The 129,022-nt window shown below is 34.0% G+C and overlaps 13 protein-coding genes and 1 pseudogene across 13 annotated transcripts; 6 read left to right on the forward strand and 8 right to left on the reverse strand.

The window, feature by feature from the left end:
- Nucleotides 1-5,163: 5,163 nt before the first annotated feature.
- On the forward strand, nt 5,164-10,579 carry LOC138326210 (uncharacterized). The gene is made up of 6 exons (XM_069272337.1): nt 5,164-5,216; nt 5,613-6,370; nt 6,809-6,994; nt 8,141-8,338; nt 9,042-9,073; nt 9,381-10,579. Exons 1-6 carry the CDS (start codon nt 5,165-5,167, stop codon nt 10,075-10,077), a joined length of 1,923 nt encoding a protein of 640 aa, XP_069128438.1. The 5' UTR covers nt 5,164; the 3' UTR covers nt 10,078-10,579.
- Nucleotides 10,580-12,469: 1,890 nt separating this feature from the next.
- LOC138324975 (uncharacterized) lies at nt 12,470-13,856 on the reverse strand (annotated as a pseudogene).
- Nucleotides 13,857-23,198: 9,342 nt separating this feature from the next.
- Nucleotides 23,199-25,132, reverse strand: LOC138326211 (uncharacterized). Its single transcript, XM_069272338.1, has 2 exons — nt 24,999-25,132; nt 23,199-24,551 (listed from the first exon to the last, which is right to left on the reverse strand). Exons 1-2 carry the CDS (start codon nt 25,083-25,085, stop codon nt 23,199-23,201), a joined length of 1,440 nt encoding a protein of 479 aa, XP_069128439.1. The 5' UTR covers nt 25,086-25,132.
- A 5,436-nt stretch (nt 25,133-30,568) lies between these two features.
- Nucleotides 30,569-35,425, forward strand: LOC138326212 (uncharacterized). Its single transcript, XM_069272339.1, has 6 exons — nt 30,569-30,670; nt 31,077-31,834; nt 32,248-32,433; nt 33,565-33,769; nt 34,407-34,427; nt 34,692-35,425. Exons 1-6 carry the CDS (start codon nt 30,619-30,621, stop codon nt 35,423-35,425), a joined length of 1,956 nt encoding a protein of 651 aa, XP_069128440.1. The 5' UTR covers nt 30,569-30,618.
- A 2,345-nt stretch (nt 35,426-37,770) lies between these two features.
- LOC138326272 (uncharacterized) lies at nt 37,771-39,136 on the reverse strand. The gene is made up of 2 exons (XM_069272394.1): nt 38,918-39,136; nt 37,771-38,706 (listed from the first exon to the last, which is right to left on the reverse strand). Exons 1-2 carry the CDS (start codon nt 39,113-39,115, stop codon nt 38,251-38,253), a joined length of 654 nt encoding a protein of 217 aa, XP_069128495.1. The 5' UTR covers nt 39,116-39,136; the 3' UTR covers nt 37,771-38,250.
- A 5,603-nt stretch (nt 39,137-44,739) lies between these two features.
- LOC138326274 (uncharacterized) lies at nt 44,740-46,697 on the reverse strand. Its single transcript, XM_069272395.1, has 3 exons — nt 46,250-46,697; nt 45,518-46,124; nt 44,740-45,280 (listed from the first exon to the last, which is right to left on the reverse strand). Exons 1-2 carry the CDS (start codon nt 46,460-46,462, stop codon nt 45,657-45,659), a joined length of 681 nt encoding a protein of 226 aa, XP_069128496.1. The 5' UTR covers nt 46,463-46,697; the 3' UTR covers nt 44,740-45,280; nt 45,518-45,656.
- A 2,522-nt stretch (nt 46,698-49,219) lies between these two features.
- LOC138324976 (uro-adherence factor A-like) lies at nt 49,220-51,021 on the reverse strand. Its single transcript, XM_069270283.1, has 3 exons — nt 50,767-51,021; nt 50,035-50,641; nt 49,220-49,799 (listed from the first exon to the last, which is right to left on the reverse strand). The coding sequence occupies exons 1-2, from the start codon at nt 50,977-50,979 to the stop codon at nt 50,174-50,176; spliced, it is 681 nt and encodes a 226-aa protein (XP_069126384.1). The 5' UTR covers nt 50,980-51,021; the 3' UTR covers nt 49,220-49,799; nt 50,035-50,173.
- Nucleotides 51,022-60,740: 9,719 nt separating this feature from the next.
- LOC138326275 (uncharacterized) lies at nt 60,741-62,534 on the forward strand. Its single transcript, XM_069272396.1, has 3 exons — nt 60,741-61,018; nt 61,253-61,776; nt 62,023-62,534. The coding sequence occupies exons 1-2, from the start codon at nt 60,812-60,814 to the stop codon at nt 61,613-61,615; spliced, it is 570 nt and encodes a 189-aa protein (XP_069128497.1). The 5' UTR covers nt 60,741-60,811; the 3' UTR covers nt 61,616-61,776; nt 62,023-62,534.
- Nucleotides 62,535-65,666: 3,132 nt separating this feature from the next.
- On the forward strand, nt 65,667-67,381 carry LOC138326276 (uncharacterized). Its single transcript, XM_069272397.1, has 3 exons — nt 65,667-65,922; nt 66,091-66,623; nt 66,861-67,381. The coding sequence occupies exons 1-2, from the start codon at nt 65,722-65,724 to the stop codon at nt 66,466-66,468; spliced, it is 579 nt and encodes a 192-aa protein (XP_069128498.1). The 5' UTR covers nt 65,667-65,721; the 3' UTR covers nt 66,469-66,623; nt 66,861-67,381.
- Nucleotides 67,382-69,012: 1,631 nt separating this feature from the next.
- On the reverse strand, nt 69,013-70,809 carry LOC138326277 (uncharacterized). Its single transcript, XM_069272398.1, has 3 exons — nt 70,554-70,809; nt 69,839-70,346; nt 69,013-69,564 (listed from the first exon to the last, which is right to left on the reverse strand). Exons 1-2 carry the CDS (start codon nt 70,752-70,754, stop codon nt 69,993-69,995), a joined length of 555 nt encoding a protein of 184 aa, XP_069128499.1. The 5' UTR covers nt 70,755-70,809; the 3' UTR covers nt 69,013-69,564; nt 69,839-69,992.
- Nucleotides 70,810-73,365: 2,556 nt separating this feature from the next.
- On the reverse strand, nt 73,366-74,893 carry LOC138326278 (uncharacterized). Its single transcript, XM_069272399.1, has 3 exons — nt 74,671-74,893; nt 73,945-74,473; nt 73,366-73,644 (listed from the first exon to the last, which is right to left on the reverse strand). Exons 1-2 carry the CDS (start codon nt 74,854-74,856, stop codon nt 74,120-74,122), a joined length of 540 nt encoding a protein of 179 aa, XP_069128500.1. The 5' UTR covers nt 74,857-74,893; the 3' UTR covers nt 73,366-73,644; nt 73,945-74,119.
- Nucleotides 74,894-78,472: 3,579 nt separating this feature from the next.
- On the forward strand, nt 78,473-80,585 carry LOC138324977 (uncharacterized). Its single transcript, XM_069270284.1, has 2 exons — nt 78,473-78,743; nt 80,081-80,585. The coding sequence occupies exons 1-2, from the start codon at nt 78,531-78,533 to the stop codon at nt 80,429-80,431; spliced, it is 564 nt and encodes a 187-aa protein (XP_069126385.1). The 5' UTR covers nt 78,473-78,530; the 3' UTR covers nt 80,432-80,585.
- A 2,576-nt stretch (nt 80,586-83,161) lies between these two features.
- LOC138324978 (multiple epidermal growth factor-like domains protein 10) lies at nt 83,162-94,033 on the reverse strand. The gene is made up of 15 exons (XM_069270285.1): nt 93,816-94,033; nt 92,394-92,594; nt 91,476-91,682; nt 90,591-90,722; nt 90,025-90,159; nt 89,423-89,557; nt 88,774-88,917; nt 88,109-88,252; nt 87,435-87,578; nt 87,153-87,299; nt 86,686-86,829; nt 86,417-86,563; nt 85,787-86,009; nt 85,061-85,116; nt 83,162-84,635 (listed from the first exon to the last, which is right to left on the reverse strand). The coding sequence occupies exons 1-15, from the start codon at nt 93,880-93,882 to the stop codon at nt 84,562-84,564; spliced, it is 2,100 nt and encodes a 699-aa protein (XP_069126386.1). The 5' UTR covers nt 93,883-94,033; the 3' UTR covers nt 83,162-84,561.
- A 13,389-nt stretch (nt 94,034-107,422) lies between these two features.
- On the forward strand, nt 107,423-111,821 carry LOC138324980 (bone morphogenetic protein 2-like). The gene is made up of 3 exons (XM_069270286.1): nt 107,423-107,740; nt 110,303-110,440; nt 110,954-111,821. The coding sequence occupies exons 1-3, from the start codon at nt 107,491-107,493 to the stop codon at nt 111,526-111,528; spliced, it is 963 nt and encodes a 320-aa protein (XP_069126387.1). The 5' UTR covers nt 107,423-107,490; the 3' UTR covers nt 111,529-111,821.
- Nucleotides 111,822-129,022: the final 17,201 nt, after the last annotated feature.

Genomic DNA, 129,022 nt, shown 5'->3' on the forward strand with positions numbered 1-129,022 from the left:
CCGTTGGTTACATAAAATTTACACGGGCTCCAATTATCATTATTACGCTCATAACCTCAACAAAATAAAAATATATTACTTATGTTTACAGTTTTTCATATTATTCTCGCGACAGTTGCATATTTTTTATTAATTTATCCATATTTTTTTCTTCCGTCATCGTCAACGAATTCAATTGAACAGCTGATTGCAATCGAGTCATTCATACGTTCCCACCAAAAGTGGGGTCATGACCCTATTTTGTTATACGCCCGCGACTATTCCCGTTACCATAGAATCGCCGCATGTATTGTACTATCATTATAAAGTGATAATGATAATACTAGAAAGCATGTTTATTGAGTCCATGTCAGTGCAAACTGTAACTATTTAGATATGTAATACATACGACTTAAAATAGACAAGTAACATATTTGCATATTTGTACCTATAGCTGCTCTGTACTCCGGAATGTGTTGCTCATGCGCAGAGTAAATCATGTTTATAATGAATGGAAACCCATCAAACGAAACACATATATACTGTATTCAAATTCGTTGACAAATAGTTTGCAATTTTCTATCAGGGACATATTCGATGCGGTTGAATAGTAAGTTCACCAATTCTTATAATTCGTGAACATGGACGTAGAGTACGTCAATATATTTCTAAATATTTCGATGATTCGCTGATTTCACATCCTCGATACTCCAGGAGTAACAATTATATCCGCCCCTGGACGATCGCATTGCACAACTGAAAGCAGCAGAAAAGGCAATTTAGCTATTTTATGTACAAAAAAAGAGCCGTATCACGGTACTCTGTGGTTATCTGTTGTGGCTTTGAATTTGGGCGTCGCTCTCCCTATAGACTTCAAAGTCAGTCTCTGCAGCCCTGTGATTGGTCCGTGTTGCTATGACACAATATAGGATGGATACCCATGGAAAATCGATGATACGGATTTGGATTTCAGAGAAAACGTTGATCGGGCAAATATAAAGAAGACAAGAAAATTCACCGCTGTATCGTATAAGAGAATCTCATTGATATAATGGCGACATGTTACGCCTAGCCCGTGTTAACATGTTGGCGACTTCTCGACTTGGCGTACTTTCAAATCGCCACAACTCGATGATTTATTAAAGGTTAAGTGACCTTATACAAAATAAATGAGCAGGGTAGGGCAAAATCTGAAGACGTCGATTAACTTAAAGATACTCCACCGCTGAAAAAAGGTATTTTTTCGCTATCAAAAACAGGATAGACAATTTGGTATTTTTTCTTCAGTTACAAAAGTTACTTTCTTTACACAATTACCACCTTTGAAAAGTTTGAGTTTCTAATTTTACTTCAAGATAGAAATATTAAAAATAATTAATTGAATTCCGAAAAACTTCGCAAACGTCGCACGATGTCTTATATGAAATTAAGTACTGAATATGCATGCACCAAAAGTAAAACGATTGATTTCGTATGGATATTTGTGTTAATAAGACACATATTATCACGATTATACATCATGTTATTGTTCAAATGATGGGCATCACTTATGCTCTGTCGGCGGTGGAGCATCTTTGAAGATGTGATTCAACTTATGATAAAATAGTAGGCTTAATTGGTGCCGGACAAATGTCCTATTCCAATTCAAATTCTCTCTAACATTAGCAGCTATATTAGCCATAGTTCATTAATAATAATAATAATGTATACTTTAATTTGAACATATTTCATTTCCGTATATACAAATGGTTTTACACACTAGATGTATAAGTACCGAAAAGTACAGGGTGCGATTGTAGGTATTTTTATTAATGGTTTGCCTATCCCTTAGCGATTATAAGATTATGTACCAAAAAGATTACTTAGAATTAAATCTGCAGGGAATTTCCAAAAACCTCCCCTAGCGGTATATCCGTCAGTGTTGTTCAGTTAAGAAAAGTGACCAATGGTAACAAAACGCTTTATAATATAAAAAATATACAAAATACTTACAAATGGTTTGGGCGTGGTGTATGTCAGGTATAGAGTGCATTAACTAAATTAGTACACCTCAATAAATTAAAGAATAACATCATCTTACATGGATCTGTCAAGTAGACAGAATATCTCAAACCGAGTGAAAGATTTTGTCAAGTCAGCTGGAGGCTTGCCGAGGATTAATTGTCAAAATCTTTCACTTGGGTTGAGATATCCCTGTTCACATGATAGTTTTTTTCTCTCTCAAAGATGCAAATGCAACCGTTTAAAAAAACCTCTAAGCGCTGTCATCACATGAACATAGCAATGCGTTAAAATTAATGACGTCGTCGCCTATGTCGACTATGATTGTCGCATGTATTGAGACCTATGGGCTTTGCCGAGTGTTTGCCATATTAAGAATGTTATCCCGTGGGTTAAGATTTCCTGTCTCACCCTAAAGGGGTGATTTGTTTTTCTCTTACCTTATACCAGCATGTACAAATATCTCGTGTAGCTTGTCATTACCGTAGGGTGAGATAGAAAATCTCACACTGGTAAAGGTGTGGATATCCATGTCCGAGATAAGAGAAAGAATTGTTTTTCCCTAGTAATAACGGGATAACCCTTTCAAGTATGGGAGAACATGATAGGTAATCATTTTTTTTTGTTAACGGAAACAAAATTCACGACAATTTTTACGCATTAACATGGCATTATTTCAAAACAATCATAATAGTTTTGTTTTTGTATGTACATACTGTAAGATATATGGAAAAAGTCAGCTAACAAAATTCAATTTCAGCTTATGAAATAGAGTATCTCCGTGCGATTGTACATACCACCAGGCATGCCAAATGCTTTCTACGGACGAGAACTTTCTTGGGTCTACAAGCAGGGTAGAGTTGGACAGTTATTCTGAATAACGAATAACTGTCTAACGTCACCATGCTGTGCCTATATACCTCTCACTGTACGAAATCGATACGGATGATACCAGTTAAAATCTTATCACCGTATTTCTGTCATAGTGGAGAACAGGTGCCATTACTAGTTCTATAAATTATTGATGGGGTAAGCTCTATGTACACAAAGTCATATTGTGTCTTCCGCTCACAGTTATACTTGTACAAGGTAACGAATGAATTCATGTCTATCACATAAGTAGGTCACAATGCTTATATATGCTTATCAAACAACGACAAATTTTATATTGCATACAAGGCTAATATTTGTATTTTTTGAAAACAAAAACAAAAATGTTGTAAAAGTACCTAATAGCAATATTATCATTCGCTGCTCCTGTGTATCGTCGATTCCAAAATAAACATCTCTCTTCAATCATATACTGATATGTAGTACTAATAAATTACAGTAGATTTTACTCTGGCTTGGGGAAAACCTACACACATATCAGTGGAGTGCAAACAGTGCCCAGGATCGCAAAACAGTAGTCGCGGTAAGTGAAATCTGGCAATATTAATTCATTGAAAGTACTATACAAATTTGTTGTTTTTATCCAGCTGCATCAAATGATATGCTTGTTTAACCATAAGTTTTAAAGTGGTCACCATACAAAAATTAATGCCAAGACAGGTCATTTCGCAACCAGAATTTTTCCAGTCTGAAGTACAAGAAAATAATTTTACATGTATCAAATATTTCCTTTTCCCCTTTTTCAAGAGCAACATATTTTTGAACATTTTAAAGACCTTTTATTGTATTATTCAAAGAATTTTAATGTATTGAATTATGAAAACTCAACCTATATACATATTACTCAATACTAATAATTATTTCATTTTCAACCCTATTTACAAGTGGATGAATATCAGAGATCAACCTAAATAGAAATGAATTTTTGTTTACAGCAAAAGGAGTTAATGAAGCCTGTAAGTATGTTTCAAAACTTTGTAGTAATGACTGTACCTCGAAACATTCCCATAAAACATGTGAAATAGTTCTCTTTTAGAATTGAACACTATACAAAGAGAGGTTTTGTTATAATTTAATAATTGCATTGTATATTCATACTTATAGAGAAATAAATGTATGTTTGAAACTAACAAAATATTTTTATTATTACATTCTAATCCATCCTGTACATCATGGAATTTTGCAAGGAAAAAGTAATGATGCCCCTTCTTCTTTCCATGTCGATTATGATAAATTCAGCCTCAACATGACATTCTGTACACGTATATTATAACACGACATGCATTAATTAACAAGTCCACAAAACTAAAACTAGCTTATTAATACTGATCAAACCAACGTCTTCATTGTCTCTTGTAAAAGTTATATGGGTCGTTATTTTATACTTTTATAATCGCGAATTAAGAAGAGCTTTTAATATTTCATTCACCACCAAACTAAACAAAACTATTACTTAAAATGATTTTAGTATATATCTATTTAAAATTATCAAATTATAATCTAAATATGTCCATATATATATATTAAAGCATTAATTTATCATAGAGTTACAAATTTATTCTAAACCCCTATATTCTCGAAAAAGCAAGATATGTTTTCATGTAACAGGAAGCAATTTGACTTTGTCTGATGTCAGTACATAGTGAGGGTTTAAAATGACACTTTTGTTCCTATTCAATCATCTTTTTTTTAATTTACTATGTCAACAAATTTCCGATAGGTAAATCGAACATAAATCAATACATATTAATAAAATGTTAGTATCTTGACAACGAATGTCTTCTGACTGGGAGGGAGAGTTATGTGTATATCCATGTTATTTCGGAAATCAATAATTATATGGTTGTTATCATGCTATAGAAAAAAGTTATTTTCATAAATCATTGAATTTTGAATTTTAGGAATACATACTATACAGTTGTTAAATTTATCGGAGAGCAAATTTCGCGCTAGCGTCTTGATACTAATTCTTAAGAGTAATAAATCATACATGTTATCTTACTTGTAATTTTTTCCAATTTATTCCCGGATATATTCGTTCGCGGAAATCTCCGTATTTCAGTGGAAGTAATATGCAACCCCTCTCGTTTGGGAATTTGTCTATTAATGAAATTGTACTGTGTGTAGCGCAAGTCTTTAAGAAAATCGTTCATAAAGCGATGGTAAATACACGATTTCATTATTTCGTAATTTTTTTCAAAGTTAATTATGCATTAAAAACTTTAATTGTATTAAAATAGAGATATTCACGGTATATTGTTTTCTTCTAGTTTTAAATAAGTATTGAATCAAGATGACAAGTACTTCAACTACAGAACAACTGCCCTACTCTGCTGACCACTCAGGTAAGCCTCTAAGTATCAAAAACACTGCTGAAGGGGGAGACCTATAATAAAACTTTATCATTTTTTTATATGCTAATTTTTCTCTCCGTATTGCATTATGTGATATAGATTCATTTGTTTGCATTTTATCGACAAATGATCGGTCTTTTTATATATTATTAGATATTAAAGGACTATGTATGGTTTGGGCCTTTTTGGCCCCTAAATCTATAAAAAATTTTAAACTGTTATTTGGTTTAATTTGTTTTATTTTAAATATTAGGACTACCCTAATTAAATTATAATAACAGTTTTCTAATATTGCAGCTTCAGTTGCTATCGTAACTCGAAATATGCGTAAACTATGATAAGATTGTGTTTTAGAACGAATTTATTTGCGTTCTTTTATAATTTCAGATGAGGTGTTTTACGGAATTCTGATTGTGGGAGTTGTAATATTTTCTGCGGCTGGTTCGATATTGACAATTTTATATCTATTTCAACGAAGGAACAATTCGGTATCTCACCGCTGTAGTGAATGTATAGAATGCATAAAAGAAAATACTACGGAAGATATATTTGATAAGTCATGGGATTTCAAAACGCCAATATCGTTAAAGGATGAAATCATAGATATAAATGATACTGGCGTGCGGTTGAATTTTAAAAACTACTCAAACAATCCAGAAGAGGAAGGGCAACAATACGTATTCTGTAGTGTCCATGACAATTTTACACTGCTTGCGCCAAAGATCAAGGTGAAGAAAGATCAGATGTTGGTGTCACCGGGTGTGGAAGTGACTTTATCATCAAAAAAGAAGTTCACAGGTTACGTGACGATAGAGATACCAATGTGCAAGATGGAAACGGTGGAATCTATTCGTGTTCACTGGGTTGCCACGCCGCTCACTTCCACACCAACGACAAGGGACATTCCATTTGAGAAGGACCCTTCTTCGTCACGTTTAGACTGTTTTTATACGTGGTCAGATAATGACAATGTCTTGGTCTATACCAAACACTTTTCTCTGTTCTACTGCTGGTGTTTCAAATCTGCGGTACGGTTCGAACTCTCCGCACAGATATGTGCTCGTGTTGGACAAATTAATGGGTTTCCTACCTTACAAATAAAATTCAAAATACTTGGGATGCAAAACAAGCTGAAGAAACGACAGGTAACTACAATACCAAGTTTTGATATAAAGAGAGATCTACAATCAGTCGTTATACGAATATTATATAACGTATGGTATAGTATAAACCACTTGTTGGAATGCGATAAAAAAATCGTTTATTTTAATGGAGAGAAAAAAGGTGGTACAAAAGTCACAATAGTGTGAAATTATTTCACTGCAATAGAAATTCGTATACATAAGTTTGATTCCCATACAACATGAAAATGTTTGCTACATACATAGAGTTTGTTTTATTTTGGAAGTTTAATGCAAGGTTTGGCTGTCAACCATAAAAACACCTTTGATCGTTTTATAAGAAAAACTTAAAACTGAAAGATAACAGGAGTTGAATTAGTTTTTTTCAGAAAAAAATTGTAGATTAATTCAGAATCATAATGCAATATTTAAAAATATAAAATGAATTCAACTTCATTGAAGAAAAATGAGCACAATGGTTTCCATGTGGTTGAGAGTGGAGAAATAAAATTGCTTGAAAACCAGAATTCAAAGAAGAAGAGAGGATTTCTGAAATGCAGAATCGAGACCCTGTTAAGGGACAATTGTCCAGGATGGCAGCATGTGACACGGGAAGGTAATCAAGAACAAGTCTACCCAACCGAGCAGGTGATTAAATTAGTTATGCGTTAATTATACCCCGTTTAACGACCCACAAATAATAAAAAATAATAATAAAAAACCTTGCCGTAGATTATACTACAAACGTGTATATTTTCGCTAATCTTTCTTTTCGCGTGTCGATTTTTTCCGTCTGAATATTTTCGCGTATGGAATTTATCGCTTATTAAGCATTCAAGTCGTCGGCGATGTGCCATTGGGATTAATTCACGTACCACGTGATACGCGATAACGTTTGTGCGGGACTATTGTTTCTATTGGTGATCTATTTACGTCATAAAATGACAGCACCTTCTAACGTCATTTCAGCTGGAAGATTACAAAGAGTTACGTGTTACAACTGGAGATACTAGTCCCGCACAAACGTTATCGAGTATCATATCGTGGTAGGTGAATAAGTGCCATTTTGCGCTGTGAATATATAAAAGAATGTAAAATCTACTTTTTGCAATAAAAATAATCCCTTCACCTTTGATGTGGATAGCGATTAAAGAAATATTTGATTTGAAAGAAATCCTCATTTTATCATAAAAATATTTCATAATATCTTTAAGACTCATAAATCAGTTCTAGGGATTAAAGGCTAAATAATTTATATCATCTAGGATCTATGTATGCATACAGCAATTATCATTACTCCAGTTTCCTAGAGAATATGATAACTCTTCAATCTTAATACAATTTTTATTTTCTTATTTTACTGAAATGAAGTAGAAGTTGTCTCCCTTTAGTAACATACCATAACATCAATGTATTTGTATATGTGGTATTGACTGAACTCTATGTAGAATGAATATGGTAATGAATAATTAGGAAATGACTAAATAGGCGTAGCCTTATGCATAATCTAAACATTTCCTTCGAGTTGGAAAGTATGATTTATGTGAAACTATTGTTACACAATCAGTGAGAAGTTGGTATGTGACGTTTCGATGTTAAGCACGATGCACATACTATAGCAACTTAATCAGACCAACGGTATAATAAAGAAAGTAAAACGAACAGTATGATAAAGATGGTGACAGTGTACACATCGTACTAGTCAGTAAAATGTCATACATCAATGTTTTAACCGATTTGGTAACAATAACATTATATAAATTTGTCTAAATAGTACAACTGTTGTTCTTCTAGGATGTGGATATTGCAGAACTCATCAAAAGTTGGCAGAGACATCACGAGTTGTGTTACTGTATATCGTGGTACATGCGATGTGAAATGAGGTCTTGTCACAGACTACCGATCGTGGTTGACGTCAATAACTCAAGTCGTGATGGTAAAAGTCACCAGAAAACTACCTTTACTACAGAGGTTGATGTCAGCACGGCACCAGTGAGTCGTTATTTCAATTAATTATATACATAATCCTCCAAATCTGATTGCAATACGCCACACTACATTTATTTTTTAATCTTAGTTTAGTACAACCAATCGTGAATTTCCGACGATGCTCTCCTAGCGAAGTTTTCAAAATGATAATATTTTCATTTTTTTTCTAAAGTTTAGAAATAACATAGATACATCAAATAAAAACAAACAAAATCCTCATTTGAATGGTAATTGAAAAGAAAAGAAAAAACACCAAGGAACAAGCAAACAAAAGATATTTAAAAGATTTTTATTCAAAATTGCAATTATGATTATTTCCCTTCTACCATAAGTATATTGACAGCTGAGAAACATGGGTTGTTGAATATTTGTTAGTGTCAAGATTATCTCCCTTTGTCCGGTTGAGTAGGAATAAGTGGTTATTGCATTTTGAATCCTAATTTTCGAGTACCAGCAAATTTCGCATATTTTGCAGGTGATTAAAAGTCGCGAAAATATATCACGTTAAAATGTTTCATTCTATGATAGAGTAATCCACAAAAATAAGGCGCCGCGAAATAATTGGTTCATGATTTGTTTAACTCAGATACAATCATGCATATACTAATTTGCTTTCAAAAACATGCACATGTTAATTTGCTTTCATCAAATCATGAATATGCTAATTTACTTTCATCAAATCATGCATATGCTAATTTACTTTCAGGTTCAGGACAAATCTGATGTGTCGTCAGAGAGGTAAATCAAAATAGATATATGATAAAAATTTACATTATTTAATATTATGAAATCATGTTATCGATTTTTATATTACTAACGATTTTATTGATAATAATGAAATATATGAAGAAAAAGTTACTGATTTGTAACAGTAACGAGACGCCATTTTGTTTGCTACCTTGTAGATATTATTATTATGTTTATGAAATAAATCATTAAGAAATGTGAAATTAAAAAAAAAATAACGCTTTTTAGAATTATAATGATTTCGCAATAATCCAGGATCATCTACCATGTATGTGTATTTCCATGTACTTCTATACAGGGAAAGTGAGGAAGCTGAAGTGACTAGCCATACGTATGATAAAATATCCCTTCTCTCAAGAGAGACTGCATTATCACAGAAACTACGATTGACAAGGCTGAATAGAGGTCGTGGCAAGAGAGAAGGTCATGAAAATGGTGGTTTTTCATACATTTCACCGAACCATGAAAATCAAAGACAGATACCTGAAATGATGTATGATAGCCCGGAGTATAGGTCCAGCGGAAGCAGTTATGCATCAATGAAAGGACATGTCAACGGGCTTAACAGAAAAGCGGAGCAAGCACGGACATCTCCCTATGAAATGAGGACAAGGAAACAAAACCTACCAGCAGGACATATTAATATTCTACCTATTAACAGCTCATCAAGCAACACTCCAAATTGCGAAACAAGCGATGATAGTGTAACATGTAGCACATCAAGTCCACCCACCAGTTACTCCGAATCGACCTCTTACCATGAACCAGTCAGTTCCCATGAACCAGTCAGTTATCCTGACCCAATGATTTACTCTGAAGAAACAGAATATCAACAACGCCAGGAACCCTTGAGGCGGCCACGTACAATTGGCGCGTCAATGGACCAAGAGGAAACAAATATAAAGGAACGTGTTGATTTTGAGCAGACGTTAGCGAAATCTCCTGTCAGCGATAGTATCTCAAATAGCGACCATGACGTGGTAGCTTTTGTTTGATCAATAGATTCTGAATTCCAATTATCATTACGTCTTAATTAGAGGAAGGTAATTTACATTTTAGTTACATTTTTATTTCTACTGTATAGTGACCCCTGCTTGACCTTAAGACGACCCAGCATCAATGTCCCTGTCTCAACCTTTCAGAACCATAAGACCCACATATGAAGCCGTCCTGTCGGTTAGGTTGATACGTAGTGATCATGATTTGACTCCAATATCTAATTGATACTGTTGAACATTCTGTTCATACAGTATAATAACAGTATTAAAAAAATTAGGAACACTTAAGGTTTTATTGTCGCTATATGATAAAAGACGTAATAGATATAAAAGTTGGCAATGATAATCCAGGTAGCGGAAATATCAATAATTGTTTAAAATTTCTTAGAAAAAAAATAAAACAAAATTTCTTAATCGAATCACCTTTTGAGAAGTTATAAATACATGATAGTGCTAATATTTTTTATGATTCATGTATTGTTTTAGTAAAAGAAACAAATGTCTTGAATTAAGCCTTTCAGTTGTCAAAACAAAATTATTTTATCATAGTGTAATATTTTCAGTTATGTTTCATGCATAATGTACATAAAGTTGGGTATAAATGTGTGTTTATGTATGATGGTATACTTAGTCATGTTAATGTACGTTGAAAGATGCCAGGATGTTATGAAATGATGATGTTCACAAAGATGAAAATAAAATCATAATTAATTATATCAAACCATGAAAAAAATGAAAAGCAAAAACTCGGCAATAATCTCACCTTATGATTTATGCAGTCGGTTAGACTGACTGTACGCTAAGCAATGGTCTAACGACATAGTTGTATAAAAGTTTGATTGTATGTGGTGTGTATTAGTATTGTAATATTACAACGAAGAATTCTTCATCTATATCATTTAAAGATATATTACTTCTGAATCACGCTAAATTCAATACAAATGCATCTATGTTCTATTAAATAATGTATACATATGTTCAAAGATACATGCGCTCGTCAGCATTTATGGATATTTGAAAGATTGTAACAAGTGTTCTAATACCTAACAGTAATTAAATAATTAATGAATGATGAAGAAATGGTTCTCACATTAAAAATAATTTTATTGTTGTTTATCAATTTATTTGTTGTTTTATTTTATCTATTTTTGGCGATATTGATACTTCCGGCGAATACATGATATTTAGGGGAACCAAATAATGTTAAAATCTTTCAAGGTATAAATGAAAATTTGCATAAAGATAAAGTAATATTACATACAGTTTTCTTTGAACACCAGATACAATTTAAAAGATGAAATATATTTTATATGTAGTGATATTGTTCAACGCCAAAAAAAAAATTAACGAAGAATTGCAATTATTATTTTTTTCTTGTGATGTTTCGTTTACGATTATTTTTTCCCTCCCTAAATACTAAACTGTGTATCTAGATAACACCAAATCTTTAGTTTTAATTCCGAAACTTTTTTTCCTAATATTAAAAATCCGTTAAATACCAAAATCTATTCTAAATATAGATTTGCTTATCGTGCTATCTTATCATATCCGAAGTGACATCTATATCGAGGTCTAAGTTCGGCGTTGAGTGAATCCTTCCGCGACGCTTTAGATATGATCGCTAAGAACGAGTGCCAACTTGTGAGTAGTAGGCCCAGGCAGTCAGGCCTTTGTCCAACATTGTATGGGATGGACATGTGTATTATCTGCATTGTATTGTTTGATTTATACCTGATATGTTAGTCATATATAACGTTTTTATCAGGTGTCTATCAATCACTTAAAATCCATTCAAAAACCCTACATAAATGATGTGGATCCTCATTAAAATGAAAGTTACTAAACTTCCAATTTATTTTTTTGCAAGAAACACCCCGATATTCCAATAACGTATTAATGGGAATATTGTGGATAGAATTGCAATATTATTTCTTGGTTAATTATATCCGAACTCTCGTTTCAGATGATACCTTCATTTCACATTTCATCAATGTAATCTTTTTGTAATTATGACGGTTTTCATCGCATTGGGAAAAATGTATCTTTCCCGTTTCGGCACCCAAAAACCATTTCAAACGAAGGAATATCACTTTAAATTATAATTAAAATGTAGAATACTTGATTCTGTTGATATTATAATTAATAAAAGCACCATTTGCTTTTAAATATTATCGACCTTGCATGAAGCTAAAACAATTCCTTTTGTATTTATTCATTGTATTTCATTTTAGAAATTATTTTGTATTTTTAGTTTGTATCTAAATTACTTGATTCATTGTTATATAATTTCATTTGAGGAATTGTTTTTTTAGCTTCGTGAAAAGTGCTCTGTATTTGATAAAATTAAAGGGTGGTTGCACAAACTCAAAATATAAAACAAGTATAAACATATAGTGTACTGGCCTTTTTATTATGCCTTTGTATGAGAAATACATGTAATTGATTGGCAGTTTGTTACACGAAATGTCGACACATATAAGAATAAATGAACGAATAGCAATGACCGGTCACGTATATAATTGAACATCTGAGGTAGCTATCGATAAAGTTAAATACACTACATCAAAACCATTTCACACTTGAGTCCAGCTGAAGGGTGTCGGGTTATGTAAACGTTTGAATTATACCGCAATAAACAAAGACAATGTAGTTTTACTACGAAACATTATCACGAGCAACAACATGCATCACAATCAGTAATGAACTACATTTAGATCCATAGATATAACATAGTTCGATAGTAAGAGTCATGAAGATCCATGTCCATAGCAGACCTGAAAGGTCGTAGTTAAAAGTTTGCAGAAAACGAATAAAGTTCTCCTTGTTAAGCAACGTACAAATATGTACTGAGTCGAAAGTTTGCACAATTCTAGCACTCAGAGTCACTGTCCGAACTATCGTCTGAACTCTGGGAATCTCCGAACCCAGAGTCAATAGATCCATGTGTATCTCTCCGTGAGTTGAAGGATTTCCAGCCACCGGATACAATGTTCGTTGTATCAACAGATTCTTCAATAAGTTCTCAGAGTACATGCAGTCATCGTCAATCTCTTCATCATCAACGCACTGGTAGTCATCTTCATCGAATACAGAAGGTAGCGATGACATTGATACGAGTGAAGACATTGATGGAATGGAAGCCATTGATGGTAGAGAAGACACGGATGGAATCGACCGGAGGTCGTAGTCAGAGTCAGTGACGTCACAAGAACTTGTGGACAGGTTTTTGCTGCCACCATGGAAACGCTGGAATTTGATTTCTTCAATCGTGTCGTTCATGGTCAGCAGTTGTTTCATCAGACCGAGATCTTGGTCCATGAGGTTGGCCTGTAACAATAAGGTAAGCAATAGTAAGTAAATTTCGTCTTCAATCATTGCAAAATTAATATAATATTTTAACAGCTTTACACTTTAAATGTTTGCAATCTTTGCAGAAGATCTTTGTTGAAATTATGTTTAGTGATTTATATTCTCTCAACCGTTTTGCAGAAAATTGAATGATAATTTGCTTTAGATGTAGAATATGATATAATCTTACCATTTCTTTCCGTAAAGTAGCCATAGCTTCATCCATGAATGATTTAGGCTTTTTCGAGTCGTCAAGTGAGACTGATTCTTTTAATTCCTCAGTTGACTTTTGTCTACTGAAGTAAAACTCTCTACAGGAGTTGGACAACTCAATGGAAGCCGTATAGTCATCAGTGATATCCACGCTCTGTCGTGTCGTCAGCGCCATTTCGTATGGTTTGTTAGTTAGTTCCCGAGACAGGAAAGTCGTTATGGCGGTTGACGTCTCGTTTTGGCCTTTTATACCAGCGGATCAGGACAAGCCCTTTGATTGGTCAAAATTGTATGTATGCCTAAAATCCGGCCGATGGGTTGCCAGATATGCGATGACGTACATTTTACCACCTCGAACTGGGAGTAGCGCGGTCTTTAAATTTAATTAATCTGATAACATCTAATTCTGCTATGTGTTGTCTACGAGGGCGCATCCTGGGGGAATATTGCAGAGATAAATGAACCATAAGGTCGCACTTAAAACAATAGAAAAATCTGCATTGGTACACTTGTAATACAAAGTGATAACTCGCGATAACTGCTGTCTTTCATAAGAAAGAATCTACCATTATATTTTAGGTTATTTTTATACATTTGTTTGGAGACAAATTGCAGTAAACAATTACCTTACCCATAAGGTTGAACCAAATTTTAAATGCATTTCTCTGTAAAAAAGATAACAATTCCAAGGTTTTTACGAGCAATCATATATCATTACAACCACCCAGAATGGCGTGAAGTAAACATGCAATGATGTGCTCTTGGGAAATTATTAGTAACATGAAAATTATGCATTATAATGTCTTTAAGCTAAAATATTAAGAACTGTTTAAATATTTCTGACAATACGTACATGGTAAGTTGTAACCACATGTACGAAATCAACTTGATCATTGTAAGAGGCATGACCCCCCCCCCTCCCCCACCTTTGTCGCCGCTGGTGTCAAATTATTATGCTATCTTCAGATGGTAGAACGGTCCCTCGGGAGCACATACTCGTCCCCCTGCACCAAGATGTTCATACCTTGCATATTTACCCCACGTGGTTAGTCTGAAATACTCGCCAACTCAATGACAATATTTGAATACTAAACTTGACACAAATAAATCAATTAAATAGGTCTACCATATCAATAACAAACATATATATCACTTATCTATCGACACCCTGACAGACACTAACAATACAATCCAGCTGCGTATCAGTTTGGTCAACTGATGTACCGGAACACTTCGACGTAAAAGCCAGAAGATCTAAGGAGTAGTCGGTGTTTGTCAAGGCCGAAGCCATTTCGTTTTATTTCGTGTGATTAACACATTTGCTCTTTACCATCTTATCCGTAGCACTATCACATCACCATCTAAACGAATCGTCAACAGATCGAAATACAACATTAGAAAGTACCTAATAATCATGAAATTGACCTTCTGATTTTAAATGTCAGTTTGTCGATATTCATTGCAGTTTTGGCGTATTGTCATGGCTTACTGTAAACGCAAAGATGATTTCCGACATCTGTAATAATTACTACAATAACATACAAAAATGCAATAAGTGCGATCATATTTTAGAGCAAACGTTCTGATGCGAAAAGTGCTAAAATAATCTGGAGAATTATCGTTGTTTTGTTTTGGATAGAAACATGATTAAAAGTTTTCTAAAGAGAATTGAATTATGATTCCAAAAGCTGTTTTGATAACATTATTATTACATTATTTATCTGGATTCAGCTTGGGAAGTTGATTTACGGCAAGTTTAATTCAGACGACTGAAAATTTTAACACTTCAGTTGGCAAAATGGAAGCTGTTTGGTATTTAATTGCACTGCAACTAAATTGCAGTTATTATTATCCTGAAATATGTACGGATCATAACTGGTTGTAAATCATTCAGTATTTTTTTTTTCAATTTTCCTCTATTGGACCCAACAAGTTATGATGAAGAATGATGTAAAAACCATTACACCACAGACAATCGATATGTGGCGCTTTATAAAGAATAATAACACAATAAGTGAGTTAATTTGGCAGCCACGAAATTACGGCACAAATAACTTTAAGGTAAAGGTCATTGTTTTGAAGATACATGAAGGACTCGGTCAGTAGACCACGTTGGCCATCTAGATATAAATATATTGAACACCGTGTGTCTTCATGTGTCAGTACGTCAAACAATCCAGGGATAATTACGAGACAATCACTTGTCACTTGGTCCGTTCGATATGATCAGGTTGATGGAATCTAAAATCGGTATGATCCCCCGGGTGTGAATAAACCTTAGAGGTGAAGGACGTTCACAGCGAGTAATACAGCGAATAACACTTGCAGTCTGGTCGCGTGGTGCTGTAATGTAATCAGATTTTTTTTTGGTTTCTGGATATAAACATAAAAAAATAGTAATGAATAGTCCATAATAAGATCTCCGTATCAATAACGCAAATTTCAATACGCAGACATATTGGATCAATTTCATAGATGCGTCGTAGTCAGCCTAACGCCTACTGCCAAATCCAACCTGCTAAAGATAGAGCCAATGTTACTATTACATAACAGTAAAGTGATTTATCCATATCTTGATATATCCATGTGTACTACATGTGTTTTCTACATCTTTGTGTAAATCGCAATCATATTACACACCCGCTGAATACACATATCAATGATACTTAACAACATTTTAAACATGTAGAAACTTTTACAGACATGGAACTTTTATATTTATACATGTTTACTGGTGGGGAAATGCTTGTCTTGGTTTTGTGTTTTGAAGATTGTAGTGTGGACCTATCTAGTTGTTCAAATTTTATTGTTTGTACAGACGAATTACAATTGCCGTACAGACGGAAATTTAATATTCATCATTTATAATATATCATTTGTTTGATTACATATTGATTACCGTATACAACCTTGATTTTAGGCTGTGCTGACATTCGTTTTAATTCGACTTATTACATTTTTTGAAATGAATTATAAGGTTGATTTGGTGAACACAAAAACGATATACTTCACGTCAATGTTTATGATATTTTCACTCGCTTTTGACTTATCGGATATGCAGCATTAAACAGTGGATTAAAATCATTTTGATTGCTACCCTCATTAGTTTGTGTGCAAAAATGACATCATATTATTATTTTGACAATATGATCACACAAAAACGACGTATAATCATTAGAAATGAAAAAGTACAATGGCGGAATAACCTTTGGCGGAACTAGTAGTGATGGTCTTCTGTTAATGGAAGCTAGGAGTAAACCATGTAAATAATACATAATATACCAATTATTTCGTGAATAAAGTATCTATAAATGTGTACATCTAATGAGATGAGGGAGGCTTTGGGATTTTATTATCACTGGCGTGTTTCGCACGGGGGCTCTTGGAAAAAAATTTCATGGTTTAAATGGTTTATAGATGAGCTAGTTTCTAAAATAGGCTGACAGGATCTCGTTTTAAAATTCGATATTATATAATATGTTATAATTCAATTCGATTTTAGCCAGTGACTGAAAGGCTTGTGGGGCCGCAGAAAGCTGTGGATTGTTTAAATACCAATATATTTATCTAACTGAATCGTAATTATGATTCGCTATGTCCTTGTCTATATACGTATTGTATTTAACCACACATGGTTTTACATGGGGTGTTCCATTACGTATTTGAACAGATATAATGTCGATAGCCTAGTATATCAAACATTTATCTTAATATCTGTCCGCTCTACACCATTGGATTCTTTATTATTAATCAGGTAGAAGATTGACAGCTCCTATCATCTACTATATCGTATGGTAAACACCTCCTCAAAACAATAGAAACATTTGTTCAGCTACTGAAGTGTGAAAAGGTTCGTTATGAAAGCTGTATATCTGTATACGTAGGTCTACAATCATTGACTTAACGTAAAATACATAATTTAGGATAAGAAAAACATTGTAAAATTATTATCGGTCTATTTTGATCACACAAATATCCCGACCTGATAGCATGTTTATTGAAACACACATGTAATAAATCCAATACCATAATACCAGAAGTATACGGATTTACATCCCAATCAGCTGTTGAGTCTCACTCATATTGCCATTTACTTCTGCAGTGTTTATCTTAAAAACAAAAGATTTGCCCAGCTTTGCCTATCTAAAAAAGTCTTTATTTTCAGAAACGAAACCAGTAATCTATAAAAAGAAACTCCGCAAAAACACGGCAATAAAATGTGAATTATTTATAACCGAAAATAATTATGATAATCTACGTGTATATGATTAACAATTATCATCACATCATAAGCGATTAACACATGTAATGAAATCATATCTTATTTGTTATAGTTTCATAATGGTCAATGCGTAGTTGATGGAACTTTTACGAATATATCAATGCTACTATATTTTTATTGATTAATGCTATAAAATAATAAAACAGCCTCAGAGCCCGGTGACAAACTTTCACATCGCTTCTACGTCTATAACCAACAAATCACGTTCTATCTGGCTTTTTCGACAACATTCAATTCCACAATGATTGTCACCTACATAGCGTTTATCTTTGTTGACAAATATAAATTCAGAAGTTTAAAACACGTTAATTTCTTGTTTAGACCTGGACTAAAGACAATTTGTGATATTCAAGAGAAAAACGGTCAGAATATTATTGATAAAATGTGCCACAAATGAACATTTACACCAAATTTATCAATTAAGTCGTTGTACAATTTTGGTAGAATGGAAATCTCATAACTATACAACCCTGGAAAAGATGAAAAGACGACTCATTGAGAAGACCGAAAGTTGTGCTCAAATATTTGCGAAGACCCAACTCAAATATAAGCACAAAAACATAATGGATTTCTGCTTCATCTTACTACTGTATGGACTTTAATATCCAAGGCTATATTATGAGCTGAGTAATACGATAAAGCTTTGGATGGGAAACAATTTGGTAGATCAACATTAGACTGTTTAACGTAACAAATGTATATATACTTTTATCGTATGGATGGTCAGTATGTGTGCTAGATTCATCAAGATACTTTTGAGTGCAATGGAATATCTTTTTATAAAAAAATGATACAACTGTAATATACTTGTATTTATCTTTATATTTTCTTCAAATGGATATCGGAACAGTGCGATTGGTTTGTTTATGAATATTTAAATGAACAAAAATTACGTTTTTTTTAAAATGCAACACATTTCCTTTTTTTTCTGAAACAATTTTCATCGATGTTATGATTAAATCAACTTTAAATTCATACGAGGAATTGAATGCACTATATTATCTTAATACCATAAAGACTATACGTATCGAGGACATGACAATTCAATTTATTAATTTAACTAATTATATTGCGGATAGAGAAAAAAAAGCCATTTTTTAACACAAAAGTGATAAAAACGTTAATTTATATGAATTCATTATTCTGACATCAATAAAACGTCGATGTGAAACATAAAAAATGGGCAGTATAATTCAACATCAAAAGACTTAATATACGTATTCGACCCAAAAAAAGCGCCCAGGGGGTATACAAAATAAACGAAAATCAATATAATGAACAGAAAAGGTGCTATTAGAAGAAATTGTATTGCAAATTTATACATTCAAATTATGTTAGTTTTGGTCTTAATTTTCGATGCTGGACAATTGCAATAACGGCTTCAAAAAATTCCCCCAAGTGGGCGTTATAGGGACATGAACCCTTATTAGGTCGAATACACCACACGGTATATAGTGGAATTCATAACTCAAAAAAGCGAGCTGCAGCAACCACATTTGCAATTGTCAGTTTAAAATGTAACCAGGTTTGATTGTTGTCTGGTATTGTCTGTGGCAGCTTGCTTCGGTGAAGATACTCACAACAAAAAGCGAATCTGCTCATACTAATTAAATCAGTTTACCAAGGGACATGAAATCATAGGGAAGACAGGACCTACTTTGATATCACGCGAAAACTTTGATCTTGCCTATTTACTTTATTGCTTGACATGATATTTTTTTTAACATTTTTAACCATGTCGTTGTGTAGTTTTTATGTAGTCTCGACATTCGAATATGATAACTAAAAAGTTTTTGCTGTTTTCGACATCGCATACATGTATGAAGCACTCGCTTATCAAATATTCTAACTGTAATTTGGAAAAGTAAAATATACCTAGAGAGCAACATCTAACTTTCAGTAAATATTTTTTTTTCATGATATATTAGGAGTTTTGAATTTATGTTTACCTCATGTATAACTTGTTAAACACATATATGTCTATTGTTACATGATAATTGTATTGTTTAAAACAAAAAAACAATGATACCTAACTACGTTTTTGGTTGATTTTAAGGTGATACATTTGTACCCCATGAACGGATTTATTATTCAGAATTATAAAACCGAAGGTCGGATAAAAAATCCGCTGTTGGCTTATACATGTATTTCATTATTTTTATCGAGATTAGTTTTTTTTTTATTTTAGCTTTTGATGTCCTGCTTCGTTAATACTTGTAACATATTTTATTCCAGATGTATTGAAAATATATGTATAAATGTTTGCTATTTTGAACAACTGAGCCCTGGAAATCAAAAGTGAAAAAACTAACATGAATCATTTTTAAGAGAAAACAACGATTGATCCTCTTATCACTTGATTTACTTGCGCTTTATTTGGATCACATTTGAACGTTAGATGTGCAACTATTAAATTAAAGCATTTCCATTGCTGCATAATGATAAGGGAAAACTTAAGAGGTTTATTATTTTAACGTACTTTAGCAGTAATGACATTAATCAATGGAACAGATGTCCATCTTAAAAGATATGGAATAAAGTCAGAGTTTTGACCAGGAGAAAAACCATCGAAAGAGGAAGGTCAGTATCTCTTTTGTGTAATAACTGGTACTTCGTTTTTTTTTCCCAAAAAAAAACATGTCATTCAAGGAGTTAATTTATAATACGTGTAAAACACACATTTTAACTACTCGGTCACACTTGTTTATCAACAGTTGGAAATTATAAAAAAGAAGTTAACACTTTTCAAGTATTTTTTTAGACCTGGATAAAGACAATTTATGATTTGAGAAAACATTTTATTATACATAAAATGCAATAACATATTGTCAAATTAAACTTAATCGAAACAACTTTTATATGGAAATCTCAAACAATTCAAACAAACTCGACTAGCCACGATTTTTCAAAGACAGTCATGATTGCAAATTTACTCGATGATCCAACTCAAATATAATAACAAAAAAGCAAATGGGAAAAAAGATTCATCTTACTACTGTATGGAAAAAAAAATCCAAGGCTATTTTTAGAAATACGATAAAGTGCAAAGCAATTTACGAGCAAAAGACTGCTGTAGTAACAAATGTAAATATACGTTTATCAGCTTTGGATTTCTATGTGTTCAATTAATTCAAAGTCAAAAACAATTAGTGCGTAATATCTTTCTTATAAAAATAATACAACTGGAATATATGTTTTAAATCTTATATTTGGATTCATGGATAATACACATAAGTTTATAGGTCATTTCTGTTGAACAAAAAATATTTTTTTTTAAAATCAACACCGACCCATTGTTCATTTCATGTACGATAGATGTTATTCTAAATGGAAAAAATAACGAGGAATTGAATCTTTTATAATACCATAAAGACTATACGTATTGTGGACACTACTGTTTAATTTCACATTATATTGCGGATAGTAAAAAATCCATTTTTGAGTGAAATATGAATTCATTATTCTGACATCAATAAAACGTATATGTGAAACATATGTTTTATCATGAAATTAGATATACCGTGTTCGACCCATATTGGTATCGCCAGGCTGCATACAGTGTTTTTCTCGGGCTATTATAGAAGAAAATTCTGTATTGCAAATTTATACAGTTTTGTGTAGTTTTGGTTTAATTTATGCTGGACAATTGCAATAAAGCTTCACCTGGGCGAAAGGGGCGCTTATAGGGACTTGAACCCTTATTAGGTCGAATACGGTATATAGTGGAATTATAACTCAAGCGAGCTGCAGCAAACACATTTACAATACTTTTAAAACTGTCTTATATGGCTGGTATTGGTTGTCGTAATTCTCAAAAAAAAAAAAAAAAAAAAAGTTGTGTAAAAAAAGTCTTGATCATAGGGGAAGACAGGAATAGTTTGATATCACGGGGCAATCTATGGTCTGTCGTTGTTTCCATGTCCATGACCACAAGCACCAACCATGTCGTTTATTAGTAATATTTGGTGATCTTGACAATATGATAAATAAAGACAAGATGTTTTGTTTTCGACATCGCATTAAAACTAATTAGCACTTTAGTGTTGTAATTATACCCCGCAAACATTGTTTCAGTTGTGTACAATTTTTTAATTGATCTAAAGCTGATTAATCCAGTATAACTTGACCCACTGCTGCTATATGGTAGAGTTTGTTTCTAAAACAAACTTTCATATGATAAATAACTAGATTTACGTTTTTAATAACGAATAGGTGTATATTTACGCCCATGAACGGATTGTTTTATTCAGATTATAGAAACCGAAGGTCGGATAATGTGCGTGATTCTGTTGGTACATGTATTTCATTATTTGGAGTTAGTTTTTTTTATTTTACTTTTGATGTCCTGCTTCGTTAATTGTAACATTTTTATGATAGAATTTATAGTATCCATGTCCATTGACGTGTCAAAATCAAAATGAAATTTTTAATTAACATTCAGTCATTTTTCTCGGGCATTAAGAAGGCTGGTCTTTTCACGTAATTCTGCTTGTTTCATTGTGTATCAATTTTTTACTTGATTAAAGCTGAAAGTTCTGACCATTGCTGCATATATGGTTGGTTTATTTTTAATGTCCTTTAGCAGTCAATGACATTAAAAGGCGTGCAATGTCTGTATGAGGTGGAATAAAGTCAGTAGTGACCAGGAGAAAAACAGTGTTTTTCTCGGTCAGTTCTGAGGGTTTGTGGTAATTACTTTACTTAATTCTGCTTTTTTTTCCCCAAAAATAATTGTCATTCAAGAGTTAATTTATATATACGTGTGAAAACTGACACATTTTAAATTACTCGGTCACACTTGTTTTATCAAAGGGAAATTATAAAAAAAACAACATTTTCAAGTATTTTTTTTTTATAAAAATTTATTTTGAAATTCATTTTTTTACATAAAATGTACAATATTGTTTTAATTAATTTAATAGAAAATTATATGAAAATAAACAAGAAAACAAACTCGACTAGCCAGTTTAATGGCAGTCATGATTGCAAATTTACTCGATGATCCAATGAATATACTGCATAACAAATAAAGCAAATTTTCTCGGGCATTATAGAAGACTGCTGTAGTAAAGTGCGTCGTTCAGCTTTCCATTTCTTGTTCAATTAATATCAAAGTCAAAAACAATTATACGTAATTTCATTATAATATAAAAATATATGATTTTAAATCTTTTATGGATTTAATAACATCTTTATAGGTATTTCTGTTTTGAATGCCATAAACACCGACCCATATTATAGACGATAGGACGTCTATTTGACATCATAATTCTTCTCACTTTACAATTGTGTACAACTGTTTCACTTGATCTAAAGCTGAAAAGTCTGATCTGGGCGATATGGTAAAATATGTTTTCATGTCATTCACGTTCAATTGTTGGTGAGATATTGGTATCTGACTGCATACTACAGTGTTTTTCTCGGGCATTATAGAAGACTGGTCTTTTGTCGTAATTCTGCTTGTTTCAGTTGTGTACAATTGTTTAACTTGATCTGAAGATGAAAGATCTGACCTGGGCGATATGGTAGGATTTGTTCCCATGTCCTTGACGTGTAATTCTTTATGATAAATTGGTATCTGACTGCATACAGTATTTTTCTCGGGCATCATAGAAGACTGGTCTTTTGTCGTAATTCTTCTTGTTTTAGTTGTGTACAATTGTTTTACTTGATCTAAAGCTGAAAGTTCTGACCTAGGCGATATGGTAGAATTTGTTTCCATGTCATTGACGTGCAACTCTTTATGAGATATTGGTATCTGACTGCATACAGTGTTTTTCTCGGGCATTATAGAAGACTGGTCTTTTGTCGTAATTCTGCTTGTTTCAGTTGTGTACAATTGTTTAACTTGATCTGAAGATGAAAGTTCTGACCTAGGCAATATGGTAGAATTTGTTTCCATGTCCTTTACGTGCAACTCTTTATGAAATATTGGTATCTGACTGCATACAGTGTTTTTCTCGGGCATTATAGAATACTGGTCGTTTGTCGTAATTCTGCTTGTTTCAGTTGTGTACATTTGTTTAACTTGATCTAAAGATGAAAGATCTGACCTGGGCGATATGGTAGGATTTGTTTCCATGTCCTTGACGTGCAACTCTTTATGATATATTGGTATCTGACTGCATACAGTGTTTTTCTCGGGCATCATAGAAGACTGGTCTTTTGTCGTAATTCTTCTAGTTTCAGTTGTGTACAATTGTTTTACTTGATCTAAAGCTGAAAGTTCTGACCTAGGCGATATGGTAGAATTTGTTTCCATGTCATTGACGTGCAACTCTTTATGAGATATTGGTATCTGACTGCATACAGTGTTTTTCTCGGGCATTATAGAATACTGGTCGTTTGTCGTAATTCTGCTTGTTTCAGTTGTGTACATTTGTTTAACTTGATCTAAAGCTGACAGTTCTGACTTGAGTGCTATGGTAGACCTTGTTTTCACGTCCTTGGCAAGCAAGTGCTGTTGAGACAATGACATTTGGCTGCAAAGCGTCTTTTTAGAAGAACGATCTTTTTTCGTAATACCACTTGTGTTTGGTTTTTGTCTTTCAAGTTTTATTTCATTGATTGTATTGTAAACATTTTCCAGTTGCAGGAGAAGCCACGCATTTTGATCCCTCATGCCCTCCTGAAAGAAATAAAACGGAAGGGAGTTATAACTAATTTTCTAAAATTATGGAAACTATTGCAGAAAAAAATCGTACTATCAAAACTATATATATTATATTCTAAATAATGATAAAATATGTTTTCCAAAACTAACTCTACTTTAAAAGCCTCAGATTTAGGACAAACACCAACTGATTCGATTTACGTTAAACTACCTTTTGAATGTTAATGGCGCTTAAGTGAAATTACTGCAAATAAATGATCCCCCCTATCAGCAAAATGAATTGTGGAAACATACAACCTGTATTGTATTTGCGAGCCTACCCGCAGGGAAGCTAACTCTGTCATGTGCAAAGACAAAATAATTGTTTTATGTATGTAGTCAACATGGCATAGACAGAGAACTCAATACAACTGTATATACTTATAAGATACAATGAAAATATGTTTAAATAAAAAAACTTACCATATGACCACGTAGAGTGTCCATCGCTTCTTCAATTTTCAGAGAACTCCTCCTCTGTTCGTTACATGTATCTGTTAGTCCTTCCATGCTGTGAATTGCAGATTAAGCACTGATCATGAACAAGTCGATATTTATATAGCATTGCAAGGATTAATTTTCCGACCTCTTTGTTTGTTTTTGAGCGTATTTCATTGTGCTAAATCTTTGAACTGATCCTATTAACCGTCTTCGGCCTTGAACACAACACATAACAGGCTATTGTTAAAACAGTAGGTCATTGAAGCAACCACTTACCGTCATACAAATTATTTGAGTGACATTTATAAGCAAACAAATATCTAGTAAAATAATAATCCTCCTTTAAATAGAAACAGACTTTGCTTCTGGATTAAAATAGTTTTGTATTTAAGTTAACATTTTCTTTACTGCGAACCTAGCCTTGACCATATAATATCAAATAGAAAATCTATAATCGGTTTATGTTCACTCGGTAGGTTACTGGGACAAAGTATGACCCTTACGCTAACCGAAATAGTGGACATTATCAAATAAAAACTCGATATCTTTAAAATTACATTAAAACGCAATTGACTTTACATTGTATTCTATTAAGGAATATAATTTTATTTTGTTGACGTTGTGAGGATATAAAAGATAATACAGTGCGTGTAAATTATGTAAACCTAACGTAGCCGTTGGTTACATAAAATTTACACGGGCTCCAATTATCATTATTACGCTCATAACCTCAACAAAATAAAAATATATTACTTATGTTTACAGTTTTTCATATTATTCTCGCGACAGTTGCATATTTTTTATTAATTTATCCATATTTTTTTTCTTCCGTCATCGTCAACGAATTCAATTGAACAGCTGATTGCAATCAAGTCATTCATACGTTCCCACCAAAAGTGGGGTCATGACCCTATTTTGTTATACGCTCGCGACTATTCCCGTTACCATAGAATCGCCGCATGTATTGTACTATCATTATAAAGTGATAATGATAATACTAGAAAGCATGTTTATTGAGTCCATGTCAGTGCAAACTGTAACTATTTAGATATGTAATACATACGACTTAAAATAGACAAGTAACATATTTGCATATTTGTACCTATAGCTGCTCTGTACCCCGGGATGTGTTGCTCATGCGCAGAGTAAATCATGTTTATAATGAATGGAAACCCATCAAACGAAACACTGAGACACGCATATATACTGTATTCAAATTCGCTGACAAATAGTTTGCAATTTTCTATCAGGAACATATTCGATGCGGTTGAATAGTAAAGTTCACCAATTCTTATAATTCGTGAACATGGACGTAGAGTACGTCAATATATTTCTAAATATTTCGATGATTCGCGGATTTCACATCCTCGATACTCCAGGAGTAACAATTCTTGTCGTTATATCCGCCCCTGGACGATCGCATTGCACAACTGGAAGCAGAAGAAAAGGCAATTTAGCTATTTTATGTACAACAAAGAGCTGTATCACGGTACTCTGTGGTTATCTGTTGTGGCTTTGAATTTGGGCGTCGCTCTCCCGATAGACTTCAAAGTCAGTCTCTGCAGCCCTGTGATTGGTCCGTGTTGCTATGACACAATATAGGATGGATACCCATGGAAAATCGATGATACGGATTTGGATTTCAGAGAAAACGTTGATCGGGCAAAAATAAAGAAGACAAGAAAATTCACCGCTGTATCGTATAAGATATCTCATTGATATAATGGCGACATGTTACGCCTAGCTCGTGTTAACATGTTGGCGACTTCTCGACTTGGCGTACTTTCAAATCGCCACAACTCGATGATTAATTAAAGGTTAAGTGACCTTATACAAAATAAATGATCAGGGTAGGGCAAAATCTGAAGACGTCGATTAACTTAAAGATACTCCACCGCTGAAAAAAGGTATTTTTTTTCGCTATCAAAAACAGGATAGACAATTTGGTATTTTTTCTTCAGTTACAAAAGTTACTTTCTTTACACAATTACCACCTTTGAAAAGTTTGAGTTTCTAATTTTACTTCAAGATAGAAATATTAAAAATAATTCATTGAATTCCGAAAAACTTCGCAAACGTCGCACGATGTCTTATATGAAATTAAGTACTGAATATGCATGCACCAAAAGTAAAACGATTGATTTCGTATGGATATTTGTGTTAATAAGACACATATAATCACGATTATACATCATGTTATTGTTCAAATGATGGGCATCACTTATGCTCTGTCGGCGGTGGAGCATCTTTAAAGATGTGATTCAACTTATGATAAAATAGTAGGCTTAATTGGTGCCGGACAAATGTCCTATTCCAATTCAAATTCTCTCTAACATTAGCAGCTATATTAACCATAGTTCATTAATAATAATAATAATGTATACTTTAATTTTAACATATTTCATTTCCGTATATACAAATGGTTTTACACACCAGATGTATAAGTACCGAAAAGTACAGGGTGCGATTGTAGGTATTTTTTTATTAATGGTTTGCCTATCCCTTAGCGATTATAAGATTATGTACCAAAAAGATTACTTAGAATTAAATCTGCAGGGAATTTCCAAAAACCTCCCCTAGCGGTATATCCGTCAGTGTTGTTCAGTTAAGAAAAGTGACCAATGGTAACAAAACGCTTCACAATACTTACAAATGGTTTGGGCGTGGTGTATGTCAGGTATAGAGTGCATTAACTAAGTTAGTACACCTCAATAAATTAAAGAATAAGATCATCTTACATGGATCTGTCAAGTAGACAGAACATCTCAAACCGAGTGAAAGATTTTGTCAAGTCAGCCTGAGGCTTACCGAGGATTAATTGTCAAAATCTTTCACTTGGGTTGAGATATCCCTGTTCACATGATAGTTTTATTTCCTCTCAAAAGGTGCAAATGCAACCGTTTAAAAAAACCTCTAAGCACTGTCATCACATGAACATAGCAATGCGTTAAAATTAATGACGTCGTCGCCTATGTCGACTATGATTGTCGCAAGTATTAAGACCTATGAGCTTTGTCGAGTGTTTGCCATATTAAGAATATTATCCCGTGGGTTAAGATTTCCTTGGGATAACCCTGTCAAGTATGGGAGAACATGATAGGTTATCATTTTTTTTTGGTTAACGGAAACAAAATTCACGACAATTTTTACGCATTAACATGGCATTATTTCAGGTTATGAAATAGAGTATCTCCGTGCGATTGTACATACCACCAGGCATGCCAAATGCTTTCTACGGACGAGAACTTTCTTGGGTCTACAAGCAGGGTAGAGTTGGACAGTTATTCGTTATTCTGAATAACGAATAACTGTCTAACGTCACCATGCTGTGCCTCCATACCTCTCACTGTACGAAATCGATACGGATGATACCAGTTAAAATCTTATCACCGTATTTCTGTCAAAGTGGAGAACAGGCGTCATTACTAGTTCAATACATTATTGATGGGGTAAGTTCTATGTACACAAAGGTATATTGTGTCTTACGCTTACAGTTATACTTGTACACGGTAACGAATGAATTCATGTCTGTCACATAAGTAGGTCACAATACTTATATATGCTTATCAAACAACGACAAATTTTATATTGCATACAAGGCTAATATTTGTATTTTTTTGAAAACAAAAACAAAAAAAGTTGTAAAAGTACCTAATAACAATATTATCATTCGCTGCTCCTGTGTATCGTCGATTCCAAAATAAACATCTCTCTTCAATCATATACTGATATGTAGTACTAATAAATTACAGTAGATTTAACTCTGGCTTGGGGAAAACCCATACACATATCAGTGGAGTGAGTGCAAACCGTGCCCAGGATCACAAAACAGTAGTCGCGGTAAGTGAAATCTGGCAATATTAATTCATTGAAAGTACTATACAAATTTGTTATTTTTATCCAGCTGTATCAAATGATATGCTTGTTTAACCATAAGTTTTAAAGTGGTCACCATACAAATATTAATGCCAAGACAGGTCATTTCGCAAACAGAGATTTTTCCAGTCTGAAGAACAAGAAAATAATTTCACATGTATCAAATATTTCCTTTTTCAAGAGCAACATATTTTTGAACATTATAATGACCTTTTATTGTATTATTTAAAGAATTTTAATGTATTGAATAATGAAAACTCAACCTATACATATATTACTTAATACTAATAATTATTTCATTTTTATCCCTATTTATAAGTGGATGAATATCAGAGATCAACCTAAATAGAAATGAATTTTTGTTTACAGCAAAAGGAGTTAATAAAGCCTGTAAGTATGTTTCAAAACTTTGTAGTAATGACTGTACCTCGAAAACATTCCCATAAAACTTGTGAAATAGTTCTCTTTTAGAATTGAACACTATACAAAGAGAGGTTTTGTTATAATTTAATAATTGCATTGTATATTCATACTTATAGAGAAATAAATGTATTTTGAAACTAACAAAATATTTATGTTATTACATTATAATCCATCCTGTACATCAGGAATTTTGCAAGGAAAAAGTAATGATGCCCCTTCTTCTTTCCATGTCGATTATGATAAATTCAGCCTCAGCATGACATTCTGTACACGTATATTATAACACGACATGCATTAATTAACAAGTCCACAAAACTAAAACAAGCTTATTAATACTGATTAAACCAACGTCTTCATTGTCTCTTGTAAAAGTTATATGGGTCGTTATTTTATACTTTTATACTCGCGAATTAAGAAGAGCTTTTAATATTTCATTCACCACCAAATAAACAAAACTATTACTTAAAATGATTTTAGTATATATCTATTTAAAATTATCAAATTATAATCTAAATATATCCATATATATATTAAAGCATTAATTTATCATAGAGTTACAAATTTATTCTAAACCCCTATATTCTCGAAAAAGCAAGATATGTTTTCATGTAACAGGAAGCAATTTGACTTTGTCTGATGTCAGTACATAGTGAGGGTTTAAAATGACACTTTTGTTCCTATTCAATCATCTTTTTTTTAATTTACTATATCAACAAATTTCCGATAGGTAAATCGAACATAAATCAATACATATTAATAAAATGCTAGTATCTTGACAACGAATGTCTTCTGACTGGGAGGGATAGTTATGTGTATATCCATGTTATTTCGGAAATCAATAATTATATGGTTGTTATTATGCTATAGAAAAAAAGTTATTTTCATAAATCATTGAATTTAGAATTTTAGGAATACATACTGTACAGTTGTTAAATTTAGCGGAGAGCAAATTTCGCGCTAGAGTTTTGATACTTATTCTTTAGAGTAATAAATCATACATGTTATCTTACTTGTCATTTTTTCCAATTTATTCCCGGATATATTCGTTCGCGGAAATCTCCATATTTCAGTGGAAGTAATATGCAACCCCTCTCGTTTGGGAATTTGTCTATTAATGAAATTGTACTGTGTGTAGCGCAAGTCTTTAAGAAAATCGTTCATAAAGCGATGGTAAATACACGATTTCATTATTTCGTAATTTTTTTTCAAAGTTAATTATGCATTAAAAACTTTAATTGTATTAAAATAGAGATATTCACGGTATATTGTTTTCTTCTAGTTTTAAAATAAGTATTGAATCAAGATGACAAGTACTTCAACTACAGAACAACTGCCCTACTCTACTGACCACTCAGGTAAGCCTCTAAGTATCAAAAACACTGCTGAAGGGGGAGACCTATAATAAAACTTTATCATTTTCTTTTATATGCTAATTTTTCTATCCGTATTGCATTATGTGATATAGATTCGTTTGCTTGCATTTTATCGACAAATGATCGGTCTTTGTATAATTGTATACCGTGTTTTATTACATAATTAGATTTTAAAGGATTATGTATGGTTTGGCCTATTCGGCCCCCAAATCCATCAAATATTCAAAACTGTTATTTGGTTTAATTTGTTGTATTTTAAATATTTAAAATTATTATAACAGTTTTCTAATATTGCAGCTTCAGTTGCTATCGTAACTCGAAATATGCGTAAACTATGATAAGATTGTGTTTAAGAACGAATTTTCTTTGCGTTCTTTTATAATTTAAGATGAGGTGTTTTACGGAATTCTGATTGTGGGAGTTGTAATATTTTCTGCGGCTGGTGCGATATTGACAATTTTATATCTATTTCAACGAAGGAACAATTCGGTATCTCACCGCTGTAGTGAATGTATAGAATGCATAAAAGAAAATACTACGGAAGATATATTTGATAAGTCATGGGATTTCAAAACGCCAATATCGTTAAAGGATGAAATCATAGATATAAATGATACTGGCGTGCGGTTGAATTTTAAAAACTACTCAAACAATCCAGAAGAGGAAGGGCAACAATACGTATTCTGTAGTGTCCATGACAATTTTACACTGCTTGCGCCAAAGATCAAGGTGAAGAAAGATCAGATGTTGGTGTCACCGGGTGTGGAAGTGACTTTATCATCAAAAAAGAAGTTCACAGGTTACGTGACGATAGAGATACCAATGTGCAAGATGGAAACGGTGGAATCTATTCGTGTTCACTGGGTTGCCACGCCGCTCACTTCCACACCAACGACAAGGGACATTCCATTTGAGAAGGACCCTTCTTCGTCACGTTTAGACTGTTTTTATACGTGGTCAGATAATGACAATGTCTTGGTCTATACCAAACACTTTTCTCTGTTCTACTGCTGGTGTTTCAAATCTGCGGTACGGTTCGAACTCTCCGCACAGATATGTGCTCGTGTTGGACAGATTAATGGGTTTCCTACCTTACAAATAAAATTCAAAATGCTTGGGAAGCAAAACAAGCTGAAGAAACGACAGGTAACTACAATACCAAGGTTTGATATAAAGAGAAATTTATAATCAGTCGTTATACGAATATCATATAACGTATGGCTTAGCATAAACCACTTGTTGGAATGCGATAAAAATCGTTATTTTAATGGAGAGAAAAAGGTGGTACAAAAATCACAATAGTGTGAAATTATTATGAAAGTTTGATTCCCAAACAACGAGAAAATGTTTGCTACATACATAGAGTTTGTTATATTTTGGAAGTTTAATGCAAGGTTTGGCTGTCAACCATAAAAACACCTTTGATCATTTTATAAGAAAAACTTAAAACTGAAAGAAAACAGGAGTTGAATTAGTTTTTTCAGAAAAAAAAGTTGTTGATTAATTCAGAATCATAATGCAATCTTTAAAAATATAAAATGAATTCAACTTCATTGAAGGAAAATGAGCAAAATGGTTTCCATGTGGTTGAGAGTGGAGAAATAAAATTGCTTGAAAACCAGAATTCAAAGAAGAAGAGAGGATTTCTGAAATGCAGAATCGAGACCCTATTACGGGACAATTGTCCAAGATGGAAGCATGTGACACGGGAAGGTAATCAAGAACAAGTCTATCCGACCGAACAGGTGATTAAGTTAGTTATGCATTAATTGTACCCCGTTTAACGAACACTACAAATAAAAAAAAAAAAAAACCACCTTGCCGTAGATTAATACTGTAAAAGTAGATATTTCCGTGTGTCTTCTTTTCGCGAGTCGATTTTTTTCCGTCTGAATGTTTTCGCGTATGGAATTTATCGCTTATTAAGCGTTCACGTCGTTTGCGATTTGCCATTGGACCACGTGATACGCGATAACGTTTGTGCTGGACTATTGTTCCTATTGGTGATGGAATGGCGTCATAAGGTGACAGCCCCTTCTAACGTCATTTCAGCTGGACGATTACAAAGAGTTACGTGTCACTACTGGATATACTAGTCCCGCATAAACGTTATCGGGTATATATCATATCGTGGTAGGTAAATTAGTGCCATTTTGCGCTGTGAATATATAAAAGAATGTAAAATTTACTTTTTGCAATAAAAATAATCTCGTCGCCTTTGATGTGGATAGCGATTAAAGAAATATTTGATTTGAAAGAAATCCTCATTTTATCATAAAAATATTTCATAATATAAGGCTTATAAATCAGTTCTAGGGATTAAAGGCTAAATAAATTATATCATCTAGGATCTATGTATGCGTACAGCAATTATCATTATTCCAGTTTCCTAGAGAATATGATAACTCTTCAATCTTAATACAATTTTTATTTTCTTATTTTACTGAAATGAAGTAGAAGTTCTCTCCCTTTAGTAACATACCATAACATCAATGTATTTGTATATGTGGTATTGACTGAACTCTATGTAGAATGTATATGGTAATGAATAATTAGGAAATGACTAAATAGGCGTAGCCTTATGCATAATCTAAACATTTCCTTCAGGTTGGAAAGTATGATTTATGTGAAACTATTGTTACACAATCAGTGAGAAGTTGGTATGTGACGTTTCGATGGTAAGCACGATGCACATACTATAGCAACTTAATCAGACCAACGGTATAATAAAGAAAGTAAAACCAACAGTATGATAAAGATGATGACAGTGTACACATCGTACTAGTCAGTAAAATGTCATACATCAATTTTTCACTGATTTAGTAACAATAGCATTACATAAATTTGTTTAAATAGTATAACTGTTGTTCTTCTAGGATGTGGATATTGCAGAACTCATCAAAAGTTGGCAGAGACATCACGAGTTGTGTTACTGTATATCGTGGTACATGCGATGTGAAATGAGGTCTTGTCACAGACTACCGATCGTGGTTGACGTCAATAACACAAGTCGTGATGGTAAAAGTCACCAGAAAACTACCTTTACTACAGAGGTTGATGTCAGCACGGCACCAGTGAGTCGTTATTTCAATTAATTATATACATAATCCTCCAAATCTGATTGCAATACGCCACACTACATTTATTTTTAAGCTTAGTTTAGTACAACCATTCGTGAATTTCCGACGATGCTCTCCTAGCGAAGTTTTCAAAATGATAATATTTTCATTTTTTTCTAAAGTTTAGAAATAACATAGATACATCAAATAAAAACAAACAAAATCCTCATTTGAATGGTAATTGAAAAGAAAAGAAAAAACACCAAGGAACAAGCAAACAAAAGATATTTAAAAGATTTTTATTCAAAATTGCAATTATGATTATTTCCCTTCTACCATAAGTATATTGACAGCTGAGAAACATGGGTTGTTGAATATTTGTTAGTGTCAAGATTATCTCCCTTTGTCCGGTTGAGTAGGAATAAGTGGTTATTGCATTTTGAATCCTAATTTTCGAGTACCAGCAAATTTCGCATATTTTGCGGGTGATTAAAAGTCGCGAAAATATATCACGTTAAAATGTTTAATTCTGTGATAGAGTAAACCACAAATATAAGGCGCCGCGAAATAGATTGGTTTTCATATACTAATTTGCTTTCAAAAACATGCACATGTTAATTTGCTTTCATCAAATCAAGCATATGCTAATTTACTTTCAGGTTCAGGACAAAATCAGAGAGGTAAATCAAAATAGATGTATGATAAAAACATACATTATTCAATATTATGAAATCATGTTATCGATTTTTATATTACTAACGATTTTATTGATAATAATGAAATATATGAAGAAAAAGTTACTGATTTGTAACAGTAACGAGACGCCATTTTGTTTGCTATCTTGTAGATATTATTATTATGTTTATGAAATAAATCATTAAGAAATGTGAAATTAAAAAAAAAATAACGCTTTTTAGAATTATAATGATTTCGCAATAATCCAGGATCATCTACCATGTATTTCCATGTACTTCTATACAGGGAAAGTGAGGAAGCTGAAGTGACTAGCCATACGTATGATAAAATATCCCTTCTCTCAAGAGAGACTGCATTATCACAGAAACTACGATTGACAAGGCTGAATAGAGGTCGTGGCAAGAGAGAAGGTCATGAAAATGGTGGTTTTTCATACATTTCACCGAACCATGAAAATCAAAGACAGATACCTGAAATGATGTATGATAGCCCGGAGTATAGGTCCAGCGGAAGCAGTTATGCATCAATGAAAGGACATGTCAACGGGCTTAACAGAAAAGCGGAGCAAGCACGGACATCTCCCTATGAAATGAGGACAAGGAAACAAAACCTACCAGCAGGACATATTAATATTCTACCTATTAACAGCTCATCAAGCAACACTCCAAATTGCGAAACAAGCGATGATAGTGTAACATGTAGCACATCTAGTCCACCCACCAGTTACTCCGAATCGACCTCTTACCATGAACCAGTCAGTTCCCATGAACCAGTCAGTTATCCTGACCCAATGATTTACTCTGAAGAAACAGAATATCATCAACGCCAGGAACCCTTGAGGCGGCCACGTACAATTGGCGCGTCAATGGACCAAGAGGAAACAAATATAAAGGAACGTGTTGATTTTGAGCAGACGTTAGCGAAATCTCCTGTCAGCGATAGTATCTCAAATAGCGACCATGACGTGGTAGCTTTTGTTTGATCAATAGATTCTGAATTCCCATTATCATTACGTCTTAATTAGAGGAAGGTAATTTACATTTTAGTTACATTTTTATTTCTACTGTATAGTGACCCCTGCTTGACCTTAAGACGACCCAGCATCAATGTCCCTGTCTCAACCTCCTCAGAACCATAAGACCCACATATGAAGCCGTCCTGTCGGTTAGGTTGATACGTAGTGATCATGATTTGACTCCAATATCTAATTGATACTGTTGAACATTCTGTTCATACAGTTTAGTAACAGTATTAAAACAATTAGGAACACTTAAGGTTTTATTGTCGCTATATGATAAAAGACGTAATAAATATAAAAGTTGGCAATGATAATCCAAGTAGCGGAAATATCAATAATTGTTTAAAATTTCTTAGAAAAAAAAATAAAACAAAATTTCTTAATCGAATCACCTTTTGAGAAGTTATAAATACATGATAGTGCTAATATTTTTTATAATTCATGTATTGTTTTAGTAAAAGAAACAATTGTCCTGAATTAAGCCTTTCAGTTGTCAAAACAAATTTATTTTATCATTGTGTAATAAATTTTGAGTTATGTATGATGGTATACTTAGTCATGTTAATGTACGTTGAAAGATGCCAGGATGTTATGAAATGATGATGTTCACAAATATGAAAATAAAATCATAATTAATTATATTTAACCATGAAAAAAATGAATAGCAAAAACTCGGCAATAATCTCGCCTTATGATTTATGCAGTCGGGTAGACTGACTGTACGCTAAGCAATGGACTAAAGGCATAGTTGTATAAAAGTTTGATTGTATGTGGTGTGTATTAGTATTGTATTATTACATAGAAAAATTCTTCATCTATATCATTTAAAGATATAATACTTCTGAATCACGCTAAATTCAATACAAATGCATCTATGTTCTATTAAATAATCTATAGATATGTTCAAAGATACATGCGCTCGTCAGCATTTATGGATATTTGAAAGATTGTAACAAGTGTTCTAATACCTAACAGTAATTAAATAATTAATGAATGATGAAGAAATGGTTCTCACATTAAAAATAATTTTATTGTTGTTTATCAATTTATTTGTTGTTTTATTTTATCTATTTTTGGCGATATTGATACTTCCGGCGAATACATGATATTTAGGGGAACCAAATAATGTTTAAATCTTTCAAGGTATAAATGAAAATTTGCATAAAGATAAAGTAATATTACATACAGTTTTCTTTGAACACCAGATACAATTTAAAAGATGAAATATATTTTATATGTAGTGATATTGTTCAACGACATAAAAAATTTAAACGAAGAATTGCAATTATTATTTTTTTCTTGTGATGTTTCGTTTACGATTATTTTTTCCCTCCCTAAATACTAAACTGTGTATCTAGATAACACCAAATCTTTAGTTTTAATTCCGAAACTTTTTTTCCTAATACTAAAAATCCGTTGAATACCAAAATCTATTCTAAATATAGATTTGCTTATCGTGCTATCTTATCCGAAGTGACATCTATATCGAGGTCTAAGTTCGGCGTTGAGTGAATCCTTCCGCGACGCTTTAGATATGATCGCTAAGAACGAGTGCCAACTTGTGAGTAGTAGGCCCAGGCAGTCAGGCCTTTGTCCAACATTGTATGGGATGGACATGTGTATTATCTTCATTGTACTGTCTGATTAATACCTGATATCTTAGTCATATATAGCGTTTTACTCATGTGTCTATCAATCACGTAAAATCCATTCGAAAACCCTACATAAATGATGTGAATCCTCATTAAAATGAAAGTTACTAAAACTTCCAATTTATGTTTTTGCAAGAAACACCCCGATATTCCAATAACGTATTAATGGGAATATTGTGGATAGAATTGCAATATTATTTCTTGGTTAATTATATCCGAATTCTCGTTTCAGATAATACCTTCATTTCACATTTCATCAATGTAATCTTTTTGTAATTATGACGGTTTTCATCGCATTGGGAAAAATGTATCTTTCCCGTTTCGGCACCCCAAAACCATTTCAAACGAAGGAATTTCACTTTAAATTATAATTAAAATGTAGAATACTTGATTCTGTTGATATTATAATTAATAAAAGCACCATTTGCTTTTAAATATTATCGACCTTGCATGAAACTAAAACAATTCCTTTTGTATTTATTCATTGTATTTCATTTTAGAAATTATTTTGTATTTTTAGTTTGTATCTAAATTACTTAATTCATTGTTATATAATTTCATTTGAGGAATTGTTTTTTAGCTTCGTGAAAAGTGCTCTGTATTTGATAAAATTAAAGGGTGGTTGCACAAACTCAAAATATAAAACAAGTATAAACATATAGTGTACTGGCCTTTTTATTATGCCTTTGTATGAGAAATACATGTAATTGATTGGCAGTTTGTTACACGAAATGTCGACACATATAAGAATTCATGAACGAATAGCAATGACCGGTCACGTATATAATTGAACATCTGAGGTAGCTATCGATAAAGTTAAATACACTACATCAAAACCATTTCACACTTGAGTCCAGCTGAAGGGTGTCGGGTTATGTAAACGTTTGAATTATACCGCAATAAACAAAGACAATGTAGTTTTACTACGAAACATTATCACGAGCAACAACATGCATCACAATCAGTAATGAACTACATTTAGATCCATAGATATAACATAGTTCGATAGTAAGAGTCATGAAGATCCATGTCCATAGCAGACCTGAAAGGTCGTAGTTAAAAGTTTGCAGAAAACGAATAAAGTTCTCCTTGTTAAGCAACGTACAAATATGTACTGAGTCGAAAGTTTGCACAATTCTAGCACTCAGAGTCACTGTCCGAACTATCGTCTGAACTCTGGGAATCTCCGAACCCAGAGTCGATAGATCCATGTGTATCTCTCCGTGAGCTGAAGGATTTCCAGCCACCGGATACAATGTTCGTTGTATCAACAGATTCTTCAATAAGTTCTGAGTACATGCAGTCATCGTCAACCTCTTCCTCATCAATGCACTGGTAGTCATCTTCATCGAATACAGAAGGTAGCGATGACATTGATACGAGTGAAGCCATTGATTGAATGGAAGCCATTGATGGTATAGAAGACACGGATGGAATCGACCGGAGGTCGTAGTCAGAGTCAGTGACGTCACAAGAACTTGTAGACAAGTTTTTGCTGCCACCATGGAAACGCTGGAATTTGATTTCTTCAATTGTGTCGTTCATGGTCAGCAGTTGTTTCATCAGACCGAGATCTTGGTCCATGAGGTTGGCCTGTAACAATAAGGTAAGCAATAGTAAGTAAATTTCGTCTTCAATCATTGCAAAATTAATATAATATTTTAACAGCTTTACACTTAAAATGTTTGCAATCTTTGCAGAAGATCTTTGTTGAAATTATGTTTAGTGATTTATATTCTCTCAACCGTTTTGCAGAAAATTGAATGATAATTTGCTTTAGATGTAGAATATGATATAATCTTACCATTTCTTTCCGTAAAGTAGCCATAGCTTCATCCATGAATGATTTAGGCTTTTTCGAGTCGTCAAGTGAGACTGATTCTTTTAATTCCTCAGTTGACTTTTGTCTACTGAAGTAAAACTCTCTACAGGAGTTGGACAACTCAATGGAAGCCGTATAGTCATCAGTGATATCCACGCTCTGTCGTGTCGTCAGCGCCATTTCGTATGGTTTGTTAGTTAGTTTCCGAGACAGGAAAGTCGTTATGGCGGTTGACGTCTCGTTTTGGCCTTTTATACCAGCGGATCAGGACAAGCCCTTTGATTGGTCAAAATTGTATGTATGCCTAAAATCCGGCCGATGGGTAGCCAGATATGCGATGACGTACATTTTACCACCTCGAACTGGGAGTAGCGCGGTCTTTAAATTTAATTAATCTGATAACATCTAATTCTGCTATGTGTTGTCTACAAGGGCGCATCCTGGGGGAATATTGCAGAGATAAATGAACCATAAGGTCGCACTTAAAACAATAGAAAAATCTGCATTGGTACACTTGTAATACAAAGTGATAACTCGCGATAACTGCTGTCTTTCATAAGAAAGAATCTACCATTATATTTTAGGTTATTTTTATACATTTGTTTGGAGACAAATTGCAGTAAACAATTACCTTACCCATAAGGTTGAACCAAATTTTAAATGCATTTCTCTGTAAAAAAGATAACAATTCCAAGGTTTTTACGAGCAATCATATATCATTACAACCACCCAGAATGGCGTGAAGTAAACATGCAATGATGTGCTCTTGGGAAATTATTAGTAACATGAAAATTATGCATTATAATGTCTTTAAGCTAAAATATTAAGAACTGTTTAAATATTTCTGACAATACGTACATGGTAAGTTGTAACCACATGTACGAAATCAACTTGATCATTGTAAGAGGAATGACCCCCCCCCCTCCCCCACCTTTGTCGCCGCTGGTGTCAAATTATTATGCTATCTTCAGATGGTAGAACGGTCCCTCGGGAGCACATACTCGTCCCCCTGCACCAAGATGTTCATACCTTGCATATTTACCCCACGTGGTTAGTCTGAAATACTCGCCAACTCAATGACAATATTTGAATACTAAACTTGACACAAATAAATCAATTAAATAGGTCTACCATATCAATAACAAACGTATATATCACTTATCTATCGACACCCTGACAGACACTAACAATACAATCCAGCTGCGTATCAGTTTGGTCAACTGATGTACCGGAACACTTCGACGTAAAAGCCAGAAGATCTAAGGAGTAGTCGGTGTTTGTCAAGGCCGAAGCCATTTCGTTTTATTTCGTGTGATTAACACATTTGCTCTTTACCATCTTATCCGTAGCACTATCACATCACCATCTAAACGAATCGTCAACAGATCGAAATACAACATTAGAAAGTACCTAATAATCATGAAATTGACCTTCTGATTTAAAATGTCGTTTGTCGATATTCATTGCAGTTTTGGCGTATTGTCATGGCTTACTGTAAACGCAAAGATGATTTCCGACATCTGTAATAATTACTACAATAACATACAAAAATGCAATAAGTGCGATCATATTTTAGAGCAAACGTTCTGATGCGAAAAGTGCTAAAATAATCTGGAGAATTATCGTTGTTTTGTTTTGGATAGAAACATGATTAAAAGTTTTCTAAAGAGAATTGAATTATGATTCCAAAAGTTGTTTTGATAACATTATTATTACATTATTTTATCACTGGGATTCAGCTTGGGAAGTTGATTTACGGCAAGTTTAATTCAGACGACTGAAAATTTTAACACTTCAGTTGGCAAAATGGAAGCTGTTTGGTATTTAATTGCACTGCAACTAAATTGCAACTAAATTGCAGTTATTATTATCCTGAAATATGTACGGATCATAACTGGTTGTAAATCATTCATTTTTTTCAATTTTCCTCTATTGGACCCAACAAGTTATGATGAAGAATGATGTAAAAACCATTACACCACAGACAATCGATATGTGGCGCTTTATTAAGAATAATAACACAATAAGTGAGTTAATTTGGCAGCCACGAATATTACGGCACAAATAACTTTAAGGTAAAGGTCATTGTTTTGAAGATACATGAAGGACTCGGTCAGTAGACCACGTTGGCCATCTAGATATAAATATATTGAACACCGTGTGTCTTCATGTGTCAGTACGTCAAAAAATCCAGGGATAATTACGAGACAATCACTTGTCACTTGGTCCGTTCGATATGATCAGGTTTGATGGAATCTAAAATCGGTATGATCCCCCGGGTGTGAATAACCTTAGAGGTGAAGGACGTTCACAGCGAGTAATACAGCGAATAACACTTCCAGTCTGGTCTAAGTGGTGCTGTAATGTAATCAGATTTTTTTTTGGTTTCTGGATATAAACATTAAAATATAATAATGAATAGTCCATAATAAGGTCTCCGTAGTCAATAACCAAAATTGAAATAGACAGATTGGCTCAATTTCATAAGCTGCTCTAGACAGCAAACGTCCTTCTGCCAAAGCCAACGCTAGATGATTGTATTGTTACGATTACATATAATAAAGTGATTTAGCCTTATCTGATGTCCATGTCTTCATGTGTTTCTACATCTTTGTAATTTATGATATTTACACCCGCGAATACACATCAAGATACTTAAAACATTTTAAACATTAAAATTTTAAAATGAACTTTATTTTTACAGTTTTCTGGTGGAAATGCTGTCTTGTTTGCTGATGATATTGTAGGTGGACCTATCTAATTGGCAATTTTATGTTTGTACTGAAATACAATTGCGTAAACGGAAATTTATATTCATCATTAATAATAAATCATTTGTTTTGATTACATTGATTACCGTATCAACTTGATTTTAGGCTGTGCTGACATTCGTTTTTATTCGACTTATTACATTTTTTGAAATGAATTATAAGGTTTTTGGTGAACACAAAAACGATATACTTCACTCAATTTTGATATTTTCACTCGCTTTTGTCTTATCGGAATGCAGCATTAACAGTGGAAATATCATTTTGATTGCTACCTCATTAGTTTGTGTGCAAAAATGACATCATATTTTTTTGACATTATGATCACAAAAACGACGTAATCATTGAAATGAAAAAGTACAATGGCGGAATAACCTTTGGCGGAACTAGTAGTGATGGTCTTCTGTAAATGAAAGCGAGGAAACATGTAATAATCATAATATACCTTATTTCGTGATAAATATCAGTAATGTTTCATCTAATGAGATGGAAGCTTTGATGTTTATCACTCGTGTTTCGCACTCGTGAAAAATATTCATTTTTAATGTTTATAGATGACTTGTGTTCTAAATACTGACTCGTTTTATTCGATATTATATATATATTATTAATCAATTCGATTTTAACCAGTGACTGAAAGGCTTGTAGGCCGCAGAAAGCTGTGGATTGTTTAAATACCAATATATATATCTAACTGAATCGTAATTATGATTCACTATGTCCTTGTCTAAGTACGTATTGTATTTAACCACACATGGTTTTACGTGGGGTGTTCCATTACGTATTTGAACAGATATAATGTCGATAGCCTAGTATATCAAACATTTATCTTAATATCTGTCCGCTCTACACCATTGGATTCTTTATTAATCAGGTAGAAGATTGACAGCTCCTATCATTTACTATATTGTATGGTAAACACCTCAAAACAATAGAAACATTTGTTCAGCTACTGAAGTGTGAAAAGGTTCGTTATACGAAGATCTGTATATCTGTATACGTAGGTCTACAATCATTGACTTAACGTAAAATACATAATTTAGGATAAGAAAAACATTGTAAAATGATAATCAGTCCATTTTTACCGGCCAAATATCCCGTGCAATACATCTAATACCATAATACCAGATGTATATGGATCATCATCTCAGTGGACTGTTGAGTCTCACTTATAATGCCATTTACTTATGCAATGTTTATCTTATTAACACAATATTTTGCCAGATTTGTCTTGCAAGCAAGTTATTATCTCAAATATTTCAATTTTGCCTTAAGCCTCTATTTTCAGAAGCTAATAACTGACCAAAAATAGGTAATGAAATTTGCATTATTTACAACCGAAAAGCATGATGATAATCTAGATGATTTACAACTGTCATCAAATCATAACTGATTAATAATCATCATAAAATTATAACAGATGCGTTATGATTTGATGATGGTCGTTGCGTAGTTGATAAACTTTCAATGAATATATCCATGTTACTATATTTTTTGATAAGTTGCAGTTTTAAAAAACAAATCTAAATCAGAGTTTAGTAAATATTTAACGTCATATACAGTACTATTTGGAATTTTTCTAGACGTTTTTAGACGTAACACATCGCTTCTATGGGCCTTCGGCCAGTCAATCACATTCTAAAAGGCTTCAAAGACAATATAATGATAATTTAATTCCACAATTCGGAAAAGTAAAACAAAGGCACTTCACGTCCAGGTGATGAAAGTAATTATCTTTTGTGTTTTAAAAAACACAGGACTTGAATTAGACCTCCAGCTGTCTTAAACAGTATTTAAAGTCATTATCAAGTTTCAGTGAATGCTAATTAGCGGTAATTAGCCCCACGGAGCTTTGGTAAAAACAGAAATTAAACAACCACGTGGTGTATCTTGACATTCAAACATTTCGTCCGTTGTATCAAGAACCTTTGATATTGCTTTAGATTTATTTGTTTATTATTTAGATTTCGATTTCTTGTAGCAATTGTATAATAAAAATGGTGTTAACATTTATAAGTTTCAAACACTATTTTCATCGTTTTGTCTATTTTGCAGTGATATATCCCTAATACAAAAATGTTTATGTGAGTTGTTTTTCATCCTAACCTTCCCTATATTACTTCAATGATTATCGCAGTAGGGGAACTGTAATTATGTTAAGTATGATATATATTGTCCAAATGAAGTGAAGAGTACATGCGTAAAACATACACAGACAATATCCTTAAAGGCCCCTGGATAAAGAGTACAATGACAGGTTGTGTTTTCAGTAATTTTCATCATATATTGTTATGTTTTTCCATAGTAATGTTTAATATATTTCAACCCTTTAGGTCTAAACATCACTGACGATTACCCATATACAAAACATTATAGTACTGTAGTTCAAAATAGTATAAAACCGGAATGAATAAAGATAAGCTATTTAATCAGTCTTGAAATATTTCAATTAACATTCACATTTCAGAGCTTTATCGTGGACATAATGATTTTTTTTGAAACTATTTTTGACCTACGTTATCTTTCGCCTTGATACGTATGACAGATACATCGGTTAGCTATTTTTTCTGAGAATCCGGTTCAGTTTCATGTCGTACTTTTCCAAGACTTTCCGTGAAAGCCCCGGTGTCATCAATGGAAACTTCGTCTTAAATTCACCTTCTGTAAATACTTTTAGATGAATATTTTTAAGTTAAGGACTTTTGATTAGACGGATCACTAATTTGAATTTTGCTATATTTTGTGAGTTGAGATCAAAATTTTGTTATACTGTAGTTACAAGTTGTATCTAATTTCACGTAGCAGAATAAGTAGACGAAGTTCAAAATGGAAATGCAATATACGTAACCAGGACCTTGTTTCATCAACATTCGTTAATTTAAAATACTCTTTTACCTGAAGGAATTGTTTAAAATTAAGGAATGTTGGTGAAACCGCACTCATATAGGAATAGAATGATGAGAAGAAACAGATATAATCATTTCATGTCATTTATTACATTTTAGCGAAAAGAAAATGTAACAAATTATATGTTGAGACATTTGTTTCAGTCTATAGAAGTTACACCACTACGAAAGATATGTAATGTCCTTTAATCCATCAGTTTGATTAGTTTCAACATGCAGACGATATACAAGTGCAATTGACGTGCGAAAATCCGGAAAACCCGCAATCCAGACGGAAATATAAGGAAATGGATTTGTTTCTTGACCACGTAAAGGAAATCCAGCAGTCCGAACAATTCGGTATCCGGATGGTTTGGGCTAAGGGCAAAAGTGTTCGAATTACCGAAGGTCCGATGTAGCACATTGTACAGAGTCTCCATGTCGATCCAGCAGGTAAGAGTCTTTATCCCATATTTCAAATTACAAACGATTTCAGTCAAAGCCAAAATAAAATCATGTGCTGATATGTGTACATCACTCGTTTGTGTAAAGTTAATCCATGGATGCTATTCTTTCTTTCTTTTGTTTCAAGTCCAAGTACTTGCTCAGCTTCAAAGTTAGGCAATTTTGAGTCCAAACCTCTGGTTTTCAGCGTATCGTTCATGGCAGGGTATTTTTTTTCTCTGCTGGACCTGCAAAATATAAAGATAATTGCTTGCGTTAGTTGAGGTGTTACTAAATTTTGTGCACAGAAAAAATAATAATAAACAACAAAGTAAATAACTTCAAATTTTTGGATGACTTCTTTTGATCATGTTTGTCTAATGAATGTATTCTCTTGTAAGTTTCGTATTTCAATTTTTTTGACAAAAACATTATTAATTGCGACAAATTATTTTAACCTAAATAGCAAGATGTGGAATGCTTACCTGCTTTGAAGTATCATTCACTTCAGATACGTTTGCAGGCTCTGACGTTGCTGTCATTCCATTATCGCAGATATAGGCGATGTCAAAAGACATTCAAGAAGTGTTGGGGTAACTGCTTCATGAATACCGTTCACTGTTCTCAAGCCTTGGTATCAAAGTCAAGTAGTTTTTCAAACATTAAATCATAAGATCCAATGGTATCCACTGTCTTCTTCATACAACTGGTGGATTCATTTGATTCGGTGAGAAATGAATCTGTTGCTGTAGATTTTCCGTTGTCAATGTCTTCATCAGATGAAAAGTCATCACTATTATACAGACTGTCGAAACTGACACTACATCGGACTTCAGATTGCATCTTCATGGAACTGATACTTTCGTTACTGTAAAACAGAGAGTCATCTGATTGGGAGTCCGAGTAATAGACACTGTCCTTACTTTCCAGCATATATTTTTCCGTCTGTTCTTCAATTTCGCATAAACATTCCTGGCTATCCAAGGATTCCTTGCTCATCTGACAGAAGTTGTTGGCCTTCAGCTCCTCTACCTTCTCGTTCAGGATCAGCATCTGTCTCATCAGACCGGCGTCTTGGTCCATCAATCCAATCTTCAAAAACACAAAAAATAATAATTAATATTAATAAAATCATAAACAAGTATATTCATGATTGATATTAATATTCAACTTTGAATCAAATAGCAAAAGCTCATAAACAAACAAACTGTGCTTACCATATCTGTTCTAAGCTTTTCCAGAGCGATATCAATAGTAGATACTGTTTTTCCAGTACCCCCGGTCGTTGGGGACCTCTTGCATTCTTCAATAGACTCTAGCCTCTGCAGGTATATCTGTCGACAACTGTTGTTAATGTCAATGCCATCTGGGCATCCACCAACACAGTTATCCTTCTCAGGTGTTGTTAATGCTTCGGATGTATGAACCATGATGGTTGTAATAAATCACTTTCAGGCTGCAACAAAGTAAAGTGCTTCATGCGTCAATGACCAAAATTCAGACGAATTCATCTATTTATACTAAAAGAGTGTCACGTGGGTGCCATTGTTGGTTTGGCCTCCTGGTGATATAATTATTGTTGTAAATAAAGAGAAAGTAATTTTCACACTATGGGATCTTTCGTGACTTATTAACATTAAAGGACTTAGATATAATTGTCTTCCAGGGTGTAAGTGATCTCCTACAGCGAATACCATGTTATAATTATAACGAATAGGAAATGTTCATGAAAGGAGAGTAGAAGACCACCAGAAAGGCAAAGATATTTCAGGTATGGGTATGCATACAATGTGAAATGTATTCAAATTGTAAAAGCGTCATCATTTTGTTCGCTATTGTATTCTAAGTCAAATAAAGAGACATTTGGACATTTATATGCATTTTGTTTTAACTTAATTATCTATATTATTTACAAAATGGTTACCTTATTGCTGAAAAGCATTAAACTATCGAGTGAACGAAATCTTATTCATATCTCAAAGGTGCACCAAAGTGTATTCCTGGCTAGACTTTGTGATAATACTATTACTTTCTGAAATAGGATGCGAAAGTTGTCTGACATTTGTAAAGATTCAATACATTATAACAGCAACATGTCCCTCTCTATTGCGCTTTTCCTGCTAACCTCTTTCAGACGGTATCGCCTGATTGACATATTTCAGTACAAAAGTAGTTAAAATAAAATACTATGTAAAGTATAACATGTCTCGTCCAATTTCATGAGATCAATGACATATTTAGGTTTTTTTTCCAAATTGGCGAAATTTCAGTTTAAATATTCTCAGGGTATTCTTCAAACACGTATTTTGCGAACATAAAGATTTGTCTTGCAATAAATGATACAATGTGGAAAAGTAACATTTAATACTACTGCCCCCATTTCTGCCCCTGTGAAGAGATTCTAACATGGGTCCAAACCACCTCTAGTGCATATACCACTTTGACGAATATCCTTCTTTTGATCTTCCTATTTGTAATATAATTTTCTTTCAAATGTAGACCAAAAATATTCTCGTTAATACTGTGCGAGTAGATCAATAAAGTCTTCCGGGGGTATATATATGTGTTGAGATTTAGGAGAATGGTATTACAGAGGGAGGTAAAAGACGAAATGCTCAGTGAGGTCGGCATACCAAGCTAATTACCGTAAACTTTGATGACAGCTCATTAGAATGACGTCGCGTGGAGGTCTGACATAGATAATCACACAGATCCACTATAGTAGGTACGTTTTACCTGATTAGTTAAAACCACAACGCGTGAAGTACCTGAAATTCTAATACCCCCTCCAGTTATACTAAGTCGGTTATCTTGTCAAATTAACACGCGGTTTAACGTGAATGTATCATTTAATTGTTTGTTTTTAATACTTCACGTGAATCCAGGGGAGTTAATAATACAGAAAATAGGGAAGGTTGGGGGGAGTGCGGAGGATTAGATAAATTTTACTAATTATGTACGTGTACATGATTCACTGATATATCGATAGATAGAATTTGACCTTGAACCCTATGGCGAAAAGGCTGGTTCTGGAAATGCATGTACATTGTATGCTACAATATCAGCAAATTTCATGTCATATATTTAAATAATAAACCATGTATTTCGATGACATTTAAAATAGTAAAATGAACTTTTATAATATGACAGCTCTAGTATTTTACATATCCTTAAGATTCAATCTAGTAAAATACTGTTTTGGTTGTAAAATTAAATTTTCAAGATAATGTATCCCAATTATATCTTAACATAATTATGTACGTATACTGCCTCGTCATTTGTTGAAAGTGATACTGCACGCTTTGAAACCGAAAATAAATAATACCAATTGTGTAGCAATATTAATTACATAAACTAAACTTTCCAGCCTAAAGAAGATGTTTAGAAACTTTATTATTTATCTTACACTATCATTTGATCATCAGTTGCATATTTCTAATCAATGCGAAGTTTTAATTGTTATTGCAATATAACTCACCACGTCTCATATCAATTAATCAAACCCATTAAAATAATAATTGAAGTGATTTGGTTAGATGACATCAACACGCATATTACAATGTATAATAGTTTCTTGCATTTAATCTTTAATATGATTCAGTTCACAATTTTATCTTTTATCTGTAGGTCGCATTACCCAGTAATTAAGCACTTAATTCTACCAATTGCACCACTCAACCTATGGATGCGAAGTGTGCAACCGGCAAGTTGCCTGGTTATTTTAGCTGAAGGTTGCCGATTTTCCCCGGGTATTGTGACTTTTCTCAAACTCCAAAAACTGGTAATTCCTGAGTGTTCTGGGTAGTTTAGGCTTGGAAACAAAAACAAAACAATCGCTTATGTGAGGATAACTTCTCTTTTACTTTTCAATGAACATTTTTAAGTTAGGAACTTTTGATGGGACGGATCACTAATTTGAATTTTGCTATATTTTGTGAGTTGAGATCAAAATTTTGTTATACTGTAGTTACAAGTTGTATCTAATTTCACGTAGCAGAATAAGTAGACGAAGTTCAAAATGGAAATGCAATATACGTAACCAGGGCCCTGTTTCATCAACATTCGTTAATTTAAAATACTCTTTTACCTGAAGGAATTCCTTAAAATTAAGGAATGTTGGTGAAACCGGACTCATATAGGAATAAAATGATGAGAAGAAACAGATATAATCATTTCATGTCATTTATTACACTTTAGCGAAAAGAAAATGTAACAAATTATATGTTGAGACATTTGTTTCAGTGTATAGAAGTTACACCACTACGAAAGATATGTAATGTCCTTTAATCCATCAGTTTGATTAGTTTCAACATGCAGACGATATACAAGTGCAATTGACGTGCGAAAATCCGGAAAACCCGCAATCCAGACGGAAATATAAGGAAATGGATTTGGTTCTTGACCACGTAAAGGAAATCCAGCAGTCCGAACAATTCGCTAACCGGATGGTTTGGGCTAAGGGCAAAAGTGTTCGAATTACCGAAGGTCCGATGTAGCACATTGTACAGAGTCTCCATTGTCGATCCAGCAGGTAAGAGTCTCTATCCCATATTCAAATTACAAACGATTTCAGTCAAAGCCAAAATAAAATCATGTGCTGATATGTGAACATCACTCGTTTGTGTAAATTTAATCCATGGATGCTATTCTTTCTTTCTTTTGTTACAAGTCCAAGTACTTGCTCTGCTTCAAAATCAGGCAATTTGAGTCCAAACCTCTGGTTTTCAGCGTATCGTTCATGACAGGGTATTCTTTTCTCTGTTGGACCTGCAAAATATAAAGATAATTGCTTGCGTTAGTTGAAGTGTTACGTAATTTTATGCACAGAAAAAATAATGCATAAAGAACAAAGTAATAACTTCAAATTTTTGGATGTCTTCTTTGATCATGTTAGTCTAATGAATGTATTATCTTGTAAGTTTCGTATTTTAATTTTATGACAAAAACATTATTAATTACGACAAATTATGATAACATAAATAGCAAGATGTGGAATGCTTACCTGCTTTGAAGCATCATTCACTTCAGATACGTTTGGAGGCTCTGACGTTGCTGTCATTCCATTATCGCAGATATAGGCGATGTCAAAAGACATTCAAGAAGTGTTGGGGTAACTGCTTCATGAATACCGTTCACTGTTCTCAAGCCTTGGTATCAAAGTCAAGTAGTTTTTCAAACATTAAATCATAAGATTCAATGATATCCACTGTCTTCTTCATACAACTGGTGGATTCATTTGATTCGGTGAGAAATGAATCTGTTGTTGTAGATTTCCCGTTGTCAATATCTTCATCAGATGAAAAGTCATCACTATTATACAGACTGTCGAAGCTGACACTACATCGGACTTCAGATTGCATCTTCATCGAACTGAGATTTTCGTTACTGTCAAACAGAGAGTCATCTGATTGGGAGTCCGAGTAATAGACACTGTCCTTACTTTCCAGCATATATTTTTCCGTCTGTTCTTCAATTTCGCATAAACATTCCTGGCTATCCAGAGATTCCTTACTCATCTGACAGAAGTTGTTGGCCTTCAGCTCCTCTACCTTCTCGTTCAGGATCAGCATCTGTCTCATCAGACCGGCGTCTTGGTCCATCAATTCAATCTTCAAAAACACCAAAAATAATAATTAATATTAATAAAGTCATAAACAAGTATATTCATGATTGATATTAATATTCAACTTTGAATCAAATAGCAAAAGCTCATTAACAAACAAACTGTGCTTACCATATCTGTTCTAAGCTTTTCCAGAGCGATATCAATAGTAGATAATGTTTTTCCAGGACCTCCGGTCGTTCCAGACCTCTTGCATTCTTCAATAGACTCTAGCCTCTGCAGGTATTTCTGTCGGCAACTATTGTTGATGTCGATGCCATCTTGGCATCCACCAACACAGTTATCCTTCTCAGGTGTTGTTAATGCTTCTGATGTATGAACCATGATCGTTGTAATATATCACTTTCAGACTGCAACAAAGTAAAGTGCTTTAAGCGTTAATGACCAAAATTCAGACGAATACATCTATTTATACTAAAAGAGTGTCACGTGGGTGCCATTGTTGGTTTGGCCTCCTGGTGATCTAACTATTGTTGTAAATAAAGAGAAAGTAATTTTCACACTATGGGATCTTTCGTGACTCATTAACATTAGAGGACATAGATATAATTGTCTTCCAGGGTGTAAGTGATCTCCTACAGCGAATACCATGTTATAATTATAACGAATAGGAAATGTTAATGAAAGGAGAGTAGAAGACCACCAGAAAGGCAAAGATATTTCAGGTATGGGTATGTATACAATGTGAAATGTATTCAAATTGTAAAAGCGTCATCATTTTGTTCGCTGTTGTATTCTTACTCCAATAAAGAAATATACTCAAATATTTAATACATTTATCTGCATTTTGTTTTAACTTCATTATCTTTATTATTTACAAAATGATGTACCTTATTGCTGAAAAACATTAAACTATCTAGTGAACAATATCTTATTTATATCTCAAAGGTGCCCAAAAGTGCATTCCTTGCAAGACTTTGTGATAATACTATTACTTGCTGAAATACTTAGGATACGAAAGTTGTCTGACATTTGCAAAGATTTATCGACTTTGTATTATCAAATTGATAAATGACTTTCAATACATCATAACAGCAAAATGTCACTCTCTTATTGCGCTTTTCCTGCTAACATCTTTTCAGACAGTGGGTATCGACTCTGATCAAAACATCTATCAGTACAAGTACTTCAGTATGGTTTTAATAAAAAACTATGTAAAACGTATAACATGATGTCGTTTCCAATTTCATGAGATCAATGACATATTTATTTTTTTTATCCTTCATAATCATTGGCGAATTTCACGGAAATTCAGTTTAAATATTCTCAGGGTATTCTTCAAAAATGAAATTGTATATTTTGTGAACATCAAGATTTGTCTTACAATAAATGATACAATGTGGAAAAGTAACATTTAATACTACTTTGTATTAAGGACTAATAGCAGTATGCCACAATTTCTGCCCCTATAAAGCGATTCCAGCATGGAGCCAAACAACCCTTAGTGCATATACCTCTTTGACGAATAACCTTCTTTTGATCTTCCTTTTGTAAATATAATTTTTCTTTCAAAAGCAGACCAAACTTATCCTTGTTAATAGTGTGCGAGTAGATCAATATAGTCTTCCGGGGGTATAGGGATGTGTTGATATTTAGGAGAATGGTATTACTGAGGGATGTAAAAGACGAAATGCTCAGTGAGGTCTGGCATACCAAGCTAATTACCGTAAACTTTGATGACAGCTCATTAGAATGACGTCGCGTGGAGGTCTGACACAGATAATCACACAGATCTACTATAGTAGGTACATTTTACCTGATTAGTTAAAACCACAACGCGTGAAGTACCTGAAATTCTAATACCCCCTCTAGTTAGACCAAGTCGGTTATCTTGTCAAATTAACACGCTGTTTATCGTGAATGTATCATTTAATTGTTTGTTTTTAATACTTCACGTGAATCCAAGGGAGTTAATAATACAGAGAATAGGGAGGGTTGGGGAGTGCGGAGATTTATATGAATTTGACTAATTATGTACGTGTGCATGGTTAACTGATATGTAGATAGATATAATTTGACCTTGAACCCTATGGCGAAAAGTCTGGTTCTGGACATGCATGTACATTGTATGCTACAATATCAGCAAATTTCATGTGATAGATTTAGATAATAAACCATGTATTTAGATAACATTTAAAGAAGTAAAATGAACTTTTATAATATGACAGCTATTGTATTTTACATATCCTTAAGATTCAATCAAGTAAGATAGTTCAGTTTTGGTTGTAAAATTAAATTTTCAAGATAATGTATCCCAATTATATCTTAACGTATTTATGTACGTAAAATGCCTTATCATTTTATGAAAGTGTACTGCACACTTCGAAACCGCAATAAATATTACCAATTGTGTAGCAATATTAATTACATAAACTATACTTTGAACCTGAAGAAAATGTTTTGAAACTTAATCATTTATCTTACACAATCAGTTGATCATCAGTTGCATATTCCTAACTACTGCGATGTTTTAATTTTTATTGCAATAATACAACTCACTACGGCTTATATAATTAATCAAACCCATTAAAATACCAATTGAAATGATTTGGTAAGTTGACATCAACACGCATACTATAATAGTTTCTTGCATTTAATCTTTAATATGATTTAGATCACAATTTGATCTTTTATCTTTAGGTCGCAGTGTCAAGTAATCAATCACTTAATTCTACCAATTGTACCACTCAACTTATGGATGAAATTATTATATTTTATATAAATTTTTCATTTTTTAGGGGCGTATATTTAGGCCAGTAGTGAAATTTTGGTGTCTACTAGTGGGCAACCCGAAAATACTGTTTTTGGTTGTAAAATTAAATTTTCATGATACTGTATCCCAATTATATCTGACCATAATTATGTACGTATACTGCCTCGTCATTTGTTGAAAGTGATACTGCACGCTTTGAAACCGAAAATAAATAATACCAATTGTGTAGCAATATTAATTACATAAACTAACTTTCCAGCCTAAAGAAGATGTTTAGAAACTTTATTATTTATCTTACACTATCATTTGATCATCAGTTGCATATTCTAATCAATGCGAAGTTTTAATTGTTATTGCAATATGACTCACACGTCTCATATCAATTAATCAAACCCATTAAAATAATAATTGAAGTGATTTGGTTAGATGACATCAACACGCATACTACAATGTGTAATAGTTTCTTGCATTTAATCTTTAATATGATTCAGTTCACAATTTTATCTTTTATCTGTAGGTCGCATTACCCAGTAATTAAGCACCCCGAGTTTCCCCGGGTATTGTGACTTTTCTCAAACTCCCAAAAACTGGTAATTCCTGAGTGTTCTGGGTAGTTTAGGCTTGGAAACAAAAACAAAACAATCGCTTATGTGAGGATAACTTCTCTTTTACTTTTCAATGAACATTTTTAAGTTAGGAACTTTTGATGAGACGGATCACTAATTTGAATTTTGCTAATATTTTGTGAGTTGAGATCAAAATTTTGTTATACTGTAGTTACTAGTTGTATCTAATTTCACATAGCAGAATAAGTAGACGAAGTTCAAAACGGAAATGCAATATACGCAACCAGGGCCCTGTTCCATCAACATTCGTTAATTTAAAATACTCTTTTACCTGAAGGAATTCCTTAAAATTAAGGAATGTTGGTGAAACCGGACCCTTATAGAAATAGAATGATAGGAAGAAACAGATATATTCATTTCATGTCATTTATTACACTTTAGCGAAAAGAAAATGTAACAAAGGATGTTAAGATATTTGTTTCAGTGTATAAAAGTTACAACATACGAAAGATTGTAATGTTCTTTAATCCAGACCTATTGCTGGATACAATTTATGTTATTGAAATATTTGTATTTCAATATAATGTTCGTTTTGTAATCAATTTCAATCAAACAGTTTTTTCCGATTGGCCAACAAGCCTGCCTGTCTGAAGTTCACTGAGGTATGTATAATGTTCTTTAATCAATCAGTTTGATTAGTTTCAACATGCAGACGATATACAAGTGCGATTGACGTGCGAAAATCCGGAAAACTCGCAATCCAGGCGGAAATATAAGGAAATGGATTTGGTTCTTGACCACGTAAAGGAAATCCAGCAGTCCGAACAATTCGCTAACCGGATGGTTTGGGCTAAGGACAAATGTGTTCGAATTACCGAGGGTCCGATGTAGCACATTGTACAGAGTCTCCATTGTCGATCATTCAAATTACAAACGATTTCAGTCAAAGCCAAAATAAAATCATGTGCTGATATGTGAACATCACTCGTTTGTGTAAATTTAATCCATGGATGCTATTCTTTCGTTCTTTTGTTACAAGTCCAAGTACTTGCTCAGCTTCAAAATCACGCAATTTGAGTCCAAACCTCTGGTTTTCAGCGTATCGTTCATGGCAGGGATTTTTTTTCTCTGCTGGACCTGCAAAATATAAAGATAATTGCTTGCGTTAGTTGAGGTGTTACTAAATTTTGTGAACAGAAAAAAATAAGGCATAAACAACAAAGTAAATAACTTCAATTTTTTTGGATGACTTCTTTGATCATGTTTGTCTAATGAATGTATTCTCTTGTAAGTTTCGTATTACAATTTTATGATAAAAACATTATTAATTGCGACAAATTATTAACATAAATAGTAAGATGTGGAATGCTTACCTGCTTTGATGAATCATTCATTTCAGATACGTTTGGAAGCTCTGACGTTGCTGCCATCCCATTATCGCAGATATAGGCGATGTCAAAAGACATTCAAGAAGTGTTGGGGTAACTGCTTCATGAATACCGTTCACTGTTCTCAAGCCTTGGTATCAAAGTCAAGTAGTTTTTCAAACATTGAATAATAAGATTCAATGATATCAACTGTCTTCTTCATACAACTGGTGGATTCATTTGATTCGGTGAGAAAAGAATCTGATGCGATGCCATTCACTGAAGATTTTCCGTTGTCAATATCTTCATCAGATGAAAAGTCATCACTATTATACAGACTGTCGAAACTGACACTACATCGGACTTCAGATTGCATCTTCATGGAACTGATACTTTCGTTACTGTAAAACAGAGAGTCATCTGATTGGGAGTCCGAGCAATAGACACTGTCCTTACTTTCCAGCATATATTTTTCCGTCTGTTCTTCAATTTCGCATAAACATTCCTGGCTATCCAGAGATTCCTTACTCATCTGACAGAAGTTGTTGGCCTTCAGTTCCTCTACCTTCTCGTTCAGGATCAGCATCTGTCTCATCAGACCGGCGTCTTGGTCCATCAATCCAATCTTCAAAAATACAAAAAATCAATAATTAATATTAATAAAGTCAAAAAAAAGTTGTTCATGGTTGATATTAATACTCAACTTTGAAGCAAATAGCAAAAGATCATTAACAAAAAAATGTGCTTACCATATCTGTTCTAAGCTTTTCCAGAGCGATATCAATAGTAGATAATGTTTTTCCAGGACCTCCGGTCGTTCCAGACCTCTTGCATTCTTCAATAGACTCTACCTCTGCAGGTATTTCTGTCGGCAACTATTGTTGATGTCGATGCCATCTTGGCATCCACCAACACAGTTATCCTCCTCAGGAGTCGTTAATGCTTCTGATGTATAAAACCATGATCGTTGTAATATATCACTTTCAGACTGCAACAAAGTAAAGTGCTTTAAGCGTTAATGACCAAAATTCAGACGAATACATCTATTTATACTAAAAGAGTGTCACGTGGGTGCCATTGTTGGTTTGGCCTCCTGGTGATCTAACTATTGTTGTAAATAAAGAGAAAGTAATTTTCACACTATGGGATCTTTCGTGACTCATTAACATTAGAGGACATAGATATAATTGTCTTCCAGGGTGTAAGTGATCTCCTACAGCGAATACCATGTTATAATTATAACGAATAGGAAATGTTAATGAAAGGAGAGTAGAAGACCACCAGAAAGGCAAAGATATTTCAGGTATGGGTATGTATACAATGTGAAATGTATTCAAATTGTAAAAGCGTCATCATTTTGTTCGCTGTTGTATTCTTACTCCATTAAAGGAATATGCTCAAATATTTAATACATTTATCTGCATTTTGTTTTAACTTAATTATCTATATTATTTATAAAATGGCGAAATTTCATTTCAAATATTCTCAGGATATTCTTCAAAAGTGATATTGCGAATTTTGTGAACATTAAGATCTGTCTTGCAATAAATGGTACTATTATTTATCTCAGCTATGTGAAAAAGTAACATTCAATACTACTTTTTATTATGCACTAAATGCGGTATGTCCCAATTTCTGTCCATGTGAAGAGATTCCAGCATGGGGCCAAACAACCCCTAGTGCATATACCTCTTTGACGAATATAATTATTTTGACCTCCTATTGTAAAATAATTTTCTTTCAATAGTAAACCAAAAATATTCTTGTTAATAGTGTGCAAGTAGTTCAATACAGTCTTCCGGGGGTATAGGGATGTGTTAAGTTGTAGGAATGGTATTACTAAGGGAGGCAAAAGACGAACTGTTCAGTGAGGTCGGCATACCAAGCTAATTACCGTAAACTTTGATGACAGCTCATTAGAATGACGTCGCGTGGAGGTCTGACACAGATAATCACACAGATTTACTAAAGTAGGTACATTTTACATGATTAGTTAAAACCACAACGCGTGAAGTACCTGAAATTCTAATACCCCCTCTAGTTAGACCAAGTCGGTTATCTTGTCAAATTAACACGCTGTTTATCGTGAATGTATCATTTAATTGTTTGTTTTTAATTCTTCACGTGAATCCAAGGGAGTTAATAATACAGAGAATAGGGAGGGTTGGGGAGTGCGGAGGGTTAGATGAATTTGACTAATTATGTACGTGTGCATGATCAACTGATATGTCGATAGATATAATTTGACCTTGAACCCTATGGCGAAAAGGCTGGTTCTGGACATGCATGTACATTGTTTGCTACAATATCAGCAAATTTCAAGTGATAGATTTAAATAATAAACCATGTATTTAGATAACATTTAAAGAAGTAAAATGAATTTTTATAATATGACTGCTCTGGTATTTTACATATCCTTAAGATTCAATCATGTAAAATACTTCAGTTTTGGTTGTAAAATGAAATTTTCAAGATAATGTATCCAGATTATATCTTAACATATATTTGTACGTATACTGCCTGATCATTTGATGAAAGTGACAGTTTACACTTTGAAACCGCAAATAAATAATACCAATTGAGTAACAATATTAATTATAAACTATACTTTCCAAACGAAGAAAATGTTTAGAAACGTTCTTATTTATTTTTACAACGTCAGTTGATCATCAGTTGCATATTTCTAACTACTGCCATGTTTATATTCGTATTGCTATATAGATTATCACGACGTCTTATATGTATTAATCAAACCCATTTAAATAACATTTGAAATTATTTGTTTAGTTGACATCAACAGACATACTACAATGTACAATAGTTTATTACATTTTATCTTTTAGGTCGCAATGTCCAGAAATTAAGCACTCAGCTTAAAGGCCCGATATCTGTGTCTATCTTATTTTTTTCATGATTTAGAAGAATGTTGAAAAAAGTCATGTTGTAAATCATGCAGAGACAGGACTAAATCGAAGTCAAGATGAGCGATAATGTTTCAAAAACTTTTGATAAAAATCAAATAAATATTGAACATCCCTAGGTGGGTCCCACTTAGTCAAACAAGGCGAAGTTAGCCGATATTGTAACGTCGTTGCCGCAACCATTACTACATAACGTCTGTCCGAACTCTTCCGAGAACGGGTCATGAATTTTCCGACTTTAGTTCGGCAACAATCGTTACTTCTATGGCGACCAGTTTAAAATGAAGGCATGTTTACAAGTATCGACTTTCAACAACTGCTGTACCAAAGTTATTAAGAATTCATTGTAATTATTCTTTGATATAACTTAATATCAACTATATCAATATCGGGGTCGAATATAACTTGTATATTTGTTGATAGTTACGTATAGTGTGGCTTTAAGGATGTGAAGCTTGCAACCAGCAAAGACAACTAGCCAGGCTATTATAGCTGAAGGTTGCCGAGTGTTCCCGGGTATTGTGACTTTTCTCATACTAAAAAAGCCGGTAATTCCTGAGTATTCTGAGTGTTAAGGCTTGAAAACAAAAACAAAACAATCGCTTATGTTAAGTTATCTTAATTAAATATATATTAATGATAAAACACATGATTACAATGTCCGACTTAGTTAGTACCTTTGAATTCAAGTCCACCATAAATAAACTATGATGCTAATGACTGGTTATTTCGGAATGTACATTTAATGTTCTATCCCCTGGAAGAATTACCTGGACAGTTCAAAAGGTCATTCATTAAGTTAATAAACTGTCTGAATTACGACTCTCTTGACCTTGATCTACTTATTTTTGAGAATTTAACCCCAAGATGGCCATTGTCTAACCTTTGTATGTGTGGGCAAAACCTACCCAATAGCTCAATATATAATGGTAAAATCGGGAATTAATTTAATATATGTATCATCATAATATAATCAGGTCACAGATAAGTAAGTGTACTGTATGATCGTTAAACACGCCACGTGAGGTAATTTAATTATTTGTCAATTATAGCTACCATTGCAGGTGAGTACGACCTACAGAGATTGTTTGAGGTGTCACCACTATTGTTCTCTTGACTTGATACTAATAATGCTAATAATCAGATTGATAAGTCAACATCGTGTGGGCTTTGTCTTACCTTCGTAGGTACCGACAGTACCTGTCATTTCATACCTGGTTGTTTTATCAATTATCAAGTGTTATTGACATCTCGTCTAAATTGAGATACTAAACACCGAAGTGATATGTACCACTGAATCCTTAATCCTTAAATATTCGTTTAACATTAGGACGAAATTTTCAATTTGTACATGGCTATACAATATTTTACCCGGAAATGAATGAAATCATTTTCTTTAATTTTGTTAAAAGTATTCTATTCTGTATTTAATTACTACAACATGAACATTCCATCGTAAAGTCATATGCTCTATTATTCGCATTCCTTCAAAATACATACCAGGTGTTAATGTTACGACAATGCTGTTGTTAAATCAGGTTATTACTAACATTGTAATACATCGTTTGTTGGTCCTGTGCCTGGATACTAAGGAATGTTAAATATTTCTGGAGCGCAAGGTGTGTTCGATAATTTTAAAACACTTTAGCTAACGGATTACCTTATGAGGTAGTACTTGATTGCATTCAATGCGTGGTACCACGCAGTCAAAGTTTGAAGGCAATAGCCATTCATCCTGGCGCAGTATACACATTCAATTATCTTAATTAAAACATATTTTATCATTCTAGCATTTAGAAAATGCATAAAATATTGATGATTAAAAGTATAATTATATAAACATATACATGTAGTAATGTAATACAAATTTTCTTAACAATATTTACAAGAATTGTATTTTTTTCAGAGTTGACGCCTTCATCTATATTTCTATCCTAATAATATAGACCTTTAATCTGCTATTTCTACTATGTTAACATTGACAATTTTATGTCTACATAATTTGATGTCAGCAGATTTATCAAAAGCTAATATTAAGGAAGCTAAGGCTATAAATAATGATTTTTAAATCATGCTAACGAAACAGGGCCTACAGAAATATAATACATAAGTGCATCATATCGGTTGATCCTTGGTTTCCTTATTGTTAAAATTGTGCATGCCTCATGGAAAATGTTGACAGTTTGTTTCATTTATAGCTAAGAACAAACCTGACATTCGTAATATTTAGGCTTCAATCAGCTGTCATTCTTTATATACCAATTCAGTTAATGTTTATATTTTAAGGTCACTATTACTTCTTGTTAATTACTTCGGAGAGGTCTAGATATTACAATAGCTATTGTCTTACATGATGACGTTGTAATAATAGGCATCACAATTAACCCACAGACGGGTCCCCTAGAGAGATAATGGTCATTGCTATTGTTATATTGTCAGCGTATGTCAGAAATAGACTACCGTAATACTAATCAATTACGTAGACGGGGGTCTAACAGTATACATATATAAAACAATAGCATCCGTAAAATTCGTTACTTGAACAGAAGCTGTACTAGTAAGTTGACGTTAGCAATTTTTTGTTTCATTATGGTTCAGACCAAGTCTGTAGATGCTGAGGTTAATATTGAGGGACAAAACGGATGTCTGGATGGAATAGACATCAACAACAGTTGTCGGCGGGTGTATCTGAGGAGGATGGAGTCTATAGAAAAATGTAAAAGATCAGTGACTCCAGTTGTTACTGATACACAAACAGCTATTGGATCAGCCCTGACGAGACTTCGAGAGGAAATGGTAAGGCTAAGTTTGAGTTTATATTTTACGTCAGTTGTCGGCAGAATATGTTGGACATTTAATTTTATGTATTTTCCCTTTTTAACATTGTAAAACAGGAATCATATTTGAAAAGATAAGCAATAATCATCCACTTTATCAATAGTTAATATAGCAACGATTGATTCAAGAAGTTTATAAATAGTTGTGTCTTCTATACATTGTAATACTTTGATTATAATTTTGTCTTTGTAGGTGGGTCTGATGGACCAAGACGCTGGTCTGATGAGACAGATGCTGATTCTGAACGAGAAGGTAGAGGAGCTGAAGGCCAACAACTTCTGTCAGATAAGTAAAGAAACTCTGGATAGTACGGATAGTTTATATGAAGTAGACGGACAGACGGGCAAATATATTATGGAAAGCGAAGACAGTCTTTATCAAACGGACGAAGAAGGGTCCAGAGGATGTTCGTCTGATGAAGAAAATGGTTCTGACTTTGGTACAGACGACTCTGGTTATTCTGATTTGGACGATGATGTGTCTAAATCACTGGATACAAATACGGAAGAATTAGTAGATGCATTCGAGAAATTATTGGATTTCGACACTAACTGAAATAATAATCTGTCATATGATAAGAAGTGGAACTATTCAACCCTGAGAATGATGTCAGATGACCCCTGGAGGTTACACGTTGACGTTTACGAAACACTCTGGTTATGATGACGTCTGAGAACGCTCCCAAAGAGATGGTAACTCTACAGATATTCTGATAGGTAATTATTAAAATTTCATTCATTTCTTATATCAATCTGAAATCGAATGATGTAAGTTTCGTTTTACACAACCTATGTTTCGATGTAACAGTTTAGATTATACTATAAACAACCTTTTCTTATCAAGATTGTATACATGTATTTCACGGAAATCTTCCAAATGAGTTTGAACCCACTGAATATATATGTGTATAGGGTATGCAATTTATATCATTTATTATCATTTTTCAATTTGTACACTTTCAGAAACAATCACTCATCCCAGATCTACAAACGGGTATCGGAAATGGACCATTTATAACAACTATATCCCAGATTGTACCTGAACAGGTAACCGGATTTTTGTGTTGATGTCGGAATCAGGGAACCTCTCGTATAGACCGAAATGACTAATGAATTATTTTGTGACGACGGCATCATAATGATAACATAGGACGACTTTGGTATTCCAGGAGTTATACGCCAACTCGTCCTAAAACAGTGGTGTGCGGAAGTCCTTGAACACGTCGGTGTTGTATACGCTATACGAACGTACTTGTCTGTGATCGTAGACCAGGAAAGCTATTATCGGCAGTCTATACATTGAGTCCATTACATCATATATCCGGACAACTTTCACAACGGTATTAAATAACACTGAATCATGATTTTGAGCGTTTTAAATATTAAATTTGTTGTGCAACAGTAAAGGTAATTGGTATGAACAGATCTAACTCTTTTTTTAAATGAACCAAAATGAAATATCAATAATAAAAAAAACACAATCACTAAATGTATTTTGTTGTTGTACTTAATGATTTTCTTCTTGGTGCAAAAATGTGAAATGTGAATAAACGATATACCGCAGTCATATATATCATCTCTATTAAACTATCAGGAATAAGATTGCGACATTGGAGATGTCACACATTTCTATAGATTTTGCTATGGAATGGTGAGATTATTGTAATGTGTGGTTGCTTTAGATCCCAAAATCATGACAGATAGCAGTAAAGACTTTTAATTGAGAGAGTAATACTGTAAAGAAACCTCACTTCATAATTTCATCTAGTGGCTTATTACTAAATCGATTAAGTTTTTCAGTTTACTGTTAATATAAATTTGAAACTCACGTTTGCAAGTTGTTGGGAGGTGAAGTTCGCGGTTTTCCTGCGGGTAGTTTGCTTTTCACAAACACCGAAACCCGACAATTCTTGAGTGACCTTGGGTGTTTCAGGTTCTAAAACAAAACTCAAATCATCGCTTAAAATATGTCAGAATTATTTTTGACTGAGTTTGTATCTTTGGATTCAAGTCCGTCAAAAGTAACCAAGTAACCAAATTAGTATACCAATGACTGATCATTTCGGAATTGCCTTAGATGGTTTAATACCCAGAGTTACCTGGACAGATAAAAATAATAAGTTGAGTTTATGAACTGTCTGAATTACCGCTCTCTTGACCTTGTTCTAATAAAGGTATATTTTAACCCACAAGAAGGCCATTGTCTTACCTTTTTATATGTGGATGTAACCTACCAAATAGTCTTATATACTATGGTTAATTTCAGAAATTCATTTGATCATTATAACATAATCAGGTCATAAACATAAATAAGTAAAGTGTACTGTATGATTGCCGCTGTGTGGTAACGTTATAATTTGTCAATTTTATCTACCATTGCAGGTGATTACGACCCCCAGAGATTGTTTGAGGTGTCAATCTATTGTTCTCCTGACTTGATTCCAATCTTGTTTATAACTAGTGAGATAATTTAACCTCGTGTGAGCTTTTGTCTTACCTTTGTAGGTACCGACAGTACCTGTCATTTCACACCTGGAACTTTTTCAATTATCAAACTTTATTGGCATCTCATCTACATTTTTATTCGAAACACCAATTTAGTGATAATACAACTGAATCCATAATCATTCAGCATTAAGGCGAAATTTCCAGTTTGTAAATGGCTCAACAGCATTATACCGAAAAATAATTCAAATTTTCTTTAGAATTGCATTAAATGTGATTAAAATAAATTATTATAAAACTACCGTCATTAGATTCCAATAATTAGTGTCTTTGATTCAATCACTTTTTATGGACTCTTTTGTTACGTGGTATTGAGTCTGAGATAAGAAAAGAACCACTTGTGAATAATAAACGCATACTTTGTCGCACATTCTTTACGTCACTAAAAAGTAAGAACAACTTAATTAGTTTATTTCTAACGATTCTAGAATCATTTTGAAAACAGGTTGGATGTTAATGACGAAGTATTTATGGGTTTTCCTGTTTTATGTTTTGTATTTTGTTTACATTCCTAAAATATATACCTTAATGTTATTATTGTTAATTTGTTAATTCTATTATATACTTCAACATGACCAATCCGTTGAAATCGTAAGGTCATGTGACCTTTCATTTGCATTCCTATCAAAATATATGTTGGTGTTAATGACAAGAAAATGCTGTCAGTAAGACACATCATCAGTAACATTGACATACATCGTTTGTTGGTCCTGTGCCGAGATCTCTCACTTCGTCGAGGTGTGTCATATTACGGAATGCTAGATATATCTGAAACACTGACGTAAGGTGCACGTGTGTTCAATACGCTATGGTAGCCAACGGGTGCTAGCTCCTTATGAAGTAGTACATTGATAACATTCCAAGCATGGTTATATCACAAGGTCAACGTTTGAAACAATGGCCATATATCCTACATTCATCCGGTGTAATTTACTCATATAAATATTTTGATCAATAATAGATCCTATTTCAGCATATAGAAGAGTATATAAAATACTGATTTTCAAACAATCGTCCTCTAGAGGGAGAAAATATGTAATTTAAACAGTAACAATGCATCTTCTTTTACAAATATTCGGCTTCATGGCCATCTTCTGGTACATGGAAACAAAAAACCAGTTATGAAAATCAATCTTGAACTTCTTGATCAAGAAATAGATTAAGATTAGCTGTTTTTGGTTTCATGTACCTGAAGATGGCCAAGAGGTTCAAAATTTGTAAATATAAAGTATTAGTAATTAAAATTTGTAAATATAAAGTATTAGTAATTAAAGATGTATTAATATATGTAATAAAAACACACATAGAATTCTAAACCTGCAAAAATGGACAGTTTGATAGCTTTTACTACTTTGTTAAAATTATCAATTTTGTTGAAGTCTGCATAATTTCATAATGAGGAAAAACGGTATAAAGCTAGTATATTAATAATCCGAAATAAAAGGCCAAAATAAATAAATTCAAAGTAAAATCAAAATCATTTCTATGGAATATATATTCAGCCACTATAGGGCCTTCTTCAGTCCGAAATAACACTAACACAACGTGTTTGTCTACATGTCTGCATAATTTCATGTTGGCAGTTGTTCTACAGATAATTTATGGTTGAAAATAATTAAGTCTATATATATTTATTTCAAAAAGTATACAAGCGAAACTCGGAAAAATGAAATACGTAAGTGCATCACCTAGGTTGACTTTTTGCTTCCTTAATGTTAAAATTGTGCATTTCCCATGGGATTGTTGATTTTTTACAGCCAGGAATAAATCTGACATGGTTCAAATGTAGGCTTCAATCAACAGTGAATATTTAAAAAATAATATAAAATATTCACCCAGTTTCGGATTAGACTTGAAGGTTACTCTCACTTCTTTGTAATTACTCCGAGGAGGTCTAGATATTACAAGATCTATTGTCTTACATGACGACGTTGTAACAATGGGAATCACAATTAACCCACAGACGGGTTCCCCTACAAAGATAATGGTCATTGTTTTTGTTATATTGTCAGTGTATGTCAGAAGTAGACAACCGAAAACAACCAAAATTGCATAGGTGGGGGTTTAACAGTATATAAATACAACAGCATCTATAAAATTTCAATATTTACACAGGCACATTACTAGTACGTTTACGTTAGCAAACTTTGTTCCATCATGGTTCAGACCAAGCCTGTATATGTTGAAGTTAGTATTGAGGGGCAAAACGGATGTCTAGATGAAATAGACATCAACAACAGTTGTCGGCGGGTGTATCTGAGGAGGATAGAGTCTATAGAAAAATGTAAAAGATCAGTGACTCCAGTTGTTAAACAAACGGCTATTGGATCAGCCCTGACAAGACTTCGAGAGGAAATGGTAAAGATATTTTGAGTTCATGTTAAAAATCATTTGTAGATAAATATGTGTGACATTTATCGTATTTTCTTCTTTTATACAAAAACGAGAATCGATTTTGAATATGTAGGCAACATCGTGTTTTATAACTATATATTGCATTAACATGATTATACTTTTCCTTGATAGGTAGGTCTGATGGACCAAGACGCCGGTCTGATGAAACAGATGCTGATCCTGAACGAGAAGGTAGAGGAGCTGAAGGCCAACAACTTCTGCCAGATGAGCAAGGAATCCCTGGATAGTCGGGACAGTTTATATGAAGTAGAAGGAGAGACGGACAAATGTATTATGGAAAGCGAAGACAGTCTTTATCAAACGGACGAAGAAGACCCCGGAGGGTTTTTATCTGATGAAGTAAATTATTCCGTCTTTGGTACATACGACTGTGGTTATTCTGATTCGGACGAGGATATGCCTAAGTCAATTTCCGCATCACTGGAAAGCGCAAATACAGAAGAAGTAGTGGATTTGTTCAAGAAATTGTTGAATTTCGACAGTGACTGAAACAATGAAGAGTAGTATGAGAAACTCTCCGTCAGAAAGGAAGGTATCAGGAATCGTGTGAAGATCACACTCTGATAGATATAAAACACCCGGGGTATGGTGACGACTTCTGGGAACGCTTATAATCTACCCCTACCTCTTGGACCTTCTGATAGGTAATTATTTAAAGCCATTAGCTTCTTATTTTAATCTATAATTGAATTATGAAAAATTGCTCTTTTCACATTATTTTTCGATAAAACACCTTGAAATGAAAAGTGTAAATAACTCGTACTTATGAGAGGTGTATAACATACTGGAATCTTCCAGATTATTTTGAAACCACTGCATATGCATGTGTAGGGTATGTATTTGACATTTTTTTAATCACTTTTCAATTTGTATACTTTCAGAAACAGACACTCAACCCAGATCTACATATAAACGTGTATCGGTTATTGAAGTCTACAATGGATCAGTTATCATAAATTTATCACAGATTGCGTTGTACCTAAACAGAAACCTGGAATTATGGTCGACGCTGGAATCAGAGAAACCTCTTATATAGACCGAAATGACTAACTGATCATTTTGTGACGACAGTATTGTTGTGATCACAAACGACGAGTTAGGGGTCTCAGGAGTTTGGTGTCAGCTCGCCCCCAAAAGACCATAAGTCCATAAACACTATGGTGTAATCTTCACTATTACGAAGGTACATATGTGAGATCTTAGACCAGGACTGATATTATAGACCATTGAGTATATTACATCATGTATTCGATCAACTTTCACAACGGTATTGACTAACACTGATTCGTGATTTGTAGCGTTTTGTATTTCTATTCTCCGCAAACGTAAAAGAAACCTTTGGTCTAAACAATTCTAAATCTTTTCCTCAATTGTAATACATTGAACTTTCAATATTAAAAAAATAACCACATGTATTTTGTTGTTGTATATTTATTATTGACATGATACAAAAAGTGAAATGTTGAAATTTAAATCATAAAACATGAATGCATGTGAGAATGCATAAATATGGCGAGGTATCATAATTTTATAGATGCTGATATAGAATTGGTTGATTATTGTAATGTGTGGTTGTTTTGGATCCTAAACCTGGACAGATAGCAGTATATATATGTGTCTAATTAACACAAAAATACATGAAAATAATTAATTTTGCTTTGCTGCATGTGCAATCATTCCATGTAGAGCATAATGCCATGGAGTTTGTATTTGACGCAATAAATGATTTTAATTTTTTATCTTAAGTAAAATAAAAAGCTCAAGCTTTTCAGTGATATAATAGTGTAAAGTAAGTGGCACGTTTGGGGTATTATTTACAGACGATATCAATACGAGATCGTAAAAGAAAGAAGAACATTAAAAGTGTATGGAACCAAAGAAACTGATCATTGCATTTATTTTAGGTTACTGGTGTATTGCAATTCCCTACGGTCATATTCCATATCATCCTAAAGAAAATGAAGGAAATCATGCGTGGGTAATATGTTGTTGCTCGCCTGAATGTCAAACTTAATATTAAAGGATTACAGATCAAGTGGTAGATATCTCTTTGCTGTTTATAAACACAATTTAGAAGAGATGTCGATAAAATGTGATACACTACCAGGTGTGAAATGACAGGTACTGTCGGTACCTACAAAGGTAAGACAAAGGATCACAAGGGGTTAAAAGATCTTACTTTTTATTAGGCATAACACGCATGATAAGTATCAAGTCAGGAGAACAATAGCTGTGACACCTCTGGAGGTCGTACTCACCTGTAATGGTAGATATAATTGACAAATAATTAAGTTACCTCACGTGGCGTGTTTATCTATCATACAGTACACTTACTTATCTGTGACCTGATTATGTTATTTTGATATCTAAATCGAACGATTTCCAGATTTTACAATTACCTTAGTCAACTGCAGAAGGTTAGATACAAAAATACAAAGGTTACCTTCGTGTGGTTAAATTCTACTATTACTAGTCTAAGAGCAGAATCAAGAAGGCGGCAATTCAGACAGTTCATTATTCTCTCGGGGGTGTGTAACAATGTGTTGATCATGAATCTATAATCAACTTAAAGATTTATTCCTGACATAAGTGATGGTTGGCTCTGTAAAGCCTAAACACACTCAGGGACACTAAAACTGGTCCAGGTTTTTTTTTTTTTTTTTTTTTTTTTTTTTGTGAAAATCAAAGTACCCAAAAGGAAAACCCGAACTTCGCCTCCCGAAAATTTGCCAACGTGAATTTCGAACATCAAACGCACAGGCATTGGGCAAGTGGTAACCACTCGGTCACAGCGATAAAAAGATCAAAGGCTAGTGTTTCCATATCGCACACTTCGACCACTATGTATTGGTCACCTCATATAAAGAATCCGTAGGTCTCGACATCTTGCGACTTTTTATAAGACAATATCTTTGAGTGCTTTTTGTCGTTTCTTCGCTTCTTATCATCTCACATTTTTTGCATCAAGGAACGCATTTATATACAACAACAACATGGATTTGTTTTAATACTGCTATTTTATTTCGTGACACGTAAGCTGCAAGCTCTTTTTGCAGAAGAGAAAAAAGAATAATAAGACATTTTACAAAACGCTACAAAATTAAAACAACAAAAAGGTAGACCGAATATATGATGTACTAAACTAAATGTATAATTTGTTTATAATAGTAGTCCCGGTCTACGATCTAAGACAAGCACGTTTGTAATAGTGTAGAATACACCGATAGTGTTCATGGACATTAGCACATCCCTCATTTGTGACGAGTTGACAAAGATATGGGAAACCCAACTCGCCCTATATGATCACAATAATACTGTAGTTACAAAATTATTAATTTGTCATTTCGGTCCCTGATTCTGACGTCAACGCTTGAAGTTCTGTCCACATAAATGGTCCATTGTAGACTCGATCATAGAAACACATTTGTAGATCTGGGTATATGTTCTGTTTCTATTTCTTCATCAAGGCAGAAGTCCAGGTTTCAGCTCTTGCACAACCTATTCTGTGATAACGTTGCGATATTTGGTCATTTGTGAACTTCGATCATTTATACACGTTTGTATATCTGGATAAATGTTCTGTTTCTGAAAGTATACAAATTGAAACAACGATAAATAAATCATATTGATTTCAAATTATTACATACTTTAATTCTACATATATATGGATGCACTGGTTTTAAATTCCTTTGGAAGACTTAGGGTCATTATGTAATACACTTTTTAATAGTATGAATTGTTTACAATATGTACTTCAAGCTGTTATATCGATTATTAATGTGTAAAAACCAAACTTTAATATTTGAATTTAATATTTAAACTTAAAATAATTAGAAATGAATGAAATCTTAATAATTACCTATTAGAATGTCAATGGGGAGTGACTTTCTCTTTAGGACCGTTCTAAGAAGTCGTCATCATAACTATGGTGATGAATACCGCATCAAAATGACCTTCAGATTTCTGATACCTTCCTCACTGACGAAGTGTTTCTCATTCTATTCTTCATTATTTCAGTTAGTGTCAAAATCCAATATTTTCTCGAACACACTTACTAATTCTTCCGTGTTTGTATCCAGTGATTTAGACATGTCTTCGTTCGAATCAGAATAACCTGAATCGTCTGTACCAAAGACAGAACCATTTTCTTCATCAGAGGAAAATCTTTTGGACTCTTCTTCGTCCGTTTGATAAAAACTGTCTTCGCTTTCCATAATATATTTGTCCGTCTGCCCGTCCACTTCATATAAACTGTCCGTACTATCCAGGGACATCTGACAGAAGTTGTTGGCCTTCAGCTCCTCTTCCTTCTCGTTCAGGATCAGCATCTGTCTCATTAGACCGGCGTCTTGGTCCATCAGACCCACCTACAAGAACAAAATAACAATCATTTTGAAATATAGATAACTCATCCATGAAATGTTATCGTTGCTACATGTATTAATTAGCAATATCTTCGATGAAATTCCTGTCTTCAAATTGTGTCCCAACTTTAGAAAATAACAAACACACAATAAATGGCTCAAATGTTTGCTAAGAAATTGTTTAAACAATTTAAATAGAAATCCACTTACCATTTCCTCTCGAAGTCTCGTCAGAGCTGATCCAACAGCTGTTTGTGTAACAACTGGAGTCACTGATCTTTTACATTCTTCTATAGACTCCATCCTTCTCAGATACACCCGCCGACAACAGTTGTTGATGTCTATTCCGTCCAGACATCCGTTTGTCTCCTCTATTTCAACTCCGACATCAATAAGCTTGGTCTGAACCATGATGAAATAATGTCTAGTTGATAATGTCAACTTAATAATAGTGCTTCTGTGTAAATAATGAAATTCCAAGATGCTCTGACTTGTATTTATATAAAGTTAACCCCCCACCTATGTAATTAATATATATTGTGGTTGTTTGCGTTTGTCTATTACTGGCATACGCTGACAATATAACAATAGCATTGACACTTATCTCTCTAGGGGAACCCGTCTGTGGGTTAATTGTGATTCCCATTGTTACAACGTCGTCATATAAGACAATAGCACTAGTTATATCTAGACCTCTTCGGAGTAATTAACAAATGAGAGTAAACTAAATATGGAAAAAACACCTAATTGAGTGTATTTTTGTAAGCAATCCTTTGTTTACAGTGTCAACGTTAATTGGAGTCAATTTATATGCTTGGGCTACGTCAGGTCCATTGCATAGATAAATATAACAAATTCCGACAACCTCTTCAGACATTCACCAATTTATTGATAGGGAAGTATAGCGTCAGTTCGGGTCATGAACTTTTGGTTCCATCTCTGTTACATCAAATTTCGCCGGCATTTGTGTTAAAGAATTGTTTATCTCGAAAATATCCAAAGATTGTAGCGTAAATATCACGTAATCAAGATTTTATAAAGTTATCGACGAACTGCTTTTGCAGGAATAATATCATCTTCATATTATTAGATGAGAAAAAAATTGTAGCAATGTCTATGCACATGTATAATACAAAGCTATAATAAAATGTCTTGTATAAATATATGTGAATATTGTTGATGTTTTTATGTTCTGTATTTTACATATTTTTCTTATTGCTGGATATTTAGATATGCTTTGGTTATAACGGAACAACTATAAGGATAGTTGATAGACTTAAAAAGTAAAATATCTGTAAAATGTTTCATTGATCATACTTCACTGAAATTAAGCATATGACTTTTGGTCATTGTTGCAAACTTACTGGAATATAAAGATTCATTATACTATATTGAAATGAATGTAGAGCGTATGGCTTTTGTCTCTTCAAAATTTTCCAACGTGATATTGTCATGAATGAAATGTTATGTAGGTGCTACCCCATAAGGAGCTGAGACACATTGGTTAGCAATGTTGGATGAATGGGTAACCATCCATTCACATCAGCGCTTCAGAAATATCTAGCATTCCTTAGTATGACACACATTGACAATGTGACAGATCTCAGCACAGGACCAAGAAACAATGTATGAAAATGTTAAAGATAAGATAATAACAACATTGTCTTAACATTAACACTTGTGATTCACACCATGTATGTGTAATAAATTCACAAATTAAACAAACAAAATTTTATTATATTAATTAAAGCATCAGAGGCAATGTTCCAATGCCACAAGGACTTCAAAGTAATATTTAAGAACCAACAATTCAGCGGTATATACTCGAATCTAAATGTATACCTGATGTCAATATGTTTTCATAATGAACACACAACCAATGGCGATGTTTTATATTTCTACCAGGTGTGAAATGACAGGTACTGTCGGTACCTACATACGTAGACAATGCCTTACACGAGGTTAAATTATCTCCCTAATTATTAGCATGATTAGTATCAAGTCAAGAGAACAATAGTTTGACACCTCAAACAATCTCTGGGGGTCGTAATCACCTGCAGTTGTAGGACTTATTGACAGGTCGTTACTGTGCCACATCTGATGCCATAAAATAGTACACATCTCTGTGACCTTATTAAATTAAGCTGATAATAAAAGCAAATCAAATGTATTCCGGATTACGCGAGAAATAAGTAGTATTTCATATTTTACCATTTTCTGTGATATAAAACGTGTATTTCCCTGCAAGGGTTAGAAATTGGCCTTCATGGGGTATTCCGAGCCTACGAGGGTCCTAATCGCCTACCTTTGTAATTTCGATTGACATGGGGCTTCCATGTTCACACTTGAATGACAATAAATTATGCGCATCTTCATAATTTGGTTATGACGTAGTCTCGACATGCATTCATTATATTTGTTTATCTAAAACAATTCATGTATATTTTTACGTAACTCTACCAGATGGAAACGAGATTATATACGTTTACAAGCTATTAACATGTTTGCTGTTAACAGTGGTTAATAAATTCAATAAAGCACACGTAACATGCACAACACAATTGTCTTTGAATCATTTACCACTTAATATAATACTGCCATTTTAAGTGGCGTCATTCGTTTGATTGAAAGATTCAGACCAATATTGTAAGACATTTTTTTCCTCTTGTGATAACAATTTGCGTATTTTGAGTATGATTCTAGTTCAGAATAGTTAATCGTCGCAAAAATGATTCACTTACATCGCGTAATTAAATTAAAATTAAAAATTTGTGAGAGATGAAAAAAACAAATTGAGGTCAATGTTGGTTTCCAGTACAATTATCTCGACTGAAATTTTCTTTTAAAATCTGCCAGGGTTCGGATATTTAACAAAACACTACAAGGCTATACAAGTCATGCTAATTCATTGGAAAATTGCAATTTTGCACAAGATATATTTTATGAATTTCTTTAATTAATGTTGAGCATTTATTCGCAGTTCAACTTTTAACATTTTATATCAACAAAATTATGTTTTGGTGGATCATTTTTAATATCGAGTTCTCTTTATTACAATAAATTTTGCATCCTTTGAATTTTGGAGAAAAAATAACAAACAATGCTGAACGCTTAACACTGCGACTACGATCAATACTGTCATTTTTTCAGGTCAAGTTTTCCTTATTTCAAGCATCGACACATAATAGTAAGTCCGAGTTTCATCCAGGAACAACAGAGTCTGATATAACATCCTGATCACTAGTCCAATGTAGCTTTCCATTATTTACACATGTTGTAGATCTGACTTGGTCTCCAGTTTCTGAAAATATATAAATTGAAAAATAATGGTTAAATGATCATCATGAAGTTAACATTTAGATGCACTGGTATCGAAATCTTCGATAAGAATGTACGAATCTTCGTAAAGATTTCGATATAATATTTAATATCATATTTATTTATTTTATCTCAGCAAATATTGCACAAAGCAAATTGATTTGGCATCAGACAAAACCTATTTTAGACATCTCTAAAACGTTTTATAAGTTAAGCTATTAAATCAATGATTACAAAAGTCAAACACTTCAGTTAAATCGGAATTTTATTCTTCTATAATTACCTGTGAATCTGTGCTTAAGGTGACCCTCTGTAACCAGGAGTACTATACGACGTCAGTGTGATCTTCAGATCTTTACTATAACCAGGATGTTTATGTCCATCAAGGTCTATCATCAAGTGATTTCCCAATAGTAGCATCAGTGACGATGAGTTTCTCTGAATCTCAAACTTTTGTTTCAGTCAATGTCGAAATCCAACAATTTCTCGTATACATCCACTAATTCTTTGGTATCAGCCCTGTCCAGTGATTTCGAAATAGTGTTGGGCATGTCCTCATCCGCATCAGAATAACCAGAGTCATCTGTACACAATGAAAGTTCCTCTGACTCTTCTTCGTCCGTTTGATAGAGACTGTCTTCACTTTCCATACAATATTTTCCCGTCTGTCCTTCTACTTCATATAAACTATTCGTACTATCCAGGGATTCCTTGCTCATCTGACAGAAATTGTTGGTCTTCAGCTCCTCTACCTTCTCATTCAGGATTAACATCTGTCTCATCAGACCAGCGTCTTGATCCATCAGACCCACCTGCAAAGACATAGAAATAACCCCATATTATTCATTTTTTTCAACAACAAATTCATTTATATCTCTATGGTTGTAAAGTTGGTTCAAGTATAATTTATGTTTAACTAATTAAAAATAGAAATAATTTAATTACAATGAAATCAAAAGTGTTTTGCCTAAAAATGACTTTGTATGTAATTAACTCACTATATCCTTACCATTTCTTCTCGAAGTCTCGTCAGAGCTGATCCAATAGTTTTTTGCGTATCAGTAACAACTGGTGTCATTGAACTTTTACATTTTTCTATTGACTCCATCCTCCTCAGATACACCCGCCGACAACTGTTGTTGATATCGATTCCATCCAAACTAACTTCAGCATCTACAGGCTTGGTCTGAACCATGATGAAAGAAAGTTTGTTACGTTAAATTACTTGTACCGCTTCTGTGTGAATAATGAAATTTTACAGATGCTCTTGTATTTATATACTGTTAAACCCCCACCTAAGTAATTTATTAGTATTACGGTTGTCTATTTCTGACATACACTGACAATATAACAAAAGCTATGCCTATTATCTATGTAGGGGACCCGTCTGTGGGTTAATTGTTATTCCAATTGTTAAAACATTATCATGTAAAACACAAGCTCTTGTGATAATTAGACCTCCTCGTCGAAATTAACAAGTGAGAGTACATATATTTCATAAAGTACAAATATTTTGTATTATTTTTGAAGCCATTTCAATGATTTCTATATATATATTTCGTCTTTGCATATTACAGAGTTAGCTCCCTTGCGGGTAGGTATCGATTGTTCCGTCATTATTTTGTGAGCGCAATTCACGTCATTTTCTCCGAAAAGTATGACGTTACGCTCGAAAACACATGACGTCAAAATCAATATCTACCCGCAAGAGCAGATAACTCTGTAATATGCAAATACGGAATAGGATCTCACATGAGTGATCATTTCATATGAGATTATATGAAACGAGTCTAAGATTTTTTTTTATTTTTGCGAGCCTTGACGAGCAAAAATTAAAACTTCGAGACGAGTTTCATAAAATCTCAAATGAAATGAACACAAATATAAGATACATTTTATCAGATACCTACAAATACCTACATGCATGACCCGCCGTCCTCGTAATCTTGACGTCACGTCATTTTTCCTGACGTCGTTTTATTGCTTCTGTCTGACGTCACAATCGATTCAGCCAATGAAAATCTCTCCAGGTCATATTATACTAGTGACATATGCAAAAGTATAACAAGAACGAAATCACTGGATATCAGGCGGGTTATGTGATAAAATATAAAGCATGTGAATGCTCTCCACAAAATGACTCTTCCAACTATCATGATAGTGTTATGTGCAAATTCCATAATTAATTGCCTATGTTGTAATATTGATATTCAGAAAGTTGTTGTAAATTATGAATTTAAGCTATTGTATAGAGACATTTAGACTACATATTGTGGCGCAAACTTGATTTTAGCAAATAAACGAAATGATGAATCAATGAAAAAACACAAACTCTTGGGAGTGTACGTATATTTGTTGTATAGTCCAGTTTTTTTTTATTTCAAATTACAGGGGATGTGCATAAGAAAAAATAATTGATTCACTTGTTAATTGAAAAATGATTTTAATCAATGTGCAGGAGGAATGTACTGGATATGTGAACGCATATGGATTCTGAATGCAGTTTAATACCAGGTTAACCGAATATATTAGCATCCCTTTGTATCATTCAATGTGACGATTTGCCACATTTAAAGCATTTTGCCGACTGCAATGAAAGGATATAATTACTGACATTATTTTTATCGGGTACGTGTGTAAAAAATAGCAGATTTGGTGTTTCATTTCCATTTGTGCATAAAGCACTACATCATCACGATAAAATCTTGACACATCTACTTTATATAGCAGAATGACGTCAATTGTCCATTATGAGACATGCATCTACATAACTGCATATGAATTATTGAGCTACTTGAATGGTTAAGTGGTAGTTTGTTTGATTCAACGTCCTATAAACTATACAATTGTTGTATTTTTAAAAATAATACTTGACACGTGATCTACCTGGCACGTGGGTCTAGATTGCAGTTTTGGTGTTCCATTTGCATATTTTGTGAATGAAAATTAAAATCAAATCTAAATTAAATCTTGACGCAACCGCTTTATATAGCAGAATGACAACAAGCGTCCATTGTGATACATACAGCTATATACATTGCATATGATATTTTAGCCTTGGGCGTATTTGGTTGGTTCGACGTCCTGTTACAATAGGGATTTTATCAGGCCTGGATTTCTCGAAAACTGACTTAATGCAAATTTTTTTAATATAAGTTATATAAGGAGAAAAAAACCTTGGTTTTGACTTAAGTCTGTAGTTTTTTATCTCGAGAATTCCAGACCAGATATAGAGGATTTGTTGCAATAAGTTAGGATGTCTTACAAATAACACGACCACATGTCAGTGTTTTCGTTACATTTATATATCTATTTTGTGATTAAACATATCTAAATCTTGATTTAATTACAATATTTATTTACAATATTAGCTTAAAATTATCATAAATGGTAGGAGTGGTGCAATATTATTGAATGTTTCGACATCTTCTTTATCCAAATTCAAACATCGAAAAGTTAAGATTTATTATTTTTCCACTTATCTAAAAGCATGAAACTATAACCGACTAATAATAAAAATGATAACTTTCTCTCTAGAGCAAGAGACACAAGAACAAAAAAACATGAACATATGAATTATATTCAGAGTTTCCTGCCTCATGAACGTTTTGAAAATCGTCAGGAACGCTGCATGATAAAACTTATTAAAGTCATTTGTTTGAATTGCGTAAAGACGACTGACGATGCAACAGCAAGCTACGCTTAGAAGGATAAATTAATTTTGAGTTTATAACACAAATATTTTAGCTCATATGATTTATCATTTGATTTCCATTCATTTTTGAAAAAAAAAATCCCATATGAACATAAATGAATCTGAATCTGAAACGTTCCTTACGTTACGATGCAAAATCAAGTCAATAAAGGGATCTACATTCATTACTATTTGATCAAATGTATTAAAAGAATAAGTAATCTTTACAAACTGACAAAAGTGTCCCTTTGATCTTGGTTCACTTTGTGTAGGCTAAACTGGGTATATATTTGTGAAGAGTACCAATAGCGTACATGTATGGGGTATCTGTCAACTTCGTGTGGTATGCCAATAGATTTCTGTGCCTCCGCAGGGAAGACAATAACCCTCCTGATGTTAATTATATCACAAATAATTATCTTGATTAACGCCAAGTCAAGATAACAATAGCTCTGTCACCTCCAATAATCTCCGTGTGCTCTATATATGAAAATTTTAGCCCCATGTAAATAAATAAAACAGTTCAATTGTTGTATTCTTCTACATCATTTTTAACTGACAATGGCTGACACTTACGAAAAGATTTACCCTTTTGTGAACCCATCAGAAGTATAACATGTGCTTACTTCCTATTTTAATATACGCATTACATATATTTTAATTCATTTCCTACGTTATATTAAGGTTACAATTGTTCTAGGCAAATGTAAACCAGTAACAGAAAACAAATAAGGTTTGTTTCACTAATTATAATTAAAAATAAAAATTAATGATAAAGGAATAATGGATGAAGGAAATTAAACTCACATCTCGTGAGCATTTCGTGAACAAAAAGCAAAACCTCTGCTTAGAACCAGAATTTGATTTCCCCCTTGGACGTTATTTTGATAAAAGCTTTATTTATTTTGATTCTTAATCGTATACTAATGTTAACAGGAGCGATATTTGGATCACGAGATTACGAAACGCATGTCCAAGATGACCTAGATGTCCGACGAAGTGTAACTACGGGGTGATGTTTGTAAACAAGTCTCACTTACTTTATTCGGCCTTCCCGTAATTTGATTCCATAAAATACGTCATCATGTCTCAAGATCAAGTATAAATTAATTATCTCTTGTTAAAGTATCATACACACTTTCAAACAATCGAACAAGCCCCATCCAAAGGAAGAGATGGAAGAACAGTACATGAGAAGATCTGTTTCTATGGACAGTCTTATGAGCGATTCTGACAATGAATTATGGAACCTTTACATGTGTTTTTATCTCAAGAGAATAGCCACAAGAGATAAGATCTTGAACCCTATGCCGGACAATCAAAGGAAATCAGGGAACATCAATACAACGGTTCTGGACACAGCTATGGTCAAGCTCAGAAAGGAAATGGTAAGTCACAAATCCACGTGTTATATTTTACACAATCATTATATAAAGGTGTAGTAAGTTCCTCATCATTACCATGCATTTCGACATACGTTGACAATGTCATTAATAAAATCATTTGTTGATATGGTTTTATTTTAATAAAATTAGCCTTTATTTTTTATCATTAGATGTTAATAAAACTAACCAAAATTCAAATACATTCTTCAATTGACTCGTATCGAAAGATCGTATCTCAAATTCATTAATTCATTAAAACTGTAGTTTCGTTTCTCAAGATTCAATATATTAACGTTGTATAAAGAAACTTCAAACTTAATCCGGTATGTTACTTGTATTCGTACTTTGGTACCAAATCGTAAAAAAAAAACCACGAATCGTAAACTTTCAACGAAAATTGACGTTTGATATTAAAATTGAAACATTACTGAGTACTATTTACGCCAAAATAAAGTTTCTAGACTTTACAGAAAATTTTATCGCGTTATTTAGATTCCTTATTCATAATAAAAGATTCGAATAACTAGATCCCCACTCCATAAAAACACGAGGTGATGACTAATACTCCTACACGACAGTTTGCATAAAAAAATAATGTTAATTTGACCTAGAATTTAACCCGCCATCGCGAAGAGGAAGAATGGCACCTGGAGAATGCTGTTGTTGACTATGATAAATATGTTATCTGATGACAATGTCTCAGATAACTAGGATACGAGACATCGCCATCCCATTAAAAGGCTTAAATGACAACACCCCTTCTATTGTCGGTGCTAGAGAATGTTGTCAACAACTTTTTTCGGTCAAACTTTCAAAACATTGAAAACTTCGTAAACAACTTGATTCAATGATAGTGTAATTTTTCGAATTTTCAAACCCAAATATATCCTATAAGCTATGCCATAGGCCATACCTAATACTAATAAATATATGTATATTTATAAATATGTAAACTTAAATAAGTGTTCTGTTCATATGAGATCTTATGAAATAAGTTTGTCTTTGTATGAGGCTTGGGGAGAAGAAAACTTTCGGGATGAGTTTTAAAGAATTTTATATAAAATAAACTCAAGTTTGTGATTCAAAAATTTAAGGACATCGTGACAGAAAGGCGAGCTCGGCTGGATTCTTCGAAATGTTTTTGGTGTCACGACATCCTCAAATCCTGGAATCACTCCAAGTCATAGCGTCACAATGAATTTCCTGTCAAAGAAAGCTAGGCGGATTATTTGACAGAGAGACTGAAGATCAATAATGTATACCAGAAAATTATTATTTTATGTACCTAGTGTTGCTTTTATAGTACATTATTCTTCAGACTCTGTGTTGTTTATTTGCAGGCAGCAGTGGTAGACAATGACATTGCCCTGAGTAAACAGCTCCTGGTCCTTCACGAGACAATTGAAAGTCTGATCACTGATGACCACTGTGACTCATGCGGAAGTGATAGCACGTGCCAACTCACGAAATTATGCGATTCTTGTTCTATTAACCAAAGTGTCTCAGGAAATTCTAACAAAAACGTAAATGTAAGCGAACTCGTTAAGTGCTGCACGAAAGACTTGAGTGATGCTGACGGGCATTCCCCTGTGCAACAAATCAAAATGAGAAACCTAAGTGGACATCAGAAACAAAACTCAAATGATTCTGGCTTCTGTTGTGTTTTCCAGGACCTGGAAGTGACGATTTAGTGATATTATATTCGGGATGCAGATAACATTGTCATTTTTATATCTTAATAATATTTATTACGATACGATATCAGTAAACTGCATGTTCTGTACATATGTTTGTTTTTGTTACGGATGTTAAGAATAAATATGTAACTATCATAAAATGATAAAATGTGTTTCTTTTCCTTTTCATTCAACTGACCAATCACCAGGCAGTATCCATAGCCACGCCTCGTGCTCACCACCGCACGTGTTTCTATTTATTGTCGAATCAAACGTCATAGCATACACATAATATGATACAAAGTCATATTCACGTGCTGTAGCCTGGTGGTGTGATTGACGATTGGTGATTCGTCAATTAATAATAATTTTACAAACAAGTCATATTTATCTATTACAGATTTGTTTTCGTTTTAGATGAGCATTGTTACAACCTACTTTCAAAAAATAACGCACGTTGAAAATTATTTCAAAAATACGTTAAATATGGTAGAGATGTAATGCTCTTTGAAAGCAATTCTTAAACTGCGTTGATTTGCACCATATCTAACACACTTTGATATACTTTTCCAAAGTGCGGTATTTTTTAAAGTGGGTTGTGACAGAGCATCTGTTTATAACCATGTCATAATTAAATAATGTTTAGATTATAGAATACCTGAAATGTATCTAAGGGGCGCGCGACGTTCAGTATGGTAATATGACCCATAACCTTTCAAACAATTGTTTGCATAAGACGGTATAAACAATAAAAATATCAAAGACGGAATTCGGAAGATAACGTTAAACCACATAGTAGGTCTTTTGTTTTTCTTTAAGCATGGGGACTATAGGAATATAGGCATTTGAAAATTGATGAAGTCATATGTCGATACCACCAACATCAAAGCAGTTATATGTAAAAACAATCGTTGGAATCCCAAATGGCATGAAAACGATTAAAGAATAGGTTGTTGTTTAACAGCATTGATTGAATCATTAAAGACAATGTCATATTAATGGGTCGGTTATCTTCAAACGTTTAGTTTATTTTAAGAACTTTGCGCAATCTGTTATTACACAGTGTTTTACTTAACATCGTGGCAGGGTGGCTAAAGTTGGTTTTAAATTGTAATAATAAATTTGCGTTACGTAAGTCTAATTCTCAACTATCATAACATACTTGACAATGTATTGTACATGTTCAGTCACAGGAAAACCAAAACAAACTTCCAGGGGAGTTTTAGTTATAATTATAAGTCGTTAATTATTTTTTTTTAGATCATTACGAAACCTTTTGTTCTGTCATTATCACCCCTTGAGGTTGCAAAGATATGTAAGATAATTGATATACCTCTTACTTTATCAGTTGTTTAACACCAGGAGGTAGGCGAGGTATGGGGTAGAAACATTTACACGGTCCACTGCACAATAATACGAGACATAATACCCCGTCAAAGTACAATACAGGCAATATTTTCTGGGTCACTACACCCTGTCCAAACCTTCTCTACCAATTAAAGGGTGTTGTACCGTCAAATTCAGTATGTTAACGATTATATCTTATAGTTTGATACTTATCTTTAACACTCACCAGGTCTATCATTATTCTAACACAATTAGAAGCACAGTGTACTTTTTTACATTCTTATGATACATTTATACAAATATCAAACACGTATGTGGTATAATTTTAAAAGCATCTTTAGTACATTTTTGTAAAATATTTAATCAAACGTTAAAGTCATTTAGGCTTGACTTTCAAGTAATCATGTGGATAAAGAAAAAAAGCTGTGGCTAAAATTTTGTATGCTACACTTAAAGCTAACAAAGGCCCAATATGTTTAGTTATAATTGTAATTAATAAATCGTCTGTAATTAAAATAGATCGACTACAGGAAATAACGGGACTAGAGTTTTCTGTTACCTCCTGGTGTGGTTTGGCAAAGAACATGTTTTAATTAAATTTCAGGTCAAATGTAAAGTAAATTCAAATTTAAATATAGAGCAGCAGTTGACCTTTTTCTTTTGACATATATATTACATAAATGGTAAGACGTATTTCACCACGCTTCATTCATCCCACCGTAGCAATGTCAAGGACTACGATATTCAAGACTATTCAGGATGTTTAAAAACATGTCAAAATGTAATTTACGGATTTTGCAAAATAATTTATCACTTTTGTCGTATATATGTATTATTTCATGAAGACATATATTTGGCACACATAACTTAGTAATATCTGCCAGTTGAAGTTGAATCTTTTTTGTTTGTAGTGACATTTTAGACGAGAAACACAAGTACTAATGATATCTTTTTCTTAAATAGGATAAACACTATACGACGCTACCCGAGGGTCATCCTCGATATTCCAGGGGTTACTATCACTGACATCATATCCAACCCTGAACAATCTCACAATAAAACTGAAGGCACCAGAAGACAAATAATTTGAAAATGTGTACATCAAATAAATTGTATAATGGTCCACTGTGTTTGACTGTGTTGCTTTGAAGCTGATTGGTCAGATGAAGGTGAACTGCCTCCGGTTTTTACTATGAGATAATCCAGGGGTGAATGTAACGTCAGTGATAGTAAACACTGGAGTATCAAGGATGCCCGAGGGTCACAAAATGTAGTAATATCCAAGGCTTGCCTGTACTCGTTCAGACGGTACGAGGTGCTTTGCGTATTCGACACTGTGTGGTGTTTTTTTTTTTCTTTCTTTTTTTGTCCAATAAGTTAACAGAAACTTGTAGGCTATTTCCTTTCAACAAATTTTATTGACATTATTGATGGTACCTTCAATAGGATCAAATAGCAGGCTACGCCTATACACATTCTTTCCTCAAATTAATCACAATTTGTGGTCAAAATTCTGTATCTTTATAAGAGGCTATCCGGGATATGATTGTCGGTTATATTTGGACAAGATATTTCTATACATTAGAATTAGTTTAAAGTTCAAAGCAGGTAGGTTGGATTCTAGCTTTGGCATTGGTCTCCTCAAATTAATTTGTCGAGCCATAAGCTTTTGATTCGGACACCTATATGTGTTATCTAGTGAGTCAAAAAACCCAGTATTACATAAAAGTGTCTGTATGATTATAGACTCAAAAGCCTGTAGTCTAGCTTTGCACAAAAAAGAATAATATACATCTTGCAGTTGTGTCCCCTCTAACACAAATTATCCTAAGCGCCTGAAATGCCATGTAAGATGATTTCTGATGAACCGAATCTATGATTTTTTATTGGTGACATGATAACAATGACATTGTTTATGCTGTAAAGAATATAAAAGCTGAGGATACAGTATTTTTTCATAATTATATATTAAAAGAATAAGATGTTAGGTTAATTGGAACATATTGGTATTAAGCTGTATAAATATGTAAATATAAACATTACACTATCATCCATTGCTGTTAATTTTTTTTAATGTGCCATACCTGGTCTAAAATTTGATAAGTTATTATTATTTGTTTAGTAATCTACTGAAAACCATCAGATTTGATGAATTGAGCTGTGACAATCATTCCAATGGACAGACAATCATGATACCTTATACAGCACAGACGATTTGCACCGCAGAGTTCTTTTTTATGCATTATGTATGTTTAGACAAATAAATGCCTGCAGAAATCACTTAACAATTACGAATAAAACTGTAAAATATGAAATGAAATTGTAGACAAAAACTTGGCTCCATGGTCTGACCGCATATATGTACTCATTTTACTGCTCTGTAGATTGTTAGTATAATGATTTTGGCAGCAGCTCTTATTTATATCTGTAAAATTAAAACATATGTATTGTTTGTATTGTAATTCTCAAACTGTTGGTAACTTCTGTTTGTGCGTAAAAATATTAAAAAAAACTCTTCTTTGATTCTTGAGTATGAAAGTTACAGTCGATATAACTGAAAGTTTTCATTGTGTATTTTCAATTTCCTCCAGCTTCATGTGAAATTCGGCAGTTAGCGCCAGCGCCACCTTGAATTGCTCTCTCACATTTTTTTTACTGCTTTGTCATATTAACTGATGGTTTTGAACCTTTTGCAGCAACTAGCCATGTCCGGTACATTGAGTGGTTAAGATACTTTAAGCTGGTTTCAATTGCTTTTGATACAAACACGTCTCGGCATTTTACGTCATACCATTATATCACGTTGGAGTGCTAGCTAATTCTTCATTTCTGTGGAGGCTTAAATCGTCGTATGTTTTGTTTTCGATTCCTCCTAAAAATGTAAGAAATACAATTTTAAAAATCTTCTAAAATACAATGGCTATCTGAATGCCTCTTAAGGGTGGCAATTGAATGACTGGTTACATCATCCCACCGAATGACGTAGCCAAGCCATCTAGCGTCAACATTTAGAGTAAACATGATTGATTGTATCGATGAAAATATTTCCGGAAGCTTCAATAAAATTAGTACATTTAACTTTTTAATTTTGGACGTAACTGAATGTCTTACGTATTCGTTTGAATACATTCGTGTTAATGATACAAAACTTCCTCAAAGCGTTTATCAGCAATATTGAAACCAGTTCCATTCACTAATAATGTGTGAATACGATTTCGTTATCAAATTATTTTTAAAAGTAAATACCTCAGTAAAAACACATGAATAAAATTATGAAATAGAAGTATATTGTGTTACCGTCTACTACGTAGATTTCCTCTCTGCTCCTGATCAATCGACAGCAACGATATCGTCTTGGGAAAGAAATAATATAATCAAAGAAAGAATTAAATTAAGAAGTTATTTGAATATCATTGTGTCAATGATGAAACCATATGTGGAGTTAGGAAAAGAAATGTTCTTTTTTCATTCGAACAATTTTTGATAAAAATGAATGTTAATATTTCACTTATGTACATATCTAATATTTCTACTCTTACCTTAAGTGTTTAAGTATTCTGATTATAAATTAAAAATGAAAATTTGACTTAAAGTAGTAAAAACAATTAAGCGAGCAGTCAGGCACCGAAAACAATTCTCAATGCGTTCTTTGACGTTACAAAATCCCTAACGTATCAAAACGACGGCCAAATTCTGTTCAGTTGTGCAGTTTTGACCATTGTAATAATGGAAAAGTCCCGTGAATTTAGCACTGTTCTAAACATAACTCTGTGAAAGCAAGGCTAGAAATGTCAACACGTGCATAGCCAGCCGGGAAGACATTTTAGGATTCCTATAATATGAATTAACTTCTTCGAATGCAGAACGATTTTGACAATCCATAAGAAATTATACTGGATATATTTACACATTTTTTCCAATTTTAGCCACCCTTTGTCCGACTATTCAATTTAATCATATTCTGATGTATCGAAAGGTCATTTGAATCATGATTACATATTTTACTGTCATGAAGAGCCTTACCTAAATATCCACATGAACATCATCGTATGTCCCACCAATGTCAATAAAATGCTAAACACAACAAGGACTAGAATAGGTGTACCAAGATTGTCCGTATTTGGACACACCATTGGTGTCGGTTTGTGCATCGACGTGATGAGATCCTTAGCATCGGAGCAGGTCTGGCGAGTATCCGTGCACGACTGGAGGGTTTTTAAGCACGTCTGCACAGCCGTGTCCATATCTATAATGACATGTCAAATTGCATTCATCTTTGTAAGTACTTTTGGTTGTTTTAAGATGTTTATCATAATAACGTAAACTATACCAGTAATAGTGAAATATGAGATTTTATATACGCTTACATGAAAAAAATGCAAAATGATACTAATACATTAAAAAGTAAAAGTAAAAACATATAATCGGTTATTTTTCGCAGGTCGACAATTCCACGATTTTATATTTCGGAGGCTATGGAAGTAAGTATATTAAGCCATTTAATTTCATGACCTTGAAAATAAACAGTTATTCAATAATCTCTTGTTGTTACAAATGAGAAACTTCAAGGAATAACCAATCCCTATAGTGAATTTAACTTTAACAATGCGGCATTAAACTTTCAGTTATGCAGATTATAATAAATGATCGTACCGACAGTTCTATCGCAAGCATCTCCAGTCCATCCATCCTGACAACCTGCCGCAACGTCATCACACATCCCGGTCACGTGGTGACATCCGGGAATTCGACAATTACAAGTCTTGTTGCAGCGGGTGCCAAAGGTGCCAACTGGACAAACTTTTGAATCATAAAAGAAGAAATCTCAATATTGTTTTTCTTCACCCGAATGTTAATTTGATAATAATTATTAAAAATGACTGAAATATATTTGTCAAACTCTTTTATTTGGTCCTTTTTACCTTTATCACATGCTTCCCCCGACCAGCCTTCCTGACATCCCTCATATATACAAGTTCCATTGGTTGGTTCACAACCAGGAAGCTCACAGTGACACACAAAGAAACAATTGTCACCGAATTTTCCAGTAGGACAAACGGATGTGTCTGTATAAACAAAACATTGTTGTTGTTTTTGTAACCATTAAATGGTAAAAGCATATAATCGGTTATTTTTCGCGGGTCTATAATTCCACAATTTTTATTTGGGAGACTATGGGAGTAGGTATATTAAGCCATTTCTTGACGGGGGTAACGACCTTGAAAATAAATATTTATTCAGTAATCTCCCATTGCTACAATTTAAATGAGAAACTTCTATGAATGACCGTCTGCAATAATGATTTTAACATTTACAATGCGGTGTATTCAAATTGTTGGTTATGAAGATTATAAAAAATATGCATGCAGATTATAACAGTTGATCGTACCAACACTTCTATCGCAAGCATCCCCAGTCCATCCATCCCGACATCCTGCCGCAACGTCATCACACATCCCGGTCACGTGGTGACATCCGGGAATTCGACAATTACAAGTCTTGTTGCAGCGGGTGCCAAAAGTACCAACTTGACAAACTTTTGAATCATAAAAGAAGAAAACTCAATAACTCTTACATATATTGTTTTTCTTCACCCGAATGTTAATTTAATAATAATTATTAAAAGTGACTGAAATATATTTGTCAAACTCTTTTATTTGGTCCTTTTTACCTTTATCACATGCTTCTCCCGACCAGCCTTCCTGACATCCCTCATATATACAAGTCCCATTGGTTGGTTCACAACCCGGAAGCGCACAGTGACACACAAAGGCACACTTGTCACCGAATGTTCCAGTAGGACAAACGGATTCGTCTGTATAAACAAAAAATTGTTGTTATGTTTTTGTAACCACACATCAAATCATGACAAGTAGAATAATGGGTCACATGTAACCGTTAAAAAATATGTTTAACCCAATTTCACTTATGTTTTCCCATATATCTACCAAAGTTAGTATATACACTCTTTATTCCGTACAACTTAAAGATGCTCCACCACAAATGAATGGTATTTTTTCTCTATTAAAACTGGAGCAGACGAATAAGTATTTTTATTCAGTTTAAGTTACTTACTTTACACCATTACCACCATTGACAAATTCCAGTTTCTTATTTTAATTCATAATAAAAAAAGAATGATTAATTGCATCCCGAAAAAGTCCATGGCACTATGCCCTATGTGGAATTAAGTACTGATTATGCATGCATCAAAAGCAAAAAGATTATTTCATATGCATTTCTGTGTTATTAAACTGAAATAGATACGATTATATATCAGTTATTGTTCAATTGATCGGATCATTTACGCTCCGTCAGCGGTTGAGCATCTTAAACGTATCTTACTTGTATTTTTCTCATCACATGAGTTCCCTGACCAGCCTTGTTCACACCCGGGTTCGAAGCAGGTACCATTAAATGGATCACATCCGGGTATATTGCAATGACATATCAGTTCACAGTCTTCTCCAAATGTTCCCAGTCCACATGCTGTGAAAATGATGTCGTTCTAGCGTTCAAAATCTACATGCAACTATACAAAGTAACCTATTAAGTTTTATATTAGAATATTTACAGTCAGAAGTGATTTGATAGTATAAACCCCGCTGATTTTAATAAAAGGCTTCTCAACTTTATTTCTCGATCGATTATGTCGAACGGTTGAATATTTATGAAGGGTATCGATATTTGTTTTATGTACCGCTCGCGGTCCATTCCCAATATTGATAACGTTCATAAACTTTATCCTCCGATAAAACCACCAGAAAAATACATGTACTTTAATCCTGAAGTATCAGTACTTGATTTTCCCACGGTAGATACATTGTACAGTATATTATAAGAATTATCTTTAACATTATTGCTTATGTGGGGCTATGCTCGGGTAACTATATAAAAGTTCTTAAAAGTATTTAACAGTTAGAAAAACATATTCAACCCTCTCTAAGTTATTTTTCTCATTGCTCTCATATTTAGAACATGATATCTTCGTAGAACTTGACTAATCTTACTTGTATTTTTCTCATCACATGAATTCCCTGACCAGCCTTGTTCACATCCGGGTTCGAAGCAGGTACCAATAAATGGATTACACCCGGGTATCTCGCAATGACATGTCTGTTTACAGTCTTCGCCAAATGTACCCAGTCCACATGCTGTGAAAGACGTTCAAAATCTACACTATAAAATTTATCTAGAAAAATTACTACTTGAGTATTCCACAACAAATACATTGCATAGTATAAGCATAATATTCAACATTATTGCTTTTGTGGGGTTATACTCGGGTAAATATACATATATTGGTTCTTAAATGAGTGTTCATTTCGTAAAACATTCCAAATGAGATTTTATGAAACAAGACTAAGAAGTCTCGGGACGAGTTTTTATCATATAACTACAACAACACACATTTCGAGGCACGCGTCACAACGTATTGCGAAAATCCGACATTTTGTCCCGCAGTCCTAGAAATCCTAAGGTCAAGTATTTTTTCCTGACGTTCGCTTCAGGTCATATTGCACTAGTGACGAATGCAAAAACATTTCACGGGCTAATCATAAACCACTAGATATCAGTGGGATTTTGTGATATAATGCATTATTTATTTAGACATATGATATTTGCATAACTCTAATATCAAGTACCAAGTAAATATACCCTCATCACATGCAGCACCGTGCCATCCTCTGCTACAACCGGGAAGTTTGCATTTTCCTGTCACGTGACTGCAACCGGAAGTCTCACAGTGACAAAGTCGGCTGCAGTTAACTCCAAATGAACCAGCGGAACACTCTACAGTACACATATATAAAATAAGGTCAGAAGATAAATAGATAGATACAGATGTACCAAGTGTAAGGGCATTGTATATTCTTGATACAATATTATATTCTGAAATATTGAAAAATATAATATGATTCGATAATGTTCCCAATATGCAAAATAAGATAATTTTTCACATCCGTAAGTGAGATGTTTAAAACGGCATGTAATATTTTGCTTATAAGAATTATTCAGAATCTTAATAATGTCAAGAAATGAAATTTTGAAGCGACATTAAAAGATTGTGTCCTTTTTTCGTTCCATACATATTTTATCATTTCAATACCATATTCTAAAATTTGCAAAAAATAGCTTTTTCGAATCAGTGAGTATTTTTTTTATTAGAATTAGCAAGATTTTCCATAATGGTAAGGAAGGATCTCTTAATTCGATATTAAAGAATCATTGATCCTTCTCCTTTACCTTGAACTACGTACCCTGACTACAGGTGGCGCCCCTGTAACCCGGAAGGCAGACAGCTTTATCACAGAGGCCCGTTATATGGTTACACCCTGACTCTCGACAGTGACACACGTGACTACAGTTAGCGCCAAAAAGATGTGGTCCACATTCTGAAAGGCCAAATCGGGATTTAGGAAAGAGGAGAGACGACAGAGCTTCTCCATCGAAGTTCAAATCTACACAAACCTGTGGAAACAATAAACGTATTGTTGTTGTTTATTGTTTTCATTCAATTTTTCAAGCTAAAAAATGGTGTTTAGTGACTTCTGTCTTCGTTTAATAAACAGTCGGTGGTTGATTTGCCTTACCTTGAAATGTTCATTAAATCATAAATTACCAGACCGGTTACTAGTTTTTCCTTGGTACGTTTATGAATTAAAACATAGCAATACTTTACGTGTGTCATATACAACATAAATTTTTAAAAAATACCAATATTTTGTAAAAAATAAATTCATTAGTACATTTATGCATGAAAGGATGCGTAAATATATTTATTTTGCATATGAAATCGTTACTTTAGAAGATGTCATATATTTACTAGTATCACAGCGCATGCCCTTCCATCCGGGCTGGCACTCAGGTGTATCACATATACCGGATGTTACATTGCATCCCTGTTGACAGTAGCAAGGAAATTCACATTTCTCTCCATAGTAGTGGGAAGGACATCCTATATGATCAAAAATAATTATTACCGATACACAAGCGTTATCATCATCAAAAACGAAAATAGCAATAATAGGGAATTCTAAAATATGAGAAATAACGTACGTCGACAAATTAACTATCAAAATGGAGAAAACCAAATACTGGGCATGCTAAGATATGGGAAATAAAGAATATCGAACATGGATGAATTCAAATTGAAAATAACAAATATTAGACTAACAAAACAAATATTGAGAGAATGAGATGCTACAAACGTGGATACTTCTACGTGTGTGAATATTTTGCTGATTCTGCAGCTCTATGACAATTTCCAAGCCGTGCAACTTTATCAAATAGAAAACAAATACAAAATTCACGTTTGAATTTGACAATATTAAATTGATATCAATTTATCAAGACATTATTATGAAGCCAAGTGGTGTTTAAGCAAAACTATAAAAGTAAAATCACAAGTGATTTGTTTGTCAGTTATCTACGGTGAAAAGGAAATAACAACCCCAAAACTGGAAATTTCGCAAACTGTAGACAGTGTGCTAGGGGAAGTAACTCACCATAGAATGTCTTCATATGATAAATTGAACTAATTGAGAGACAAACAATTATCAAAATTTGAACTTATGGTCGTTACATGCAAGATATAATTTTTTCATATAAATAGCAAATATTATGATCACAACAATCGATCAATATTGATTAATCCACTATTCATGATAACAAAGATGAATCCTCGCGGTCTTTATGACATTTTCCTTACCATAGACGTCGATTTCACAAATCTCCACGAAAGCGTTAGACGTGTCGCTGTGGGTGACTACCATGACGTAGCGTCCGTCAAGTTCACATGTCTTGTTCTGTACGACGTCGGGTATTACGTCAGGGTCGTCGTCATGGTAACATATTCTTCCGTTAGTCCATGATGACGTATTCGACACATACAGGAAGTAGCCATTTTGTCTCCCAGCTAAAACATAGAATTAGCTTCTTAAAAGTTGTCGCACTTAACACTGCAATATATAGTTTAAAGTGATATAAAATAACTAACAGCGCTGGTAAGTCAAATGCCTACTATAAAATTATATATATGTAGAAATGTATGGAATCCTTCCGTGATGCAGTTTAGTTCAAAGTGTTACAAAACAAATATCCAGACAAATATCACAAGGGCAATGGTCTTAATTTTAAAATTATTAAGATTTGATAAGCGTATGATACCAAGATGTCATACTGATTTAGTCTATCTTTCTACAAACAACCTCGAAACTTTAAAATGGACCAATATACTTCAGTCGGACACAATCGTGAGCATTTCTGAAATTTTGCATTGCGGAGGAGTAGCCTGCCTACCAGAGTACTAGATACATGTATATGACTATACGAAAGAGTTTTCATACATTCAACGGGTTCAATTTTATTTTGATATTTTGGGGTAAATGACAAATAATGTGTTCAGCTAAATGTCATTGAGTTCAGAAAATTTATTTTAGATTTTGAATTAAGTTTATGAACATAAAAATAGAAATATTAAAGAAAATTAAAGGATACATAATAATTGTAATATTCAGATCTTATACAACAACTTTGAAGGAATCATAACTGCCAACATAGAGTAGAAGAGAGAATATAGTAAACCAAGCTACCTTGTACGTTATTAATGGGCTGATAATTAACTCACTTCCTCCGCGGAATTGAATGTCGATGTTTACAATCCGGGCAACCTGTCCGATGTCACCTCTCCACCAAGCTGTGGGTGCCAGTGTGGATACGAAGCAGTTAGACAGCGGATTCCATCCATATCGCCCATCCACTGCTCTAGAAGCGTCATAAGGAGAATGCATAGGACTGGAAGTTGTCCGCATCCTCGTCTTCAGGTTTACTGAAATTTAAAACATATTCATTCAAAGGCATCTGTTTCGACCCACTTCGAAAAAATACACTCTACCAATTTCAAAGTGCTCTAGAACAAACTTAATATTTTATAGCAAAACATGTTCTTTACATTGTATTGTACATTGTTTCAAAATTAAAGCGTTCAGAAATGTTTGTCATACATGTAGTATAATTATTATCCGATATTGCATACTTTGTCGTTAATGTAAACAATTTTATCCTGAATTCACATTTGTAATAAAACTCAAAAACTTCAATTCGTTTTTTACAAAATGTTATGGAATAGGTTTAATATTCTGATTCATCAGAGTTATTTCCCTTGGTTTAACTTTGATATAGCAGAGTTCCTGACTAGTTAATAGCATTAGAATGTTGGACATTCACTTCCCTAGGTACCTACATATACACTATGTTATTTTTTCATGTCTGAACTAGCTACTAAAATTTTTATTTATTGAATTCAGAGAGTATTATCGATTTGACAAACTTATCATTTTATTTCTATTCTTTCGATCAAAATCAAGCTCAATGATACGTATATAGCTATATGTGATGGTTGGCAGCTCGCGTGCCCAGAAACGATAACGTGACGGCACGTAAAACTCTTCAATTCATTTGGTTGGTAGCATATTACACATTTTTATCAAAATTACCTCGAGCCTGACTTCTTTTTATGATAACATAATGCGACAGGTACATAGGTATATGCTAAATCTTTCTTTGGTAGGCTATGTGGATCTTATACAATCAATATGAGCCACATGTATATATACACTGCATGTATACACATCGAGCTGAACAAAGTCATGTGTTGATATTAGGATTTATTTACCTAATTCGAGTATAGCTCGCAAATTCGTTCCCGGTTGTGTTTATTTCTGTTAATATTTGTGTATTTTGTGGCTACAGTTATTACTAGGCATGGTTCTAATTTTGACCAATTTTTGTTCAGGCCATCAATACAATCTTCTTTCGTTTGCAGTAACTTTATCACAATTTACGAGCTGTATTATTTACTAGCGGTAATTAAATACTTATCAAATCCCATACGGCATAGATTCGCCTAAAGTAATGAGGAAAGGCATTTTAAACTGGTAAACATGAGCTGTCTTAAGACAAAGGAATACAATAGCACTGACAGACAAGAGGATTATGACCACCATGTACAATGGAGGGAGACTATATATAAACATGCTTAATAACTTACCCATACCGTCCGCCATTAAAGCCCATAGAACTATAAACAAAAAAGAAAATACACCGTTCGTCTTCATAGTGTGATGATTTAACGGACTGTCATTTATAGTCAATTAAACCAGTCCCTAATTATAACAGATAAAGTGAGAATTAACGTATGTGTTCATAAACTGTTATAGAATACATTCTAACACTATCCAAAATGGCGCTGTGTCCGTTTAAAGTAATACGAATACAACCAGGATTTTAAATAATAACATGCTTTGATTTCTAAATATAACTCTGCAATACTTGAGCTCGGTACCTTTAAAGTCTTTGGACCTTAAGGTATCGGATCTCGTATGAACTAGAATTTATACAAAGAAACATGAAATGACAATGGTTTGTTTACACATGTTTTACTTCTAAGTGTATGTTGCCAAATTTGAATTTCAAATAAGTTGTTTGTATTTATTACATGCATTTAGATAAATGACAAAAATACCAAACATATACTGAATTACAAGATGGCTAACATCTGTTTATTTCCATTTATCTCATCAAGGTACACTTGGTGATATTGAAAATGCAACTTTACGAATTATACCTGCGTTTTAGTTTTATTTGCGGATTCGCAGCAGTTACAACGGGGTACGAATCTGCTGTATCTGTAATGGAACGCACTCTGCTAGCCGAATCAAAGCGATACGAGTGGTTTGTTTTTGAGCGTTCCAGTTCGAATCAAGATTTTTTTGGGTGTTTTGGGAAAACAAGACTTAATAGATTTATAGTCGTTGAAAGGTGAGTTATTATTCATTTTGGTGCATTTTTTTATTCAAAGGGTATCATCATATGGGTGTCACCATCTAAGAAATATTCAAAAGCGTTCCGTTAGGCGGTGTGATATCAATTCAGTAGAACTTGAACGAATTTGCAAAGGAAAGCACAGCTAACATCATTGCCATTCGCCCAGGTCAAAATATTTCATTAAACAATGGTTCAGGTCCTTTGATTATATGTATTAAGGGTTACAGATTCAGACTTTACACCATTAATTTAGGTTGTCTATAACTACATTAAATGTAATGGAAATAATTGGATAAAAAAAAGCAGCAAAAACTTAAGAATTCAAATGTGTCATCAAAAAATACTTTTATATTCTTTATAAAATTTTGAAAGTCATCGAAATATTTTAGTTTGTCAGGTTTTCAGCATTAATAATCCTGCCAGACTTTATAAAGTCCTTATTCTCATTAAACAGATTTGTGAGTTACCATATGCATGTTCATCTAAACATAATTCAGAAATCATTAAGTTAACTAGTACTCTTAAAGATGAATGCTTAAGAATACTATGGACTTGTGGTCATTGGGCGATTTAAGATGGCTATAATAGTTTTATTTTATGACAACAACAGTTCGTTGATAAACACCAAAACATTTCAAAAACATAACCCCCACCCTTTACAAGAAGCAGATATGTAACTGTGAAAAAAATATGAATGATCAAACCTTGAATATATGCACAGTTAAAAATAAAGGTCGCAATAGAAAAGACAAAAGGTGGGGTTACAAAATCTGCCCACGCGCCGATTTTTTTTCAAATTTTTCAGTGTTAAAGGTCTAGGTACAAAACTACTTTTTATGTGCTTTTTATTTATTTTGTATGTTTTAAAAAGTCATAAAGTGCCTAAAATGATGTTTTCTAAAATTACTTTGGGTATGTGGCAAGGGGACCCCTTATGTCCATCTTTTGAACATTATTTTTATTTTTTAATTATTTAGGTTAATCAAAGATACTTCATTCTTGATCTTATATCCATTTATAATGATATTTAAGAATTATTTTACCACAAATTGATTTTGAAGCAAAAAAATCCTCAAATTTTTTGTCATGATAAAAATTGAGGATATTGGGTTTGCTCGAAATATTTGGCATGATGTCGATTTTGTCCACACTTTTAAACCATTTTAAAAAAACATGCTTTAGGTATATTCTTATAACAGATACTTTTCCAAAAAATTGAAATCCGGGAAAATAGCATTTCATAGGCTGAAATGTAGCGAGGGAATTAAAAAAAAAAAAAAAAAAAAAAAAAAAAAAAACAACAATATTTGCCCTAGTTGACCATAAATTTAAAATTGATCATAGACACCATAATAAAACAACAGTTAGTGATAGAATGCTTTTGTTAACTAACATATGTACTCTAAAATTATTGCATTTCTATTCATGCATCTTCCCTAACAGTACAAAAAAGCCTAACAACTAGATCTACTCTTGGGTGAAACAAAAAGTTTCTCTTTTCATATCAGAAATCAAATAATTATTGGAAAGAAATATATTTTCGTCAGCAACTTAAACGCAAAAGATACAAATTAAGATTATCCATCTCTCTTATGTAGATAGAAACTGTTTTAAATTGAATTAAAAATGATTAAAGAGGGAAACAGAGTTACATTTGATTTTCAAATAAAATATGTATAATTTAAAAATAATACCAGCATCACAAAGGCTACAATCTTAATTTTGAGCAATCAGACGACTTTTATTTCGAAACAATGGCAACAATGTATTTTAAACCGTTACTATCTCATTCGGCATACCCCATAACCCATATGTACCAATTTTCACTAATATCTAATAATATCTAAATTTCAACCACTCATGGCAACCAATCTTTTAAAAAGGGATTCCATGTTACTCAGCTTTTTTTATAACCCATATATACCAATTTTCACGAAAATCTGGAAATATCTAAATTTCAACCAATCAGAGGCCTCTATATTGTTTCCATGGCAACCAATCTTTTTGAAAGTGTTACCATGTTATTCAGCATACCTCGTAACCTCTATATACCAATTTTCACTTAATTCTGACATCATTTAGATTTCTACCAATCAGAGGCCTCCGTTTTGTTCGCATGGCAACCAATATTTTAAAAGGTGTTACCATGATATTAAGCATCAAAAATTATCACTGTACACTGATTTTCACTTATATCGGACTCTGGAATCATAAACTGGAAATGTATAACTAGGTATACTAACAAAGAAGTGGTCCGTTGCTACATGCACTCTCTATTTTTAAGACACTCAAAAATAGATTTTAATTTTTTTTACCGGATTTTAATTTTGACAAAACAATAAGGGTGAAATTTACATTTTTCCAAAAGACGAAAAAAATATTTATTTCCGTTAAAAAAAAAAAAAAAATTTTTAAATTACGGGTACTTAACTGCACTAAATTGTGGACAAAACTGATTACAGAATAACCAATGGGTAAAATATATTTTGTGTTAATTAGACGTATATATACATGATTAAACACCAATTATTGTTAAAATGATGAGTATCGTTCGGACATCTTAAGGAATCCTCAATGTTACTGTATGTAACGTGTGTGTAGTCATGCTGTCCTATGTGCTTCTTTCGTCATAGAAATCTTCATTTCAGAATGAAACTGTACTTCGATATGAGGCGCATATTCCGCAATTTCTCTTTCATGAATTTCACTCTTTTTAAGATACTTCGGAAGTAGACTGTAATCAGACCAACCTCCTCTTTCCACTTTTTTCCCCATGAGCTTCTTCCAAAGAAACTTCGGAATACGGCTGTCCTTCGTTCTAACTCCGTTTCACGCATTTTCTTCCGTGAACATTTCATTCACAGAAAACTTCGGAAAGGAGCTGTATTTCGATCAAACCCCCATCTCTAAAAATGCTATCACTACCCGTGCGGAAGTGGTCTTTTTGTGCCTCCGATTTTGACACCGAGATTGGCGGGATCACGTCACAAGTGTCCATCTAATAAAATAATGCAGTATTAGGCGATTGTAGAACTATTCCGTCTTCCGGGTGATCGATTGGTGTTGTGGATAAAACGCTAGCTTTTTAACCGATCTTTTTCGATCCCCAGCAATGACGTGAAAAGGTCAGGGGTCACCTGCCCGATCGCCTTGGTTTTCTCCGGGCACTCCATTTTCTCCCAATCTAAGACCCACGCGCTTTCATCCGGGTCATCGAAAGTAAATTGTGTAAGTTATATATATAACTCGTTTTGCTATCGATATGAACTAAATATTTCGTCATTGCAAAATAACAAAGTTACCTCATTTTGGTAGCTATCCAAAGTGACGTCATTATTTTGTGAGCGAAACTTACGTCATTTTCTCTTAAACGTATGAAGGTACCTTCGCATGGACGTCATAATCAATGCTTACACTTATGGGCAGGTAACTACAATATACAAATACAGAATACAAATAAGGGTTTTCGATATTTTTGAGCACAGACTAACATAAAATATTTATTGTATTTTAAGCAAAATGTAAATGATAACAAGCATTTGAAATCGTGAATGGTGGTGGAGACATATCTCCACAAAAAGAAACCAGAACGATTTTGTTCGTCGATCTAATCTCCATCTTTCACCTTTTTTCACGTGAATTACTTTCTTTATAGGACACTTCCATTTTTTTTCCACTTTTTACCACACAGGAAACTTCGAAAGAGATTGTACTTCGATTTAACCCCCATCCCTACAAATGATATCATTACCCGTGCGGAAGTGGTCTTTTCTGCCTCCGACTCGGCCAACGAGATTGACGGGATCACGTTACAAGACAGTGACGTGGGTAAGAAATATTAAAAGTTGGCATTATCTTATCAGTCGGATAAAAAAGCGGCTTCTGACGTTTGTAAATCTATTCCGCTATTTTTATTAGTACAGAGTTACTTACCTTGCGAGTAGGTATCCATTTTGACATCATTGTTTTAAAAGCTCTTTTTTCTTAAACGCATGACGTTCCGCTCGCAGATAAGTATGCAATGTGCAAATACAGAATATGTTTTTGGCTTGGGACATATTTTAACACGATATGAAGTTAAATATTGGATATATTTCAAATTGTGAAATAACTACAAGTACTTTATATCATGTATGTTGATGAAGACAGCAATTTAACGTTTACATTCACTTACAGTCTATTTGAAACCACACACTAATGCAAAAAGAAATTTTAATTTCATGGTAATTCCACGACTCCGGATACAAAATTGACGTAAGCGATGCACTTCACATCAAAACTACTAGTGGCCATTTAGCATTTGTTGTGAACATAATACTTCAGCAGCAAAACCGCTTTCGTTTTCGGTCATATGTCAGGAGAGTTCAACGTCATCAACCGTTGCTCGCGGTATTTAAAAACATTGATACAGATCAACTCTTCCAAAAAAAATAACCATGCACGTGCTCGTAGAGCGTATGAAAACGGGCAAGACGGCAGTTCAAGTATACCAAACGAATCGGAGCCATGTGACCTGTAACCTTGGACTGTGCACTTCGGGGAGATTGGGTTAGACGATATCATGCTTCCAACTTCGTATGAAGCAGGCATCTGTGTTGGGAGCTGCAAGAAACTAGCAACGAACCAGTCTATGTATTCCAAATTTTATACATACCCGAACTCTTTGTAAGGCGCCACAAAATTACACTGTGTTTCGGTCACATTTAAACCTCTCACTGTCACTCGCATTGATAAAGGAGGAAAGGTAAATATCGTTCAGATGGAAAATATGAAGGTGACATCTTGTGGATGTGCGTGACATCAAAACAAGTACCAACTTGAAATGAATTTCTATCAGCATTTCCTAATGTTAGTATTTACGCAAGTACGCTTTTTGCGTCGCCACTATCATACTAGTATACCTTTGTAGGTAGTAAAAATCATCTTCATTCACCTATAAATTGTACACAAACCTCACGTGTTTTAAATAGATATGTCTGGCTTAAATAAAATGTTTCTGTCAACACCTTTTTTATATGTGCTGTCATCTAGCGGTGCCCGATTTAATTGTCCTGACCGTTTTCTCCCTTTACCTCAAGTAGGAGGTTATAGATCACAAACGGCAGCCTGGACACGGGTGATTTTTTGTTTTTATTTAGCGCGCCATCCTGGACATTTTAGGGATTACTATTACTGTCGTAAATTAATATCCACCACTGGACTATGTCATAGCGAACCTGAATTTTATGTGGTAGTGAGTCTGTCTGCGACAATGGATGAGCAGTAAATTTGGTTCTTTGCTGTACATCAAAAGAATCGAATAACGGTACACTGGTTGTCTATATTGCTTTGAAGTTGTGTGTCTCTCTCTGTAACATTCAAAGGAAATTTCTGATGGCCTATGATTGGTCAGATATTTGCTTACAAACTTCCTTCAGTTTTTCTATTATATACATTTGTTATGCCACTATGAATAGTTTCTATATAAACTCTATTGCCAAAAATGCCAATAAATGAACTATTTTGTCGAGCAGTCCGAAGAACTATTAAAATTGAATGTGCTGTTGGACCGGAGTGACGTCACACCTACAGTAAGTACATTGTTTTATCTCGATGGGTATAACAAAACAGTTGCTAGAGTTTTTGTGATATTTACTAAAAATCAGGTGAACGACACATGCCCTCTATGCTGTTTGTTCAATCCTTAAAACTTCAGAGTTTACTTTCACTGTCGTTACATCCATCTCAGGCTATATTATATAGTTGTTGACTGGGGTTGAGGGCAACAGATGATTTTTGGAACCGAAGACAAGATTTTGTAAAAAAAAACTGTAACAATTAGAAATAGATAAATTTACTTCACCATTTGTTTGATTTTGAATCCCCCATATAACGATGTCTCAATACAATATGACAATGTGTGTTATTTGATGCTAAGTTTCATAGAAGAAGTTATGTATATGGATATCGCCAGATAAACCCTTTGGAACCGCCCGGCTCCCTAGGTACTAGCTCTACAAGGATGCTACCATTGCATCATGAGTGCTATACCAAATTGATATTTTAGCCGCCATTTGCATAACATCAAAAAGGATCCGATGTGTATGCTTTCGTAAAGTCGAATTCGGTCAAACGAGCGCTCCTAGTACACGCTATACCCACTATTAAAGATAATGACATGGTTATTTGGTGGCAGAAATATGTACAGAACTCGGTGGACAAACCTTACAGACAACACAACAATCAATAATATCTAAGGTAAAGGCGGATGCATAAACACTTTTTAGCAACTAGGTTATATTAAAGATGCCCCACCGCTGACAAATGGTGTTTTTTCACTATCTAAAACAGGAGCAGACGATTTAGTATTTTTCTTCGGTTACAAAAAATACTTACTTTACACCATTATCACCATTGAAAAAGTCGAGCTTCTAATTTTACTTCAAGTTAAAAATATGAAAAATAATTTTTGCATCCCGAAAAAAATCCGTAGCACTATAACCTATATGGATAAGTACTGATTACGCATGCACAAAAGGCAAAATAAATTATTTTATATTATTTTCTGTGTTAATTAGACATATATACACAAGATTAAACAGCAAACAGGGTAAACCTAGCAAAGTCAAATATTACGCTTCGAACAACTGATATAAAGTGACCCTAGGAGAGGTAGATCATATACGGGACAGTGATAGCGAGTATTTTGCTCTAAGAAATGTTTTGCGACAAAGAATCATTATACCATAAAGATATTACTCACCAAGATGAGATCCAATAGGCTGGAATTTGATTCAGTATAGAAAGTATGTTCGGTTAGTAATTGGACCAAAGTCTAGTACACTGTGGGATGGGATGAGGAATGTGAAGAGTTGAAGTTGCCTGTGATGTCTAAATCTTGTGTGCCAGAATTGTATGCTAGGTCTAAAGAATACTTATTGAAAACATGGATTTTGCCTATGGATGGTTTATAAAATGTTACCAAAAGTTCATGTTTTACCCTTATGGTAAATCACATTCTCTACATCCAGATTTAACCATCAGTGACATACATAACATCCCTATATAGCCTATCTGGCCTATGATAACAAAATGGTTTTTGAAAACCTGGTAACTTTATAAGGGTAAAAAAACAGTTGTCTTACCGCACTCGTCAACTCATGGAAGAAAATGCCATTTAATGTAACTGCTATCTAACAGTTCAGTTTGTTTTAAATTTTATTATGATCGATTCTCCTAACATCGCTCAAATAAAAAAAATCAGAAATCCAAAGTGAATTAAATTTTGCCGTTTTATAATCACAAAACGATTTGAAGAAAGTATATAAAAACACACATTACATAACGATGACCCACAACCATAAAAGGTCATTAAACAAAAAAACATTTACAGTTACAGAAGATATGCATATGGGGTGCAAACTTTATGCCACTGGTGGTCTTAGCATTGACACTTGTGACAAATTGCCATGCCACAAAGTCCGTCAAACCCAACCAAAGAAAGACTGTTATCTGCAAAATCTTATTTTATTTAAAAACCTCTATGCATTACATATCGTGGCAGGGTGGCTAAATGTCATTTATGAATCGTATCAATGGGTCTGTCTTACGTAAGTCTAACCCAACTGTCATAAGATATTTCATAATGTATTGTACATGTTCAGTCACTAGAAAGCTATAATAAACGTATATCCGGCGATAACTACATATAATTACAAACGTTTGTTAATTTTTTTTTACAGAACCCTATTGTTCTAACATTATCGCACCCTTAAGTGGCGAAGATGTGTAAGATAATTGATTTATCTGTTGTTTGATCTTCTGTTTTACACTAGGAGGTAGACGACGAATGGGTTAGAAACATTTACACGGTCCACTTCACAATAATACGAGACATCATTACCCGTCAAAATACAATCCGAGCCCATCAAGTGGTTGTTGGATATAGAATTCATTCAACACGAGTGAATCAATCTTTAAAGCTTTTGTCTTTTTTGTTTTACTTAAAACAAATACTTTACGAGTGTGTAATAAATTCCATATCCAATAACTCCGAGTTGTGGGACTTGGTTCTACTACAATGAAATCATACATAACGTACACAAGGCAGTCAAACTAAGATAACCTTATTTGCCGACATATGCAAGTGTAATGGTATCCTCACAAGCAGATAGGCACTCATTTATATTAAAAATCCTAATGTCTTAAAGAATTCATTAATTAACAAAATTTTAATTATGTACAACTGTTCCATGCATTCCTTCTCACAGAACGTCTTTTTGAATCTAGATTTCTATAGGTACTTGAAAATTAACTTTTCATTGTCGAACTACATTCGGACGTGTTTATGGCAAAGTGACATCTACTTCCCGCAAAACAATCATTTACCATTGAAACCAAGTTAGAGCCCGGACTACGTACGTTTATTCTGTCGAAATCACCCCAGGGTCTTCGAACGGCAAGATAGTTACCTTGAATACATCGGAATCTTCCAAATGCTGACCAGTTCCATCATTGAGTGTATTGTCCTCCTTCCTCAGACATTTCGGCGCTTAATCAACTACGTCATCCAGAGGTGCGACGACTGGGGTGATCAATCCAAGCCAGGAACTGACCGACTCTTGCTGCTTTCTCGATGTCATTGCAGCATGCTGTCGGGTTGTTGCTACAACTTAGTTCTGCCTGCTGCATCAAGTCTGTAATGTCCTCTGACTCGTCAACGTGTGTATCTAACACTCTTGGACCGTTTCATTTCTCGTCCCTCTTTCTCCAAATCAAGCCTGTTGTCGCCTCTGCCTTTCTGCACACTGATCCCACCAAGTTCTTCATTTCTGCTCCTACGCGCCCAACAATCTCAGAGTTCTCCACAGTGACTGGCCGGGATCCCTCGACATGCGACCTCCACTGGAAGCTAGACAGCATGTCCTCCAACCTTGTTCCTGGCAATCCTCGACGAGTTGCGGGTATTTCAGCCTCTTTCTCTCGCGTGCCTCTTCAATCTGGACGGAAGGTGTTGTTCCACTATTGGAATGTCAATATATTATCAAACACCCAGCACATTTATACAATGGCCTAAAATTGGAAAAACACAACGTATTGTAGTTGAAATATCATTTTTTCCAACATCCAGCACATTTATAAAATGGTCTTAGAGTGGAATGACACAACGTATTGTAGTAGAAAGGATGTTTTACCGCCAAGTTCAATATGTTAATGATGAAAAATTATAAATGGTTACCAGATATATCATTATCTTAACACAAATGGATGCACGGTGTACATGTAATAAGTTTATGATAAATGTTTTCGAATATAAAGCAGCAGTATTATTTTTTCTGTCCTTATTTTTTTTTTTTTTTTAGATTTTTTCTTGGGAGGGATGTTGTGTGTTTACTCGCCACGACGTCACGCGGTTGTATTGCATGGGTAGCCGCACGATGCTACCTCCAACAACTTGATGTATTACATCCGATTACACGACTCATTCATATGTATACATGGATGACAGGGGTATTCCACTCAAGGGGTCATAAAATGTGTTAAAACCCTCACAGGCCTCAGGTTTGACCATATTTTGTGTCCCTGGGGTTGGAATGCTCCTATCTTCGATGTATACAAAACTTTTTTCTCCCATGCATATTTTCACATCTTTTTCCCGTTTGTTTTATAGTACCAGATGTTCTTTGAAAGCATACATTTTTTTTCGCTGTATTTCGTTGTATTTTATCTGGGTGAATGTATATTTTTTAGTATCAATTGGTAACCTGATAACGTTGTTGACATTTTGAAATAATGTTGTGGTTTTCTACTGTTCTTTCACACCAGCTAAAGCTCTACGTGACGTCACGACTGCCGTCTCTTGATCATCATGATCCGACGACGTTTGAAGCACGTACTGTAATATTAACTGTTTCATATTTGTTCATATGGGGTTCTGTGAACAAGTATTCGATGTGAGTGTCCGACCCTAATGTATGATTCACTGAGCAAAAACACCAATACAAGAAAAGTCTTTGCATAACTAGAATCAATATCCTGTAGTCGAGTTTTCCTCAAAACTAAATATTTTACAATTGTCTCCCTTCCAACACAGTGCCATATAATATACATGGGACTTAAATGAATGTTCATTTAATATAAGATTGTATGAAACTAGTCTGAGAAGTGATTATTTTGGCGACAAGAAACGCATAACACTATGAAATCAATGGTATCATTCAGGTTATATAGGGTATAGAGGCTTTCATTTATTATTGTTCAAACTCTTTTAACTACTCCATGTAAGTGTCTTGGTTTTTTTGGGTTTTTTTTTGACGATTTCCCACAGGATGATGTGAATTGAAATTTGGCAGTATGAACCACCATAAACATCATGTATTGCTCTCTCACAAATTCATTCGTCTAGAAATTATCTTATCAGAGTATACTTAACACGTTGCTGCTCGCCATATCAACTTCTGACAGGTACAATTGAGAATATTCAAGGCATAACCATTTTCATTAGTGAAAGTAACATTTCTAGTGTTTTAAAATTATTGGCCATGTAAAATATAACAAATGATCGTACTGACACTTCCATCACAAGCATCCTCAGTCCATCTATCCTGACATACTGCCGCGACTTTATCATACATCTCGGTCACGTGGTCATATATGGGTGTTCGAGAAGTCTTGCTGCATGGAGCGGCAAAGGTGCCAACTGTACAAACTTATGAATCATAAAAGAAGAAATCTCAAGAACTCTTACATATATTGTTTGTTGAAGTTCTTTACCAAATGTGAATTTAGAAATCATTTTCAAGAGACACAATTATTTTTTTTTAAATTATTTAATTCGGTCATTTTTAAGTTTATTTCGTTATCATGGCAACAAAGTTTTTCAAACCCGTTACCATATTTTTATCTAACAGTTTGGAAGGGTTAACATATTACTGCGAATACTCCATAACCCCTATATGTGTATACCAATTCCACCCACATCTGACATTATTTGCAGTCGATCAAAGGACTATTTACAAAGAAGTGTTCAAGTGCACAAAAACTGTTTTCCTTTATTTTAATTTTGAAAGTAATTTACACAGAGATTTTACAAGTGTCCTGAGAGTATGTTTAATACCGGATCCTTTTCACTTTTATTACATGCATCCCCTAACAAGCCTTCCTGACATCCCTCATATATACAAGTCCCTTTGGTTGGTTCGCATCCGGAAGCTCGCAGTGACACACAAAGACACACTTGTCACCGAATTTTCCAGTAGGACAAATGGATGTGTCGGTATAAACAAAACATTGTTGTTATGTTTATGTAACCACACATTAAATCAGGACAAGTAGAATAATGGGGTCACATGTAACAGTTACAAAAACATATTTAACCCTATTTCAGTTAGGTTGTCTCACATTGTTACAATAGCCAACAGATAATTTCTTCATTTGATAGAACTGAACATAAATCACTTGTATTTTTATCATCACATGAGTTCCCTGACCAGCCTTGTGCACAACCGGGCTCGAGAGGAGGTACCAATAAATTGATTACATCCGGGTATCTGCCAATTACCACAGGGATATGAGAATAATTTATAATTGATATAATTATGAACCCATCAAAACGCCCATAGAACATTTTGTTTATGTTTAAGGGTTTAGATTAAAGCTCCCCAAGACAAAACTTCTACCCCACCTAATTCAAGTGGCTAACAAATCACATTTTTAGCAAATCTTCACAAAACCGGTTACTACCATTGGTAAGAGTGATAGTTTTCCTTTCAAAATCATTCTACACATCTATACACTATGTCACTACGACGAAAGCATCCCCGTTTCAAAAAAACAGAGTTGTGCGTTAATTACTGCAAGTGTGTTTATCAACAAATCTTTCTAATACGTCATTATGTCAACTAATAATAGTCTTGAGGTCGCTGAATAAAAATAAGTCGATTAAAATATATATAATAACAATATCAGTTCGTTGTTAAACAACCAAAATATTTCAAAAACAAAGGATGGCATCAATATTGTTCTCCTCCCCTTATATGAAGCAATTTTGTGACTAAATTATGAACGGCCAAACGCTGAAAAATGCACAGTTAAAATATCAGTTGCAATCGAAAAACTAAATTTCATAAATGTAATATGCTAGTTAAATGACTAAAGCAGAAACATATATACATAGAGATTGGCAACTTCGCCATTTTCACGATCGGCAGATGTACCTCTGTATGTCCCTAGGGGCTTTTAGATAAACTCTTAAATAATTAAATACAGCAGAATAACTTTGATATATTATAAAAGTTAAGTAATTTTCAGATGGTTTGAGTACGATTTTGGAAAGAAAAAATAGTATTTTAACTTATATATTAATAAAACAAAATGCACTTCCGGTTTTGAATGCATAATTTTCGAAAAACCAGGTAAAATTGCTTATTTTCATACTTTCAAAAATCATATTAGATAACATAAATTGGGAAAACTGATCACATCAAACCATGATATAATGTTTAAACTTTGTGTTGATGCAAAAATATCATGTTTAAAAGAATACACTTAAAAGTAGTTAGCCAAGGGAAAATGCCTATAAACCGGAGGTCCCTCTGCCTGTAAACAAAGACAAAGAAGGAGTTTCCAATCTCAATGTATATATGTTTCTGACTAAAGTAACCAAACGCTAGGGTATAAAAACATTAAACTCCCAACAATTCCAAATGGCATTCGAATATGTTCCATTCAGAAAAGACATCACTGTTTCTACAGTGATTGGTATCATGTGCACAACTCATGATACTACCATTGTACTGTATGTATTGCACTATGGCTGACCTTCATTGTTTTATGTGACCCCTCCACAGCAATACCGCGCAGCCTATAAAAACGGGACCACCACCAAACCGTCAATTAGATTAGTGCACGGGCAACGAAACATGGCATTACTGAATTACTTGTCTTTGGTTGTAATTACTCTTGGTGTCTTTGAGGAGGTGAGCAGCACATCGGTGACACCGCGGGTCTATCCACATCGTCCGCTAACGCAATATGAACTGGATCTGTATGAAATCATGAGGAACGAAGATATGGACCCGTCAAGGAGGACAGAAGAGAGGAGGACAGCAGATACGAGCTTGAACAGTCGTTCGGAAAGGCGAGCAATACAATTTTTGAGTCCACAGTTCGGTGAGTTGCCATAGCATTATAAACTGAAATTGGATATGTAGATTTATGTCCTTTGTTAATTCCGTAATGAACTTTTTGTTCAGCTTGTCATTTATTTCTAACTGCTTTAATATTATGTGATATTGCAATTGAATGATAAACTGAATTCAAAATATAGGTTTATGTGATATTTTGATATCTTAACTTAAAATTGTTCCTTTGTTTAGCTTGGTATTAACTTCCAACTGCTTAAAAATGTAAAATCCATCAACTCCATAGGTAAAATTAATTAAATGCACGACTCAAACAATATCATCATTCTAAATATAATTGAAGTTCATCCGAGGGTTATACTCCTCTCTGGTGTCCACTTTAGTTTATATAACTTCTGCGAGGGAAACAAATCTATATTTAATATATATATCGGGATTAAGTTCCTGGAAACGTACTCATTTTAGCGGTAGCTTTATTTTAGCGCTTTTCGTGCTGTCTTTAAAGTGTTAATTCATGTACAGCGCGAAATTTTGTAAAAGGGTATTTCTGTTATCAAGTCACCAAATTATGCTTGTTTATATCCGCGCTTATAAATCATAATTTGCATTATTATTATTTTTTTTTTCGTATTTGCGCCGAAATCTGACTGCGCTAAAATCAGTCCGTTTACAGTAGCCTCTGCGAATTATATACATATAATAAAAAATGCAAGAATGACAAGTAGGAACACCTGCATGGCTCATAACTGTCAGAATGTGACAAATGTGCGAATATTTTCCCCATGGGATTTTAAAAAATAATTCCTAAAAAATCTGCTAAAATCCGCTAAAAAATTTCTCACGGAGCTAAATAAATATACATGTGCATGCACAGTATAAAACTGATGAAGTCCCTGTCTCGGAGCTTCTTACTTCTTATATTACCTTTACGTCCCTTTTTGATCACCTATTTAAGCATTAGGATGACCATAAAATCAACATACAGTAGTTTTCTATTGCCAAAATAACACTCAAGTTAAGGAAACTTATTAACTTAGTCAAGAAATTTTCTTTAAGATTCACACCTCTGAAATTTCATTTTCGTTGAAGCCTCATTACGACCTTAATCAATCAATATCTGAGATTTTCAAATTAGATTGATAAATATCTGTAGCAAGTTTGCTAATTTTGTCAAAAAAATGTGACTTCTTTTAATATGTTACAGAGATATACAGAGATTTGGTTACCATCTGGAAAATGTTTCTTTCTTTGCTTTGCGTAAAGTCAATTTTTCACCATTTTTTACTTTAATTAAATTTATTAAAAAATCATTTTTGAGGCAGCATTTGTGGTTGATCGAGCTAACGTTTGCTATTTTCATTGTTTTTGAAGTACAGGATGTTTCAGAGAACATATCCCGTCTTCAAATTGTTATAATTTCTCCATAAAAAAAACAGATATAAAGTATACGGATCTGTCTGATAGCGATAAAAACCATGTTCATTTTCTTTTATTCGATGTTTTTACCTTTATTAGTTGCATCCATAAGGCTTTAGTTCATCGTGTAATTTGATCAAAAATGCCATAAAGTCCATACTTTATCAAATAGGTATCTTTAAGTGGCTATATGTCAAATACACACACACGGAGGATTTTTTTCTTTTCTTCTACGGTATGAACTCCTATAGACAAAAAGACTATATGAGAAAAAAATGTTTAATAAAGGAATATGCAGACTTATCATACATGCAATCCTTAAGTTAAGCAATGATGATGAAACCAGGACCCGGTATACATGTATATTGTGTATCACTGATTTTTTTTTAATTTTCGCCCATATCATCGGATCTTCATAATTCAATGGCGATTTTTTTCTGTCATATCTGCTGGAACACAAACCATGGTTAAGTCGGTAACCTGGATCTAACTGATATTTATAGATAAAACATAACAGCTGACTGAGTTTGTTGATGTCTCATAATAAGGTCACTGTTCTAGTTCTGATAGTTGTGTCATTACCACCATTTTATTTACAGTACAGTAATGATAAATATTGTCATAAACCGTGTGAAACCATCTATATTACTATGTTTAATGTTAAATGTTACAGCACTATGAATAGGATATCAAAAGAAAAACTGAAATAAGAAACGGAAAGAAACGGTTGTAAATAGACAGTAAAGTTCGTCATTTTTCAGTGTAGATTAAAATCTTTTCTTCTAGCTAATTTGTTTCAAAATTGCTTAACAAAACAACCACTAAAATAATAATTTGAAAGATTGAACCAGCCGTTTAGGGAAAGGCACCGTCTTCTGACTTCAATTTTACTATAAAGTACGTTTGTCTAGTCACTTTTTCACGTAAACTTCTTTCGTCACATGACACTTCAGAAGGAGGCTGTGCTTCGATATCTGATTCCCATTTTTTCACATTTTTCACATGAACATCTTTCCTCACAGGAAACCCCGGTAGGATATTGTCGATCTAATCTTCATCTTTCACCTTTTTCAAGTGAATTTCTTTCTCTATAGGACACTTTCCAAGGAGACTGTATTTCGATCTAACTCTACATTTGTTTCCACTTTTTTAAAATGAACTTCTTTCCTCACAGGAAACTTCGGAAGGAGACTGTACTTCGATCTAACCCCCATCCCTACAAATGCTATCATTACCCGTGCGGAAGTGGTCTTTTCTGCCTCCGACTCGGCCACCGAGATTGACGGGATCACATTACAAGATAGTGCCGTTGGTAAGAAATTTAAAAAGTTGACATTCTCTTATCCATTCTTTAAAATAAAGCAGTATTAGGCGGCTGTAAAACTATCTCGTCTTTCCATCTTCCGGGTGCTTTAGTGGTGATGTGATTAAACCGCTAGCCTTTCGCCTAGCCGGCCGGACGTGGAAAGGTCAGGGGTGACCTGTCCCATCGTCTGGGTTTTCTCGGGCACTCCAGATTCCTCCCAATCTAAGACCCACGCGCTTTCATCCGGGTTATCGAAAGTGATTTGTACAAGCTAAATAACTCGTTTTGCAATCGATGTAAAATACGTTAAGTTCATACTTTATTTGGTCTTTGGAAAATTGTGAAATAATGTTTTTTAAATCGTGTATGGGTAGAAAGACAGCAGTTAAACAAAATTCACTTCAAGTCTATTTGAACCTATATATCCGCAAAGGTAATACAATTTTAAAGTCAAATTTCAGTCTTAATTATACTGTGATGAAACAACTTGATGATCTATTTCTTATTTTCTACACATAGTGCTGCATGGTAATTCCACAACTTCCGCTTACAAAATTGACGTAAGCGATGCACTTCACACCGAAACTACAAGGGGCCATTCAAACTTTGTGGTGAACGTACAACTCCAGCAGCAAGCCCATTTTCGTTTTCACTCACATGACAGGAGAGTTCAACGTCATCAACCGTTGCTCGCGGTATTTGAAAACATTGACACTGATCCATTCTTAAGAACAACCAATTATGCTCGCGCTCGTAGATCGACTGAAAACAGGCGCAATGACAGTTCAAGTGCACCAACCGAATCGGGGGCATGTCGCCTGCAACCTTGGACTGTGGATTTCGGGGAGATGGGATTAGATATCATAATTCCGACTTCGTACGAAGCAAACGTCTGTGTTGGAAGCTGCGACACACTAGTCGATCAGTCCACATCCAAATGTCATACCTACCTGAAGTCTTTGCACCACACCATGACATTCTGTTGTGTTCCGATCACCTATAACCCTCTCTCTATCATCCACATGGATTTACAAGGAACAATAAGTTTCGCTCATTTGGAAAATATGCAGGTGGCATCTTGCGGCTGTGTGTGACACCGAAACAAGTATCCGCTTGAAATGATTGGTTTCAACTTTTTTAAAAAAAAATTTTTTTTTGCATATAAGCAAGCACGCTTAGTCCATCACTTCAACATTCAGTGCTGTGCCATATTGACGATCATCTTTTCATATTCAAAGCATTCATCTAAGACAGCGTTGTCGTTAATGTATACAAGGCTACTGCAATAAAGAAAAAAACATCTCATGCCATCCATATATTGTACATAAACATGATCTGATTTTAAAAGATATGTCTGATGTCTGACGATTAAAAATTGTTTCTTTTATTTTGGATTGTTGTTATCATCCTCTTCCATACGTGTTTTCATCTAGCAATGCCCAATTAAACTCTTTCAACTTTGGTAGGCGGTAGCAGATTTCAAAAGAGCAGCCTGGGCGGGTGATTGTTTTAGTGGGGGTTGAAGCATGCCTTTCTCAACATTCCAGGTACTATTATTTCTGTCGTATTATCCACTCCTGAATTATATCATAGCAAAACTGAAGGTTCTCTCTGCGACAATGAATGATCAGTGTTTTTATTATACTTTTGAATAGGTATTGTTGATAGACCAATTTATGTATCTACATTGTTATGTGACGCATTTTCATCGACTGTTAAAGTCTACCGATGACTACTGGTGATCAGATATATATCCGTACCTGACGGACCTCATATAGTTATCTAGTATGCTTTGTAAATAAAGTATTTAAAATGAGCAGCAATGTAATATAATAACGTTTTCATTGTTTTCATACCAAATCTGGATTTATCACATAATCCGCCTGGCTGAAAATTCATTGTGACATAAGACAGAAAAAATTTAATGACTTCAGGAAAAATGACGTGACGTCAGGATTACGAGGACGGCGGGACAAAACGGCGGTTTCTGCTGGATTTTAGAAATACATTTTGACGTTTAATTCTTTATTGTGTAGATATTTGTAGATATGTGATAAAATGTATCTTTAATTTGTGTTCATTTCATCTGAGATTTTATGAAAACTTCTTAGACTCGTTTCATAAAATCTCATATGAAATGAACACTCATGTAGGATCCTATATTTCTGATTAGTCAATAGTTTTTGACGTTATCGTGACGTCACAATGGAGACATTGACGCTGCGTACTGATTCAGAAAAAGAATCCCTTGAAAAATAACTAGAATGGTACATTTAAACATACTTTATTTTATCAAATATAAAATTAATTATAAGAATAAATGTCTTTAAATTTTTTTTTAATTTTTATCAGTGTATAAAACAAATTTTCTTCGCAAGCTGTGTGAATCCGCATAACAAAAGTTTGATTCTTTATAGAAAGTAGGTTTGGTTAGTAATTGTACCAACTTATATATCTGAAATATAGACATAAGTCTAGTACGCTGTGGGTTGGGATGAAGAATATTAAAGATGACGTTGACTGTGATTCTTACATGTATATCCTGTGTACCAGCATTAGCTCTGAAGAATGCTTAATGAAATCCTAAACATGAATTTTGGAATCCGGAGGTCTATAAAATGTACCTAACCACAGTATTTTACCCTTTTCGAGCCAGGCACATTATCTTTTTCCTACTTTAATATTAATACGACTCTTTACAAATGAACTATCAGTAAATCAACAGCAACTGTTCCGTTTACCCTTCGACCTATCATAGCTAAATCATAGAATAGTCATCTTACAGCACTCGTAGTGTCGTAAAAGATAATGCCATTTAATGTGACTGTTATCTAACAGTTTACTTGATTTTAAGAACTTTGTGCACTTCATATCGTAACAGGGTGACTAAATATTATGTGATTAAATACAATAATGTCATAGTAGAAAACTTTAATATATTGAAACGAGTCAAGAAGGAATTTTAACAATATATCAACCATAATATTCAAGATATGGATATGTAGGCAACTCTCTCTGCGTCCATCAACTAACTAAATAACTATACAAATAAATGATATTTTTAAATCGTAATAATGGACCTGCTTAGCGTAAGTCTAATCTTACTACATTTATCATAATTTATCACAATATCCCATTGATATTCAGTGCTTTATTCGATTTTGGCGATTTTAACACTTGGAGGTAGGCGAGGTGTGGGATAGAAATATTTTTGTGTAATATTTAAACTAAATTTCGGATAAAGAGTTTGCATCACTATATGACATTGTTTATTGCTATAGCTTTAAATGCCAGGACAATGAATTGAATAAAAGGAAAGGACAGCGATAAAGTAAAGAATATCATCAACATATAGCATTGTTTGTGATTGTTTTTTTTTTAAATAACATCACACCACTAGCCCCCATATTACCAGAACAGATAATTTGTGATTCAGCATTGTTGTAACTAAATTGTGAATTACCAAAAGCTGTATAAATAGTCGTTAAACATATAAGTTGAAATCGTAAAACTAAATTATTGAAACGTAATATGCTAACTACGTGACTAATTAGATACAACTAAACATACATGAAGGAATGAAAACATTAAACGCACAACCTCCAAATGTCATTCGAATTTACCCATTCAGATTCAGAAAAGATATTTCACTTCGTCGTTAGTATATACACAATTCCTAGTGTATAATTCACTGCATGTATTGCGCTATGGCTGATTTTCCATTGTTTTTATGTGACCCCACACCCCCACCCCTCCACAGCGATATCACGCATCCGATCAAACGAAGGCCACCACCAACGACCCATGATTCAAATGTGTGTACGGACACAAAAAAAATACAGTACTGAATCAACTTTTAGAAAAAGTGTATTTGATGGTGAATAGTCTCGGTGTCTTTGAGGTGAGATGCACATTGGGGACACAGCGCGTGTTTCCGCGTTGTCCATTAACGCAATATACGTATTTACATTTCCGTTTTCACTTTCCTATATAACCTTACTAACCGGGCAATCGTTTACACTTGCGTAAACGCAGAAGGGCTGCTGCACAAGAACACAAACCGAAACACTGACTTACGCCCTTGTGTGAATGCGCATCCGGTTAGGCCAAAATGTATGCCATGACAAAGATTCGATATCAACATCAGTTTGAATGCAATGGAAAGCATTGTGTTAATATTAAAAAATAAAAAAGTGAAAACATATGGAATAAATGGATTAAAAACGATAAAGTTATTTTGGAACTATATTTTATTTACTCCCGGAACTTGACATATTTTCCCGCCAAATTGGAGCCAGCTGTTTCGCGATATCTGTACAAAAATGCAGTTTACACACCAGTAAACAACAAAAAATAAAAATCATTCCTTAAATGAACGTGATAGATACGGACTCCTCAATGACAATGACAATGATTTTATTCTCGTAAACATACAAACAGTAGTGTAGAGAACAGGACATATATAGGAGTATGTAAGCAGCATTAACAATGAGATAGTACAGTACATATTACACATCTGCTAGAATATATATATAGGATATACTGGTTATATTAATGAACTGAATTAGGTCTGTCTTGTATAACAATTATAAAGTTTGTAAGTGAAATAAGTTCATTGTTGACTACATAATTGTAGAGAGCATCAAATTTAAAGTATTTGGTCTTTCATAATAGTATCTAGACATAAATTTCTTTCTATTGGATACTAATTGATCATCAGAACAGCAAGACGGACATGCAATAGAAGAACAATAGATACGACCTTGAATATTCGGTCTTAGCGGCGACAATGCAAGTCCATGGTTCGGTGGACTTATTTTTTTTGCTCAGCTTGTCATCAAACTCTTAATGCTTTAATGATATGTAAAAAATATAGTTGCATTATAAACTGCACTTTTAGTCTAGTTAAAATTCATAAATTATACGAATCAAATGATATCCGCGTTCTAAATAATATCATTTCGTCTAAGATAAATGCTTTATACTGATGTCTACTCTAGTTTAACTTTTCTGCAAATTATATACCTACAGTGAAAATAGAAAGAATGACAAGTAAGATAACGTGACAAATACAACCATTTTCTTGCGAATAGTGAATAAGTATCAATTGAAGAAGAACTGCGTTCATCGTATTACAACTTTATAAATACCTTTATTCTGTTTTCATCACGCATTAAAGCATAAAGATTGCCAAGCAAACAACCTAAAAACACCAAAAGCACTATGATAAAAAGATATTAAAGATAGGAAAGCAAAATTTACAATGTCAACATATCAAAGCATTTAACAATACAAAAGGAAAAAAGAATTAAGAAAAGAAAAAAAATAAAGAGTGAAAATATTCATGTAAGGTACATAGTTATATATAGCGTATTTTAGTTGGTTTTAAACATGGAAGTATGTGTTTATGTATGAGAAGGTATGGAGGAATTTGGGTTACGAATTATACGTACGTTGCATAACCTTTGGATATGAACGCGAGAGAGAAAGATTGGATGGAAATGAAAAAAAAATATATTGAAAAGAAGATTATTTGTATGACGTAATTGCTGATGAATGGGTTGAAGTGAAAAAGAAAAAAATAGTAGTGAAAAGAAAAATATTTGTTTTATGCATTTCCTGATACCAATAAAAATTTTGAGTTAAATAGTGTATAAGATCTGAAAGTGACGTAAGAATAGTCTTGATCATATGCTAAAATGGGTGCGGATGACGGACAAGTGTGAATGTAATGGTATTTAGGGTTTTGACAAAAACGATGCTGACACTAATGAGGTCAGTTATGTCTGAAGTCTCAACTCTGAGTGCTAAAAACACAACCTATAAACATCAAAATTTGACAACTGGGTCGAAGGTGTTGTTTAGAAATTAAACAACTGGGCCGAATTGGTGTTTTAAAATTAGACTACCGGGCCAAATTTGTTGTTTTAAAATTAGACTACAAAATCGACCTATAAACATTTCAACCATGATTTGTAAACATAGAAAATAAACATCATTATATTATCATCATTAACAATTAAACAGCTATATGGTCAATGTTTTTTGAATTCCATTTTTATTAATTTTCATAGATATCGTATGGCCAGTTATTTCCGCGAACTAAAATTTTTCGCAACTTGAACTAAAAACGAGAAAATCATATGCTAGTGATTTAAAATGGATTTATATGGATTTTAAAGGTAGATATCGTTCAACCATTTCTCGTTATTCCACGGATCAAAATTTCTCGACCATAGCAAAGTGCCGCGAAATCGCGAAAACATCATCCCCGCGAAAATAACCGTCTCTACGTTATACAACTACACAGGATAGTAAGAAAACTTTACTGTACAATACAATACAGATTGCAATATAGTATGTTACAATACCTATGTTTACAATGATACAATACCTTATGTTACAACACCTATGATTACAATGATACAATAACTTATGTTACAACACCTATGTTTACAATAATACAATACCTTATGTTACAACACCTATGTTTACAATAATACAATACCTTATGTTACAACACCTATATTTACAATAATACAATACATCTTGTTACAACACCTATGTTTACAATATTGCAATACCTTATGTTACAATACCTATGTTTACAATGATACAATACCTTATGTTACAACACCTATGTTTACAATAATACAATACATCTTGTTACAACACCTATGTTTACAATATTGCAATACCTTATGTTACAACACCTCTGTGTACAATAATACAATACCTTATGTTACAACACCTATGTTTACAATAATACAATACCTTATGTTACAACACCTATGTGTATAATAATACAATACCTTATGTTACAACACCTATGTTTACAATAATACAATGCATCATGTTACTACACCTATGTTTACAATAATACAATACCGTATGTTACAACACCTATGTTTACAATAATACAATACCTTACGTTACAACACCTATGTTTACAATAATACAATACATCATGTTACAACACCTATGTTTACAATAATACAATACATCATGATACAACAACTATGTTTACAATAATACAATACATCATGTTACAACACCTATGTTTACAATAATACAATACCTTATGTTTACAATATTACAATACCTTATGTTACAACACCTATGTTTACAATAATACAATACATCATGTTACAACACCTATGTTTACAATAATACAATACATTATGATACAACACCTATGTTTACAATATTACAATACATCATGATACAACACCTATGTTTACAATATTACAATACCATGTTTACAATATTACAATACATCATGTTACAACACCTATGTTTACAATAATACAATACCTTATGTTACAACACCTATGTTTACAATAATACGATACATCATGTTACAACACCTATGTGTACAATGATACAATACATTATGATACAACACCTATGTTTACAATATTACAATAAATCATGATACAACACCTATGTTTACAATATTACAATACATCATGTTACAACACCTATGTTTACAATATTACAATACCTTATGTTACAATACCTATGTTTACAATAATACAATACATCATGTTACAACACCTATGTTTACAATATACAATACAATACTAATACATTATGATACAACACCTATGTTTACAATATTACAATACATACATGATACACACAACACCTATGTTTACAATAATACAATACTATGTTACCTTATGTTTACAACACCTTTGTTTACAATAATACAATACAACACCTTATGTTATTTACAACACCTATGTTTACAATGATACAATACCTTACGTTACAACACCTATGTTTACAATAATACAATAATGTTACAACACTTTACATACATACCTATGTTTACAATAATGACAATACATACATCATGTTACAACACCTATGTTTACAATAATACAATACATCTATGTTACAACACCTATGTTTACAATAATACAATACCTTATGTTACAACACCTATGTTTACAATAATACAATACATCATGTTACAACACCTATGTTTACAATAATACAATATATTATGTTACAACACCTATGTTTACAATAATACAATACATCATGTTACAACACCTATGTTTACAATAATACAATACATCATGTTACAACACCTATATTTACAATAATACAATACATTATGATACAACACCTATGTTTACAATATTACAATACATCATGATACAACACCTATGTTTATGTAAGGTTTCTGTTACTCTCAACTTTGTAAGATAAATTTATCCTGTCGTCAGGTATTCCGTTGTCAGGCGGCTAATTCTTAACAAAACAACATACACAGAAATGTCAAATTCAATTAAGTTTTATTAAAGCACAATCAAAGATTTATTTTTCAATACTTGCCACAAATAATTTATTCCAATCGAAATCCGAAATGCCGGTAAGTAATCCAGGAGTTTGAATTCAACTAATATTTCCAATATATTCCGAATAATAACTATTTAGTAAATTTCCTCAAAGTAAATCCCGGAAAGCTGAAGTAAAGTAAAATCAAAGTATGGGGTTATATCCAGTAATCATAAGATGTCATACAAAATCAGTAACTAAACTATAACTATACACAAAACTATACACAACACAGTTTCGAATAATATCCAAAATCCAAGCACTACACAAAACTTGTAATCTCCCTAAAAACAACTTTAAGTCTCCCGATTCACAACTCCCGACACAACTTCTACAGTACTAACAAGAGAAGAGCCCCAAATAAGGCCCAACAGCCCTTTTTATACCGACTATTTTAGACTAATGACATCACTTACTACTTTTAGCTACAATATAGATATACATATAGGTACCACAGAATTCTAAGTTTAGAATGACATCATATGCTTAATATAGAACCTTTCCTGAAGTGACCAACACAACAAACTACCCCCTCCCCAAATGACCTCATACCTATTTTTAACCCAAAAGTTGAGACCGTGGGAACTTGACCAACTAAGCCCAGATCAGAACCCGACACCCTGGGAACTGGACACTCTAACACACTAACAATGATCTCATATCTATTTATACACTACAGTCCCTCAGACTCTGTATCATGTACTAATACACTAAGGACAATTATATATTAACTCCTTATACACACATTAATCAACAAACTCTAAGATCACTTATAACAGTCAGACTTACTGATAACGCTAATAGTGTCAACTAATTAATACTGAGAACACTACATGAACTCTTATCTCTCCTATTGTTAATTAGCGACTACTTCATATAATTATCACTGACCATAGACTGACCCTCACAACACAATCTCATATAGACTCACCTTAGCAGTACATACACAAACCAAAGGGGTATAATCCAAGGGAAATAATCCAAACTAAAACTTCACAAATATCTCCCGCTAGTTTGTTTTACTCCTGGAAAACTCATCGGAATTATCTGATAAAGCACAAATAAAATATTTTATTTTTATTGTCAAGTTCATCACTGCACATGGTTCTTCTATATCTTTACACGTTCAGTTCAAATATACACTTTAGGATCCACAATTCATACTGTCAGTTTATATCACACATACAGGACTTTGGCAAGGTTTTGGACAATACTTTTTACTAAGTTCTGTAACTTTGGTCCCAAAGTTCGTGAACTTCACATCCCGATTCCGACGGGTTGGAATAATTTTCGACAAGGGTCCGATATAATCCATAACATTAACACGGACATTACATCACTTTCGTTGACTTTTTATTTATTACACAGTTATTAATATTTCACGACTGACATATTCACACTGTTTGTTAAACTTCTAGACGGACACACAGTTCAGGTATTGCTGGTCAAATTTTTGTTGCTAATTAAACTTTTCAGTCATAGTTTTATTGATTTTTGTTGAAATCCCTGGTAGCGGGATAGTAAATTACAGTAGACAGTTGATGGTAGATCCCGGTAGACGGTAGATCAGTAGATGGTAGATCCCGGTAGACGGTAGATCAGTAGATAGTAGATGGTAGATCCCGGTAGACGGTAGATCAGTAGACAGTAGATGGTAGATCCCGGTAGACGGTAGATCAGTAGACAGTAGATGGTAGATCCCGGTAGACGGTAGATCAGTAGATAGTAGATGGTAGATCCCGGTAGACGGTAGATCAGTAGATAGTAGATGGTAGATCCCGGTGCACTAAGATCATGTACATCCAAGAGAAGTAATCACGGTAAATCCCAATGAGAATACTTATTTAATAGTAAATCCACACACAACGGGTAAATCCCAATAACAATATAAAGGTAAATCCACACAACGGGTAAATCCCAATAATTTTTTTTTAACAATATAAAGGCAAATCCACAGTACACAATCGGGTAAATCCCAATAACAATATAAAGGTAAATCCACACAACGGATAAATCCCAACAGAATAGGAAGAGCAGAAGTAAGATCATAATCATCCCACTGTACCACACTGATGTATATAGGTAAATACATAAGCGACTTGCACATACACAATTCTATTATCAAAACAATTGATATTTTTAGATATATTTTTCCACTGATGTAATTAAATCCAACTGAAAAATATTCCACGGAAAACAATTTGACTGACATTACTTATATATACATCCCACTGATATCACTGATGTATATACGATATAGGTTATAAATGCATTTATAACTTGCGCTCAAATATTCTTGTTTCCAAGACACTGTTAAAAAAAACTTTCCACATCCGCTGGTACGATTAGATCCAAATGAGAAATATTCCATCGGAATAACAATTATTGAACTATTATTATCTATCTACATCCCACTGAATAACACTGGCGTACATAGGTAAATGCATTTATCACTTTCACGGAAATAAACTGCTACACTCTGAATTTCTTTTCGGACACATGTTTCAAGGATCTTCCGGGGTGAGACTGGACGGCTGATTAAGCTGGCTTGATTTTGGTCGGCCTCCCATTTGGTTGAGGTATCCTGTCGTCTGGTCCACCATTCCCCAGAGACAGGTTAGTAATTCTGGCGACATCGTTGGAGTGCTGGACATACTCTGAATGTTACGATCAACTCTGTTGATGTCTCTCAGCACAACGTTGGCCAAGGTTTGCTGATATTTCATTACATTATTCTCCATAGTTTGAATCATAATTCCCAGAGAATTTAACTTTGCTTCGACTTGGCCCATCCGGTTCTCCAGGTTAGTCATGTTGACCGTAAATCCCTCAAGGAATTTCACGAGTGTCAAAGCATTTGAATGGACTGTGGCTTCTGCTGCCTGACTGGTTGTAGGTTCTGGAGCCATGCAATAACTTCCGTCTGTGTCCGACACTGGTGAAAATGGACTTACATTTTCATCCAACAATGGGGTTCCCAGGGACTGCTGAAGTAAATCCATGTTGTTGTTTATTTTACACTGTATACTAGTAATATTAATTTCCAAAATTTTGCGTCTCTACTAAGTTTTAGGTCTCTGGTCCGAAAGGTGGTACGTGTTAATACTTGGCCGAATGTTCCTAAAAATGATTTCAGAAGCTGTGTCAGGGTGTAATCCTTCCCCTGAATTTGTTCAATTAACCAATCATATCACACATGACATCATCCCCGACCAATGAAATTTGCTGAAACAACACTGTCTAATTTTCCAAGGATCTCTCTCTGTAGCTCTGACACACATTTGTAAGTTTGTTTGAAGTATTGTTATCACTATATAATTAGGATTGTCTTAAGATTTTCTGAATGGTCCATTCATACACATACAATAAACAAGACCACTTGTAAGTTCTCAGATCTCTCCATACTGTCCAGAATCACCAATCTGTGGCCTCATCAAAATAGGTTTACCTACTGAGGCAAGAAATGCACAAGGTGTACTCCTCATTGATCTGCCATGATCAGTCTATCGGGTGGTCTCCTCTGCCTGGCACCCCTCCTGAGGTTCCCATCATTAGGGCTCACTGATGGTGTAGCCTTCACAGTTGGACCCTTTCTAGCACCTTTAGGGGCACAAGCTACCTGGGGTTTACTGACAACTCCCCTTTCAGTAGGTACCACAGAACAGTCCTTGTTTACCAGCTTCTGTTTGATAGCTGATATCCAGTCAGGAATTATATCTCCATTATAGGGTTTTAATCTGTCATGATGAATAACTTTCCCTGGCTTTGTTGCAGAAAATTGTACTTTGTACAGAATATCTGACAATTTTTCTAAAATCACAAGGGGCCCTTTCCATATTTTTGGCAGAAGTTTCTTACTTTTTCCTATGGCGGCTAAACCACTATAACAATACACTAAATCCCCTGGTTTATATGCATGTTGTGTAATCCGTGTGTCATAGTCTCGTTTTTGTCGCTTAGCGCTGCTTCCTAAGTGTTGCCGTACTAGCTCGTACACCACGGTCAAGTTCTCTTGTAGAGCTGTCACATACTCTGTCTCATCTTTATCCGAATTTGGCGGTAAAAATCCCACAGACATTTGTATGGGAAGGTTTACCTCTCGTCCAAACATAAGCATATTAGGTGTATATACCGTTGAGTCATGAACTGAACTTCTGTACGCTGAAGTCACAAAGGGTAAATATACATCCCAATTATTCTGTTCTTCATTAACATAGGTTGCTAGCATGTCCACTAAAGACTTATTGAATCTCTCAACCATTCCATTAGAGGAAGGATGATACGGAGATGTTCTAGTCTTATTTATCTCCAATAACCTACACACTTCCTGGAATAAGCGAGATTCATAATTCCTTCCCTGATCGGAATGTAACTCCCAAGGTATTCCATAACGAGAAATAAAGTCAAAAACTATTCTATTCGCTGTTGTCTCCGCAGTTTGATCAGGAATAGCATAGGCCTCTACAAACTTAGTAAACTGATCCATTACCACCAGAATGTACTTATTCCCATTCTCAGTCACCGGAAATGGCCCTAAGATATCCGTAGCTACCCTATCCATGGGTGCTCCCACTATATAACTACCTAACTTAGCCTTTGGTTTTGACTTGGGTCTTTTTCTAGCACAACAAAATTCACACTTCTTTATAAAATCCCTAATGTCACGTTTCATGTTGTACCAAAAGAAATAGGTCCCAGCTTTTCTTAAGGTTTTCTTAACTCCCAAGTGTCCGGATGTAATAGATCCATGAATTGACTTAATCACACGTGACACTAAAATCCGTGGCAGGACTAGTTGTAATTTCACTTGTCTATCTTTGCCTATCCATTTCTTATACAAAACACCACCTCGGAGAAGTAATAAATCCCATAACAGCCACAAATTTCTAGTGACAGGACTTTGAGCAGTTATAACATCCCTTTCCGGTCTTTCACCTTTGTTAATACTCTCCAGTATCGGTGCAATGCCTGGATCCTCACTCTGCATCTTTTTGATATCAGCATTAGTATATCCTCCAACCCATTCTAACGGTGTAAAACAATCCACATTAAACTCAGGTGTTAACTCCTCGGAATCACAGTCAATGTAATCCTCAAGTGATCTCCCGCTAAGTTTAGTCCCACCGGGGTCCCAATATTGGTGATTGTCGGCTAAATCCAGTGTATCTGTGATATTGTCTCCGCGGCGATATCTTAATCTCCGCACACCCACCACTTTGTGACAAAACACAAAATGATTTCTAACACACTTCAAAAGACAGTTAACCAATCCCCATATTATCACAATTGACCACCATGACTTAAATCCATTTTTCGGAAAATCAATATTAACAGGACTGTGGAGGTCAATGTTTCTTACTGGTTTGGCGAACAATGGAACAACTACACTTTCCTCCATATAACTTGACCATTGTTCATGCCTTTTTACACATTTGTCACATCCTCCACATGGTAAATCCTCCAGTATTGTTTCGCCATCATAACAGTCACATTCCTCAGGATCACAGGGGTATCTCGACAAAGCATCAGCATTTTGATGTTTAATACCTGGACGATGCTCGATGACAAAGTCAAATTGTGACAATATTTCTAACCATCTAGCTGTTTGGTCTGTAGGATCCTTAAATGACATAATCCAGCGTAATGAACTATGATCCGTGCGTATCAGGAATTTACGTCCTAACAGATAGTGACGAAATTGTTGCACAAAAGTTATCACTGCTAACAGTTCCCGCTTTGTAACACAGTAACGGCGCTGTGACTTTGTAAGTGACTTGCTAGCAAATATTATGGGACGTTCTACGTCTTTTCCTGCGTGAGATGACCACTGCATTTGACTGAGTGTGGCCCCTATCCCTTTGTCTGACGCGTCTGTATCCAAAATATACAATCCCTCATCTCCTGGATATGCCATCACTTCCTCACCTGTCAGTGCAGTTTTTAAGTCCTTAAAAGAATTTTCACACTCATCACTCCAGATGAACTCCTGTTCGGCCTCTAACAGGCGATTCATTGGACTTGCCCGTGCTGAAAATCCCTTAATAAACCGCCGATAATAAGAACATAATCCTAGGAAGGAACGAATATCTGTCTGTGACTTTGGTGTTGGCCAGTTCTGTATGATTTCCACCTTTTTGGGATCAGGTTTAACACCATCTCCCGTCACGATATGTCCCAAAAATTTTACACTCGTTTGAAATAAATGGCACTTCGCCGATTTTAATTTTAATCCTGCCTTTCCAAGTTTAGTGAAGACTTCGTCTAGTCGATTAAAATGTGTGTCAACACTATCACTGAAAATTATTATATCATCCAGATATATCAGTAATGTATGGAATTGTAATCCTCGAAGTATCAGCTCAATACCACGTTGACAGGTAGCCGGGGCATTACACAATCCAAACGGCATCTTTTGGTACTCAAACAATCCCCTTTTTGTCACAAAGGCAGTTTTTGGTCTATCCTCTGGGGCCACAGGAAACTGCCAATATCCTGATTGTAGATCCAAACTTGAAAATACACTGGTTTTACTTAAACTATCCAAACAATCATCCATTCTGGGCAGAGGGTAAGCATCTTTTCTGGTTAACTCATTTAGCCTACGGTAGTCTACACAGGGTCGGGTAGTCCCGTCAGCCTTTTTAACGTACACCATAGGACTGGCCCATGGTGACTTTGATTCTTTAATAACACCTTGTTTTAACTGTTTGTCCAGAATAATTTCCTCTTCTTTTGCGAAAGCCATAGGGGGTCGCCGGGGAGCTTGTTTTACAGGAGCTGCCGTACCAGTATCAATCTTATGTTCTACCACACTTGTAAATCCAAGATCCTCAGAGGAATTAGCAAATACCTTAACATGCTTTTGCAATAGTTTTTCTAATTTTGGTTGATCAGCTACTGACAATATCGCACTAGACTCATCATATAGTTTTTGCACTCCTTCTGGCCAGTTATTTGTACTAGTTACATTGTTCACCTGTATTCTAGGTTCGCCATTATCGCCAGTACTGTCTATGGTTGTAAAGTCAACTATTTCCTCCACGCTGGCTATGGTCTGTCCTTGATGTACAATTATATCCTCATCACTCAAGTTTATTACTGGAATAGGTATTTCATCACCAGGTGTCACTAAAGCATTCCCCACAAGTAAATTGTCCTCATCTTTTGGTAAGGGTCCTACAACACAGGGTTTGGAGAAAATAATACCTGTGCTGGCCTGTTCAATGAGAACACATTCACTGTTTGCTGGTACTATTGTCTCTGCACTACAGGAAACTCTCGACACACTAAATGGGGCTCTTTGGATAAAAGTTTCAAATTTTCTCCCATTTAGCCTCAACCCAGTATCAGTCCCACACATATACTGATGATTATATAAAAAGTCTAATCCTAGTAGACCATCCTCTCGGATATCGGTAACATACATGTCCCACTCAAATACAGTGTTTTTCAGCTTAAACTCAAACTTAGCTATTCCCTCTACTGACAGAAGTCCATCGTTGGCTACCTCTAACTTAAGTCTTGGATTTGATTTATTAAGTTCAGGCCTACATTCCAATGGAATACTATAATAAAATCCAATAGACATCAGTGTCACAGCTGCACCTGTATCGACTACAAGGTTCCCCTTGACACCATAAAAATTCATAGGCAGGAACATTGTCACACCATCACGAATATTTCTTATTGTCTCGCAGGCTAACATGACCGAGGCAGGGCCGTTTGTCTCGGTCGATACTAGTTTTCCTCTTGTGGTGATTCCTGGGTTCCTTCCTTCTTACGAGGACAGTCCCTCGCAAAATGACCCATTTCATGACAGTTGTAACATTCCACATCTGCTAAATTTCTCTTTTGCTTTGGGCGGTTATTTTTCTGTGCACTTTTGTCAGCCTTAATCTCCTCTATAGCTGTTGTAATTTTGTCCAGCTTGGTGGTCATACATGTCATGATCGAGTCGCTGACCATGTTCAACTCCTCCAGTGTAACAAACCTACTTTCACCATTGTTACAGTTACCCACAGAACGGACTTTGCCTTTGGTTGATATCTCATCCTGAAGACTTCTGTAGGTCTCCAGGTCCTGTCGAGCTTCCTCTATGGTTTTGGGATTTTTCATCCCCACAGCCACAGCCATTTGTTGATCCCCAAGGCCCTTGAGGAAATACCTCAGGTTTATAGTCTCCCGAGTGCGCTCATCTGCCGTTGGGAAACTTTTTAGTACCAGCCGTTTGATGTCGGACTCATACTCAGCTAACTTTTCACGTTCACGGAGTTTTCTTTCCTCCAGCTCCCCCAAGTATGATGCTAAGGTCCTCTGGTCCTTGAATCGAACTTCCAGGGCGTTTAACAGCTGATGAAAAGAATCTGTAGACTCGGGTCCTAGTTGAGTGAATGCGTATTCAGCTGCAATGCCACGAAGTGAATTAGTAAGGCGAAACAATTTCTCATCCTCGCCCCACTTACATGCCTCAGCCATGGAGAGAAATGGTTGAATAAACCCCTCCCAGGATGACTGGCCGTCAAACATACTTGGTGCAGGCATTGGCACTGAATATCTAGGATAAGGTTGTGGACTTGGCACTTGTGATCTTGGTTGAAACCCACGATTGCCAACTAGTTGGCGGGAATTCGGAGGATGAAACATAGGAGACTGTACACTTGGAGGTCTAATACCACCACCAAAACCAGGACTGATAAACATACCCGGATGTGGCGGAGATCTCACACGAGGACAATCCATATCCTCAACACGGCGGCGAGCATGAAATCTAGACAATTCCTCCCTTAGATGTTTAATCTCATCATCCTTTTCCTCTAGTCGTTCACGTGCTCGAACTTCAGCTCTATCTTTCTCTCTCTCCGCATCATCTGCGATACGCTTTAGCCTATCACCTTGAAGTTTGCTATCCTCCACATTTAAAAGGGCATTCTGAAGTTCCTCCTTTAGGCGAATTACTTCCTCCCTCCCTTGGATAGCTGGTGACAGTGGGCCTGTATTTGCCCTAATTATCACCTCCTCATCCTCTGAAATTCTGTCATCCACATTCTCCATTTTTGTTGCTCGAATAGGTTGAAATTAGGCTATATAATATATATCTACACTTTACTATAACTAACACCACAAACTAAAAGTATTCACCATTCACTGATTATAATTTGTTTTCTTCATTCACATTTGTGACTGGGATTTCCAATTCTGGACAATTATGAGACACTTGTCCAAATTTAACATATGAGTAACAATATTCACACTCATAATATTCACCCTTATTAATATATTTAACAACAATATAATTTCCAGCATCATCAAATCCATAAACAGGAACTAGGTTGATTTCCTTAGACATTTTAAGTAATCTCATATAAACACTTTCTGCTAAATAGTACACACTTTTAAAACACAGTTAAATCCAGTTAGGAACAAGGCACATGTATAAGTATATATCCCACTTCTGACACCAATTTGTAAGGTTTCTGTTACTCTCAACTTTGTAAGATAAATTTATCCTGTCGTCAGGTATTCCGTTGTCAGGCGGCTAATTCTTAACAAAACAACATACACAGAAATGTAAAATTCAATTAAGTTTTATTAAAGCACAATCAAAGATTTATTTTTCAATACTTGCCACAAATAATTTATTCCAATCGAAATCCGAAATGCCGGTAAGTAATCCAGGAGTTTGAATTCAACTAATATTTCCAATATATTCCGAATAATAACTATTTAGTAAATTTCCTCAAAGTAAATCCCGGAAAGCTGAAGTAAAGTAAAATCAAAGTATGGGGTTATATCCAGTAATCATAAGATGTCATACAAAATCAGTAACTAAACTATAACTATACACAAAACTATACACAACACAGTTTCGAATAATATCCAAAATCCAAGCACTACACAAAACTTGTAATCTCCCTAAAAACAACTTTAAGTCTCCCGATTCACAACTCCCGACACAACTTCTACAGTACTAACAAGAGAAGAGCCCCAAATAAGGCCCAACAGCCCTTTTTATACCGACTATTTTAGACTAATGACATCACTTACTACTTTTAGCTACAATATAGATATACATATAGGTACCACAGAATTCTAAGTTTAGAATGACATCATATGCTTAATATAGAACCTTTCCTGAAGTGACCAACACAACAAACTACCCCCTCCCCAAATGACCTCATACCTATTTTTAACCCAAAAGTTGAGACCGTGGGAACTTGACCAACTAAGCCCAGATCAGAA

This window comes from Argopecten irradians, chromosome 6 (genome assembly GCF_041381155.1).
Source record: "Argopecten irradians isolate NY chromosome 6, Ai_NY, whole genome shotgun sequence".
Classification (NCBI taxonomy): domain Eukaryota; kingdom Metazoa; phylum Mollusca; class Bivalvia; order Pectinida; family Pectinidae; genus Argopecten; species Argopecten irradians.

Coding starts and splice junctions, on each gene's coding strand:
- LOC138326210 (XM_069272337.1), top strand. CDS start 5,165: ATGACAAGTACTTCAACTACAGAACAACTGCCCTACTCTGCTGACCAC. Junction 5,217..5,612: donor CTACTCTGCTGACCACTCAG/GTAAGCCTCTAA, acceptor TTATAATTTCAG/ATGAGGTGTTTTACGGAATT. Junction 6,995..8,140: donor AAGTCTACCCAACCGAGCAG/GTGATTAAATTA, acceptor TTGTTCTTCTAG/GATGTGGATATTGCAGAACT.
- LOC138326211 (XM_069272338.1), bottom strand. CDS start 25,085: ATGGAAGGACTAACAGATACATGTAACGAACAGAGGAGGAGTTCTCTG. Junction 24,552..24,998: donor ACACTCTACGTGGTCATATG/GTAAGTTTTTTT, acceptor TATTTCTTTCAG/GAGGGCATGAGGGATCAAAA.
- LOC138326212 (XM_069272339.1), top strand. CDS start 30,619: ATGACAAGTACTTCAACTACAGAACAACTGCCCTACTCTACTGACCAC. Junction 31,835..32,247: donor ACAAGCTGAAGAAACGACAG/GTAACTACAATA, acceptor ACTTCATTGAAG/GAAAATGAGCAAAATGGTTT. Junction 33,770..34,406: donor CAGCACGGCACCAGTGAGTC/GTTATTTCAATT, acceptor ATTTACTTTCAG/GTTCAGGACAAAATCAGAGA.
- LOC138326272 (XM_069272394.1), bottom strand. CDS start 39,115: ATGGCGCTGACGACACGACAGAGCGTGGATATCACTGATGACTATACG. Junction 38,707..38,917: donor CTACTTTACGGAAAGAAATG/GTAAGATTATAT, acceptor TTATTGTTACAG/GCCAACCTCATGGACCAAGA.
- LOC138326274 (XM_069272395.1), bottom strand. CDS start 46,462: ATGGTTCATACATCCGAAGCATTAACAACACCTGAGAAGGATAACTGT. Junction 46,125..46,249: donor AAAAGCTTAGAACAGATATG/GTAAGCACAGTT, acceptor GTGTTTTTGAAG/ATTGGATTGATGGACCAAGA.
- LOC138324976 (XM_069270283.1), bottom strand. CDS start 50,979: ATGGTTCATACATCAGAAGCATTAACAACACCTGAGAAGGATAACTGT. Junction 50,642..50,766: donor AAAAGCTTAGAACAGATATG/GTAAGCACAGTT, acceptor GTGTTTTTGAAG/ATTGAATTGATGGACCAAGA.
- LOC138326275 (XM_069272396.1), top strand. CDS start 60,812: ATGGTTCAGACCAAGTCTGTAGATGCTGAGGTTAATATTGAGGGACAA. Junction 61,019..61,252: donor CGAGACTTCGAGAGGAAATG/GTAAGGCTAAGT, acceptor TTGTCTTTGTAG/GTGGGTCTGATGGACCAAGA.
- LOC138326276 (XM_069272397.1), top strand. CDS start 65,722: ATGGTTCAGACCAAGCCTGTATATGTTGAAGTTAGTATTGAGGGGCAA. Junction 65,923..66,090: donor CAAGACTTCGAGAGGAAATG/GTAAAGATATTT, acceptor TTTCCTTGATAG/GTAGGTCTGATGGACCAAGA.
- LOC138326277 (XM_069272398.1), bottom strand. CDS start 70,754: ATGGTTCAGACCAAGCTTATTGATGTCGGAGTTGAAATAGAGGAGACA. Junction 70,347..70,553: donor CGAGACTTCGAGAGGAAATG/GTAAGTGGATTT, acceptor TTGTTCTTGTAG/GTGGGTCTGATGGACCAAGA.
- LOC138326278 (XM_069272399.1), bottom strand. CDS start 74,856: ATGGTTCAGACCAAGCCTGTAGATGCTGAAGTTAGTTTGGATGGAATC. Junction 74,474..74,670: donor CGAGACTTCGAGAAGAAATG/GTAAGGATATAG, acceptor ATGTCTTTGCAG/GTGGGTCTGATGGATCAAGA.
- LOC138324977 (XM_069270284.1), top strand. CDS start 78,531: ATGGAAGAACAGTACATGAGAAGATCTGTTTCTATGGACAGTCTTATG. Junction 78,744..80,080: donor TCAAGCTCAGAAAGGAAATG/GTAAGTCACAAA, acceptor GTTTATTTGCAG/GCAGCAGTGGTAGACAATGA.
- LOC138324978 (XM_069270285.1), bottom strand. CDS start 93,882: ATGAAGACGAACGGTGTATTTTCTTTTTTGTTTATAGTTCTATGGGCT. Junction 90,160..90,590: donor GGGCATGCGCTGTGATACTA/GTAAATATATGA, acceptor TTGGCCTTTCAG/AATGTGGACCACATCTTTTT. Junction 86,010..86,416: donor TGCTTGCGATAGAACTGTCG/GTACGATCATTT, acceptor ATGTCATTATAG/ATATGGACACGGCTGTGCAG.
- LOC138324980 (XM_069270286.1), top strand. CDS start 107,491: ATGGCATTACTGAATTACTTGTCTTTGGTTGTAATTACTCTTGGTGTC. Junction 107,741..110,302: donor ATTTTTGAGTCCACAGTTCG/GTGAGTTGCCAT, acceptor CTTTCCTCACAG/GAAACTTCGGAAGGAGACTG. Junction 110,441..110,953: donor ATTACAAGATAGTGCCGTTG/GTAAGAAATTTA, acceptor TTCTACACATAG/TGCTGCATGGTAATTCCACA.